The sequence below is a fragment of the Haemaphysalis longicornis genome, unplaced genomic scaffold (genome assembly GCF_048455015.1).
Source record: "Haemaphysalis longicornis isolate Haplotype H1 unplaced genomic scaffold, Haemaphysalis longicornis Haplotype H1 scaffold_76, whole genome shotgun sequence".
Classification (NCBI taxonomy): Eukaryota; Metazoa; Arthropoda; class Arachnida; order Ixodida; family Ixodidae; genus Haemaphysalis; species Haemaphysalis longicornis.
The window spans coordinates 1,031,600-1,161,035 of record NW_027526436.1 but is presented as its reverse complement, the minus strand read 5'-3'; the positions used below and the strand labels follow the sequence as shown (position 1 = coordinate 1,161,035).

The 129,436-nt window shown below is 47.3% G+C and overlaps 1 protein-coding gene, 1 long non-coding RNA gene and 1 pseudogene across 2 annotated transcripts in view; 1 reads left to right on the top strand and 2 right to left on the bottom strand.

Moving 5' to 3' along the window:
• The first annotated feature begins 11,984 nt into the window (after positions 1–11,984).
• Positions 11,985–63,473, top strand: LOC144148089 (transmembrane protease serine 11D-like). Its single transcript, XM_077679679.1, has 7 exons — positions 11,985–11,988; positions 14,143–14,216; positions 23,915–24,012; positions 28,612–28,753; positions 33,165–33,279; positions 59,092–59,231; positions 63,282–63,473. The coding sequence occupies exons 1-7, from the start codon at positions 11,985–11,987 to the stop codon at positions 63,471–63,473; spliced, it is 765 nt and encodes a 254-aa protein (XP_077535805.1).
• A 33,406-nt stretch (positions 63,474–96,879) lies between these two features.
• Positions 96,880–97,950, bottom strand: LOC144148087 (calcium uniporter protein, mitochondrial pseudogene; annotated as a pseudogene).
• Positions 97,951–127,120: 29,170 nt separating this feature from the next.
• The window catches only part of LOC144148094 (uncharacterized), a 6,432-nt gene continuing 4,116 nt past the window's right edge, over positions 127,121–129,436 (bottom strand). Inside the window, exon 3 of the long non-coding RNA XR_013317972.1 lies at positions 127,121–128,601. This is a non-coding gene — a long non-coding RNA (uncharacterized LOC144148094). The remainder of the gene's footprint in view (positions 128,602–129,436) is intronic.

The window sequence follows — 129,436 nt, the reverse complement described above, 5'->3', positions numbered from 1 at the left end:
CAGATATGCTTCCAACTTGTTGCTGTGGTGGGAACCGCTGCACCGCAATGCTTAAATTGCAGGAATAGCACAACTAGGTTTTAAAAGAAGCAAGTGAAGCGATTCCTGTATCTGTTTATTGCGTGACATGATATTTAATGCTTCTGCAATGGCACATGGCACTTCACTTAGTACACAGGCAGAGGTGCCTATACCCGTGCCACCTAAGTATAATCGAAGGAGGTTAACAAAAGAAAGCAAAAACGTAAATAAAAGACGTGAGTGATTTGTCCAAATTACGAAAGAAATGAACAAAACAAGGCAAACGAGGGAAAGACAAACCAAAATTAAAAACAAGAAACAACAAACAACACAAGAAAAAAAACATGGTTTGTGATTATGATACTCCCTAATGCAATATTTAGGCGCAGTCTTTAGCTTTTTTGAGTGAGCAAAATTTGTTGAGGCAAATAATTTTCGACGGACATATTTGTATGGTTACAGAAAACTTGCATTTGTAGTGGCTGACGAAGCACATGCACCGGTTGCCTTGCCCATTGTTCAGCCCTCAGGAGGGGTTCTGGCGTCAGCGGTGCTGGGCTTCCACTCCGGCAGCTCGTTTAGCTGCAGAGGCTGACGAAGCGCACGACCAGTTGCCTCACTCGCAGTTCAGCATTAACTCCTGATGGCTGCACTGCGCTGATGCAGCACTCACTCGTGGGTTCTCTCGAGGGCACTGCGGTGAGCCTCAGCGTCGGCGACGCAAAGTTTTTATCAGGAAGGGGCCGTGAGCTGCGTCTTAAAAAAGTACTGACACCGATTGGGCGTTAACATTATTGCACAGTTCGATTCCTTTACTCAACAGAATACCCTGGCTGAAATATGAGCGGCCTGCAACGCGAAGAACATACTTTAATTGGATCTGTTTTATCGCGCCGACGGAGCAGCACGCTGAGCGGCACTCAGCAAATGGACATCAGCGTGACATCATCCCGTGGTAGCCAAAAGAGGTGACGCGGACAACGCTCGTCAAAACTCGTAAAGTTACTTCACGCGCGCGGCCCGCCTGCCCCGCGAGCGGCGAGCGGGCGCCGGCGCATTCACAAACGGATGCACGTAGACAGAGCTACAGGCATAACCGCTGCCCAGAAAGGCACTGTTGGCAAAAATAAAGTTCCACACACGGGAAAGGAAGCGATTATATAGCCCGGAGTTGCAACAGAAGACGCCATCAAGACTTTTATTGAAAGCGATCATCGGATTTCCGCCGCAATGGTCGCCGCAATGACCCCAGATCCCAACCATGAGGCAGAGATAATTAGAAGGATCAGAATGGGGTGGGGTGCATATGGCAGACATTCTCAGATAATGAATAGCAGCCTATCATTGTCGCTCAAGAAGAACGTGTATGACAGCTGCATCTTACCGGTACTCACCTACGGGGCAGAAACTTGGAGGCTCACTAAGAGGGTTCAAATTAAATTGAGAACGACTCAGCGGGCAATGGAGCGGAAAATGATAGGTGTAACATTAAGGGACAAGAGGAGAGCAGAGTGGGTCAGGGAGCAAACTGGTGTTAAAGACATATTAGTAGAAATTAAGAAGAAATGGACGTGGGCAGGGCATATAATGCGAAGGCAAGATAACCGCTGGTCATTAAAGGGACACTGAAGTGAATTTGTCAAGCTCCCGTTTTTGCTTGCACTGCGTAGACTGGCTCAAATTAGCACACTTTTCATCGTTTATCCGGTTGACAAATCGGTAATTATTTTACAAAGCGCGAAAGAAGAAAAACTACCATGCGCGGTTTGCGGCGGCCGCACGAACTAAAGCTATGACGTTGGGAGGAGCGGGCACCGTGATTGGACGATGCCCAAGGTGAGCAACCAAACAAGTTTCGGTTGCGGTTTCGGTTCTGTAAAACACAACTGGTGGCGTTGTTGGATGGGCATTTTCAATAACTCAGTAATCATCGTACCGCGCTTCTGCCATGTTGTCAGCTGTAAAAATGCATAAAGATAAGCCTCCCAGGACGGCTTGGAATCGTAGCATTCACTAGCCGAGGCCTACGCAGTGCATGGACGCCCTCCGCGTACCCGCAGACGCCCAAATGTCATGCGCTTTTCCCCCATATTTGGAACTTGCCTCCCTCATGCCTGTATCGTAAAAAGCGTGTTCGCACCAGGCCAAGGGTCTGTTCATTCTGGCCTGTGCCCACTGCCTGCAAGCAGTCGGTGCTTATGGCAACAGCACGCCAACGAGAACTCGCTAGCGCGCCAGTGCCAGCCTGCGCGCGTTTTGTGAACTAGTTCGTGTAGCCATGAACGTTGCGGCCCAAAAAAAGGTGAACTCAATATAGAAAACATCGGCGGAAAACAAAAAAGTTAACTTACAAAAAAAAAAAAAGCACGTACCCGCGGGGACTCGAACTCGCGACTTGTAAAACACTTGCGGCAACATACCTAGCGCCCCAGAGCACTCGGCTACGGAACGGGCTCCGCCGACCTTGGTAATATAAGGTATATATTGTACAACAAGTTTACACTTTTATTTAGTTTTGGCATTTCAAGCAGCTTAGGTGACTATTTGTTGTTTTGCGCTCGTGCAGTAAGCGTCCCCCGAGTTTCCACAATAGCTCACGTCTAGCAATTGCATTTCGTAGACGGAAAAGCGTTCGCAGATGCGTAGTCGTGCTGCTGGCCGCTGTGCTTGTTCGCCCAGCGCAAAAAAGTGCTTCCTGCACCCTATTTTTACGCTGTACGGTAAAAATATCAGTTCGTTTTATTTCCTTAGTACCTATATTGATTTCGCTGACTCTTCTCCCGCCTTCAAGAGGCCTTATATTTTCCTACTGCGAAGCGTCGCATGTGCGCTTGTGCAGCGCTTGTGTGAAGCGACCTTGACTTGGAGCTAGATACAGTGTACAAACTAACCAAGTAAAGAAAGGCCCATTCTTCCATTCACAAACGTGTCCTGGATTCACGTCGAGGCTCCTCGCTCTTGTTGCTCGCCTACCTATCCCTTTATCACTCCCTTTCTCCTCTCTAATCTTTATATACCCCTCCTCCCCCTCCCCCCCCCCGCACTGGGTTGTATGCAGGTGAGCCCCCAGCTGGGCTCAATAATATCCCCAGTGCATCTCCTTTCCTTTTCACTCGAACCACTTAGTAGTAGTAGTAGTTTCGTTTCAACTGAGCGAACGAATTGCGACGACCCGTCGGCGGTCGGCGGCCGGCGGACGAAAAGCTGGGCCGACTGACTCTGCCTGAAGGCCGGGGAGCCGTGCAGTAGCGCAGCCAATTGCGAGCTCGGCTTCTCGCGACGTCACACCAAAACGCCGCAGAAAATGCGCGAGCGTAAAGAGAGGAGGACAGCATTTTCGAATTAATTTTTCTACTAAATAAAATCGCGTAAATGCGCCCAGGGTGGTCGAAACATGGCCTGGGGACTCCGGACTACAATTTGCGCAAGTAATCCCGCAATGTTTACAAATCACTTCAGTGTCCCTTTAAGGGTAACAGAGTGGATCCCTAGAGAAGGCAAGCGTTGTAGGGGGCGGCCGAACGTTAGATGGGCAGATGAGATCAAGAAGTTTGCGGGGATAAATTGGTCACAGTTGGTACAGGACCGAGATAATTGGAGAATAATGGGAGAGGCCTTTGCCCTGCAGTGGGCGTAGATAGGCGGGTGATGATGATGATGATGATGGTAGGCCTAGCCCCTTCAGGGAGCTCAGTTGTTCAGCCAGTTCAGCTCCGGCGGCGCCGCGGTCGAAGCAACGCCCTCTACAACCTCCGCAGCGTTTTGACGCCCGCACAAAGCGGTGAGATCATGCCGCGATTTATGCGCCTTTGAAAGCGCGGGAATTTGAAACAAATGATTTGCAGGACGTTCAATGTAATTAATTATCGCTCGTTGAAGTATTTAAAGTGCTGTGTTGGGTTCGACAGACCATTAAGCATCGATAAAAGCAATAAAAGTGGAACGTAAAATTTTCGTGTCAGTACTCCTTTAAGCGAAAGCACATCATCGTCATGCGCACGCTCCCCTCATGGTGGTGGGACAAGTGGAATGTTGTAGCGACAGACTACATGACGGGCTACGCAGAGACCGCCGCTCTTCCGAGGGGGGGGGGGGGTCTGCACAAGAAGTCGTAAAGTTCTTCATAAACCAAGTTGTGCTGCCACACGGAGCCCGGAAGTCCTAATCACGGACCTCGGAACGGCCTTCACTGCGAAGCTGATGCAAGGAATATTGCGCTACAACCACACGTACCACCGAAGTACGACGGCGTACCACCCCCAAACGAACGGGCTAACAGAACTTCTGAACAAGGCAATCGCAGATATGCTGTCTATTTACGTCGACGTTGAACGGGAGCACTTGAACGAAGTGCTCCCGTATGTCACGTTTGCGTACAACACGACGATCCAGGAAACTACGCAGATGACGCCGTTCGAGCTTGTCTATGGAAGACGGCCGACTACGATGCTTGACGCCATGCTTCCGCCTGTAGAAGACGACATGTTCTGGATGTAAATCGACGGTTCCAGAAACACCCGCGCCGAAAGATAAAATCCTGCAGAGCAGCCGCCGCGGCATTCGAATCGGCGACGCTCGCTTGAGCACGTCACTTTGTTGACTGCTGTTTCGCTGCCTCTGTATTATTTGAGTTGTTAGAGAAGCACAAGTTCGCTCCAATAACCTTGTTTTCCTTGAAGACAACTGCGTCGTCTTTGAGTTCGTGATAATATCATTGTATGCGAGAAATTTTCCAGATTTGTACCTTAATCCTCAAGTAAGAACGTGTTAATATCTTAATAAACCGCCTTCAGGCGCGTTCATTATTTGTGCCTGGTTTTGTTCTATATTAGTTGCGTCAGGAGACGTGTAGCGCTTTTGCAAATCAATATTCCCAGCACTCAAGCATATGTTTTCCCGCCTGTTTCACAATATGCAATGCTCTAGCAAGCTGCAGAGGCCATTCAACATTAATGTTAGAAGTGCACTCGTTTAATTATGCCAATGAATCGCCAATCGTCCAACAGTTCTCTCTAAAAATGGAACGGCTATGTTCAACTTTTGGTGCCTTTGTGCCATCATAAACAATAGCATTTTTGATTTTCCTTTTGTAGAAACAGGTGGCATACGTTGTTGTGTGAAATATGGTGCCTATATTTACGACGTCGGGGGCCTAAAACCTTGTTTTGCCTGCCTATTGTTGGCGCCCAAAACGCGCTTTATAACGCCTAAAAGTCCGGCCTCTAGTCATCATCGTGTTTAAAGACGAACTTTGCCCTTCCCTAATCCCAATGTAGTCAAGAATCAGGAAACATTGCTTTGGAAAATTCAGACCTGTGCCACGGAGCGTCACAACATTGGATTTACCTCTACCAGTTCTGCCTAACATGTAAATTAAACCGATCTCCTTGCACCGTATCGGAGTGCTCCGACACACTAAATTTCTGTCCTGTCCCAACAGCTTACTAGCAACAGTGGCTGGCCGAGCTGGGCAGTTGTAACCTAGAGGATCCGCTCCGCCATCTCACGGGCGCAGCTGGTAACACATTGCCAGGACATGTTAGGCCGAGCGCGTCCCCCGCGAGAGGGAATGGCTTCAATATCTTTTATTGTGCTCGAAATGAACGTTCCTTCCTTCTGCCATCCCCATGGAAGTAACCACAAGGACACAACAAAAAAATGGACGCCATCCCGCCCTGCGAATTTGGATGCCCAGCGCAGCTTTGTAAACTACTACACATTCTGGTGGGGGTGATGTGAAATGTACTACGTTGTCTCGGCGGGCTTCTCGCTTGCACTCGGCTTCTCGGGCGGCTCATTCGGGGCGCGGACGCATGCGCATGGCTTCTTGGCCGAGAACTGCTGGTTACTGCCCAGCCTGACGCGTGTGCTAGCACTCGAATTACGCCAACCCCACTCCAATTTTGATAGCAGCTGAAAAGCTACCCTGGTATTCTGAGTCCTTCCTACACTCGAGCCTCCACTGGAGGAGATCCTTGAAATCGATTTCCCCATGCATAAGCATTGCGGAATCCTCCCCTCAGCCGAGTGGAGGGAGCAAATGGAGGGGAGGAGGAACACAGAATACGGCCCTAGCAGAACACATAGGGTGGGGGTTCCCATTGTTCACATGCATGCAAGTATGCGGCTTCGACGCTGGTTCTGTGGTTTTTTTCTGTACACGAATACTGATTTCTGCTGCACGCCGGATTAGCCTGACGCATGCGCTCTGCGTCTTGGGCGAGAATTGCTCGGTTATGCCTGGGTTGTTTGTTTGGCTGGGTTGTACTGCCTGGGTTGTTTGTCAGACGACCGCACTGCTAACAGCTTCGCTGCAAAAGCAAAACCGCGTTGACATACAGCTTTAACTGACTTTGCTGTATTCTGACTAATTTTTTTGCGATTTTGTTTTTTAGTCTCTTTTACTACAAAAATACTCGCCAAGATAACGCGGAGTAAATGTTTGAAGGGAAGGTTGGGGCAGTGTAAATATTGTATGCAGGCGAGGGCCATGCAAATACTTTCAAACTGCAGTTATTTGTTGGATCTGTGCTACCACTGGATTTCAGTTTTGTAAGTTTACAGAGTAAAGAAAATTCGCCACTTGTGGCAAAACCCCCTCAGGCGGGCTGGAAGAAATAACTAATGCACTCGTCAGCTGATGAGCTTGGGTCGACTCGATGACAAGGGGAAATAAATCTATGCATTGCTCATTCACGAAGGCGCAGAGGGTGCGATTAGGAAACCTGAAGCTAATGAAGCAGTGATGTTAGGGAGCAACTGAAAATGGGATCGATTTTCTTCAAATATCTAGCTTCCAAAATGCTCCTAAATATTTACTTTGCGTGCACGTTCATGTGTAAAGAACCATCATTCTTTGCTATAGAAGTTTGAAACGCCAATATTATAGTAGGTATTAAAAAGCATCTCTCTATGTTACGAACGATGGCTCCTTTCAATCCTGCACTATTCTCTATTCACCATTGCCATGTATCAGCTGTGTTAGTCCATACATCATTGCATATGACTTGTGCATCACTGTCCTGAGCGCTCAAGGCATAGTTAACGTGATTTCGTGTTTTTACTTAGCTGCTTCCAATATATTTTTGTGAACGTTGCAAACTGCAGGCCTCCTAGTCTGCCATAAAGTTATGCTGAGCTTAGTGCCTGTGTGTTTCTGCTTTACATAGCCGGCAGACAGATGTTCCTGCTCTATAAAATAGTACGAATGGCTACATTTACGCCCACTTGCACCGTGAACATACGCGTATTTGCTTGGAATCGTATAAAGCTGAGGAACAAAAGAACTTTGTAGCTATTCTTCAATCAGACGATGCAGCTGCTTTCTACTTTTCACCCTGTGCAAACGTGAAGATAAACATTTCGTGACGCTTGCCAATTTGAGCGCTACAAGCACAAGCAATTACCGAAAACATTCTTGACGTTGTGCCACCGATTGTTCATTTTCACCTTCAACTTAATCTCCCAATTTGAAAAGAAGATATGGAGGGATAATCGTCTTAACGTGTTTCTGCTGTCTGTGAGTGAGGTGCTTTGTAGTTACACTTCGCACCTGCTTTGTGTGCTCGCCAGCGACGAGACAAAGTTCCGAATGCGGTTTTAGTTTCGGGGAAGGTCATGGCGTAGATGGGCTCCTGGGCTGTTGGTAGGTTTGGGAGTTCTTTCAGCAACAGCATTAGCCTTCAAAGAAAAGTGCTAAGATTTTCTTCTTAGAACAAGTACCGACACGGCATCAACATGACGTTGAAAAATCTTTACCAATGTGGTTCACCTCACTCTCGGACGGCTGCTGTCATCTATGTTCTCATGTCTGTCATGAGCCTCAGTGTGAGAAAGGTAGGTCTTCCCTTTTGGAGATGGTTACCTTTTAAAAAAACTTAATTCGTTAATCTAGCAACTAACCCCCGTGAAAACCCTCCTTCTAAAATGTACTCGTAAATTTGCGTCTTAGCCCTCGACGCATGGCACGAAAGCCTGCGGTAGGGTATATTCGAGGATACCGAAGTTTTCACCAGTGATGATGGTCCGTTTGACTGTAGCTACAACAGAAGACGTCTTGATTACCTAGAAGGGAGGAAACACACATTGTGGCGATGTACAACAACATACGGAAATGTAATACGTTCGCGAGAAATGTAATGGATGGTACCAAGACTACAAGCTGGGCTCGTTGTGTTGTGTGTACTTATATCAAAAAATAAAACAAGAGCCACATGACGGTGCAAGAAGGAAGGAGCGCTGGATTAGTGCCTCGCCATTGATGGATTTTGTAGAAATCTTTCAAACTGCAACGCATAAACAACGATTTCAATCACTAAGTGCCTTTCAACCGCATCCTATAAAGCGGGAACTCTACTAAATATATTTGATATAATTCGAACTGTTTTATTCGACGGCCAAATGAAAAATGTTTATAGAGAAGGATGGTCACGCTTCCTCTAGCATAGGTAGTCCTCTTTATCCTGCATACACTAATACCTGAAGGCATTCCGTAAACAACGTACCCAGTATGAGGATACCTTAACACCGAAGTTCGGCACCGTTACTTTTAATAAAAGGCCTATGCTTGCTTTTTTTGTTTAGAATTGTGGCAATCTAGAATTGCGTTTGACCCGTATTTGATGCGTCACACTTACTAGAAGTTATTTATTGAATGTATTTGTGCAGTGTCATTTTTGTTCTTATATTTCCTCTATATAGGAGATTGTATATTTTTTGTGGCGTAATCTTTATGATAGCCCGTTCATCGCCTGTGTGTAACCAATGCACCACTTCGCTTTGGTTTTTGCGCTGCTGAGCACGAGGTCGCGGGTTCGATTCCAGGCCGTGTGTACGAAAAGGCGAAAATCGAAAACGCCCGTGTGTACGAGATTTCGGCGCATGATAAAGATCCACAGGTGGCCAAAATTAATCCGGAGTCTTCCACTACGGCGCACCTCATCGCCTGCGTTGCGCCGGCACGTTGAACCCTCAAATCAATCCATCAAGTTTTCTTTGATTTGATGCTTTACGAGCATACAGATGTCATCTTTGCTGTGTGTAGTGCAAGGAAGATTGTGATTGAATTGTTGTCGATGCATGCTGCCGGACTCTGTACAGCTCGGAAATGTTGTCACGCTCTGTGGTGCCTTTATTTCCGAAGCCCACTGCTGCTTAGTGGGGAGACAAACAAATTGACACATAAATTCATAACTGGCGAAGTAGGTAACGTAAGGAATTGGGGTAGTTTTTATTGCATTACTATGCCCCATTTTCCTTGCTGGAGGTGGGCACCGCCGTTTGCTTTTTCTGACAAGACGCTAGCGCTGTCTAAGAAGCGACCGCCGAAACCGCCGCGCTGGGCTGTTAAGTGCTGGGTTCTTTCGGTGCGTCTGCTCGATACCCGTGCATTACAGTGTGAACCATAGTGCTTTGCCGTTAAGTTAGCGGTTGCAGTGCTTGCGTGTGCGTGTTCTGTTTTGTTTTCACCATCTGCGGACGGATTTTAGCTTCTAATTTGCTGCCAGAGTAGAAGATGCCGACCCCGGCTGTGTCGAGCAGCAGTAGCACTGGTAGTGGTGGTGCCGGTGGTGCTCTGCTGTTCCGCGATGCAAACGTACCGGTATGGCACCGACTGACATAGAAATCGATATCGGGGAGTGAATACGTGTTTTAAATGCCACCATGCTTGTTATGTTCACCGATTGGTCATTTTTACGGAAGCGCGGACGCCGAATGCGGAGCGCGCACAGCATATGCCAGTCACGCTGATCCGCGCTCGCGATGGACTTTCGACGAAGCGATTGCAACGCTGTTGACATTGCAATGCAATATATACTTATTTAACTAGACTTATGACGGTTACTCAAGAAACGAAATTACCTGGACTGAAAAATAACACGACCGCACAACCAGTCAAATAACTATTTCAAGGTTGAGCAGAAGGATTTACATTTCGGCGAGTTAATAGGTTGATCTTGCTTGATCGTGATCATGATTGGCCTAACTCTGCGCACGCATGTGGCCTGTCACTCGGAGCCTACCTTTGTGGAACCGCTGCTTGCACCATAAATTTTTTACGCGACCAGCAGTAACTGTTTTGACCACCTGGGGCGCACGTTAAAGATCCCCAGTTGGCCAAAATTAATCCGGAGCCCTCCGCTGCGGCGCGCCTCATCGCCTGCGTTGCGTCGGCGCGTTATACCCTACAATCAATTAATCAGTAACTGTTTTGTAATTATAGTACTTTAGATTCCGAGCTGCGTTTCCGCATTGGGCTACCTGCTTATCCTGCTATCGACCAGCAGTGTGCGATGGAGAAAGTTATCCTTTCAAATCGTTTGGCAGTGTATTGCGTTCGCGTGAAAAAAAGTAAACAAAACGCCGTGATTTTAAAGGTTAGCTTAGATGAAAAGGGGATTGTTAATGCCAATCGGCGATAATGAGCAAACAATATATGGTATTTTAAATTGACTACAAGGAACCAGAAGTTGTTGTAGTGTTGTATTGTATCGGCGCTCGTGAAAGATCCCCAGGTGGTCAAAATTAATCCGGAGCCCTCCACTACAGCGCGACTCATCATCTATAAAGCGTCGGTGCGTTAAACCTCATAATCAAACAATTAATCAATCAACAAATCAATCAATGCTGTATTGTAAAGGATAAAGTTACTTCTAATATTTAAGGAGGCTTCGTTCCCTGTCGCAGCTTTGCTTGTGATAAATGGATTTTGCTCCGTCTGCTTGCCGTCCAAGTGCACCGAACAAACCCTAGAGTTGGTCGTTGGTACAAAGTCGCTGCGATTTATCAACGGCGTCCACCGATATCTCAACTCGGTGTCCATTGGGAAGCGATGGAGCAAAAACACGTCGCAACCGCACTGCATTTTTTCCAGGCAGTGTCGTGCAGACACGTGCTTTCGGCGACTTTTTCTCCCTTTCTCTGGTTCGATAACCCACCACCGCACAGGTGCTGACTAAGCGACGTTTCCGCCTTGAACGGCATCGCAGCATTGGCTAAAAACAGTTGAAAGTTCCGCAAAAACTAAGCACACAGTGCGAAATACTCCTGAACCACGCAGCGGAGCACACCGCGCCGAGCGATGTTAGCAGCCCAGCGCGCACAGGCAACGCTGGCCCGCCGGAAGCGGAAGGCGCGCGGGCCGCCGCGACAACTGGTTTGCGAGTATTTTCCTCCTTCCCCGGCTGCTTATGAAAAATGGTGTATAGACTGCGCTTGGGATTACACGGTACACAATTATACATGAAAAAATTCACGAAGTGGACAGATCAAGCGAAGCGCTCCTGCTGTCCACTTCATTCCTCTCTAATTGTGTGTATCGTGTGACCGAAAGAGCACTCTAAAGTGATTGCGAAGTTAAGTAATTTAGTCTGTGCGTTAGTATAAATACCCATCATTGACGATAAGAAACATCAACTACCGAACAATATCATAACCCAATGTGTTTTGCTAATCGTACGCAAATCTGGCTATAAAATACTCACAACGAAGATAAGTGGTGTGAGAATCATCACTCATTAGTAGGCGATTGTATGAATTTGCGCACATTTTTTTTTCTTTCTGATACAGGCTGGTAGTACCAAGTGCACCATAAATTCCGATAGTAAGTACCCAATTCTGTGACATAAGGAGGGGGGGGGGTCATAACAGTTGAATTCTTTGTTTACGGACCTCGGGAGTTACAAATGGTCCGTTTGAACCAGCCTGAATGGAATCCAACGCCGAAAAATCTGTGACAGGGCACTTTGACAGCTGCGTTTCAGCGAGGTTAATTTTAGTACGGCCCTTGAACCAGTTGCAACAAATTTGCCCGCTACATAATAGTGGTAAAAATTGAGTAAAGTTACTAAATGTTCATGCCGGAAAGTTCAACAGGTAACACTTAGGGGTCTGCGAGAATTCTTTGTGAACTTGGAGGAATCCATTTGTTGAGACCTGTGCTATCCTGTTTGTACAAATAGATCATGTGTATGTTTACTCGTGTAAAATTGCTATTGCTGTCAACATGTGTCGTATTGTTGCAATGTACGTGTTTGGTTCAACTGCACTGTCAGTATTAATTGCGGTGTTCAATGATATATCATTGTCCAGTGTCGCCTACATATCTTGTAATGGCCTCTGGGGCCCCGTCAAGCGGCGTAACGCAGCTTTTAGCCCTGGCAGCCTTTGCAGATTGTTTCTAGAATAAAGATTGCTTGATTGATTTGATTGATTGATTGATTGATTGATTGATTGATTGATTGATTGATTGATTGATTGATTGATTGATTGATTGATTGATTGATTGATTGATTGCTCTAAAAACGCGCACTCAGCATCGATTATTAGCTCTGTGCAACCGGTTAAGCTTGAATGTATTCAAAAAATTTCATCCGAACGTTTTCTTAACGCATTTTCTGACATGCAAAACGGAATGCAAAAAAAGTAGCCTGTGTAGTTTTGGGCTTCCAAAAATAAACGAACTGCTGTAAAATCTTCTTAATTCACATCTGAACAGAGTAGAAAAAATGTCTGAATTATCGGAATGCCGAATTATCGAATGAATAACACAAAACGCATATTTTCAATTATTTTATTCTATACATTTACTTTGAGGAGAAGTCCATGAGGCTCGCTTCTTTTTTTTTCGTTTTTCTTTATGCGAACAGCTGAGCGGAAAGGACCAGTTTGCGGGCATGCGACAATCCCTCTAGCGCAAGCGTATTACCTGTAACATTTTAGCAAAACTCCGCAAGAACGGCGAGAGCGTCCGCGGCTTCTTTTGCGGTACGACGCGCCGGGCGTACAAATCGCACGGGTCTTCTTCGTCGGACGCTTCATCCGCCACACCGACGGCAGGGGGTGGTCAAAACATTTATTTAACTAATTTGGTGGTGGAAGAGCAGCCTCGATGAGTGGGGTCCTCAGTCCAGGACGCCAATGGCGGACGCTTTCCGGCGGGCCCGCTCGATCAGCCGTTGTTGGTCTTGCGGGGCAGTACTGGACAGAGCAGCCTCCCAAGAGGAGAGGGTGGGGATGCGTATAGGGGTGAGCCCGTCTCGTGGAGGCGGACACTCCCACTCAGAGTGGTAGAGGGTTGGAGTGGGGCTCTGGCAAGCTGGGCAGTTGTTAGGGTCTTGGGTGGAAAAGAAGAGGTGTTTGTGGTGTAAGTTTGGGAACGTATGTATCTGGAGCTGCCGCCATGAAGTGGCGTCGGCGCGCGATAGGAAGTGGTTGGGTGGAGGTAGTGTTTTTCTTTGTGCGCAGTAGTAGGTGAGTGGGAGTATATAGCTGAGAGGTTCGTGTGATGGGATGATCGAAGCTGATGTCTTGGAGTCACCCTGGATCTGTCTGTCCACTTCATCTGACGCCAGGTGGGTCATTTCTCGGGCGAGCGCGTGTGCGTGCTCATTTCCAGGAAGGGAGGCATGCACCCTCATGATATCGTCATCGGTCGACTGGCCGGCGACGACAACGCCGTCATCAATTGCAACGCTGCCTTTCTGAGGGAAGCAGGCCAATGAAGGTCATATCGTCCCCCTCCTCTTCTGGCACCGCGGGCTCCAGGGCTGCTTTCCGAGCGTTGACGACCTCGTGCCGCACAAATCCACTCTGTCGAAAACAGTTCGCCGCCCCTCGGGCCGGCGTATTGAACCACACGCGCGCCAAAGTATGTATCAAACTCCGAAAATTCGTTTCAGTTCCGCCGTCCTTGACTTGCCTCCAGTCCGAATTAACCGGTGCGCGTGCAATTTTGCGTTGCATTAGCGAATGTTTGTTGCCGTAAGATTATGTACATTTGTGGAGGGTGGGTGTGGGGATGGCGAATAATCCAGATTTCCGAAGTAGTGGGGGCCGAATCAACTAGATTCTACTCTACAATGGTGCAACGGCTGCAATTACACGCACTTATATTGGCCATGTTCCCGTACCATTTATGGTCAATTTTCACCTCAAATTCTTATTACACTCCGTGTATTTACGAAATAATTTGCAACGTCAAACAGGACAAATATGTTGCTGGTGTTTTAAACTATGTTAATTAAAGTTTTTAACATATTAAAGATTTTTCGATATTCGATGCTAACGTGTATTTGGGCATCAGTATGCACTAATCTCTGTTGCCCCGTTTTTAATTTTCAGTTTGTGGAAAAGGCTTCCAAGTGGCGAGGGTACTGAACGGAAAGTTTGTTCAGAGAGACCAGGAACCATGGATGGTAAGAAGCTGCAACTACAACATTTCCGAAAAGGTGCCTTCTAGGCACAAACTTACTTTCTCTGCCAAAACTAAATTCGAACTTCAAGGAAATCTTTAAGGCATGCTTTAGAAAAAACCTGAACCAATCCGCATAAGCCAACTGCTTCTGCTCTCTCACAATGAGGCATTGATAACACGAAGGCATTCTCAACACACAATGGTAACCCTAAGGAATGTGTGTCGAAAACTTGCCGTACAACCGGAGCGGGCGTCACGTGCTCAGACATCTTGCGAACCATACCTGCCGTACAACCCGGGTGCCCTGGTGTTGGGCTAGAAGGTAGAAATAAGCGTTTCAAAATACCGCATAGACTTCAGCCGCTCGAGTTACGAGCTCCTTTTGGAGCTGGGGGTCCGAGCGGGCAACGCCTCCATCCACTGGTCAGGGGAATTAATGGTAGGGAATGGGTCCTCTGCACGAGCCCACATTCGCTGTTGGACCATGGCCCCTTCACCGCAGATGGGGCAGAGGGCGGATGGGTAAAGAGAGGGGTGGATATGATACAGGACGGCTGTGCAGGGTAGGGATTCCGTTTGGAGTTGACGCCAGAGGCATTCTTCCTCTAGAGTGAGGGATGAGGGGGCGGGGGGATGCTTGTAACGGAAGAAGCGGCAATGCTGCGTGGCCTCTCTGAAGGTCAGGAGACTATCCCTGGTTGATCTGGCTCCATGGAGGGTAGATTCCACATCGCGAAGTTTAGGACGGCCGTTCTCGAATCGGAGAATATAATTTCCGGGGTGGGCCCTTGTGTTAACGCCAGCGCGATTGCCGTCTCTTCTGCTACATGCGGTTGTCGGTTACGTAAGGTGAGGGTAGCAGAAGGAGGAGATGACGAGGAGTGAGTAACGGCGATAGCGAACGCCTCTTTATGTCGGTATTCTGCAACGTCCACATAAATTGTAGCTCTGGAACGGGGAAATTTTCGAGCTAGTGACTAGGCTCGATGTGTCAGCCTTTCGGTATGGAATAGTGGGTGCATATGTTTTGGTATGGTTCGAACGAAGATATGATTTCTGATTGATGATTTAATGCTGCGCACTAACGCATGTCCTTGAGCTGGGCTGATCACAAGTCTTTCTAGAGGATTCTGCTCTTGTAGGAGCGCGCCAGGTGGTTTACCTGGCCAGTGCGGTGGCCTTCTATCAGTTCTGTGGACGAACGGAATCTGTGTGAGGGGCAACACTATGTAGTTGAACGTTTCGCCGGCAGGTTTCGGTAGTAGCGGCGATGCCTCACGTATTACAACAGTAGACTTGTCGTCCACAGTTAGACACCCATTCAAGTTACGGACTTGATAACGGGAAGGACCATAACTGCTCTGACACGCAATGCTTTGAAGGCCAAACTTGGCTCTGTCTTCGCGGACAGCTCGGAATGCTTTGCCGATCATGTCATCTACTTTTATTATCTCGTTGTCTATCTTTCCCTTACCGACAACCAGATAAGGAAAGAAGATGGCCTAATCCGCAAAGCATTCCGAGCTGTCCGCGAAGAGATAGCCAACTTTGGCCCTCAAAGCATTGAGCGTCAGAACAGCTTCTTGTTATAAAGTCCATAACTTGAATCAGCGTCTAACTGCGGACGACAAGTCTGTTAGTTTTAACTGTTGTAATACATGACGCATCGCTGCTACTGCCGAAACCTGCCGGCGCAACGCTTAACTACGTAGCGTTGTCCCTCACACAATTTCCGTTCGTCAGAAGACAGCCTTCGTCACTTCGTCAATCCTCTTCAGCCGCGAAATAACCCCGTCTTATCTTGCAGACCCAGACGCTCATCACAGCATCAAATACACCAGTACCGCCCAACGCAAGCGCGTCGCCTTCCTCCATCTCTGAATAAATACATACCTGGTTCATAAAACCAGCTCAGGCAGTTCCCGAAGTTCGCACTTCTTACGCCCTCCCCAGAAAATCTTCTAGTGGCAATTAATGAAGTACCAGAAATGAGCGTACGTTTTTCACCACCAATACTGGCACACACGCATCAGTTGTAAGCTTCAACCTCCGCTATTGCTTTAGAAAGCTGGGATACCTGCTACCGAACGCAGCATACAAGTCTCCGATGACCGGATGACTGTGGTGATCGGCATAAGCGCCACCTGCTGAGCCATCACGGCCCACAAGCCCTTGTTATGTTTAGTGGGACTGAAAACTATCCCCGTGCCATTATTATAATACTGCGCGACCGTCCAATTTTCTACTGGTATCCTCTCCATCGAACTGCCCGCCGATGCAACTCTTTACAACGACATGGAGAACAAGTTTTGTCCCAACGAACACAATTGCTTGCACCTACAGCCGTGACTTACATCACATTATCATCTAGTACACCTGTTTACAATAGTAATTAAGTCGTATCAGCCTTCACAACCCTGTTCCCTAAACAAAGATACTGATCAGATGACCCCCGTCATCGACCCTTTCCCTTACCAATAGAATCACACCTGACCTTTCACCCTGAGAGCTGACGAGCTCCTCCTCCTCGTCCTCACGTCGTACGGGGACACCTTCGATCTCCACAGCCGCTCTTTAGGACAAGCGCCTGTTTAGATTGTTTTACAACCCCTAGCCCCGGCTACGAGATGCTACGCTGAAAATGAGGTGTATGTGCAACATTTAAACTGCATTAAAATATGTACAACTGAAGACAACGGCATTAGCACAGGCGCCCGCACTTGGCACTCTCCATCTAGCTCGACGTCTTTATTGTCGACCTGAGGGCTATGCCACAGACAATGCATCTTCACCACTTCATTTATTATTTAAGAACGGAAAAAGGGAACGATCGTGGTAGGCTCACAACCTCCTGTTACACATACCAGCTGCACCATGCCCCGTCGCGTTGCTCACTACGTAGGAATACCATGAAAAAAAGTCGTATTTTTACGTGCGAGACACGCGGGCAATTTCTGTAGGCTGGAGTGCTCGCAGCGCTGGCGTGGGTAGAAGGGAAGGGGGTGAATTTCGTACGTTTGGCAGACAGCTGCCGTCTGATTTCGTAAGGCCTAATATTATGGAGCATTTGTTTAGAGGAGCGACGCAGGACGCGAGAATGCGGCAACAAAAGGAGAAAGACCAAGGCTGAATGACACAGTGTCGTACTCCAGGTCGTAGCGAGAGTTCGGCTATATTCCATTTCGCTAGTTGGGAGCCAGGAACTCGGCGTGCTGTCTTGACCTCGGAATTTACATTCAGCAACGTATTGACAATGACGTTAGCTTCACCGTGATACTTAAAGAGAGGACCAGGAAATGTTTCTTGATTTTGAAGTGCCGCTGGTTTGCATTCTGATCCCAGCCAGTTCGGCGATGTATCTACAAAAGTTTAAACTCTCAGAAGTACTGATTTAGAGGGGAGAAAGAGAGGTCGATGGCATGATTGTAGCTGTCGATGAAGGCATAGGCCGCACGGAGAATCGCTAACCTAATCTGCTGCTAAACCAGGGTGGATGCAAATGGTTCTCCCTTGATAATAAAAATAGGGTTTTACGCAAAGCATATTGCCGAGAAAGGGGGTTCTATGCATCATTGAAAAGCGTCCGAGAAAGAACCGAGCCTTCAGGTATGCCCTTGGGGGTTGGGGGGGGGGGGGGGGGCGTGTATTTCGCACTGGGTGTATTTCGCACTGGGGGTTTAGCAGACATATTGGCCTTCTTTTCTCGTTGTTTGGATTTGTGTTACTGAGAGATTTTATCTAGAAAGACCTTCCGAGATTTTACACAGGATGATTACTTTGAGTTCACTCGTAACCAATGAAGAAATATCACAGCAGTTCAGTATGGCGGGGACAGCATGAAGTTTCACCATTACAATCATCTGAAGTGGTAAGATTGCAGTAGCGATTTTTTCCCGACTGCGCGGTACTCCTTACTTCCATCGTGCAGACGCGGCATTCGAGAGCGCTCACCTTTTCGCTTCTCCGCAGGCTGGCCGCGTTGCGTGGTGCAGTTCAATTCACAGCGCGTAGCGTGCCAGTCGCTGTTGTTCTTGCACTTGAAAACGGATGAGGCGTTTGCGTGTGTGGCTGAATGCGATGTGTCAATGCTGTGAGTGTGAATGCGTAGGCGTACACAGCACACCACGTAGACACGCCATACCGAAAGGGGACGATAAGTCTCCACTTTGGGTGCTAACCTTGGACTTCCCGTGTCTTTCATCACGCTAGGGCAATCCATCGCTCTAAGGCAATCCAGGACAATGCACGGGAAAGACGAATCCACGCCGTCAACAAATCCATTTAGGCTAGTAACGGCAGCGTGCACACAATGTGACCCGAAAGGGTATCCGTGCTGTGGAACTACGCACTGCCGAATGTCATGCTCGCGTTGCGTGATTCTGGATCATAAAAGGAACGCTTTTAATCGGGTGGTATGCTCGACGCAACCATTCGTCTAAATATCATTGTTGGCTGCATGGAAATGCCATTCGAGTGCATGGGGCTGAATCTTTGCCAGAAGAGTGTATTAGTGTCTAAGGTTCTTTAAAGGAGCCATGAAGAGAAAACACATTCGAAAGATTGCCTCGTTAGAACCATAACGACACCACTTATAACGCAAACTTCGCTCAAATAAGCTCCATAATTAGGAAAAAAGGAAATGACCATGCGACCCACCAGCTCATTTTCCGCAACAGAACCTATGATGTCACTCGAGAATGCTCTGCGATTGGCGGAGGCCGGCAAAAGCAAACGCATGTTAGGCAGGGCTTACAGTTTGCATAGCGAGCTAAATGCCCGTGAAACATACTGCACATTCTTTTTATGACAAAGAACGGTGGAGTAAACGGTTGAAGTTCCGAACGAACACGCAAGCGTGTGCGCCAATGCGTACGAAACCAGCGCCGGCCGAGCTCGACATCTCGCCGTCGCGCAGACGAATTTTCGGGTTCGAGGCTCTTAGGGGCCAACGAACCGTCCCAGCACGCACAGCCGCGACCTTCCTTGGTATCGTAATTCCTTCACAGGAGGTTGGCCGTCATATCGCCAACAAGCAAAGGTAAAAATAGGAACGAGGGGAGTAAGGAACAGCAAGCAGCGACGAGATAGTGACAGTCGTCGCAGTTTCGGAATGGTGTTGGCTTGCTGCTATTGTTAGGAGCTCGTTTCCAGTTTACAACCACTGAAAACTTCAGTTTGTTCGAGTACTTTACAATGAACTTTCGTTGCTACGTTTTGAAATGCCCATGTAGTACGGGCAAATCGTCGAGGGAGTGCGACATCCCCGGTGAGGAGATCTCCATTCATGTGCTGCCCAACGACGAACCTCGGCGAAGAAAGTGGCTACGTTTTGTGAACTTTGCAAACGGAGGAGAAAGAGAGCTAAAGGAAGTACGAGTGTGCTCGCTTCATTTCCGAGGAAGTGATTACGGCAGGGACCCTTACGTTAGCTCACTCCTGGGACATGCTGGCGCTCGTCGCCGACTTCATCAAATCGCCGTAAAAGCGCTCTGACCTTGGGGAAAAAAAATGCCGTAAACACCGCGCGTTGACGCTCGTATCTTTCTGGTCGAAGCAGAGAGCTCGCGCGAACGGCTTTCCATACACGACAACGGCCAACTGGCATAAGCGATACTGCTACTGAAATTGAACTATTATTAACCGTAATAAAAATACGGCACATACGTACCAGTCTGTATTCGTCCGTCGAGACGGGGACGACGAGGCAGCGGTGCCGACGGCAGGGCGTTCGTCTGTTGTGGCTATCGCGGAATGGTCGCTTTCCCGTCCACCGCGTATCCCACAACTCTTGCCGCTCGTGCACTTAGAAGCATTGAGCGTTCAAGTTGTGTGAGGTTGTTAAATGCAAGCCCGAGCTCCTCGGCGAGAGTTTTCTTCTCCGGATCAGGCGATTCCATGACTAGTGCTGCGGGTGCACTAGGTTTTACTAGTATTTTTAAAATGGCCGCCGTCTCGGTCGACTCCCGCGTGTGGGTGCTATATGGAGTCGACATACTAAGTATCTGTTTCATGGACCGGCTCGTATGACGCCATGGTTCACGTCACGGAATGTGCAATTTTAGCGGGAGATTTAAAATATTCGCTTAAATTGCCTTATTTCTCAGTGAATAAAGCATCATTTGCGTCCGGGAAAGCGCTTGGGGTACTATGAAACACCTAATCTTTCGAATAAAACAAACTTTTGTTTTCTCTTCATGGCTACTTTAATTATATAATATGGAAATGCAGTGCGCAGAGACACCCCATTTTTTAAAAAGGTTAATATTAAGTGTTCTGTAGTGCCCTCAGCACTTCTCCGGCAGCAAGCGATGCTTTATTCACTGGGAAATCGAACATTGTAAGCCAAAATTTTCATTCTCCCTCTAAATCGTCTGTTTTAATGACGCCGACGAAGACGCATCCAGAGCACGGCCTTAAAACTAAGGATAGCCTGCTGACCACGGCTGCTACAATCTCACAGACAGCCGTTTGGTTATATTGTTTATCGCCCCTTTCATAGATAGCGCTGCAATACTGCTGAAGTGCCAGTGTTTGCACTGTGCTTCTTGCAGGACCTCTACACCTGCCGAATTTTATTTGGGGTTCATACTAATCGTTTCCTGAAACGTAAGCTATGGCTCGGCAAACATGGTCGTGTAACTGACCGTGCCGCTTACGTAAGTTGGTCAGTGTTGTGTCAGACAAGTCCAACACGTACGATGCCTGTATTAGGCAGTGTCAGACGGCAAACTGCGCAGTAACTGCTTCGGCGTTTACGCGCTCGTTTGGAATTGTAAGTGTTCACCCCACAATTATTACTGCCATAAAAAGAATGTGCACTAACTTTAACCGTGAATAGCTATCTCGGGAAGCTTATAAGCCTTGCCTAATTTGCGTTATCTTTTTCCGGCCTCATCCAATCGCACAGCTGGGCTTACAACGTCATAGGTTCTGTTGCGGAAAATGAGGTAGTGCTTAGCATGGCTGTTCCCTTTTTTCCTTAGTATACGGCTTATTTGAGCGAAGTTTGCGTTAAAAGTGGTGTCAGTATGATTCTAACTATACAGTCTTTCGAATGAACCAAACTTGTGTTTTGTCTGCATGGCCACTTTGTCCCCCTTGACGGCACCTCCCTTCTATTTAGTGCGGAAGGGACCGCCGCGGTGGCTCAGTGGCCAAGGCGTTGTGCTGCTGAGCCCAAGAACGAGGGATAGATTCCCGGCCGCGGCGACCGCTTTTCCGATGGAGGCTAAAAGCGAAAACGCCGGTGTGCTCGATATTTAGGCGCGGTATAAAGGTACCCTCATGGTCGAAATTAATCCGGAGCCCTCCACTACGGCGCGCCTCGTCGTCAGTGCAGCGTCGCCGCGTTAAACCTCATAATCACGCAATTAACACGAAGCATGAATTTACGACAGAACGAAAACCCCACCGCCAGTCATCTGTAGCCGCAAAGCGGTTCCTCTGAGGGCACTCTGAGAGCGTGAAATACCCCGTGACTTGTGCCCTACTTCCCTCAATGCACCTATATATGTATGGGGCATCTCCTGAGCTTTAGTTCCTCTAATGCAGAAAGAAGTGCTGACGATTCTCCGAATGGAAACGCCCTTCCAGTCCTGGCAGGCATACAAGCTAAAAATGCACGAGCAAGGACAGCCAGGACGGTTCCCAAAGCAGATGGCGGCGTAGGCCAGCGTACTACGATGGTGGTTAGCTGTCTTTTGTTTGAGCGTGGGGACTACATGTTAGGTGCATTGAAGAATTTTGACCTGTGCATGCGAAAGCTCGGGTGCGAGGGATGTTGAGTTCGCACGTGCTGTGATACAGTACAGGCGAGACAAAACTGAATACAAAAAACTGGCCGCGTGTCTGTTCGTTTCATTGCAAATGTCGACAAAATACGATAGTCTTTCATCGACATTTGCCAAGTACATGCATCCGTTCGCTCTCCGGCTCACCTCTCATGCTGCGATTCTCACGATCCGTCGCGATCCTCACAAACGAAACACGTTAGAGGTTTGCTAAAGTCAATTTAAATTTACTGCCTTCCCCTGATACAGGCAGGGTGTCTCGATGCCAGCGCTGCCGTACGGCAGAGACGCGCGTGAATCGAGGCACCCTACTTCAACGTTTATAGAACTACGTTGCCCTACTCCACGTACGCTCCAAGGGGAACGGGGAACCTACCTAGTAGAACCTTTCGTAACTTTTGCCGTTTGATTTCTTAAAATGCAGCCACGGGTGACAGCAGGCGACAGAGTGAATTCGCACTGGATGTGGTATTTCGTTTGCTATATTAAGAATCAAGCATCCAGAATTTTTTGTTAAAGGCACACTGCAAATATTACTTACGTATTGATTTTCTAACTCATATTTGCGTAATGTCTTGTTCTTGTTCAGCATTCTTGACAAGTATGGACATTGCCCGCGGGCTTAGACATTTAAATTTGGCTGTGGGTATATAAATCTATTGTTCAGATTCTGTTTAACTTCCGCCGGGTGACTGAATCGAGTTAAATTCGGGCAGCGATGTTAGCACTAGTCGCTGCGCCCGGATATGTGGGTTATAATAAACTATCTTTTCATACAGACCGACAGATGAAAATTTCTGCGTTCAAGTAGCCAAATAAAGACTATCGTCTTTAAAAGATGTTTTCGGGCTATTCTAAAAAGCACGGAGTGAAGGCCCCAACGGATGCCATGCGAGCAATGCTAAGGCGGTAAAACTGAATTGAATTGAGCAAACACAAATTGCATCCTTAGTGTAGGTAGGGGAGGAGACGTGACAAAAGCATGAGGCGTAGTGCAGGCGAAAAAGAGAGTGTTACATGGTTCGGGAAGCAGAAGAATGTCGTCTTTCGACATTTGCAGTAGAGCAAGCAGACATTCTGAAATTTTTTTAGTCACGTTTGACGAACGTTTGGTGGAAACTTAATGAGTTCCCTAGTCTCGTTAATGCGAGAACTAGTGAACAGCAGGTTCTACTGGCTGTTGTAACAGCTTCACTCGCAAGGAACAACGTTGGCCGATTCACCAATGCATATGTTGTGTATTCCTTGAGGAAGCCCTTTTGCGGACCCATTCTGATTTTAGGCGACCCCATTACTCCCAGTAACCCGCCCCCCGCCCCTAGCAAAACAAAGACGGGTCGATCGTCATAGCGTTCATCTGACCTTCAGCATCAGCCAAGGTCAAGTCAGCCTCTAGTGCAGTTGCTCAGTGCAACCGTCTCATCGTTCATTCGTCCCAATGCGAGCGGTTTCGAGAAGGGGATAGGGGGAAAGAGTAACGGATAATGACACCAGAAAACGATAAAAGGAGGCTCTGGGCGCACCCACCTTCAGTGCACAAGCGTTTTTAGATCAGTGACTACGCCGGTCAGCGTCTGTATTTGGTCTTGCGGGGCAATTTGTTTGCGCGTTCACTGCTGGCCAAGCATAAAAACCGAGATTTGGCTTACAAATTTGGGTTAAGCGCCTCTAACCAAGGTAAAATTTATGGTTACGTGGTGTCATGTCCATGTCTGTATCGTCGCCGAGACGCTAAAATCTTTCTTTGGTATTACCACCGTCAGTGCTCGAGAGAAATGTAACTTCCTCCTACATTTCGCCTGAATTCTTTGACCTCTAAGTCACGTGCTGAAAAGATTCGCTGGGCATCCACTGACGCAGGGTGGAATTACTCATATTTGTTTCCTTTTTCTGCTTTGTTTGTTGTCAGGTGTTTTTGGCAGTCGACTTCTCCAAGACTACTTATTACTGCTCAGCAGTCATCCTCACCGAGGTACACCTTCTGACTACAGCAAGTTGCGTCTACCGGTAAGAAAACCCGTACGTCTCCTAACTCTTCATCGAAAAATGAGGTAGGAGGAACAGAAGCGATATGGTATTCGGTTCGAACGCAATTGGTTCTAACGTACCTAACGTTCGAACCAATTATGGCAAACACAAATGCAATTTTCTGCTATATAATTTTAAAACTTCTCGCCTACCAATATAAAACCAAAATCATCCTACAAGTTTATTACTTTACTTAGAACTACCTGCTTGAAGTCTAATGTTTCCATTTAGTGTAATATTGTTGGTTAGCTTTTCTTCTGCTTCTAACTTGTTCTTTACATTTGGGGTGCCTTTAATCTGACGCATATTGTTACAGTTGTATCTATGGTTATGTGTAGTTTATGATTATCCATGTAGTTATATTTAGTGCTATAGTTATGTACATGTTTTTCTTTTGCTGTGTCGCTCGTATTCTCTATTTTGTGTATTTTAATGGTGGTCCCGCGGATAGCTTCGGCCTTGGGACCTTCTTCTTCACTACAACTCAACTGTAAACATCTGTAAATTACTGCAATAAACTTGAACTTGAACTTCATGAGGGATAGATATATGCCATGAAGATACTGCATGCCGATGAAGGCGTACCCGTGAGTTTCCTGTTTGCATTAAATAGTATACGTCGCTCCAAATATCCAGTGTGGTTAGGTTTTATAGCAAGGCTAGTAAGTCATTACTGATAAATGTAAGCAGATATGAAGGGGGGACGGTACGTTTTGCAGAACACGATCTGCTATATAGCCACAAACAACATACACAATTTAAGTAGTTGTAAGCGTCCGTATGCCGTTTCACGGGGTTCGAAAAATATGAAGTCGAACAGTTTATTTAAACACATGGCAATATATTTTCCCAAATGAGAAGTGCAGTTGAGCAAAGCAAAAAATGTATAAATGCGCAGTTAGCAACCAGCATACCACGTGTAAAAGTGAAAAAAAATTGTGGTTGATTCCTCTGTCATAGGAATTGGTAAAACACGAAAGTGAAATGTGCAGCGAAATATTCAGCTGAGCATGATTTGCGGGTCGGCGGCGGTCTTTTCGGTGTGCTTGGCGAGCGGCGTCCTGCTGGCGGGTCGTTTCGGCAAAGGTGTACTGGCATCATTTCCGTGATGGATATGACATTAGTGAAATGTTGGGGTATCCCGGCATCAAATACTTTCGTATTAAAATATAAAACCCGAAAACGAACAACCCTAAGTGTAACGTAGTCTTTAGTACTAGAGGTTGCTTCCCCACAAGAAGATTCAGTGTGCAGGGGTTCACCCTTTACGGGCCGCTTGCTTCGTTGTGCTGGAGTCACTTCAGTGACGCATATGAAGTCAGCCAAATCTTCCTTTATCGGGGAATAAAACACTTTCGTGTTAAAAAAACGGCTGACGATTAAGATACTCCCGAGTGAGAAATTTGTGCGGCTCGCGAACTGCAGTTTCCTCTGTTACGGCGCATTTCTGCTACGTCTCAGGAAGTGATCGCAGAATCAGGAAATTCACGGGGAAGGGGGGGGGGAGGGGGGAGCTGTCTTGTGATATCCTCTGTGTGCACTTCCTCCATGCTTTCATCCTCCGCTCTCCTGCACGCTCGTCTTCGGTGGCCTGTCGGTTATCGCGTACCGCGTCGCCACCGGTGTGCGTCTCTCGTCGCCTTGGCATGCCGCCCTCTCCCTCACATTCTCGCCGCCTTTCCTCCTCCGTTTTTTTTAGATGCGACACATCTCATGCTCGCCCCTCTGTCCTTCCTGCGTCTGTCCGGCATTGTCCGCACAGCTGCTCCTCTCCTCCTCTCCTCTCTCGGATGGCGAACACTGTCTCCCAAACAGCTGCGGGTTGGCGCAGCGCGCTCTCACTGCGTTGCTAGGCGCCGGTGGGCGGCGCTGCGCGCGCTCCGCATGTGCAGTACTCTCTCTCCGCGCTCTCCTCTCCTTCGGGCGCTGTGAATATAAAGCGGCACGCCGCGCTCCGACGGTCTCAGTCGACGGTCGTCCGCGTTACGCCTGCACTCTCTCGCAGTACTCAACGATTGCTCGTCGAGCCTCTAACTGTGCACTTTACGGACCACAAGACACTTATTCTCGTCTGCAATAAAGACCGTTTCTTAGCATACGTGTACTGCATGTGCATTGCATGGTGAACGTGGAAAATTACGCCCTCCTCCCCTTCGGGTGAAAATCCCTGCTATAAGCGTAATCAGCACGATGGAAAACGCCAATGGAACCCCCCATGAGATGCGTTGCATCACACCAGGGGTCCCGCGAGGGGAGGTGGGCGTAATTTTTCTTCCGTCTTTATTGTTAACTTGGTTCTCTCAGTTACGAGGGACGACGGCATCGTCAAACCACGGTAGCGGGCGTTAAAAGGGACACTGAAGGCTAATAGCAAGTTTGCCTCAGACGAATGGTCAACTGCCCCGAAGCCCCATCAGCGTTTATTCGGCGGCGAAAGATGCTCGAATTGCCGAAAAGCTAGCAATTGAAATACGCATCTCATTCATCTTTTTTTTAATTTTTCAATTTTCAATTTTTGATTCTTTACGCGAATATCTTCAAGATACTGACCCAGAGACTCGTATATTCATTTTTGCGGCTGCTAATCCATGTGTTTAGACAAACTTCGCTTTTGTCTTCACTGTCCCTGTACGTGTTGCACACTAAAACGATTGAAGGCCTATTGAATGCGCTCACTACTACTACTACTACTACTAGATGATTCGGGTGAAAAGGAAACGAAGTGCACTGGGGATATTATTGAGCCCATTCAGGGGCTCACCTGCATACAACCCAGTGGGGGGGGGAGCCGGAAGAGGATGGCTGAAAGATTAGAGAGGAGAAAGGGTGGTAAATGAGATGGGTCAGCTTAAGAAGAAAAGCGTGGAGCCTCTGTGGAAAACTAGGCGTCTTTTCTCGGCGGTGGCCTGGCGACAAGCAGTTGATTCATCAGACAGACAGACAGACAGACAGACAGACAGACAGACAGACAGGCAGGCAGGCAGGCAGGCAGGCAGGCAGGCAGGCAGGCAGGCAGGCAGGCAGGCAGACAAAGAGACCAAAACGTTGAGGTTTAGGTAGCCTAAAAAAACTTACACCATCTTCCCGAGGGGAACCCTGAGGTGATGCGAAGCATCGCCGAGTTACAATCCAATCCAATCCAATTCAATCCAATCCAATCCAATCCAATCCAAGCCAAGCCAAGCCAAGCCAATCGAATCCAATCCAATGCCCCTCGCGAGAGAGTGTTCGCTATCGGAGAGGAGAGGGGGTGAGCGGCGGAGAGCGCAGCTGGCGCGGCGAGGAGAATGGGGGAGGGGTGGACGCCGACAACGCCGACAACAACGCCGAATGGATGCAGGGACAAGGCGAGTGAATGAGATGCGTCGCATCTAAAAAATTAACAGTGGCTTAGCTCAGCTGTGCCAGGATATACGTACGTGCACATGAACTAAGGTTCAGCTGGCTATACGTAGCTTTACTGGTTGTCTATGATTAGCTTGGTTATCATGCTTACTGCTGCTTGAATGGCACACACTCGGTATCCGCATTATGTGACACATGTATATTTATCAAGCGGCTCCGGTGCAGCGTCACCAATTGCCCTATAGCTAAGCTGGTTCCACAGGCGCACGCCGGTGTTGCTGAGTCGTACGAGCCATCGGTTCCACACCCGGCCACCCCTCACATGATCATCAACAGGACCGGGCCGCCACGTGCGGAACGGAGATCGGCGAAGACGCTGGTCGCATGGGGTGTGCGAGAGACGCCGGGCGGCGAGTAGCGTTCCGGGCGCCGTGTGACGTCCCTGCTCCTCGCGAATGCACAGCACGGCTCTCCAGAAGCCACGCGAAACTTCTCAACCGCGGCCAGTAGAGCTCACGCTACAAAAGAATATCATCTTTAGGAAACGCAATTCAGAAGTAGCAATAATACGTGGGTCATGCGGCACTAACTCGGTGCGCAGAATCACTACATTACTGTAACTGAATACCTCGCCTCTACTCCTCATGGGAGTAGCAAGAGCGGAGGTGCAGAGAGTGAGGGTGGGAGCTCTGGCACACGGGAAAGGGAGTTGTATGGCGGGACGGCAGTAACATGTTATCTCTCCCCGCCATTTGCAGCGAAGGAAGCAGAGACAAGGCCAATTTTTTATCTCAGTAGGTTCGTCCACGTCTCAAGCAGAGCCAGAGTCAGAAGTGGTTTTATTTTTCCATTAATTGGGTAACAAAATTTGTGTATACAGTTGTGGGTTCCATAGTCAGGGACAGAGTCAGGACGTTTTAGAGTAGTGAAGGTAGAAAAACGATATAAAGCAGCAAACAGTCGTAGCGAAAGCAAGGAGTGAAATCCTACACGGGGAACACGAAGAATTCGAAACAAAAGCGACAATTCCGCAGACAATATACTGTTACTAAAGATGGAAGCCTCTCCTTTAACTCTACTTTTTTTCACGCTTGGATGAACGGGTATAAACGATTGTGATCTAGGAGATGTTTATTCACATCTTAAGCCGAAAGCAGTTCGGGAAATGAATGATGCCTGTGCCGGAAATATCAAAACATACAAAAAACGTACAAAAACAAAAACTTTCTGCAGAAATGGAACGTACCCCACATGGGCGAAAGCGTACTACGAGAGCACGGTGCGACTCACGGGTGACTACGTATACGTGGACAAGATACGGATCCACACGGACTACGCCAGCAGGACCTTCAGGAACGACATCGCCCTCATGACCGTAAGAGCATGCGCAGCGTGGTGTAGCAGTGAACTGATCGGGTTGCCGCTTAGACTAGATTTAGTTTTCCATACTAAACTGGTCGACGCATTGTCCCTTAAGATTCTCTGGCGATTCTAGCTCCTTCCTCACGGTGATAGTAAACGGAATTTTTTGTAGTGTTTTATTTTGCCACAGGGAACAGATAACGGTGTATGACGTGATGATGACAAGGAAGGTGATCAGATACATTTGAAAAGGTTTTCTTGGCGGATTTAGTCCACTTATGGAACGGTGATGGGGACTGTTTGAGGAGGCGTTGGTCTAAGTATTGTGAGAGGGCTGGCTTAGGCGTTGTGCTAGGCTCAGCCTAAGCTATTTGCAGACGAGCTAAAATAATGCGGAAATGTAATGCTATGTGCATTCGTAAGAATTCAATTAATGTTTTTTATGAGAACGGTTCATCTCGTAAAATACTTCTAAAGTATGCCTCAGAGGCAAGCTCACCCTATGCATGGATAAAGTGCAACAACACCAGCCAGTTAGGGCTTGCAGGTTTCAGAGAAGTTATTTCAATTTATGGTTTTTACACCGCAAATGCTTTAAAAAATGCTAGTAACACACTAATAAATGAATCACCAACGGCATGTATAAATGAATTCCACTACTCGTGTTATTTCCATGTAGTAACCGATGGATATATGTCTACGTTTTTGGGTCAGCCACACAAGTTGTGATTTGACGGTGTGAATCAAACGTTTGATGCGGAATTACCGCATACAACCAGCTTTCCTTTTCCTTCCTAGAGAAAGTTGAGAGAAGACGGAAAGCATTCAAACTCTGTCAAATGTGCGTCATAATCTTCGGCAAAAGTGCGTCCAACCTTCGCTAAAAGTGCGCCTTATCGATCGTCACACCTTCGAAGACCGAAATCACAAACGAAGAACCAACCCATGCGACCATATTTCGCGCAACGAATCCACGAACGATCGAAATGTATCCCGATAAGTAATTTCTGCGATAAAGGTATGCTATTGTATTCCTTTTTTATGATCGGTGCGGGAATTATCTTTTCTAGAACCATATTTTTTTCGCGATTTTCGAGTAACTGCTTTGACACAAAGAGATCGCAGTTTCACACACGCACCGTGTCTTCAGAGAACTTATCAGAGCTTCTCGGACACCAATCGGTCTATGAGGAAATTTATTAATTCTTTGGCACGACGCTGTCGGCCCCAGTAAGAAAGTTTTCGCTTTAACAAAGGCATATCGACGACTGACAGTGCAGCTTTTTCTCGACTACATGAGAGTTTTGTTTTACTTTTTATGAAAAAAATGTTAGGTTTCGTACAATATTATCGCATAGAATTCAATGGAACTGATTTACTCATTTATGAATGTAACAAGGCTGAACAGCACTCTACGGAAGCTAATGTAAGCAAAACTGCCTAAATGGGTTTCTCCTACAGAGTAGAGACGTGGTGCTTACGATTTTGAGCTTGTTTGCACATATATGCCCTGGCAATATACAGGGTGTCGTAGCTATCATGCACCAAGAAAAAAAAGAGCAATGGCGTTACTAGAAGAAAACCCAGTGCATAATGTTTGCAGTCTGGCGAAGAAGCGGGCAGCATTTTTTCGTCAATGAGGCTTGATTAATTTTTTTAATTAATGATCTAACTCGAGAACTCGTGTCCTAGTACCCACGAGGGGCATCTAACTGCGGCATGTTCAGCGACGAACCATCTGCGTACACGTTTATTCTGACTGATAAAGAAAACCCGGGAAATATACAAAATACCACGTGACGGCGCTTCCGGGCGCATTGTAAAGCAGCGTCCCCAAATAAGCTGGTTGAAAGCAACTGCTTCGCCTGCCACCCGCCCGAAGAGACAGCGCATCACCTTGATAACCGCATCTATAGAAGGAGCAGCAACAGCAAGATTCGCGGGGCGCGTGCGCAGATAAGGCACAAACTCGGTCGGGATTTCTTTTTTTTTCTTTTGTTTATTTCATTCTCAGAGGCAGCCTGTTTGAGGGCATTGCTTTACAATGCGGGCGGAGGCGCCGTCACGTGGTATTTTTTTTTTATATTTCGCGGGCTTTCTTTATCAGTCAGAATAAACGTGTACGGAAATACTTCGTCCCTGAAAATACCGCAGTTATATACCCCTCGTGGGTACAAGTGCCTCATTGACACTTTAGTGATTAGGACAGTACTTCTCGAGTTAGATAATTAATTAAAATTAATTAGTCAAGCCTAATTAACGAAAAAAACGCTGCGCGCTTCTCCACAGTACTGCAAACATTATGCACTAGGTTTTCTTCGATTTACACCATTACTCTTTTTTATAGGAATTCAAAACATCGCAAAAAGACGGGACAAGGAAACGACGCCACAAGCCGCTTGTCCCGTCTTTTTGCGCTTTTCTGAATTCCAGTATGCACCAAGTAGCCCAAACCACCGTTCTAACGCAGTCTTTTTTGTAATCTTGGTGCATCATAGCTGGGACACCCTGTATACATGACAGTAGGTTCTGAGACGGCGTTCGGATATAGATATTCACCTGTTCTAAAGGAAACATTCGTCTCAGTCGTGTCCAAAATAGGAACTGGAAAGTTCATGCCAGCTTCCTGGTACGCTGGCTCCCGTCAGAATGTTGGTAGGTGCAAGCTTTTGTTACTTTTGTTGAATTGTTACTGTCTGTGCAAGAGCGTTCCTGTCTGGTATAAATGAAGTATTTTGCAGGTGAATACACTTGCTAAACATTTCAATTGTTGATCGGGGGGGGGGGGGGGGGGCGTTCAATGCTTCCAAGCTGCAGTTGGGCTATCAGACCCACCGTATTTGAAAGCTGCTACATAATTTTAAACAGCTCCTAATCTTTAAGGTGCGCCGAGATTTGGAGCCACGTACGTTTTCGTTTTCCGCCTTCATCATGAAAGCAGCCACCGCGGTCGCGATCAAGCCCGCGTCCTTAGGGTCAACAGCGAAACGCTAAATTTTTAAAGGCATATCGAAACGTTTTTTAAACATATGACTCCATTTTCGAGAATTGTAAATGGAGGATTTAAGTAGCCTGGTTGTTCGTCCACCAGGCCAGAGTTAGGTTAACAATCTGAGCAGATATCTGATATCGGGATGGCCAACAGTGTTCCTTCTGTCGGACTCTTTTAAGGGTAAATAACAAAAGCCAACGCTAATATTACACATTGTGGATAAAAATTAGTAGTGGCTTAGCTCTGCTATGCCAGGATATACGTAGCGTCAGCTAAAGTTCAGCAATGCAGTCCAATCCAGTCCAGTCTAGTCCAATTCAGTCTAACCCAGTCCAGTCCTGTCCAGTAAATGCTCCTCGCGCATGCTCAGCGCGGCTCTTCACGAGCCACACGAAACGGCTATCAAGCGGCTCTGGTGCAGCGTCAGACTTGGCTACTGCGCAATTCAGGCGCACACCTGGGCACGCGCCGGCGCCAGTGCGTCTGCCGTGGCTATGACGCAACACAATCAACTTTAATCTAATCCAATCCAAATCCAATGTAATCCAATCCAATGCAATCCAATACAAGCCAAGCCAAGCCAAGCCAAGCCAAGCCAAGCCAAGCCAATCCAATCCAATCCAATTCAATGTCCCTCGTGCTTGCGCAGAACCGACCTTCACTGCACACGCGAAACTGCTCAACCTCGGCCAGTGTAGCTTACGCTACAAAACACCTCCTAAGCTAAGCCCACCACGTTATGCCATTCCGCGCTGGCGGCACTTGGTCCCAACTGTGCCAGAAGACAAAGGGTGAGTTTGGAAATTACCCCGGTGTTCTGAGTCCTTTTTCCACTCAGGCCTCCAGTGAAGGGGATCCTGGAAATCGGTTTCTTCATGCATAAGCATTGCGGAATCCTCCGCTCACCGAGTGGGGGGAGCAAATGGAGGGGGAGGAGGTGCTAAGAAAACGGCCGTCAGATTATGTTGGACAGGTGGAAAAGGCGGGTTATGGCACAAAAAACCGTCGTGGTACGAAGCTCCACACTTTTAATCGCTGCGGGAATCGCAACCATGTCAGTTGCAGGAAGTCTAAATTCGCGCTTTCCTATCACCATTATTATTGCTTTCTTCCAACTCAGCTTTATATTAACTCCGCCGCCCCCCTTTCCATTTGCTTGCGACTTTCATGGTGCAAGCGTGAACGTACTGCCGAAGTCCGGAATGGCGTCCGGTGCTTCTGTGTACTTTTCGATTCTTAACATGGCTTCTGCCGTTGGCGGCGGCCGACTCTTCCTTCATGCTCAAGGCTGCACAATTTCTAGAAATAAGTGCCATGCGTGATTCTAATAACACCTATTTAAGAGCCACCCTGGCACTTTATGCGTAATTGCTCTGCATGTGTTCGCATCTCGGCGGCCACAGCCCACAAACTAGTCTCCTTCGTTATGCAGGTTGAAAGACCCCTCGACTTTACGCGCTATACGAAGCCCGTCTGCGTCCCAACAAGCTCTGTCAACGTCACAGACACCCGTGTCACGGTGCCCGGCTGGGGGAGACTCAACACAAGTAAGTCGGTTTTTGATGGCGCAGAAAGCCCTAACTCATGTTTCCAATCTGGGGTCGCAGTGCGCGGAAATTTGTATCAAGTACTTTTGGCAGGCGGGTATGCTTTCGTTACGTACATCTATCTTACACGCTGCATTTCTGTGACAACAAATTGGCCTTCATATTTATTTATTTATTTATTTATTTATTTATTTATTTATTTATTTATTTATTTATTTATTTATTTATTTATTTATTTATTTATTTATTTATTTATTTATTTATTTATTTATTTATTTATTTATTTATTTATTTATTTATTTATTTATTACTACGCTCGGACTTGGGGATATCAGTTGGCGGGCCCAAATATTGAGCAGACATTAAAAGCAAGCAGAGAATGCACAGATAAACAAAAGTGAAGCAATGTATCAGAATAGTAATTAAGACAGACAAGATGTAAAAAAATGTATTGTTCGGAGAAAAAATACGGGAGTAGAGCCGTTGTTATGTGTGGGAGAGAGAGTAATTAACAATTGGTTTTTCTCACCTAGTGGCATGCCCTGATAAAAAATGTTAATGAGTCCAAAATGACAAACTTATAGTTATATTTTGGAATTTTATAGATGAATGAACATTTCTTTGAGTTATTTAAGTTATATGGTCACTGTGTTTAAAAATTCATGCCCAGACAGTCTCCGAATGGTATAATATATAAGTTTAGGCCTCTTGGTTGTGAACTCCCTGAAGTTTGTTGTTATTAGTTTTGTGAAAGGGACCGAAATTAAAGTTGCATCGGCTAATCATTGCAAAATCTGTGCTTTATGTGCGATCATCGGAGCGTTCGGTGCTGTAAATATTGAATGCAATCATAAAACTAAGACTTACGGTTACAAATATTTACGACATTTGGATATGGTTAGTTCAAACTAATTATTGATGATCTGTAGGTCAAGGTAATTGTAACAGGTTTGTGCATGGAAAGCACTGCTGTTAATAGAATCATTGAACGCTACTACATTTTCCCTCTCTATAACATTTATGAACACTTTTTGCCGAAGCAATACTCATGTGTCATGAATCACAAGAGGGAACAATTTTGCTGAGGCGTCATTTGAACTAGTTTGGTCAGGAGTACAGTGTAGTTACGTTCAAACAATGCCGTAGTAAAACGTACAATTTCTTTCGAGGAATGTGTCACAGACTATATTTAAAAAACCGAAAAATATAGCAGGTGTACCTAAACACTGTTACCTGCTTTGGATGCAACAGCCCTGTGCCTCTCCTTAGTAATACCTATCAAAGACTTCTCCGTTGTCACCTCGCGTGAGTGTCTTGCCGGTTGCTTATATAAAGCTACATTCTGCAGATGTGCAGCCTCTCATTACGCAGTTCCGAATAGGTATGATAAACAATGCACACGAAGAAATGCAAGCGAAAAAAGCAGGCGCGAGCACAGTTTAAGAGTTTGTGAAACACTTTAGAGGAGCCATGACGGCTGCCTGCTCGTTCTGCCTTCCTTCCGTGGTTTTGTTTATGGCAAAGGCGTTTCTGACTGGACATTTTTGCTCGGGGATTTTTGTTCTATGCCCACAAAGAGTGACACGCGGCCAATTGAATTTTGCGTACGTGCCGTTGAAGCACAAAGCGATCCATAGCGCGAGATGTTCGTGTGTGTGCGTAGTTTTGCTTGTTTACCGGCCCGCTTTCCTTAAGACAGCTGCTCGTAGGCGAGCTGGAAAATTCCGTAGTTGCTACCCCGTCCTCTGGAGCAGACACTTTAACTTTGAAAGTTGAGCACGTGACAGAGGAACAGAAAGACGCAGTTTTCAATTTTGAATTTCACATTGTCTCGCGGTCATGTGAAGGCCGGACTCCTTTACTCCGCGGACGTCAAAAATTAGCAAGCGTGAGGTACGTTTAGGTTCTTTGGTTAAAGGTGCCGGGCCCCGATTATCCACCACGAGCGTATAGGTCAACGCACTAATTCCAGATCATTAATAGAGATTGAAAATGTAGAGGAATTGCTATTCGCCGCACGACTTATTGTGAGAACTTGAAGCTTTGCTAAAATTTCGTGTCACCTGAGATTTCTTGGTTATCAAGCTTCACAAAGGGGAATAATCTATGATTTTTTTGTTTTTGAGCTACCAAAACACAAAAATATCTGTCTGTCTGTCTGTCTGTCTGTCTGTCTGTCTGTCTGTCTGTCTGTCTGTCTGTCTGTCTGTCTGTCTGTCTGTTGAGAAAGAAGTAATTATTAAAAACTTTATCATGGCGCACAGACTAGTTTTAACAGCGCTTCCCTATCAGCATGAAATCGCCCAATTGGCTTCACAGCAATCCGGAAAATCAACTAACTACAAGCCAAATGTCGTCAGCCGCGAACAAGCTTTACAATATTAAATTTACAGGGAGTTTAAGTTCACAAGATGTTCAAAGAAAGGGCCCAGAAACTATATTTAATCGCATAAACAACGCCTCTGTAACATGCTCAAGGTCTTTCCCTTGACCACTATGTTACGAGCGCGCCAACGAGAAAAAAGTTTCTTCGCCTAGCGTTACCAGCTTCGTCTCCGAACGACTCATGAGGATCGATTGTACCGGCTACAGCATTGGGGACACCGCCCGGTGCGATATGGCTTGAAAACACGTAACACCACGACTACACCGGTATGCATTGCCCCTGTAAATGCCCGACGAGGAAGGGTTTCCACTTAACCAATATTTCGAGATATCCGAGTTTGGGTTAACGAGGAATTACGGTAATTCGCTTGCCGTACATTCTCTCGAAATTACGCTTGACAATGCAGGCTGAGGATCCTTAATTGTTCTGTTAACATGCGCATAAACCAGCGGCTGCTGCTTGGCAGGCAGACGTCCAATGTGTTCGCCGCAATGCACCGAGTGGGTAGTCCCCAGAAAGTACTGCTGCAGGGCACTCACCGGGGCTACCAGATCCGAAGTAGAGCCTACCAAGTTGAATGCGCGTGCACTACTACCGGTCGCTGCACATGGTTTGCAGGCAAGGCAGACTGAAACCACCCCTACAGCTAGGGAGTATGAACAGCGCATTGGACACTGTTTCTGCTTTCTCTAAAAAAAACTAGCAAAACGTCGTGATGGGCGGTAGGGTGAAATGGTGCAGCGGTTTTGCTACTCGTGGTACATATAAAGCGACGCCGACACAGACGACTTAAATATTTAGGGAAATACAGCGCCTAAACGAGGACAGGGAAAGAAGTACACAAACATGAACGCTAACAACTAAGACGTTTTTAAAGCGAAACTTTTTACCCCTGCCCCGTATGGGTTCTGTCGCGATCGGTGGTGCGAACAGAAAACTCCCGCGAACGAACAAAAGAAGTTACTGGCCCCGCCTGGAATCAAACCTGGAACAAATGGTGAAACGGAACGCGAGCCCGTTGTCTTACGAATTGAGCTACGAGACCACATGCAGACGGGAGATACTCACCGAGCACATCTGCGGCTTCACCACCCTCGGTGTCGCTGAATGCCACGTGATAGCGTCACGCGACCTCTCGCCCCGCTGCTAGCTCCGCCCACGGCATGTGTAGCGGCCGTGTGAGCGCTTTGCGCATGCGCTAGGAGTTATAAAGGAAGCTCACACCAACCCATGGCAGCTCTACACTATGCGCATGCCCATGCTATGCTATTCTTAACTAGCTAAGAATAGCTTCTTAAGAACAGCTGTTTAACTAGTTAATAATAGCATACCATGGGCATGCTTATACGGTCAGCACTTGATAAGTAGTGCCAGCACTTGATGGTCACTAGCTTTGATTTCCAAGCAAAGACTAAAGGAGGCGGGGTTTCTGGATGGCGCCATTGCAGCCGAATGCGAAGAAATCAGACGTGAGCCAATAACACGGTTGTTTCATAGGCTGCTCCAGAAGAAATAAAACGAGTGGAAAAAAATTCCGGGTGTTCATTGGCTCATGCATGGCATCAAGACAGTGATCAGTTCATTTCCAAGGAAGGCTAACAGGGCAGCTTGAAATGAGGACGTCTCGGTTATGTTGGCTACGTGTCACGGCAACGAATTTTATTCGGCGATACTGCGAAGAGCGGGAATTCGGATAAATATTTGTTCTGGCGAATGTCGGGTTAACTTTATGAGCATGATCAAGACGAGAAAAAAGCGGGGCGGCGGGGAATGTGAGGGCGTGCAAACGAGTTGGTGCTATGATATCGTAGCACCAACTCGTTTGCGCGCGTCATACCTCCACTCCTTCTACTTCCACTTCCTCCTTGTATACTTCCATTCCTTGTATATACAAGGAATGGAACTATGACAAAACTTTCCCCGCATAATGACGGGCGGAAGATAAAGAGATATTTTTTTCTGTGAAGGCACACTGTGCTGTCGAGAGTAGTACGAAAAAATGAACCTTGCAGCTTTCTTTTAAGTGCAATGCACTTCTTAAGCGACCCTGAACCTGCGTCCACCGGCGATGTCCGCGCACGTGGAGATGGGCGCGCGCAGCCTGGCCGCTGACATGGCACATACCCATGTGGGGGATTGGCCAGGAATCTCCTCGTCTTCCTTGGCAACGGGGGGAGATGGGCGCGCGCTGCCTGGCCGCTGACATGGCACATACCCACGTGGGGGATTGGCCAAGAATCGGGCGTGACAAGGGCTAATGCACCTGCTTAAAGGAGTACTGACACGAAATTTCAAAGTTAAGATCCGCTCTAGCAATCAAGTACAACGACAACACAAATAGGTGCCTGTGAATAAATGCATCTTTCTTTCTTTGTAGTTGTGTGTGTGTGTGTGTGATCTCTCTTTCGCGAACATTACCGAACCGCGCAAATTCAACTCGTGCATTCGCACTTTCACATTCTTCCCCTCGGGGAAATGCGGGGAATTTTTTTGAAGAGGCTCTAAAAGAGTTCGTTAGATTAACATTATGGAGGTGCCATACAATCGACGCATGCTCGAATGAATTTCTAGCAATGAGACATAATCGTGAAATCTGGTAATGGAGTTAGCTTGCCTTAAAAGATGCTTTAGAAGTCCACGTTTTTTCAGTGCTTTTCTAGTTCATCTGATGTGAGAGTTCCAAGACGGGTTATCAGACAGCTCCCGCCCACGTAGAAACAAACCCGTGACCGTGGTTGGTCACTACGTGCAACGTGCCGGCGCGTCGATATGATGAAATTTACCATCAGACATTTGAACGCATGAGTACCACTATAGGTACTGTTTCATCCACGTCCCCGAAAATCAAGATGAGGGTCAACGGCTTGATTAAAATCCAACACCCCAAATGTTGGGCACGGTTCTACGCTTCTGTTGTCTGGGACACGCATTCAAAAAAGAAGGAAATCAAAGGCAAGCTTATTTATAACCGCTATCAAAGACACGATTCACCTGCCACACCTATGCAGAATAACGGAATTCCAAAGCTGGAATCCCGAAGAAGCAGCCGATTAAAATTTCTTGTCGATCTTTGGTACCGCAAACTTCGTATTGACCCATTGACCTCCCTTTCCTTTCGGCCTACCAGTCACTACCTCCCCTTTAAATTTACGCCCTTGTTCGCCCCCACAAACACTCATGAATATTCATTTTTCCCGCGAACAATATCTGAGTGGAAGAGTACCCCTTCCACTGTGTTTCTCAGTGGCTAAGGCGTTGCGCTGCTGAGCACGAGGTCGCGGGTTCGATTCCCGGCCGCGGCTGCCGCTTTTCTGATGGAGGCGAAAAGCAAAAACGCCCGTGTGTACGAGATTTCGGCGCACGTTAAAGATCCCCAGGTGGTCAAAATTAATCCGGAGCCCTCCACTACGGCGCGCCTCATCGCCTGCTTTGCGTCGGCGCGTTAAACCCTACAATCAATCAATCAATCAATCAATCAATCTTCCACTGTGTTTAACTTCGCCAAATCTGCATGCATCAATTGATCAGCTTTTTCACGTGTAGAATTTTTTTACTGTCATCTTTGTTGATGTTTCTAAGATAGAGCTTGTATAGTTACATCTACGTGATATGCTATGTATTCATCTTCCCACTTCTGCTTGGGACTAATTCTGGCCTGCAGTATTGCCTAAAAAATAAAAAAATATAATTCATTAAAAAATTATCGTTGCAAGAAAACATGGTTAACCTGTTGCACAAAAACGTGGTCAACCTGTTGCACCCGCGTCATCTATCTTTGTTTGGCAAAGTCCCAAAGGTCTTGAGCATGCAAAAGAAGAAACCTCAATACGGCTTCAAACAATACCACTTCAAACCAACGCTGGGTTTATTCACGAACGATAACTCGGGTAGATTCTGAACCATCTCCTACCCCCAAGAACAGACACCCCCTCTTTTTCGTCGGAAGAAAAAAGAACTGAAGGTAATCTCTACAACGATTTTCTGCACTTAGTTTTCACAAAAGATAACATGCAAAATTTGATTGATTGATTGATTGATTGATCGATTGATTGATTGATTGATTGATTGATTGATTGATTGATTGATTGATTGATTGATTGATTGATTGATTGATTGATTGATTGATTGATTGATTGATTGATTGATTGATTGATTGATTGATTGATTGTAGGGTTTAACGCGCCAACGCAACGCAGGCGATGAGGCGCGCCGTAGTGGAGGGCTCCGGGTTAATTTTGACCACCTGGGGATCTTTAAAGTGCACCGAAATCTCGTACAAACGGGCGTTTTTGCTTTTCGCCTAGATCAGAAAAGCGGCCGCCGCGGCCGATAACGGCAGCACTCCTGACATCCCATAAGCTGACAGTGTTGCAACTGACCCCCTGATTATCACTGGGGAGGGAATTCTTAATTTTTTGTTGAACGGTGACCATAAAAACGCTTGCTGGTCAGACGCTATCGCAAACAATTTTACCAGGCGATATGCAGAATGGTGTAGCAGGTATCTGCGACTGGTTTGCCGTAAATTAATTTCTGCATCCGTGCTTACGGGTGACTGAAAAAAAGGCAGAAATAGCACCACTACCTGTAACAGGCGACAGTACAGCCCCTTCCAACTACAGACCGATCTCCCTGACTAGTACATCGTGCAAAATACTCTACATGATTGTAAAGCATCTAACATCATCATCTAAATTTTTAGAGGCTAAAGGCGCGTTATAACCTAGCCAACAATGGCTTAAAAGTGGACTGTCAACCACTACGCAGCTTACAGATGTTTTACGCGACCGCGATTTTTCCATCAATAACCCCACACAATAAGGCCTAATACTGCTCGATTTTTCAGAAGTGTTTGACTCGGTATGCCATAGCAAACTAATCGAAATACAAATGGTATAATCGTAACCGGTAATTTACTAGGCTGGATTGAAGACTTCCCATATATGACCGTTCGCAGTTCGTAATCTTTGAACACGTGCTATCGGAGAGCAAACGTCTCACGTCCGGAGTCCCCCGGGACCCCATTCTTGGGCTACTCCTTTTCCTAATCTGTAATAATGACGTCACGGCAGATATTTCCTGTAACGTGAATAACGATTTTGTTATCTTCCAGGAAATCAACAATCCTAGAGACCATCTCGCGCTTACTCGTTCTTTAAATCAGCTAACAGTCTTTACCGCATTGACAAGAAATGAATTTCTCTTACCGCATATTTGCCACGCTACTGGTCAAGTAAATTAACAGAATAGTTAAGGGGTGATTATCACATCTGACCTCAAATGGGGCCCTCACGTTTGAAGCATTGCGCCCGCAGCCTTGGGAAACTTGTTTTATATGCGAGAATGTTTGCGGCTTGCGCCGAGATCAACTAAACTATCAGCTTACACCAAGTACATAAGGCCATTACTGGACCATGTCAATGCCATATGGTTCCCGTATACTGCCACTAATATTAAAGAAGACTGGACAAGGTTCACGCGGAAGCCTTCATATTTACAGTTAAACCTGTATGTAACTAACCCCTATGTAACGAATTCCTCCATTTAACGAATTTTTTTAATTCCTATTGCCACCTCCATTGAAGCCCATGTGTTCGCGACCTCTGTGTAACAAAGGCGCTGCGGCAGTGGACCTCGATGTAACGAACTCACTAAGATGATCAGTCATTGTGTTTTGCACTTTTACCAAAAAATCGGCAGGAGAAATGCACTATTTTACCGAATACTAACACGAAGACAGCAGATATGGAAGTGTCTAGGATCACTAAAAACAAAATTCGTCGTGATGATGATGATGAACGGAGAGGCAATCGTCATTCCATGGCTAATGTCCCCCTCAGTTTAGGTTTTGCTTCTGCAGCGTGACACCAGGCGACAAGAGTAATGACACTTTACTTAACTACAACGCAAGGTGAGCGTGGTGTCGGTTGGACACTTAAGTTTTGAGGTGCTAAGCCTGCCTGTTGGCATGTAGTCGCGCGTCTTCACTGGTACGTGGGGTGCCGGTTCGTCGGTGACGGATTCTGCTGCCAAAAAAAAAAAAAATTAAACATTTTCTGTTTTCAAGACGAGCTCGCACTTTAAAATGCCGTCTCCTCCCGGCAGAGTATCCCATCTAGCCCCTTTCAACAATTTTGAGTGTGGGAAAGAGCATCAACTGCACAAAAAGGCGCCCTTTCGGCATAACTTTGCTTCTTAAAACGCGTCTGGAACCAAAAAGTGTCAAAAGGCAAAAGTGATAATTACTTTACGTTTGTGGACACGGGGGTAAGCGACCCTGCTTAATCGGAGTGCCGCGTAGTGCCAGAGTACGTGCCAAAAGCCTTAGGCGGAACTCACGCAGTTTTCCACTGTGAAATAAATATTTCCAGGGTGATTTCACCTTCACTGATATCTAAAATGTCGGTTTTGTTTCTGCTTTATTTACGCGAGCTTTATTTCGAAACGTGCATGTAACGAAAACCTGCATGTAACGAATAATTGCAAACTTTTTTCAAGTTCGTTATATCTAGGTTTAACTGTATCCGCAATAAGTATACGCTTGCCGACTCAGCAAGTATGTCATGTGACTGCGGGCTTCCTTCACTATAGACCTTAAAGCCCAACAAGGGCGTCTAAGGTACCTCCTTCAACTCCTGCGAAATCATAAAACCGACGCCTTCCAGAAACCAGGGAAACAAGGCAATTCAGCCGCGCACATTAACAGAATATTCCTGTCATAAAGATGATTTTAAGTACTCATTTTTTTGTCTTCACAATTCGGAATAGGAACTACCTCAGCCCGTCCACCACCAACACATATTAACTACCTAAACTTTTATCTGCAATCGCGAATAATAGCCCTATAAGAGGATAAAAACATACACCTGGAAAGTTTTGCAAGCCCGCGTTGGAGGTTACACTGCAGGGTGCATAGAACTCTATCTCGCCATTTGCCTGTATTGCGTGCTGCCAAATTTGTTTGTGCAACTACTCTTGACTGTGTATGACGGCGTTCCATAACAGTTTATTTTGCTGCTACCTATTGATTTTGTATCACATGCTCTGTAGGCGTCATCAGTCTTTACTTGGATTAAGTTGTAACGCTACATCCACACATGTACATGTCCCAGTTCTGTCCCGTCATATATTTGTTGAAATATGAGTCGTGAACTTTCGTTTTCTTGTTGAAACTGAGCGGTGCAAATAAAACAAGCATGTCTCCTCTTTACGAGCTTAATAATGTATAGTCGCTGTTGTTGTGTTCTCTACCTAATTATTCTTACTATCTTTGTTCACATCTATTCATGTATACCTACCTGATTTGATCTAAAAAAGTGACTGACATTATTTTTAAATAAATAAATAAATAAATAAATAAATAAATAAATAAATATACTTGAACGAACCATGGTCATCCTCTCAATTTGAAAACTTACTATCGTCGGAAGGCACTTCAACTCCGACGCACAGTTTCTGCTATATTCGACGTCGTTTGTGCCCGCCCACGAAGGAGGCAGCGTCCGCTTTGACGCTTCTGGAGGTCCAGTGGAGAGGAGAGAGAAGCAGCATGCCCTGCACCGAGTTCATGGGTTGATGAGGTTGAAGGTCGTGTAGAACAAAGATGGGTCCAGTAATGCCGTAGTCAACAGCTGACGGGTAGAAGACACTGTGAACTTGATTGAGAGCCCTTGATGTGACGGCTGTGCCAGGCTTGGCGGATGCTCTCCTCACCGCCGTGCAGGGTCGCCATTTCTCGGCCCGCGCTGGCGGGCAGTATGACCGGGGGTTACATTTTTGCGAACTGGCTATACTTTGAAGGTAGCCTTTTCGACGCTAGAGTCGGGGCTGGTCTCGTGTTGTAGTTGATATTGCTAAACAGAGATGTTGCGCCGGAAGGCAACCTTTCACAAGGAAATCAGCAAGGTCACTGGAGGCCACCATGTCTCCTTAATGATGTCGGATTCGTCTTCAGGTGCATATTGCGACTCCATAGTCTTGTCCATTCTCGCGTGGCTAGACTGTTGATCCAGAGACTCGCCGCTTGGAGGGGGTGGCAAGGTTGCAGGGGAATGTCAGCGACATGTTTGAAAATCGCCACATGCTGCCGCATAAGACTTAGCTGCAGACTACCTGTGATTTGGCGGCCACCACTGAATCTGTGTATCGGACGGCGCAGTCCGCGACGTCCTGAAAATATGTCCTGAAAATCAACGGCCAGATAATGGTGTCTTGTGGTCGCTATGCAAACGAACCTGCCGCCCGAGTTTGCACTCGAACTGGGCCCGGAACTTTCAGGCGAACGAGGAATTCAAGACAGTCTTTGTCATTTCTACGTACATCAGGCACTTCCAGTTCGCACATGGTGTTGCCCATTACAGGAGGAGTGTTGAATGCTAAAGACATTCCCGCATGACGACAAGGTGGCCGTGCACTCCAAATCACCAAAGACAGGGCTTATTGACAACTAATCTACTCATAATGAATGTCAAAGCGATGAGACGCACAAGTGGGACGCTTTAAATGGCGTGCTTCTTTTATGGTGACCGTGTGCCGATAGCTCACCTACTGGAACGTTCCCTTTTTTGTGGATGGATTTCGGAATTATCCCTGGAGTGACGCATGACACTTGACTGGAGCTGAGTTTTTGTCTATGCAGAGGAAGGATTTAAGGAAGCCTACCCATAAACAGTTTCACCGTAATAGATGAGCACATTATGGCGATCGTGCCAGTCAACGTCGACAAACGACTGCTTTCAAGAACTTCAAAGAAATTATGGTTACATCGAGTGTGCTTCAGACTCAGCCTCGGTTTAAGGCAGGCCCACCGGTGTTAACTACAGCCAAGTCACTGCGACAAACAGCGTAGCGAGGTCGCCTATGACTTACTGTAATATGCAGTGTTCCAAAAAGAATAGTGCCACTAAAGTCACTATGTAACACGTGTGGGGCCAGGCCGATCCATAAGATGTCCTGGACAGAGGTCGGCAGACTCACTCATGAGTCCACTCACTCAGACTCAATTGGACTCAAACTCGCGCGTGAGTTTGAGTTTCAGTGAGCGCACACGTGCTGCTTAGCAAGAAGTCTGAGTTTGAGTGAGAGTAATTGGAAAATAAATTTGTGAGTGAGTTTGAGTGAGCCACGATAACTTTGCCGAGGTATGGTCCTGGAGACTACCTCTATAGATTGCAGAAAGAGGCGGTATACAGGCGGCGATTAGGGTAAATAGCAGGGTAGAATGTTTTAGAAAACTTGTGACAGAGTCTTGTATTCTGTGTGACAGCGTGGTCAAGCCATTTTGTGCAGCAAGAACAAGTCTTGAATGTGTCATACCTTTTAAAGACTGCCGAGCAATGGAACCAGAGAGGGGAATGCGCGTGTGCCGGAAGTCTGATAGGGTAATGATTGGAAAGCGGTGTGATTACATGAAGTGCCGTACATCTTTAAGGCAACTCTAAAGATCCCTGGCGTCTGATTAAGAAACACATGCATTATTGCCAATTTGACGGATTTCTGGCCCAGATTTAGTGCTCACAGCCTCTACCACAAATGAATAACGAGAGGGGAGATAAGGTCAATCGTCGTGACAACGGCCTTGCCCACCGCAGTTAAGAATAGGGCGAGGGAAACTCGAAGGTTCTTTAGTATTCAACTGATAAGTGAAAAACGGTTTTGAAATTTTGGCGAACGCTGCATTCACGGTAGTTACTGCCTGCTTGCCCACATGGTGACTTTGCAGGGGCTGACAAAAACCATGACAGATCTGGACGTGCAAGCAACGACACCGGCGTTACTCCGATTGCCATCCAGGGAGGGGGCGTGACCGTCATTGGGAAAGACGCCAAAAACTCCACTGCTTCACTGACAGGTAGGGGCTGCAAGCCTTCGTCAACGGGGACATCAAAATAGTTAAAAGCTGAGGCCTGTCAGATGGCGACCATCTTGTCCTCAGGAGGTGCCTGCGTACAGGCAGCATAGGTCCCATGCTTTTATCGTATATCTATACAGAACACCTTCCCAGCAGCCTTGGATGTGAGGCTAGCAGTGTGTTTGGTAATAGATAGGCAGAAAATTTAAAAAGTGGTACAAAACCCATTGATAGACTAGCGACAGCTGATGCTGACGGCAACCCTAGCTGAGTTACCTTTTCCGCGCATGGTGTTGGTGGGTTCTTTCTGCGCCCCTTTCCGTTTGTCAGACTTCGGAATTACTTCCACCCTATTCGCAAAACCACCCACGCTTGGCACATTCTGCGGCTCACAGTTTTACGGCATACACGGTTTTCTACATTTCGATCATATCAGTCAACGTTTACCATGTCGACGGTTCGGCGCATCCTCTGACTTCGCCGGTGGTCTGAGGGGGCACCACTGGACAGTTAGTGACAACACGTCACACTGCAATGCATCGCTCTCGCGCTGAGGCTTACTCTGAGAACAACAGTCCAACTGCGAAGCAGCCAATTTCCTCGCATTTGGGTAAACTAATTTTGGTAAAGTAGAGTCTGCTGAACTAACTCACACGTGCACGTCTGCTAAACACATAGTGGTCTCGAACGAAAACCGTAAATGACCAAGTGAACTTCTAATTGAATTAGTGAATTATTTATGCGCAGAATCGAGGAGTGAAACGTGTGGGACATTTACGCCAGTGTACAAGGTAAACGCAGTTTTTCCACTTTAGGACCCCTGTCTGTATAACTGTGTTCCTTCAACTCCGTTTGCTGGAAAACAAAAAAAAAACGAATTTCTCATGTTGTGTTTATGCTGGTTACGGCTTATGAATAGCCCCGCATGGCATGGTAAATCAATGATCTCCGACCTTGTAAACACTAAACAAAACGTAGCTGTTCATCACCCCGGGGAACCTGCCATAGATATGCTCTACTTGCCCCAGCAAACGGAGCGATATCAAGCGAAACACAGATTTCGCCTTAGGGCTATTTTATAGGGCGGGTAACTAAAAGTGAAATACACAAATATCTTGAGGGGAAACCAAGTAGATGAATACACGGGAAAAAGAAGAAGGAACGACGCTGAACTCAAGACTAATTGTATTGAAAACGCAAAAATACACGAGTACTAAGACCAAACTCATGCACTGGGACATCATGACGCCATAGTTAGATTACAAGCGCATCCGAAACTGCACCTTGAGTGCAAAACTAGGAGTTCGAAATGAAACCGCTTCAACTCCTTCTAGTTTTGGTAATATAGTAGCATGCTTCTGTCTTAAGTTCACGTTGTTTTCTATGATGCAAAGGTGTTTTTGAGTCCGCTGAACGACGGGTAGCCAAAAAGGCGATGTTGTCCTTTCCTGGCAGTCGATAAGGCGTTCTATCTCGTGCACGTCACTGCTGGAATAAACAAAGGGGGAAGCACCGTGTCCACGGCAACCCGCCCTGTCGAGTGTGCGCGAAAAGAGTGCATCGATTTGGCAAAGTGGTTGTGCTCGCAAGTGCTTGTCGCGACACGCCAGAAAATCATTTAGGTCCGGTGACAAGGCCGCACTGTGACGGCAGCGTTCACTCCGATGAGACTGAATCTGCGTCCCTTGTCACCCCACTGTCACAGTGATGTGTGAAGAGGTGTCTGGGGATTCCCAAGTGTGTTGAATATTATTCGTTGTGAATACGAGATCGGTCTGCACCTTCGAATTCTGTGCTCCGTGCTTCATTGCAGAAGAGTTCCTTCCACCATTGATAACCTCTTCATTGCCTGGATTCAACAGCAACATGGATTCAAAGACAAACCTGCAGTGAACCAAGTAATTTGCAAGCACACGGAAGCGAGCCCAAAAGACAACTTAGAAACCTAATAGGCATGACTACTTTTTTGAACAGCGTCTCAGCTATCTCCGTGCGGAACTTGTGCTGCCGAGTACTCTGTGATGTTCGTCGTCTGGCACTGAAATGCAGTCTTTAGTGGGCGCGCGAGTAATTGAGTGCGGGAGGCATTGAACATTAGAAATCCTGACACCGCAATGTGTCGTAAATCTACATATCAATGGTAGAAAGCGTTTAGCGTTTGCCATTAGAGAATTTTCGCTGTTTTAGAAAGGCTTTTAGGCGTTACGTATTTTATTCATTTGTGGTTGCAGTTAGCTTGTTCAGTGACCTATCTTTAGATTGATTGTAGAGCACGTGGAGGCAGTACTCAACAGTAATGGTTTTAAAAAACCTTATGTATAGGCAACTTTTGCGTGTGAACCAGACTATATCAAGACATTATGCTCTTCCCTGCATAGGTTTCATCTCTCTGACACGGGAAAAAATATTTGGCAGTAGTAGCAATAGGGTGTCGTCTTCTATATGGTACTAGCCCGTCTACTTCGTTTGCTTTGAAGGGAACTTTTCGTTCAAGAGGAAGGCCTGCTTATTAGAGTAGTGTTAAGAAACTTTGTGACGTTGCGACTCATAAAGAAAGCTCGACACCCAGTGTTACGTCAGTGCGACACAGCAGATTTGCGGTTAGGATTGAACTTGGAGGAGTGCTCGGCGATACAATAACCGACGCTTGTGCGTAGGAGGGTATTTGAGCTTTAGAGTTCGGAAGCCATCCTGGAACAAGCAAGTTATTTTGAACGACTCGCAGTTGCGTCGGACACTGACCAAACGATCGCTGGTTGGCAGGCCAGCTTTCCGCTACATTTTTCTCTTCAATCGGGAATCCATATTGCTGCGAAATACGAACAGAACTGTTGAGAACGACATGGGAAAAAGCATGTCGTGTCTGCCGAGTTGCCGTCAACGAGCCAAGGTACACTCCGGCGCATCCTGGTGTTCTTTTCCGAGGAGCCACGGGCCCCGACAATTGCCTGGAAGAAACCGGTTTTCCTTTTTCACGGTCTCCAGGATTCCACTACTCGTGGACCTGCGAGGACCCATTCGCCTGGTGTCGAGAGTGTCAACTGGTCATGGCAAGAGCAGCCGGAAAGAGGGTGCCATTCCGACTGAAGATGTCTCCGACAATCCTCCAAAGTCTCCCAGTGAGGGAGGGCAGTGTAACGAGGAAAAAAATGATTCGCAAGGCAATGAGGCTCCCATGCCAAATGTCGTTCCGTACGTTAATGGTTCAAAGTAAATGTGCCACAAGTTCGCTCTTACAATGGAAGAAACCTGCAGGGTCATGAACGGAAACTTTGGACGTCGTCTTGCAAAGCAAGAGCCTCAAAATGCGGAATACTGCTGACAACCTGCGGGATGGACCTTTGTCATGATAAACTTACCAGTGAACTGGTCGAGTCGGCAAACGGGGGGCACGGCAAGTCGGGCGGATCGCAATCGTGCATTGGTGATTTCGGCATGGACAAGTGAAACTTCGGATTTTCAAGTGGATAATTTTGTTGATCATGCAGATTTGACAACTTTCTCTACCACTGAATGTTCGTGTTTTCTGAATTCATTTTGTGATGTACTGGTATTTTAAAAGCCGCGGTTATTCGTAAAGGGATACTGCGTGGGCAGGCGAAGGCCGCTTCTTTGCCGTCACGGTGTGTTACCCTTAGGCGTGCTCATCAGGAGTAAAGCTTTAGAAAATTGTAGCCAATCCTTACCAAATTGGATAAATATTTTTACTGGGCATGAAGCATGCCTTCAGGCTGCCTTCGCCTCAATGAACTACCCACACAATTGGGAAATATATTAGCTACACGTGCGGACATGTTCGTCAGTAAAATCATTTTTGATGTTTATTCGAGTTTTAAATGCCGAGCATTTCAGTAACTCACGATGTCACCCGCGTTGACGTCCGTAGTCCGCACCGTCGTTGTCCCTACTATATAAAAAAAATACTATCCGGCGCCCGGTTTCGATCCCTCGACCCTGCGGGCGGAAGGCAATGTACATGGTGCTCTACCCACTGCGCCACAAGCCGACTCAGAATGGGACGCTACGAACGCGCCTTATATCGTTGACTAATTCAAATTACTGCTGACGAGCGCTCTCTCGTCAGCAGTTGCCACAAGTGCAACAACATTAACGTAACGCAAACTACTTAACGTCGTGCGCCCCCGGAAATGCTCTGCATTTGATCGTGCCCCTCGCGAGGGGGATGTTTCACTGCGTCTTCTCTCGGTCGCGGGACCCGTGGCGCCATCTGGCGGAGCCGCGGCACAACTCGTAGCACTTTGAAAAGATGCGGCGCCAGCCAGCTGTGTGTGTGCGTGCCGCACTTGTACAATTTTTTTTCCTTTTTCGATGCGAACTGCGGAGCGACTTACTAATCGCTACCGATCTCAAGGAAAGAAACATCGCGATTTATTGAAGCTCAAAAGGCAGTATAAAATTATTCACGAATACCAGAAAACTCTCCAAAACGAGAAATGGCATGATCTCTGCCAACGACTAGGTCAGGAGAGAGGGCTCGCACGCCTTTGGGCGATCTTTTGTGGCCTGTGTGGCAAGAATAAGACCAAGCTGTCAATCGTCGAAGAACTATGCCTACACATGAACTACACGGATGTTGAAAATGCTATCGTGAAAACCTTGTTCCCCCATGCGACGTCCGACTCCAGTTGCCTGCAACCCCTTTCTGTTATTGAGATACCAGAACCTGACCCTTCTCTAGATAGTCCCTTTACACATGGGGAACTACAAATAGCACTCACCCAAGGGAAGCCTAAGTCTGCCCCAGGACACGACGTAGTCACCTGGCAGGACCTCCGGAATCTGCCCCCAGAAGGGCATTCCATTCTTCTCGAGCTTATTAATCGGTCATGGGAATCAGGCGAAGTTCCTGAACACCTCAAAACAACGATCATACACCCTATTCCCAAGGCAGGAAAGGATGCTAGAAAACCTGAAAATTTGCGACCCATTGCACTCACTCCTACTCTAAGCAAGATAATGGAAAGACTGATAAATAATCGTTTGAAGTATCATCTGGAACGCACTGGCTGGTTCCACCCAGCTCAAACTGGCTTCCGCCCAAATCTCGGAACGCATGACTTCCTATGGCTCCTGCGGCGAGTCATCAACCGTAAATCCAGAAAATGCATCCCAGATTACGTCCTCTCTTTAGATATACGCAAGGCTTTTGACAATGTTTGCCAAAACGGCATCCTACAGGAGCTGTCCCAGGCTTTTCCCAGTGCCAAGGCACAAGCCTGGATCCGAAATTTCCTGCAACATCGCCCTATACAACTGAACTCTCCAGGCCATGAAGTCACCACTTACTACGTAGACCGAGGAGTTCCTCAAGGCTCTATACTCGGACCAATTCTGTTCAACCTGGCAATGAACCGTGTGGCCCGACAGCTTGAAAAGGATACCTCCGCTCGATTCGCCCTGTACGCCGACGATGTCGTCGTCTGGACAGAAGCGGCCGACTACGGTGGCAAGGAAGCCATGCAGTCAGAACTTCAGGCTGCCGTTTTTAGCCTAGAACGCTCTTTGTCCGCCTTCAACCTGGAACTCTCACCACAGAAGACGGAATTTGTCAGCATCAACGGCAAACGCAAACCTGATCTGTCTCATATCTTGACCCTTCATTTCGGCGGTACATCAATCTCATCCCAAAACGGAACCGTCCGCCTTCTCGGTCTCCAACTGAGCAGCTGCAATAGCTTTCAAGCATGGATTCGGAGCCTTCGTACCACCTGGCGTGCTACGATGCATCTTATTACTCGTATCTCAAGCAAGTACGGTGGTTCACAACAAGCCTCTTGTCAAACTCTCGCCAGAGCAGTGGCCCATGGCCGGCTAGCATACGGTTTTCCAATATATAACTTCAGCCCCCGGCATCTGCGCGATTTGGAAATACTAAATCGTTCTATGATTCGAACCATCACGGGTCTCCCTCGACACACCAGAAATGATCTTCTAGAGTTGGCAGTTCCTCTTCCCCCGATACGACAACTCGTGAAGGAAACTCAGCTGCGTTTTCAAACGCGCCTAGAATGCTCACCGCAAGGACAAGCAATCTTAAAATGGGACGCGTTAAACAGCGTCTTTGAGGAGGCACCCTTTCAAGGCACTATCCCCCCATGGGAACGTCCACCGCTTGGACTCATCATACGACGGCCTATACGGCGCTCCAACCCGGCGGCTAGAGAGGGTCTTGTTAGGCGTATACGGCAAGACAAAGCCATTGACGAACTAGATGTTTTCACAGACGCAGCAGTGGCCAACAATGCCGCAGCGGTAGCTTGGACTTGCCCTGAATTTCCACCCCTGGATGGGTCCTGCAATATCTCACAAATCCATTGCCTAGTAGCAGAAGCCGAACTTTTCGGAATTCTAGGTGCCCTTCAAAGCATCCAAAAGAATCGCCCGTCACTTCCCCAAACAAAGCTACGCGTTATCACAGACTCCCACGTGGCACTTCGTGAATTAAATCGTTCTTTCACCCCGAACGCAACTGCCACTACTATACTGAGAAAAATTCAGGAGCTACGGCAAGAATTCGTATCCGTTCGTTTGGTTTGGACCCCGGCGCACACCGAGGGTGACACAGGGAACCAGTTAGCCCACATGGCTGCCCGGGAGAGTCTCTCACATCCTCCCGTGGTTTCTTCTGACCCACCCCCACAGGACGCGACCTGGCCTGAAAACTACTGCAAAGCAAAGATCCTTAGTCGTCAGCGCCTCCAGGAATCCTCCCCTGTGGGTTTCCTCACACCTCTAAAACGTCTCTCCAGAAAAGGAGAAGTTATTGCAAACAAGATATACGCAAACTGTGCATATACCCCCGACATCCTCTTTAAATGGACCTATCCTCGTACAGCATATACTCCAAAGTGCATATTTTGTGGGGAATCACTCGTTTCCAATCTTTACCGCCTTATCTGGATGTGCTCTGCCTTTTCACAAGGACGATCGGATCTTTTAACTTCACACTCCATCCCGTGTGATGAACAGGACCATATTAGCCAAATGCGTGCTAATCCCTCTTTATTAGAGGCAATTGTAGAGTTCTCTCTCCAAAATGGTCTCTATAAAGCAGTTTGATTCGTGATTGACTCAGCCCTGTATGGGTCAGTGATTCTGTGACAAGTGCGAACTGACTTTCTAATGGGACAAAAAGTGCAAATGTGTTATCGATTGCTTTTATTTTCATATTTTTTTCCCTTTCCCACTCTCCCCCATCCCCTTCAGGGTCTTATGACATCCTCCAATAAACAGCCAATCAATCAATCAACCTTTTTCGATGCTTGCATGCACCTGTCGCCAGGGTATTATTCAAGCGGTTGTAGCATTTTAATCTAGAGAGATCAATTTACCTTCTCTGTCGATTTGATTGATATGGGGTGTAACGCGCCGATGCAAAGCAGGGGATGAGGGACGCCGTAGTGGAGGGCTCCCTAATAATTTTGGCCACCTGGGGATATTTAACGTGCGCCGAAATCTCGTACACACGGGCATTTTCGCCTCCATCAAAAAAGCGGCCGCCGCGGCCGGGAAACTAACCCGCGACCTCGTTCTCAGCAGCGCAACACCATAGCCACTGAGCCACCGCGGCGTGTTTTACCTTCTATGTCACTCTATACATGTTTAGGAGATATATCTGAGGAGTGCAACAGTCGTTAAATGAAGTCATGCAATTTGCCACTGCCAATCTGGAGGAGCCTCGCGAAGGGAAGCGTTTTGTGTTTGATATTTAAGTTCACTGATCGGTGGAATTGCAGTAACCCCCTAGGCACCGCCTCCCCTAATTTATAGATTGTTGAGGCAGAAAATCAGAAAGATTGGTTCTTTTGAAACGTTCTCGGCCCAGGGGTGTTTCCGTGTGTAACTTTGGTAAGCACAGAAATACACCAGCGGAAGATACGTTGACGCAGGTTTAGACGGTGTCACTTTCTCGGATTCTAGGCCAACATCAACGACTTACCTTTGGGAACGAAAATTTTTCTTCGTTTCCTACGAGACTGTGGACTAGAAAAATTCTATGATTGTTGACTATACGCATGAGTAGGTCAATAACCGTTGGCGTTGTCATGTAGATATTTTCTTTTTGTTGCTTTGGCAGTCTCTAAGTTCCTGGGCACCGTTTTCTTTTAGGAGTTTTCACGTGTAATTTTGTTTCCAACACTTTAATGCGTCTGGTTTTTGATATTTTTAAAGCAAAGCTTCCTACCACGACCAGCCAACGGTTCCGTCGTGGCGTGCGCGACAAAACTCCCAACGCGGCTCGGCAGGGGAGCGAACTTTTCACTCACGGAGCACAGTGTAGATGGCGGGGTGAATCCCCGCGCGAGATCTCCCCGGCGGATGCGTCGGCGGGACCCTTCCGTCGGCTTTGTCGTCTGCTTTAGCGACGATTGTTTTGAAATTCTTTTGGCGCAGTTTCGCGTCCATTACGCGCTTCCTTCGCACGGATTGATTAACTTCTTCGACATCTCCTCCTGCGTAAACCGGACCCGACGGAATTAAGTGGTCGTACGGAAAGATACGCTAAGGATTGGTTTGCAGTGCGGGAAAATGTAAAGATCACGTACAGACATATGGCCGCTAGAGAAACGCTACCTTGTGCTCCTGCTTGCCACGAATGGGACTCCGTTTTCTAGATTGGTGAATACCAATTGGGTACAGTTTTAACAGGTTTTACAATAGGCGAAAGGAGCAACTGGTCCTGATAAATAGCGATTCTAAAAGTTCCCTAAGCTCTCTCGCAACTCTCAAACTTACTACACTTACTAGTTTAAATCAGCGTAAATGGGAATAACTAAGCGCACATGCCGAATTGTCTGCGCTTCTGTCGCGTGGTTGTGTAGCACTGAGATAGCACATCAGGATGGCTAGGTTCCGCTGACTCACCCTTCGAAAGAGGATCCTCTCCGTTTTCTTTCTGCCGACGCTGCTGCGTTCGGGAATGAACTCCCACGAATCCCAGGTAACGGCTGGAAGAATCTCTGGTCTCACGTTTTGTAGAGCTACGTGTTACGTCGCATGGCAAATTGTTTAGGGTTTCGTTTCCAGCTTTGCTTTCCAATCACCTTCACAGCGTGGATTGGAGCAATTTTTTTTCTGTCTCTCTTACTGTTGCCTCCAATTTACCCCGCATTACTGTAGTCATCCCAATATGGCGTAGAATTCCCTGCCGCTAGCAGGGCTTACTACCGAAGCGCAAATTGAAAGGTTCTTTCCTACCACTCCTTGAAAATTTGGAAACAGCTTTAGCACGATGGCATCTACGAGCCCGGCAGAGTGTCCGCATCTGCTTTTGACAAAGAAACGATAAAAGACGGAAAACAGCACTTGGATGCGTAGTGAAGTTCGGTGTCGTTTATGCAAAATGAACTGGCATGAACACCGCATTCGAATGGAACGCTAAGTACGTTTTCACGTAAAGTTTCATTCTAGCCACTTCAAAAGTGTGCTTGCAGGGGTTATACGTAACTTCACTTTAAAATCTGAGTAAAAAACGCCGCTGGGATGAGACGCGAATATACAAAAGAAAAAAAAATACGCCTTTAATGTCACTCGACATCCACTATCTCATTCCTAATCAAGTGCTATTTTTTCTTGGGGGAGCGACAGAATAATTTAACTGTTCCCTAGAAGTGAAGGTTGGTGGAACGGAAAGCGGTGTAAGAAGTGTAACTTTGCTTCACTCCATCCTTGCTTCCCGAGACTCCAGTAAGCTTGTTGGCTGTTGTGGAAGGGCACGATACTGTCCGAGCATACGGAAACTGAGTAGCGTGCAGAATAATTGAAAGGTCACTACTAATTGCTCACAGTCGATAAAGAAATTATAGCCCTTCCATTCCGTGAAGATGGATGACCTGCGAAGTTCGATGCAGTCGACGCAGTGCACGAAACAAACCACATCTGTTCGTAAGTTTCTATTTAGCATACTTCCTAGCCAATTAGCTGAATGAAAGTTTGAAGGACTCGAGCTTTATTCTAGTGAACAAACTAGGGGCTGTCTGTTTCCCTCCGGCGTCGCTGGCATCTTACCGTCTGTGTAACAGGCAACCCAAAGCAGTCGACCAGTGAAGACACCAGACAGGTCGCATTCGGCCGTTTGACGTTCACGTGTAAACCTCCCGCCAACACAAGGGACACGTCATCAGTGAGGGCATGAAACCGATCGTTTCGCCTGCCATCCACCCCCAACCCCTTCCTCCTTCCCTCCACACCCCGCAGGTCCACGCACAAACCGGCAACAGCATATGTGCGCTTGCTTAAACTCGAAAGGCGCCGGCAAAAAGAAGGGTCGGCGGTGGCGAAGAGAAACGCCCCAGTGGCGCTAAGTAAACCGCCTACACAGGAATGAAAACTGGGGCAGTTAGACATGTATACTGCTTCCCAGTAATAATCTGTACTTTAATTACGGGAGCTGGCAATGAAGCGCCATTGCAAACAAAATCTGCTGCGCATTTAGCAAGCTCCTGCGCGAATCTGTCTTCGCCGAATCAGCGCACGAACAGTTTGAACCTTCTGTACAAGAAGAATAGCTTGGCGATCCCATTCAGGGCTTTCGGTGTCGACGTTCTCAAGCCCATATTATCTCATTCTTTGGGATGGAGGAGGCGTATTGTCGCTGTTCACACTGTGGGGACAGGACCAGCAACTTCAATTGAGGGAGCAATAAACGGGCAATGTCGCCAAATTTTCACGTAAATCCACATAGGTCTGTCAATAGACAGAGGGACAGAACGATAGAGTTGGGAGAGCACATGGAGAGGGCTACCTTCAGAAGAGAAGAGGGCTGTCCTCGTAACGCTGGCGACGTTGCTAGGGGGACGTCAAGCCGATGCGCGGCTCGCTACCTGCATTTGCGCAGAGCAACAAAACTGCACTCTTAGGCAAAAAGGACTAAAATAGGGACTAAAATGCAGCTGTTAGTCTTCGCGGGCAACAGTTCATCTTCAATGGGGGTATCTGTAGCAGAGTGTGTGCCGTGTGCACATATGCGGACTAACTGTTCGTCGGCGCCGATCTATAAGGACCAAAGGGAAGACGAAATGCATGCATTAAGTCTCTTTCCTGTGTCGTTAATCGCCTGTAATGGCGTCGTCGTTGCCATTTCGCGCATATGTCTGTGGCTAGTTTCAGATTTCCAAAACACAAGTCACTGCAGTCAGTGGGTCCTTTACATGGTGCCAAGGGAGACAATATTGTTGTTAAGTATGGGAAAAGCGCCTAGCCTCAATCTAGCGGCGGGTAATGGCAAGGGAGCGGCGAAGCGCGATCGACAGGCGCTTCTCGGTGAGGTTATGTTGATACGCTATGTTGCATGCGATTCGGGCAAGGTAAAAACGGCCAATGAAAGATTTCAAGAGCGTCAACAATAACACAAATATTAGTGACAATAGTAAACGTTGATCCCCAAGTGTAATGAATACGTACATATTTAACAGGCGAGAAAAAACGCATTAGTTGCTGAAGACAACTGCAAAGTAAAAATGCTCGCTACAGGTAAGCGTCTTGAAGTCATCTTTTACACTCGGTACATAATTGTATTGTGCAGCAAAGCTATGACAATGCTGCAACTGCTGTAAAGCCCAGTTGCATTTCCCAATTCCGATCGTCTAGTGACGCCAACTTGAATTCAGGCTAAGCAACACCTAATTTGAGTGCGCCGATGCAGGGAAATGTGTTCTGTTTCCCCTATTTTGACACTCACACAGACGACTGCTTTCACACACGATACCTAAAGCAGTTAACACATGTATCGAACACTGAGAATACACTTCGCTGGCGCTAATTTGTGGGCGAACAAATGAGCCGTCCGATCACCCAGCCATCTATCTCAACTAGGCGACGAGTTGATTGCTAATTACGAGAACAAACTATGATTGTGAGGCTGTACTTAGAATCGAACTGAGCAATAGTCCCTGAAGTTAGCAAAGCCCTAAGCGGAAATCGCGGTGACGGTCGCCTGCACGGATAGAAATTCCGGCACCATCTACTCGAGCATCCGTCCGGCGGTGTGGTGTACTGGTGGCGCGTCGGGTTCCTTGTGTATAATTGCGAGCGTCGGTGGTTCAATCGCTGCTGATGCCATCTTTTTTTTTTCAGCGACTCTTAGCAGTTCGTCCTTGAGGAGTATCGGAACGGACCAACCGGGAGGCGGACTAACCGTTCGTCCCCTCACATGAAGTCCCGAAAGGGAGTAATAATTGTGGCAAAGGCCGTTGGTCCCCCAAAGGACGAACGTTTAGTCCTTTTTGCCTAAGAGTGTGGATGCCTACGAATGTCTTGAGCGACAGGACGAGCATCAACTTCATGGGGGTCGGCGACCAGATTCTCATGCATTCCTAAATCTCTACTAAAGGATCCCCTTGTTTATAGTGTGCTGCTACTACTTTAGAGGAGCCATGACGACAAAACAGAAGTTTGTGTTATTCGAAAGATTTCCTGAATTATAGTACCCGCAACGCTTGTCCAAATGAAAACGATGCTTTATTCATTAAGAAATTCACTAATTTAAGTTAAAATTGTGATTTTTCCGCTAAATCGGGCGTTTTCGCCGTCTGCAATGACATCACAGGGCCTCGTTTACCGTTAGTGAAACTTGCGCCACCACACCACGGCAAGCCGTTTTCTGCTTTTGGTTTGTTTGTGAACGTATTTGTACCTGGCTTGTTTTGTTCATGGGGACAGTCGTTTCGTGAAACATATGCTCGCCCGACAAATACGTCACGTAAGACATCGTCGCTTGTGTCAGTCGGCCAGTGTCGTCTGAAACAACCCCAAAGCCGCGCAGTCCTGTGCAGCTAAACCAAGCATAGTGCGCACAGTACCAACAGCAGCATACGCATAGGTACTTCTATGTTTACGTGTGCTTTCGTAACTTCCACTGTTCGTCCCACCATTCTTAGGGCTTGTAAAAGAATGTACCTACATTTAAGCGCAAATAACTCGTTCGGCAAGCCTATAAGATCTGCCTAATTTGCGTTTGCTTTTGCCGCCCTCCGCCAATCGCAGAGCTGTCTGGTATGACATCATAGGCTCTGTTGCGGGAAATGAGCTAGTGAGTCGCATGGCCAATCCTTTTTTTTTCCTAATTCTGTACTTACTTCAACGAAGTTTACCTTAAATGTGGTGTCAGTATGATTCTAAGGAGGCAATCTTTAGAATGAACCAAACTAGTGTTTTCTCTTTATGGCTCCTTTAAAACACTCGCACCAATGCCGGAGCTTAAAACATAAAAAAAAGATAATTTTAAAATTCCAAACTACGTTCATGAATAACTTCTGGGTGGGCTTTCATGGGTCGCTTGAAACCGACTTCCCCTTCACAATGACCAACTAAGCGTTTCCCAAGACCAATGTGCTTTCCCACAATCGCTCATATATAACAGTATCATGAAGCGCGCCGTACAAAAAATAACGCCTGACTGGGTATACCGTGTTGTACTACGTGAAACGAAGCAAGTGAATGATTGATCATGGCGAGTACACGTGCGGGCGATTGCGCCAGTATACGCTGCGCTCCCCTTAACCAATCAATCTTGGCAAGTATGTTCTGACCCACGCTTCATAACTCTTTTTTGCAGCGGAGCCAGAACAAAGTACATTATACCGCGGCTTCTTGCGAGGCATGGACGGAGAAGACTGTTACCGGAGATTTAAGGCCTATGGATACGACGACCTCATCATGTTCTGCGCCGAAAGGGACCGCTCAGCACTGTGCGAGGTAAGACACTGAAACGAGTAAGGGAAAAATGATTTGCACGTGTAACGTCATAGGAGAAGTACACGAAACTAGGATATCTTAATATGGCTAGCCGAAGTAAAACTCCCTGCAAGGAGATTTTACGGTGAACAGACCGTTTTTTCCAGCCTTCACACAAGACATAAAAAAGTCGTTATAACGTAGTCTATTCCCAATGATTTATTCTCAAGGCACAACGTAGAACCTCGGGCACAACCAGCGGTATGAAGAGCTAGCCACTCTTCATTGCTCTTTCTGAAACAGTGGCGAAAACCACTTTCAAGAGAGTGGCGCATTGAGTACGTGTATAAGCAGCATAAGGCCTTCGCGTTACTTGAGTCCGGCAGCGCCATCGGTTCGCCGCCGCCATTTTGGCGTACGCCTACACGCGAGCCGTGCACTGATAACCAATTTTTGCTATTCCGGCCCCGCTGAGGTAGTTGAAGCGCGCCTGAACCACCTCATCGCGGTGGGCGGTGAAGCAGAAGTTTGGCTTTTGTACTTTACATGGCCTCCGCAGGTGGCCATTGGCGTGGCTTTATTCGGCACGCACGCGCCTTCCTCCTCTAACCGACAAATGCCATGTAGACAAGCGGTCTTGACATAGTTTCGCCACTAAAAGTGGCTGTATATATATATATATATAGCCATTAAACAGCTCGTTGCATTCAGCTTTTATGGCTATCTTAACATCACCCCACTAATATTGATTGATTATATAGAGATGTGGAATATTTTTGGGAGCCAGGTCGTTGTCACAATGGAAAATATCTATGGGAGCGCAGACTTATCATTGGAACTATTGTTGCACAGGCATGATGTATTATAAACAGGTAATTACCGGGTAGCTTCCTTGTAACTTGCTGGCAAAAACTCTGACAGACAACCATTCGAAGCGTTTTTTTCTGAAATGGTATACACAGAACAAAGAGCGAATCTTGAGCTGTCTGGAAAAAAACCGCCATTCATATGAGGCATCGTTTTGCAGCACCTTTTAGTCGTCGGCCCAGACTGAAGCAGCACTGAACAGTCCTTGTTGTAGTGCCGTATATTATGTATGTAGTAGTACCCCCATATTATTTAGTACCCACATATTTTGTAGTATCCGTATTATGTAGTATCATATTATGTAGTAGTATGTAGTATTATATAGTATATGATATTGTGTAGTACCGTATTATGTAGTACCCGCATGTTATGCTGCTTTCCATGGAGGTGCAGTGTATGTTTCGTAAGCGACCAGGAGCTGTAAGGCACGTTATACGGGAGTGCGACAACAATGCAGACGTGCCACCCCTATACCCTACCCATATGCAGTGGGAGATACTGCTATCCAGCTCCCACGTCAAGATAAACTTCTGCGGTTCGAAAGGGCCAGTCGGGCTATGAAGGCACACGGTTACCTTAAAGGAGGATCCACCTACCATCTCCAATCTGAAAATATAATTAAACTATAAGTACTTTTGCGGAAATTAACAAAAGTGATTGGTAGATCGATACAAGGGAATAAATGCGTGACCGTTTGTGTGCGTGCCTATGCGAGGTTGCGCATCGATAATCACAAAAGCACCGGCAGTAGACAGTTTTGTTCGAGACCACTACATAAGCAACAGCGACAAGTAAACAACAAAAGCAAAGCCCCTTTCTTAAAAGAAACATTGTTAAGACACGAAGCTTCCTCCCATGCAACCTGAGTCAAAGTCGCTGTCCAAAATCCAAATCGCTTCGGCCATGACGAAATGCGGCAATCGGATGGACGTCGGCTTCACAACGCGAGGGACATAAGTTGATGGATGATTCATTGTAGGGTTTAACGCACCGACGCAACGCAGGCGATGAGGGGCGCCGTAGTGGAGGGCTCCGGATTAACTTTGACCACCTGGGGATAAGTTAACGTGCGCCAAAATCTCGAACACACGGGTATTTTTGCTTTTTGCCTCCATCAGAAAAGCCACCGCCGCGATCGGGAATCGAACCCGCCACCTCGTGCTTAGCAGCGCAACGCCTTATCCACTGAGCCACCGCGACGGGGGAGGGACCTAAGTTGGATTCCGATCATTGGGAAGCGTTTTTAAAGTGCAGAGCCATTTAAGCGCTCGCTTTGTTATCGTAGCTCATTCGAAGGACCCAAGCTGAGCTACATGGCTTTCCGTCGTACTCGTAGCCGCTTTCGTCGCGGCGTGACCCAAAGGCTTTGAAAGCCAAGCGATATACACAGCCATACGCGTTCGAACCTGGTGAACCGCTGGCACTTGTCATAAATCTCGCGGTTGTTTAGCGCAAAGAAAACTGTAGGTACATTTGAGGCAAAATATACGTAATTAACCGGCAGCGCCGGCGTTCATTTAGTTACGAGCGCTCGTTGGGTTGGTTTTTATGATAGTAAGCAAAAAAAAAGGGGCAGTGCTATGCCGGCACGTGCGGGAGGAAAAGAAAGCACAAAAACTGGCCGCGTATCTGCTCCTTTCGTTGCAAATGTCGTCAAAAGACGATAGTCTTTGTAGACATTTGCCAAGGCAATGCCCCCCTTTGCTTTTTCGCTCACGTCTCATGCTGTTTCTGTTCCGTCGCACTCATCCCAAGGTAAACACACTAAAGGTTTGCTCAAGGCGATTTGAAGTTATCGCGTTCCACTGCTACAGGCGGTTTTCCTCGATGCCAGCGCTGCAGTACGGCGGAGACGCGCGTGAATCGAGGCGGCCGACTTCAAGGTTTATACAACCGCGTTGCCGTGCTCCACGTGCATTCCAAGCAGAACGTGAAACCTAGCTAGTGGAACCTTTCTTTGCTGTTGCCAAGTGATTTCTCATATGCCGCCAGGAGGCGGCGGTTTTCTGCAGTAGATGTAGAATGTCATTTGCTATCAAAAAACCACCCGCCGCGGTGGCTCAGTGGCTAAGGCGTTGCGCTGCTGAGCACGATGTCGCGGGTTCAATCCCCGGCCGCGGCGGCCGCTTTTCTGATGGAGGCGAAAAGCAAAAACGCCCGTGTGTACGAGATTTCGGCGCACGATAAAGATCCCCAGGTGGTCAAAATTAATCCGGAGCCCTCCACTACGACGCGCCTCATCGCCTGCGTTGCGTCGGCGCGTTAAACCGCACAATCAATCAAGCTATCAAAAAACCAAGCATCCAGGAATATTTTAATAAAGGAACACTGTAAATACCCCTTGAGTACTAATGTCCTGTCTTATATTTGTATTTTGTCCAGTGCTTGTTCAACAAAGTTGACAAGTATGAACATATAAACCGGGCTTAGACGCTTACATTTGGCTGTGAGTATATAAGACTATTGTGCAGTAAGCATTTTACTTTGGCCGTGTGGCTCAATCGAGTTACAAACAGACAGACGCACAGAGATACAGACAGACGAAAATTTCTGGGTTTAAGTAGCCCAAGAAAGACTGTCGTCTTTAAAAGAACAAAATTCCGCTGGCGTAGTTTCAGGCATGGGGCGCGCGAGCACCGCGAAGGCGGGAAATTTGGCCACATACGGGTCCCGAGAACAGGGAACCGCCCCGTCCGGCACTTAAAGGTGCCGCCGTCTTTTCGGGCTCCAATAAAGTCTACTACTACTGAGATGCGTTCGGTGGTAGCAGTGATCGGATAACGGCGCTACAGCGCATTATGGCGAATCACCGCTCTGCACTTCCGACAGCTTCCACATTGAGTGGAACGGCTTTCATTTTTTCTTGAGGCACTTGATGTGCCTTTGTGGAAACTCATTGTTTAAGGTGGTTTTCCTGCAGTGCGTTTTGGAAGTAGCGGTTTGAATTTTGGACTGTGACTTATGCTTTAAAGTGTTGGCTTTCGATCAGAAAAAGCTTCGCATCCTCAATCATCTTTCATTTCACCTACGGTCATCGCCATCGTCAGAAAATTTGGCTTTTTGCATCGCATTTAGGCACAACGTCGCCATCAGTGACGCATAGAAAGCTTCGTTTTAAAAATATAAATCCTACAGCAAACGCAATCATATGGCTTAGGATAAGCTTGCTTAGATGACTAACCCTTCTGCTCTATCTATTTCCAGGGAGATACAGCGGCTCCAGCTTTGGTCAATGGCAAAGACGGACTGACGTACTTGCTCGGCTTGGCACTGTACGGATATAACTGCGGAAGCGGCGATGCGCCCAGCGTTTTCTTACGGGTTGATGCGTACGCGCCTTGGATCCACCACAAGCTGAACCGGCTTTCTGAATACCATTCCATTCCTGTGCCGTGAAAGAGAATAAGTGAATTGCTGAAACACGCAATACAATGGTTCATAAAAGAGGTTCAAGAACAAACAATGTCGAGTGTGCCTAAGGACATCTGACGTTCAAAACAGCTTCGTGCACCGAGAGATATCTGCCTTTAAAATTTTCGCTTGGCTCTTTACGCGCGCAGGTCCCCAGGTTTTGGATCGGAGTCCGGGACTACGCATGGTCTGTAGCGTGATTTGTCTTTGAGGGTAGCATCGCTTGTGGTGCCACCCAGTTTGCCAGTTGTGGCTGGTGCCAAAGTGATATCGGAGGAGCCTCATGACGGACTGTATTAAAAGAGTAGTGACACGAAACTTTAAAGTTGAGATACCTTTGAAAAATGCCTCCTTTTTATCAGAAGATATCTCCCAGCAAGTTTCAGCAGTAACCGTTTAGTATAACTTATTTTAAATCCATATTAATCTTTGCCCGCACGAGAAAGCCCAGAGCGGGCCAGCATGATATCTTCTGCTCCTTGCCACAAAATGCCGATGTCGGGGCTCCCGTGACGTTTCCGACGCGCTGGCTGCCGTTGGCGCACGCTGCTACGCCCTGTTTACCCGTAATGGTTTTGGAACTGACGTCATGCTACCCGGAAGCGTGGGGATGTTGAAAACCTTGGCCGGTCTGGGCGCGCGGGCGCGTCCAGATCGGCAACGGTGCGACAATAATGGTGACGTCACGGGCGCCCTCCGGTCATAGGGGACGCTCGGCGTTCATTTTGTCGAAACTGACACGAATAAACGACGCCGTTAATTTTAAATGCAGAGCATTTCCGTAACTCACGATGTCACCCGCGTTGACGTCCGTAGTCGTAGTCCGCACCCCTCCCCCTACACTATATCTAAAAAAAATACTATCCGGCGCCCGGTTTCGATCCCTCGACCCTGCGGGCGGAACGCAATGTGCATGGTGCTCTACCCCCTGCGCCACAAAGCCGACACAGAATGGGAGGCTACGAACGCGCCTTATATCCTTGACTTATTCAAACTACGTCAAGAAGCTGCTGATACAACGCATTCACTACCACCAACTCCCAAAACACTAAACCTTAACGCAATACACCCACCCCCTATGCGACGCATTTACTCGAGTCCCCCTCGCGGGGAGATGGGCCCAATTTTTCGTTCCTGCTGCGATCGCCCGTCTAATGTGCCATTCTATGATTAGCGGGCTGGTGGGCACCCATAGCAGCTAAAAACACGTAACACGAAAATTTCGTGTCAGTACTCCCTTAACAGAAACACATCTCAAAGCCGATATCACCAAAGCCGAAACAACTGACACACGCAACATATAGTAGTCGAGAGTTCGACAGAACACCATCTAGTCAGGTAAAGGCATTTGTATAAAATGCAGGACACTGACCAATGTTGCAACAAAATTGGCGGTTCGGGATCCGTACGGATCTCTTGCTCACAGTGAAATGATTTCCAGCAGGCTCCTAAGTAGCGTTGAGCGCATGACGTAATGTTCGGAAGTACACGTTGTTTAGACCGCCAGATGACCTGTTGATTGTGTTGCTTGTCTGAATTACTAGTGGTTCGATATTGCGTCTCGTAGCGGAATTCTTTACCGTGGCTATCATGCGCGCGCGGTTCCAGTTTATCTTGTTGTCCATCTTCTCGGCATGCTCTGCAAGTGCATTCGTCATGGTGTGCCCCTTGGTGACGTCATTCTTGTGCTGTTTAAAGGAGCCATGAAGAGAAAACACAAGTTTGGTTCACTCGAAAGATTGCCTCGTTAGAACCGTACTGACACCACTTTTAACAGAAACTTCGCTGGAATAAGCTACATAATTAGGAAAAAAGGCAATGACCATGCGACCCACCTGCTCATTTCCCGCAACAGAACCTATGATGTCATAAAAGAATGCTCTGCGATTGGCGGAGGCCGGCAAAAGCAAACGCAAGTTAGTCAGGGCTTACCAGTTTGCATAGTGAGCTATATGCCCGTTAAACATACTGCACATTCCTTTTATGACACTAAGAACTGTGGAGTAAACGGTTGAAGTCCCGAACAAACACGCAAACGTGTACGCCAATGCGTACCAAACTACCGCCGGCCGAGCTCAACATCTCGCCGGTGCGCAGACGAATTTTCGGGTTCGAGGTTCTTCGGGGCCAACGAACCGTTCCAGCACGTACAGCCGCGACCTTGCTTGGTATCGTAATCCCTTCACAGGAGCTAGGTTGGCCATCATATCGCCAACCAGCAAAGGTAAAAATAGAAACGAGGGGAGTAAGGAACAGCAAGCACTGACGAGATAGTGCCAGTCGTCGCAGAAGTTTCGGAATGGTGTTGGCTTGCTGCTGTTGTTAGGAGCTCGTTTCCAGTTTAGAACCACTGAAAACTTCACTTTGAGTACTTTACAATGAAATTTTGTTGCTGCGTTTTGAAATGCCCATGTAGTACGGGCAAATCGTCGAGGGAGTGCGACATCCCCGCCGGTGAGGAGATCTCCTTTTATGTGCTGCCCATCGACGAACCTCGGCGAAGCAAGCGGCTACGTTTTGTGAACTTTGCAAACGGAGGAGTAAGGGAGCTAAAGGAAATACGAGTGTGCTCGCTTCATTTCCGACGAAGTGATTACGGCAGGGACCCTTACATTAGCTCACTCCTGGGACATGCTGGCGCTCGTCGCCGACTTTGTCAAATCGCCGTCAAAGCGCTCTGAGCTTGGAAAAAAATACCTTACACACCGTGCATTGACGCTCGTATCTTTCTGCTCGGAGCAGAGAGCTCGCGCGAACGGCTTTCCATACATGACACCGGCCAACTGGCATAAGCGATACTGCTACTGAAATTGAAATATTATTAACCGTAATAAAAATACGGCACATACGCACCAGTCTGTATTCGTCCGTCCCGACGGGGCTAACGAGGCAGCGGTGCCGACGGCTGGGCGTTCGTCTGTTATGCCTATCGCGGAATGGTCGCTTTCCGGTCCATCCGCGTATCCCACAACTCCTGCCGCTCGTGCACTTAGAAGCATCGAGCGTTCAAGTGGTGTGGGGTTGTTAAATGCAAGCCCGAGATTCTCGGCGAGAGTTTTGTTGTCCGGATCAGGCGATTCCATGACTAGGGCTGCGGGTGCATTAGGTTTTACTGGTATTTTTAAAATGGCCGCCGTCTCGGTTTTGGGACGAGTTCCGGTTCCTGTGTGACTCCCGCGTGTGGGTGCTATATGGAGTCGACATACTAAATATCTGTTTCATGGACCGGCTCCTATGACGCCATTGTTCACGTCACGAAATGTGCAATTTAGCGGGAGATTTAAATTTTGGCTTAAATTGCCATATTTCTGAGTGAATAAAGCATCATTTGCTTCCGGGAAAGCCCTTGGGGTACTATGAAACACCTAATCTTTCGAATAAAACAAACTTTTGTTTTCTCTTCATGGCCCCTTTAAGACGCCTGCAGAAATTTCCGCTTTCACCAATGTATACCGATTCGAAGTCGGCGTATGGAATTTTGTAGACCACTCCAGGGAAACGTTGCTGAGGAAGAGGATCCTTCACATTATGCAAGTCACCCCTAAGCTTGTTTGCTGGCGCATGCGCCATCTGTACACCACGTTTTCTGAAGACACGAGCAAGGGCTTCACTTACAACTCGAATGTACGGAAAAGCAGCGAGCTTGCATTTAGACACTGTGTTATCCACGGCTTGACTGTTTGGCTGCTGGTTATGCATGATGAAATTAGTTGTCTTCCTAATAAAATGTTTGGGATACCCATTCCTCATGAGGTCGTGTTCAATGTTCTGGAGCTCTTCCGTCAGGCTGCTCGCATCGGAACAAGGTCCGCTCTTTTATCCAGACCTTTTTGACTAAAAGATCATTTTCAGTACGGAGTGTTGGAGCTAGTTATGGCCATTTTATGCCCGTCCCTGGAGTGCCTCAGGTGTAAGGTCCACTTATGAGATCAGAGACCAGGCGCCCGGGCTGCGCGTGAGAACCCGCCACTCTGTCTGGGGGCTCAGCACTGTGGACTCTATGCCGCAGCCGTCGCCAATTCGTCACGGCGCGCACGGGCGACGGATTGTCTGGCCCACCGAATACCACGGGGACAATCCCCAATTGAGAACGTAGACGGCACCGCCGGGTTCCGAGAAGCACCGGGGAGGTGTAATTGCCGACGTCAGGGCGTGCGCCACGCGCAGCCTCCATTGTTCACGCGCTCCTTCGGCATAGTGCACTGTCGCCGCCTTTCGCTCTCACCCCGCGGGGTCGCGCGCACTTGCTCGTCCGCGAGCGTGCCGTTGACCCAAATATGGCGGCGCCTCATTGAATATTCCGTAGCGCGCTGATTGACAGCTGTCTACGTGAATTTGGGCACTCCCTTACGCGTGTACGCACGCTACAGGGGCCTTCACGAGAGAGTGTAATCTCGAGGTGTTATAAGGCCGAACTTGGCCGTTAGAAATCGTTCTTGTCTGAGCGCCAAGCTGAGCAGTTTCGGGCGGGACAAGGAGTCTCGACCGTTAAAGCTAGGTTGGGATTTGTGAGCCCCCTAGGCTAGAGGCTAAGATCGCGTCGGAGGTTTAGGGTACAGCGCCGTACCGGGCAACTAGACGGATCTTGCGGGGAGACAGAGTCTCGGCCGTCGTTTCTCGAGCGGTTTGTGTACGCTCCGAGGATAGGAGAGTTAGACGAAGTTGAGAAGCTCAAGTGATTTGTGCGCAGTTGGAGCTAGCGTCGAGCTGAATTTTGAAGTTTTTTCTTTTATTACTCATGTACCCAGTTTTCCTACTGTAAATAGCTGTATACAAACTCTTCGTTTCACTTAATCAACCCCCAACGCCTCGAGTTCGTCAATTTGACCGCCGTCTCAAAGAACTTCAACACCATCGCCCTGCCAGCCCCTAGCCAAATCAACCGGAGCCTGGGCGATTGGGTTCCTGATCGACACCGGACTTCGCGGATACGAACCACAACCATCTTTACTCTCAGGGATCGGTAATTTCACCCTTCCTATTTAACGTAGTTATCCTGCGGCTTGACTCGCATCTTGGCTTCATGCCAGACCTACACCTTTTGGTGTACGCGGACGATGTTACAGTATGGACTGTCCACCCAGACCTGTCTCGGCAAGCCGCGAGCCTGCTACAAGCTTTAACTGACACACAGAAGTGGTGTGAATACGCTGGTCTCTCACTCTCAGTCGAGAAGACAGCCCTTCTGTCCGTGGCCACTGCTTGGGGCCGTCGTAGATTGGAGATATCGCCGATCGCGCTACAACTATCCGGCCAGCCTGTGCGCACAGCTACTTGTCTCCCCGTGCTGGGATTGGAAATTTCGTCGTCAGGGTCAGCTGCCTTGTGGCTTCGATCTGCCCACCAACAAGCAGGTCAAATGCTACACCTCATCCGACGCATGTCACAAAAGGCTGGCGGCTCCTGCTTCAAAATAGCCCGAATCTTGGTGCGGTCAATACTTCAGCGTCGACTTATCTATCAGGATCAATTCCAGCATATGACCCAAGCGGAGTGGGCCCGACTTGAAGCAATTAATAGAGCTGCAATGTGGACGATCACCTGCCTCCCTCAAATAACGCCCATACCATCTCTTCAGGCAGAAGCTCAACTTAACACCCTGGATGAGCTTGTACATCAGCGCCGCTCCACCCGCCAGCACAAACCTAATTTTGTTGCGGAGGCAGCGGCGTTGGCGACCTACATGGGCCATCCTCTACCCTCCTTACCAGCTCAACCTGTACCTAGGCCACCCTGGCTGTATCATCAAGTGACCGACAACCGGCCGCTAACTAGACTGCATAGCCGGTCGACCGTAAACGCAGACGCGCAGTCCACGGGCGCACCATTAGTAGCGGCTGTGAACCAGCCCCAGGTTGTAGAGGCATTTGTGGACGCTGGTACCCAAGACGGAGTTTTAACTATGGCAATCGAATGTCCCTCGCATTCAGAAGCGAACCAAAACTGCGCTTATGAAACACTCCGCACCTAGCCTTCTATGCTCGCGGAGCTTAAAGCCATCCGGGTTGGACTGCTAGCTCTACTACCGGTACTTCAAGCCCCTGGAAGTTTTACTGTACAAATGTACACAGACTCAACGGCGGCCTAAGGGATTTGCGCCGTGTAGCCTCCAAACTCGTCTGTCTCAAGAGACATTCATAAGCTACTTGATACGTAGCCCTGCCCTCTCCGACTGTCGTGGATCCGGCGTAATACTATCACCGCTCATATTTCGGCAGATAGATCCCCTCACCTTACGTGGGTTCCACGACCACTGCCCTTGCTGTCAACTGACCCACATGAACAATTAGTCCAACTCAAGGAAGATCTCCATCGCCCCACACGCGCTCTCATCCCACCGTGTGGAACAGACCTTCCCAGTGGGCTCGCTCGCGGGGAGGAGGTCCTGCTCCGCAGACTTCGCGTCGGGGTGGCCCTCTCTCCTGCGGTAACCCGGGAGTGGCCCCCACGATACCATGCCCTGTTTACCATGAACTGCCCCTTCTGCACGACTCCTGCTGAAGACGCCGACATCAACCATCTGCTATGGATGTGCCGTTTCCTAAGTGCAGCGAGAACCCGACACCTTCGCGGCACAGGCCTGCATCCTGGGAGACCCCCGATCTCCAACGATGGCTGTGGGGGCCGCATCACCGCTGTCTTTCGGACTTCCTCGGGAAACGGGTGCCAACTTTTACTTTACGACCTTATGCCAAAGGGAGACCATACTACCGCGATTTTAAAAAAAGGTGAGAATGGCTCGTTGGACCAAAGAACGAACCACTGAGCGCTTGTGAGCTACCGGATGAGCTGACTCGTAGTGAAGGTATCTACCTGAGTGGGTTGGTTTTCGGTACACACTGAAGGCGAGGCCCGTAGGAGCACCCTTCATAACTGCGTCCAAGAAAGAAAGGCAACCGTCTTTCTCTTCTTCCAAAGTGAACTTGATGGAAGGCTCGACCTCGTTGAGGCAGTCAAGGAAAGGTTGCACGTCTTTCTTCTTGATAACGCAGAAGCAGTCATCGACGTATCTCAGGAGCACCTTGGGTCTTGGCTGAAATAATTCCAATGCCTTGTTTTCAATTGCTTCCAATGTAGTATTTGCAGTCGTGACTTAAATGGATGCTTCCATAGCGGTACCGAAAACGTACCTGTAGAATTCGCCCTTGTACGAGAAGTAAGTGTCGGACAGGCAAAACCATAGCAGGGTGCAAAGCTCAGTGACGTCGAATGGCCTGCGATCCACAATCTCCTGTCCTTGTGGAGCAACTGCCTGGAAGTTTCTACCGCAAGATCGACGGGAACACTTGTGAAAAGGGAGCAGACCTCAAAAGAAAACAGTACTTTGTCTGTGTCCACAGTGATACTCCTCATCTTGTTTACGAAGTCATTCGTGTTCCGGAGGTAAGTTTCAGTCTTGCCTGCCAGGGGAGCCAGGATGCCATTAAGGTACCTTGAGAGGCTGTATAGAGGTGACCTTGTGAAATATTAGTGGAGGGCAACGGGCACCTTATTGAAAGGGCCATGAAGACAAAATGCAGCTTTGCTTAATTTGAAAGGACTAGGCTTCAGTAGCTCACTCAGCTCCATTCTAGCCACGAAGGCGTTTTTTTGTCCAAAAAAGGCAAAAAAGTAATTCAAAGCTTTCGAATTTCGCAGTCCGCTGACGTTTTAAGGGCAGGAATGACGTCATATGGGACAGCACTAAGAACACAATTTTGAGTCTGTTAACCGCACATAGACATTCAAGTTATGCCATCAAACAGAACTTGAAGCCCTAGAACAAGAGTCCAGTCATGTGTCTTAGCGATGGATTAGTTCGGCGGCTACCAACTTAAGGGGGAGAGCGGTTTCGCTGTTAAAGAGAGTTTGTAATAAGAAATCGGGTATGCGCACAGACATCCTCCTCAGGCTCTATCGCCTGTACGTACGTGCGCCCTGTTCTGGAATTCGGCTGTATCCTTTTTTCTAGTTATCCGTTCTACAAGCTCCAACCATTGATTACTTTAGAAAGGCAAGCTTTGCGATTGTGTTTGGGATTGCCAAGGTACGTCCCCATTCGGGTATATTGCTGGGAGGCTCGAATCCTTCCTCTGATATCTCGTTTCACGGTGTTGAGAGTAGAAGTATACTTTCGTGCATTGGAATTGCCTATATCATGATCACAAATGGTTTTTGTACACTCCCCAGCGTCATTTTTTTCCCAGCCATGGCGCACGTACAAGCGTCCACAGGTGGTGTTCGTCCACCCTTGCTCGCCCCTTTAAATATCAACATATTATCTGTACCTACGTTTCACTATCGCACTGCGATGGTAGACATTGATTTCGACAACATTTTTCCCTCCGATGCCAAATGCTTGCCGGAGAGAACGATATCTGGCCTTTTAGCAAACTACCTAGAAGAGTTCCCGATAAATATGGTTATAGCCATAGATGCTTCTGTTCGAGACAAAAAACTGGTGTAGGTATCTGATCACCTGCGCTTGACTGGGCATTTCCTCTTCGTCTTCCAAATTTCACGTCAATATATTTGGCAGACTTTTCGGGAATCACGTTCGCTCTTCGAAAGCTCAGAGAAGAGCATTCCCAGGTGATCATTGTGACGGATTCTTTTTCGGTCTGCTCGGTTTTATCTTCACCAACCGTTACTCCACTTCGCCGATCGCTGTCGATGCTTATACCGGCACATGTCAGGGAAATCCGTCTGGTCTGGGTCCCAGGGCACAGAGGTGTTGAACTTAACGAAACCGCTGATAAAATGGCAGGAGTAACACTGAATGGTCCTCTGGTTGATACTGTACCCCCGATAGCCTACGTTGTTGCAACTAGGTTTCGAAGGTACAGTTCGCTGGACAGCTTCCCACCAGACAGTATCGCTGGCTGCCCTGACATTGAGCATCTCCGGTACTCTTGGAAGTGTGACTTTGCGCAGTCTCGACTGTGCGAGGGCACACTGACTTGCTTTCGCTATCGAACACCTAATTTGAATTTTTATCTACACCGCGCACGCATAGCGCCATCGGCCATGTGCGGCTTCTGTCAAGAAGTGGAAACATTTGACCACTTCCTGTTGTCTTGCCGGCGGTTCTCCTCCCTCCGAAATTGTTACCTGGAGGTTCCCCTCCGGCGCCTGGGTCTCGCCTTGTCGGTGTCTAATTTATTATCATTTGGGGCAGTTGGGCTTGGTTGTTGCAACGGGGATGTTTGTCGTGCTCTTCAATCTTTTATTGCCGAATCAGGTCGCTTGCTTCGTTAATAAATTGCATCAACCAATTTTTAATCGTGAATTGAAATAGCTGTTGGTACAGCAGTATTGAATTTTTTTTTGTTCCAAAATTGTTAGCATCACTGTACCCTATTTTCCCTTATCTTGAAACTAATTTATAAGTTTCTTCAGCAGTGAAACTACAATCCGACTTGCCCAATCCTCCAGAGTGGGTACGCGCCATTCTTGTTCTGGGTCCACCAACCAACCAACTGTTCGTTCATGAAAACCACGCCTTCTTATACACCGGCCAATAGTACAGATTTGCTTAGCTTTGTCTGCTTAGCGCCCCTTTTATTCTTTCCAATAAGCATGAACCAACCAGCTCAACAAGTTTTGTTAAGTCAGAACATTACTTTTAATGCTCCTTTCCATACTTTACGTTGGAACTATTGACGGCCAGGGCAATGAATTCAAGCCCAAGCCGGGACCGGGCCGAAGGCGTCCAGCCCGATCCCGGCCCTGTCCCGCTGCATTGAGCCCGGGCCTGGCCTGGGCCCGCCGATAATTGACTTCAGCCGGGCACAAGTTATCGGGCCAGCCCGGGCCCGTGCACGGCTATAGTCGGAATTTAGGCAAATACTATTCTGTTCCTTGCGCTCCTATCGCCGAATTTTGATAAAATGTGAACGGATTTGAGGTAAAGAAGGGCTTTTATGGTGTTTTTATAATGCCTATAAATTCCCATTTTGGCGTTTTGGCCAAACACCTATAAACACCTATAAAGGCTTATTTTCAAAATCGGCGCCTATATGGACACAATTTAGCTTTAAGTTTCGGTTTCGAGTCCCGCTGGAGGTCGTGATACATGTTATCGGGCAGTCTTGACTTTGCGGACTCAACCGTAAAGTTCCAGAAAAACACGCACCGAAATTTCATACATATCAAGTGAACAATACGGGATGGGCGATCTGTCGGGTCAGGTGCGAAAAACTACAAAAAATGGCCGCACCGCCAACCAAAACTGCGGAGATATCAAGAAAAAATACCAGATAGGCTCGCTTTCGGCTCAAGTGCGGAAAGGACTAATAAATGACCGCATCCACACATGAATAGGTGATCGCGTTTCTGTTGGTCACTCATCAGCGCTAAAGCCATAGATTTTAGGGGGTGGACGATCTTTGGGGTTATTTAGTAAATGGAATATTTCACCCTTACGGGGGGATATGGTGGGGGGCGATGTTTCGGGGGTGGATGGTAGCTCGGATCTTTACGGTATACGGGGTATGGCGTTCAACCTAGTCCTCCAGTTCAACCAATTCCCTGAAAAGAAAAACTCGCAGCAGCGAAAAGAAACGCTCATTCTTAGCGACAAGAGAAACGATTGTGAATCCTAAATTCTGGAGACGGCGGTACTTATCCATCGTTCCCACAATTTTCCCGGTGATTCTTAGACAAGGTTCAGCGTACTCTCCAACGAGATTTCTTCAAGTATTTGCCCTCGCATCCTCTTTTCTAAAAGCATGCTTAAATGCGACTCTATTTTCAACGCCGCCTCTGAGCATCGAATGCCTCTTTGTTTGCAGGTCGCTCTTACATTTAAAAGCCAAAAGCGAAGCAGCGCTGCGCAGCTGCAATTCCTTACGCCGTAAAACTCAGACGGCCGGTGGGCTCTAAAGCACGCTTTTCCACCAAAAATATGTTGGGCTGGTGAAGACATTTCGCACAAGGCTGTTTGAAGCGATGTGGAGTGTTTTTTGCGGTGTTGAAAGGATTTGACCGTGCGTTTCGGATAAAATCATTGCATATAAGAAAATTGCCAGAAAACCTTAGCTTTTTGATAAATCGTTGTGTCGCTTGAGTTCGTTATTTTGTCTGTTTTTGTGGTATCGCAAATTCATTGCGGCAGGCAGACATGCAGCAGCGCTTTTATTCATCAGTTCTCCCAATTCTCAAGTACCCGTTTTCAAGTCTGTTTCACTCTGTTCGACGCTCTATCGAGCGACAAGGGCAAATGACCAGGAATATGAGCAGTGCGCGCCTCCAAATAAGCCAATGGCGCGTTAACAAAGAGGGGAACAGCGGAAAACGGGCGAAATGCACGACAAAAAAAATGAAAACGGTTTCGCGCTGTTCCCCTCTTTGTTAATTATGTAACAACTCGCCCAAGCGTCAACAATACCAATGGATCGGCATTAGTTTACTAGTTTTATGGGAAAACTGCATGGCTATGATCATCTGTTGGCGCCTCTGCGCCATCGTTTACGATAATATATTTTGTTTTCCTGCCGCCGATACAGGTCGTACAAGCCTCCATTTGAAATTGTGCCCTTATATATATATAAGTATATATATTGTGGGCATTGGGGGTGTACTGTTGTGATATTTATGCGTGGAAGCGACATGACCATTGTTATATCCAGTGTGGAACGCGGCGGGTCAATCCCTCTGTTCCTTCTACCCATCCAAACCCATCGCCACTGTCATCTGTGTATAACCATCATCAACCCCGGACACTTCTGTCTTTCGGTGGCCTGTGCTCGGGAGCTTAATTAAAAGTGGTCCTTCAGCATCTCGGAGCTCTGTCTCTCAAGTGGTGGAGGGTGCGCTCGATTCCTCCGTTTACCTCCCTCGGTTGCACCGCTGGAGCTTCGATCAGGTCGGCGACTGCCGGAGGCAGACATCCCCATGCAGCAGGAAAGCAGCCGTGGTGCTTCCAACGCAGCAGCTCCTGCTCAGCCGGCCTTCACTATCACCACTCCCCAGCGTGATCCTCCGGACTTCGCTGGCCTACGGGGCGATGATGTGGAAGAATGGCTCGACCACTTCAATCGAGTGAGTTCGTACAACCGGTGGGATGACGCGTTCAAACTCCGCAGAGTTGCTTTTCCCCTAACCGAAGTAGCGAAGACGTGGTTCTTCAACAATCGGGACACCTTCGATGATTGGTCAGGTTTCACCCAAGAGTTACGCAAGGTATTTGGTACCTCGTCTGGTCGCTTGGCAGCCAAGAAGAAACTTGACGCTCGGGTGCAGCACGCGGAGGAGACATATGCTTCCTACATTGAGGATGTCCTCGCGCTGTGCCGTCGAGTTGATAAAGATATGCCCGAAACGGACAAGGTGCGGCACATCATTAAATAGGTCTCCTCTTTTGCTTTCAAAGCTATGGCGATCCAAAATCCCGCTACCGTTGCCGATGTGCGAAGCATTTGTCAGCGCCTTGACCAACTTCAGGCTATCCGACTCCAACCCGATCCCTGGAGCATCGGCTCTTCGGGGAGTACAGAGCCGCGTTCTTTGATTCGGGCCATCATTCGCGAAGAGTTACAGCAGCGCAATGCACCCTGTCATCACAGCAATCCGGTCAATGACGTCCACGCACAAGGGCTGCGTGACATAATTAGAGAGGAGCTTGCAGCTGTGACAACCGTTCCGCAGCCCAGCCAGTCTGCTTTACTTCACGTGCCTACATACTCGGAAGCTGCTTCAAGGCAACCTGTGTCCACAGAGCACATTGCACCTCCAACTCCTCACGGCCACTTGACCGCCATTTCTACGCCTTCCGCTCCACCGTTTTTTCGTTCAACGTGGCGAGCACCGCGTCCTATAGATGACCGGCCTGTATGCTACTACTGCGGCATCCGGGGGCACATTTCTCGATTTTGCCGTCGACGGCAGCAAGACGAGAGGCGCGGCTACGCCCCTTACGAGCGGGACTACTACAGCTACTCTCCTCGTCAGCATGCGTATTCATCATCTCCTCGCCGCCGATCACCGCCTCCTGACACCAGGGACCTTCCGCGGGACTCCCGGCCCTCTCGCCGTCGCTCCCCTTCGCCCTTCCAACGCGCTTTGTCTCCTCTTCGTCCCGTTTCCAATACTTCCAACCAGCACCAGGAAAACTAGATGCTGCAGTTTTTGGAGGTAAAACTGCATCACCTGGAACGTCCACAAGTCCTCCCGAACTTCCGTCTAATATGTTGTCTGTCTTCGTCGAAGGAATTCAAGTGGAAGCGTTAGTTGATACCGGAGCAAGTATTTCTGTAATTCATGCTGATTTGTGTTCACGTCTTCGCAAGGTTAAGACTCCGTATACTGGTCATTGCTTACGTGGCGCTAATGGGAATGACATCACACCTTTGGGATATTGTACAGTGCGTGTTTTAATCGGAGAAGTCCGCCATCACATTCAGTGTGCTGTTCTGTTTCCCTGTGCCCATGAACTCATCCTTGGTTGGGACTTTCTTTCTTCTGCCTCGGCTGTAATCTCCTGCCGTCAACCAACTATCCACATCGCCGACACCCAACAACCAAATTATCAGGACGCACCACGGCAAACACTAAAATTGAATGCCGATCACGTTTTGGCGGCCGGTTGCGAAGAGATTCTGTCGGTCACATCAGACGAAATTGTCGACGGCGACGTGGTTGCAATTCCGTGTAGTGGACTTTTGCCGCAAGGCATTGCCATTACCACCTGCCTTGTTCGATTCGTGTGTGGGTCCGCAGCCTTGGTTGCCCGTAACACCACACATTTACCAATACTACTGTCACATGGAACTACTATAGCTTCAGTGGCCGACAGCCGCCCTGCAGCAGTCGTTTCCTCTGGCCAGCGTTCTTTAAACAAGCCCGCGTCTGCTTCGCCTGGTGATTTGTCAATTCTCGCGGCCACTCTCAGTCCCGACCTAACGCCAAACCAGACCAAATTATTGCGTGATCTTCTGTCCAAGCACCCGGCTTCGTTTGACGTGCATTCGCCTGGCCTCACACAGACCACTGCCACAAAACATCGAATTCAAACAGATGGTTCGGCTGTGATCCGTCGCAGACCGTATCGTGTCTCCTCGTCTGAGCGCAAGATAATTGAAGATAATGTGGCCGATATGCTAAAGCGCAAAGTCATTCGCCCATCTAAAAGTTCATGGTCATCGCCCGTTGTGCTGGTCGAGAAAAAAGATGGCTCTGTGCGTTTCTGCGTCGATTATCGGGCGCTTAATAAGATTACGTGAAAGGACGTATATCCTATGCCCCGCATAGACGACGCTTTAGACTGTTTACAGGGGGCTGAGTACTTCTCCAGCTTGGATCTTCGATCGGGGTACTGGCAAATCCCGATGCACGAAGCGGACAAAGAAAAGACGGCATTTACCACCCCAGATGGCCTTTATGAATTTAATGTGATGCCGTTCGGGCTTTGTAATTCCCCGGCTGCATTCGAACGCATGATGGACACTGTGCTTCGTGGCCTCAAATGGAAAACGTGTCTATGTTATCTAGACGACGTGGTAATCTTTTCGTCCACATTTTTGCAGCACCTCGAGCGCCTTGATCAGGTGCTAACTTGCCTTTCTAATGCCGGCCTGCAAATGAATACTAAAAGTGTCATTTCGCTAGTAAGAGCATCAAAGTGCTGGGACATGTGGTTTCCAAGGATGGAATACGCCCGGACCCGGATAAGGCTGCTGCCGTTATCGGTTTTCCCCGGCCACTACAACAGAAAGATTTGCGAAGCTTTCTTGGTCTCGCATCATACTTCTGGCGTTTCATTTGCAATTTTTCAACGCTCGCTTCTCCTCTGCACAAGCTTTTACGAGCCAACGTGCCCTTCGTCTGTACGAACGAGTGCCAGGAAGCTTTTCAAGCCCTCAAAGACGCCCTTACGTCCGATCCCGTCCTGCGCCATTTTGACGAGACAGCACCCACTTTACTGCACACGGACGCCAGCGGCTGCGGAATTGGTTCTGTTCTCCTGCAGCAAGACGCTCATCATCGTGAAAGGGTGGTCGCGTACGCCAGTCGCGCCTTGACACCAGCAGAGCAGAACTACAGTATCACCGAGCAAGAATGCCTCGCAGTTGTTTGGTCAATTCAGAAGTTTCGTCCCTACCTATACGGCCGTCATTTTACCATCGTCACAGACCACCATGCCCTCTGCTGGCTATCGACAATGAAGAATTTGTCTGGGCGCCTAGGCTGTTGGGTGCTGCGTCTGCAACAGTACGACTTCATCATCACGTACAAATCCGGCAAAAAGCATCTGGATGCCGACGCACTGTCTAGGTGCCCCCTATCCTTCTCGTCGCAGCCGGCCGTGTCGCAAGCCTCCTCCGACTCCAGTCAGCCGTGTGTACCCATGGCCCCCCTCAACCACGCTTCCGTACCCGACTCTACCGAACTGCAAACGCTACAGCTCGCAGACTCTTATTGTCGCATTTTAATCGACCGCCTTGATGGATCCATCCAGCCACCCAATAGCCGCTTGCGACGTCAACTTCATCTATTTCGGATCATTAATGGAGTTCTCTGCCGCGCAAACCACCCCCTGCCGGCTATGAATGGGTTCCTGTTGTTCCCCGTCAACTCCGCCGACGCATACTCGAGGCGCTTCACGCTGATGCCACTTCTGGACATCTCGGGTTTCAGAAGACGTATGATCGCGTTCGCAGTCGATTTTTCTGGCCCGGCCTCTCTACCAGTGTCGCACAATACGTGGCCTCTTGTGATTCGTGCCAGCACCGCAAGCGATCGACGTCACCCCCTGCCGGTTTGCTTCAACCAGTTCCATGCCCCTACGCTCCGTTTGAAGCCGTAGGCATAGACTTGTACGGGCCCCTACCTCCAACAACTGATGGTTTCCGCTGGATTGTGACGGCTGTGGATCATTTGACCCGCTACGCTGAGAGAGCTCCCCTTAAATGTGGTAGTGCTCAAGAAGTCGCTGACTTTGTATTACGCAGTATCATCTTGCGACATGGCGCACCTCGGGTCCTGCTGAGTGACCGTGGCAAGACATTTCTTTCCCACGTCCTTGCGGAAGTGCTTCGGGCTGCCGACACCGTCCATAAAACGATAGTTACCATCCCCAGACGAACGGGCTCACCGACCGTTTCCACCGCACTCTGTCCGACATGATCTCGATGTACGTCAGCCCGGACCGCCGCAACTGGGACATCATCCTACCTTTCGTGACGTTCGCATATAATTCAGCTGTCCAGCGCACCACCGGTTACTCGCCCTTCTTTCTTGTTTACGGCCGTCCCCGCTCTTTTGCTCTGGACACCGCCTTTTTCTCGGCTCTGATCCCCGCCATTTCGCCTTTTCACGATCTGTTCACCCAACGGATCGCTCACTGTCGACGTGTGGCCAGAGACCGCACCGAATCCAGCCAGCAAGAACGGAAGGCCCGGTACGACTCATCACACCGCTCTGTTCAATTCTCCAAAGGAGACGAAGTTCTTCTTTGGACCCCTGTTCGTACTCCAGGACTCTGCGAAAAGTTTCTTCACCGCTACCTCGGCCCCTACGTTATAATCGAACAGACCTCACCAGTTAATTATCGCGTGTCTCCAGTGGACACTTCACCGGACCGTCGGCGCCGTGGAATTGAAATAGTGTACGTTTCACGGTTAAAACCGTTAACCCGTCGCCAGCTGTAACCCCGTACGGCCAGGCGGCCGCCTTCAGCAGCGGGGGGGGGGGGGGGTGGGGGGGGGGAATGTGTGGGCATTGGGGGTGTACTGTTGTGATATTTATGCGTGGAAGCGACATGACCATTGTTATATCCAGTGTGGAACGCGGCGGGTCAATCCCTCTGTTCCTTCTACCCATCCAAACCCATCGCCACTGTCATCTGTGTATAACCGTCATCATCCCCGGACACTTCTGTCTTTCGGTGGCCTGTGCTCGGGAGCCTAATTAAAAGTGGTCCTTCAGCATCTCGGAGCTCTGTCTCTCAAGATATATATATAAGAACAAGAACAAGATAAGAACAAGATAAGAACAACTTTGCGGTTAACTTGTTTTTTATAAATTAGTCCGACAGTTTCGGAAGTGGAACTTCCTTCCTCAGGGACAATCCCACAATGAACACCGAATCCTTATGCACACTGCATGCGAGGGAGAGTCTCTCCTCCTCTCCCTCATAAGGAGGGGAATACGCCAACGCCAGAGAACGTAAAAAATCGGGTAACAACAGGGCACTTGCTGAGTGGAGAGGATTTAAATTAAAAAAAAAGGAAGAAAAAGAGGAAAGGCGGTGGTTTTAGTGAGAAAGCGGCTCTGGTGGGGGAAGGGAGCGGGACCAAAGGTTTCTGTCGGCCCGCTGCGGCTGGGATGAAAGAGAACTGACAAACAAAATACAGACAACGCATGAGCACAGATGGGAAGAGCGGGGCGGTGGTGTAGTAACTAAGGACGCGCTCTTGGCCCGGCATTTGTTTCGTGGGTTCACCCAGAACAGACCGTTAAACGGAGAATCATTGCTTTTACCAAGAAACCGGTGATAAGTCTACTTTGTTTGCCCTTTGAAGGGCCGCGACATGGCGACAGAGAAAGGCACTAGCGGCAGCCAGCGGCGAGCCGCATAGCGGTCGGACCGCGCGGAAGACAGGGATCAAGTTACACAGGGGCGCGGCGAGTTCGGAGAAGGCGACGAGTACCCCGTCCGTCCTTGGCCGCAGCGTAGAGTAATGTAAAGGCACACATACGACGCGACAAGCGTGAAGTTCAATGGAGGGCCGACATAGAAAACCACTGAATTACGACACCGCTATGTCTCAACAGAACACGACAATCTCAAGGTACGGCCAGATTGGCACTGCCGTTCAACGTCACCTCCCTCTCTCTTCTTACTCTTCTTAGTTGTCCCAATGTGGACAGCATTTATCGCGCAGCACGTGCAGTGCGGGGCTTAGGCGGCTTTTTTGGGCGGCGCTCCCTCTCGGTATGCGCCCGTTGTCTGCTGAGCTAATGGCGGGTAGTCCTGAATGAATTAAAAAAAAAAACTTTTATGCTAGGAGAAAGGGGGTGGAACAATGTGCATCCACTTCCTGTTGTCAATCAACGTCCGTGGTCCTCCGGAGGCACGACATGCTGCCAGCGCTCTCGTTGATACCATGAGTCAGCGTTTTGAACTTATAAATAAGGTACAATTCCTTCTGTTCGCGCTCCCGTTTAGTGTGAAAACCGGTCTCTAGCAGAGTGACTTTAATTTGGTCGAATGAATGTCCTGGGAGGCTGACATGTCTTGAAATGGGCAAGTTCGGTTGTGTTTTATCGTGAGAACGGTGGTTGTTAAAGCGTTTACGAAAGGCGGTTTCTGTTTGTCCGATGTACTGCATGCCACAGATGTCACAGTGAAGCATGTAGACGACATTTTGGCTGTCACAGTTTAGATGCGCATTTATTTTGAATACGTAACCTGAGGAGCTGGCTTTAACAGTAGTGGTGGTAGTCATGTGTGAACAAACCTTACAACGTGTTTTCTTGCATGGCTGGCATCCCCGTTGAGTGCCCTCAATGGCAGTCGTCTTGGCTCTGACTAACATATCTTTCAGGTTTTTTCCGCGGCGATAAACAACTCGGGGGGGGGGCTTTTGGAAAATTGAAGATAGCCGGCTACTTTGTTGCAGTATATTAAAATGTCTCGAAAGAATGTTATTAAGTTTGGGCAACGCAGATGAGTGGGTGAGGACAAGATTTGTCTGGCTTCCTTCATTCCTGGGATTCCCTCCATGTAGAATTACCTCGCGGTTTAGGTTACGAGCTCTGTTGATGGAGTCATCGACCACTGCTGCTGGGTACTTTTGACGAATGAGGGCATTTTTTAGTTGTTGGGAGTTGTGGTCAAAGTCGGCGTTGTCAGAGCAAATTCTGCGGTATCTGTGGGCCTGGGAATAGGGAATGCTCATCTTGCAATGCCGTGGATGGTCACTTTCAAAGTGCAGATACTGCTGGCGATCTGTGGGTTTTCTATATAGGGCTGTGATCGTGGTCGTGCCCTCTACCTGAATGGTGACGTCGAGAAAGTTCACCGATGTCCTTGAGATATTATGCGTAAAAGATGTAGAAGGGTGGACCAAGTTGAAATCCGAAATGAACTTATGCAAGCTTGCCTCGTCATGCGGCCAGACAAAAAAGATGTCATCCAGGAATCGCTTGTATATGAGCGGGCGAACGGGTTGAGCTTCCAAGAAGGGTCCCTCGAGTGCCGCCATGAACAAGTTCGCGTAATTAGGTGCCATTTTTGTGCCCATAGCTGTGCCGCTAATTTGAAGGTAATGTTTGTTTTCGAATTGCAAATAATTGTAACGAAGCACCAGGTCAAGTAGGGTAGTAAGGGCGTGCTCATTAATCTCTAGTGCCATATCAGCGTTTTGACATGCCTCCACGGTATACCTGATGCCGTCTGAATGGGGGATATTGGTGTAAAGCGATGAGACATCCATTGTAACCAGGAAGCTGCCAGGGGGGATTACCAGTCCAGACATCGCTCTCAAAAAATGGTTTGTGTCCTTGATATAGGCCGGAATTTTGGGAACTGCGTCTTTCAAAATTAAATTAAGAAAGCTGGAAATTGATTCTGTTGGAGTGCCATTGCAAGATACAATAGGGCGGCCGGCATTGCCAGGTTTGTGAATTTGAGGGAGTAGGTAAAAGCGTCCCGGTGCTGATTGGGTGGGCGTCATTGCTTTAAACATGTCTTTAGTTATATCGCCATTTTCAAAAAGCCTTGCGAGTTCAAGGGTGATTTTCGATACGAACTGCTGTGTTGGGTCCGCAGGAAGTTCCTCATAAAAATTCTCATCACTCAGTTGTCGGAGTCCTTCCCTAATGCAGTCGGTTTTGTTAATTACGACTATTGCTCCGCCCTTGTGCGCCGGCTTTATAACAATGTCACCCCGTTGGCGGAGAGAGAGAAGGGCCTTGCGCTCATCAGTTGATAGGTTGTTGCGGACAGGGTTTGTTTTCTTTAATGCATTCAACACGTCTTTTTGAACGGCCGAAATGTACATATCGAGATGTTTGTCCCGACCATCGCTCGGTGTCCAACATTTGTCTGATGCTCCCGGAATTTTTTTGTCTGGGTTCGTTTCCCGGTCGTAGAAGTATTCACGAAGGCGTAAGTTCCTCACAAAATTGTCTAAGTCCTGGTACAGCTGAAATTCATTAAATTTACCCGTAGAGGGACAGAATGTGAGACCTTTTGACAGCAGTTTAAGTTCAGATTCTATGAGCGGTACGTCCGTTAGGTTGACAACGTTAGATTCTGGATGCGCCGAACTTTCAGATGGGGTTTGACTCACAGGACATACGCTTTTCTCCTCAACCAAGGGTACAGCAGCTGGATTATCCGGAATGGAAGAATTCTCAGTTCTGGTTTGGCTTCCTGAGCATCGAACTCCCTGCTCCCTAAAGGAGTGATCTGGAATGGGGAGCCCTTACTACCCTACTTGACCTGGTGCTTCGTTACAATTATTTCCAATTCTAAAACAAACATTACCTTCAAATTAGCGGCACAACTATGGGCACAAAAATGGCACCTAATTACGCGAACTTGTTCATGGCGGCACTCGAGGGACCCTTCTTGGAAGCTCAACCCGTTCGCCCGCTCATATACAAGCGATTCCTGGATGACATCTTTTTTGTCTGGCCGCATGACGAGGCAAGCTTGCATAAGTTCATTTCGGATTTCAACTTGGTCCACCCTTCTATATCTTTTACGCATAATATCTCAAGGACATCGGTGAACTTTCTCGACGTCACCATTCAGGTAGAGGGCACGACCACGATCACAGCCCTATATAGAAAACCCACAGATCGCCAGCAGTATCTGCACTTTGAAAGTGACCATCCACGGCATTGCAAGATGAGCATTCCCTATTCCCAGGCCCACAGATACCGCAGAATTTGCTCTGACAACGCCGACTTTGACCACAACTCCCAACAACTAAAAAATGCCCTCATTCGTCAAAAGTACCCAGCAGCAGTGGTCGATGACTCCATCAACAGAGCTCGTAACCTAAACCGCAAGGAAATTCTACATGGAGGGAATCCCAGGAATGAAGGAAGCCAGACAAATCTTGTCCTCACCCACTCATCTGCGTTGCCCAAACTTAATAACATTCTTTCGAGACATTTTAATATACTGCAACAACGTAGCCGGCTATCTTCAATTTTCCAAAAGCCCCCCCCCCCCCGAGTTGTTTATCGCCGCGGAAAAAACCTGAAAGATATGTTAGTCAGAGCCAAGACGACTGCCATTGAGGGCACTCAACGGGGATGCCAGCCATGCAAGAAAACACGTTGTAAGGTTTGTTCACACATGACTACCACCACTACTGCTAAAGCCAGCTCCTCAGATTACGTATTCAAAATAAATGCGCATCTAAACTGTGACAGCCAAAATGTCGTCTACATGCTTCACTGTGACATCTGTGGCATGCAGTACATCGGACAAACAGAAACCGCCTTCCGTAAACGCTTTAACAACCACCGTTCTCACGCTAAAACACAACCGAACTTGCCCATTTCAAGACATGTCAGCCTCCCAGGACATTCATTCGACCAAATTAAAGTCACTCTGCTAGAGACCGGTTTTCACACTAAACGGGAGCGCGAACAGAAGGAATTGTACCTTATTTATAAGTTCAAAACGCTGACTCATGGTATCAACGAGAGCGCTGGCAGCATGTCGTGCCTCCGGAGGACCACGGACGTTGATTGACAACAGGAAGTGGATGCACATTGTTCCACCCCCTTTCTCCTAGCATAAAAGTTTTTTTTTTTAATTCATTCAGGACTACCCGCCATTAGCTCAGCAGACAACGGGCGCATACCGAGAGGGAGCGCCGCCCAAAAAAGCCGCCTAAGCCCCGCACTGCACGTGCTGCGCGATAAATGCTGTCCACATTGGGACAACTAAGAAGAGTAAGAAGAGAGAGGGAGGTGACGTTGAACGGCAGTGCCAATCTGGCCGTACCTTGAGATTGTCGTGTTCTGTTGAGACATAGCGGTGTCGTAATTCAGTGGTTTTCTATGTCGGCCCTCCATTGAACTTCACGCTTGTCGCGTCGTATGTGTGCCTTTACATTACTCTACGCTGCGGCCAAGGACGGACGGGGTACTCGTCGCCTTCTCCGAACTCGCCGCGCCCCTGTGTAACTTGATCCCTGTCTTCCGCGCGGTCCGACCGCTATGCGGCTCGCCGCTGGCTGCCGCTAGTGCCTTTCTCTGTCGCCATGTCGCGGCCCTTCAAAGGGCAAACAAAGTAGACTTATCACCGGTTTCTTGGTAAAAGCAATGATTCTCCGTTTAACGGTCTGTTCTGGGTGAACCCACGAAACAAATGCCGGGCCAAGAGCGCGTCCTTAGTTACTACACCACCGCCCCGCTCTTCCCATCTGTGCTCATGCGTTGTCTGTATTTTGTTTGTCAGTTCTCTTTCATCCCAGCCGCAGCGGGCCGACAGAAACCTTTGGTCCCGCTCCCTTCCCCCACCAGAGCCGCTTTCTCACTAAAACCACCGCCTTTCCTCTTTTTCTTCCTTTTTTTTTAATTTAAATCCTCTCCACTCAGCAAGTGCCCTGTTGTTACCCGATTTTTTACGTTCTCTGGCGTTGGCGTATTCCCCTCCTTATGAGGGAGAGGAGGAGAGACTCTCCCTCGCATGCAGTGATATATATATATATATATATATATATATATATATATATATATATATATATATATATATATATATATATATATATATACATATATATATGTATTTATATATATATATATATATATATATATATATATATATATATATATATACATATATATATATATACATATATATATATATATATATATATATATATATATATATATATATATATATATATATATATATATATATATATATATATATATATATACATATATACATATATATATGTATTTATATATATATATATACAGAAAAAAATGCGGGCAGTCTACAACGCCGAAGAAAGCATAGGGGAATGGTTGGACTATTTTTTTACCGTTAGTGAAATTATTTTTTTTATAATAATTGAAGCGAGAAAGACAGAAAGAAAGCAAGAAAGAAAATTCCCCGCATTTCCCCGAGGGGAAGAATGTGAAAGTGCGAATGCACGAGTTGAATTTGCGTGGTTCGGTAATGTTCGCGAAAGAGAGATCACACACACACACACAACTACAAAGAAAGAAAGATGCATTTATTCACAGACACCTATTTGTGTTGTCGTTGTACTTGATTGCTAGAGCGGATCTCAGTTTTGAAATTTCGGGTCAGTACTCCTTTAAGCGGGTGCATTAGCCCTTCTCACGCCCGATTCCTGGCCAATCCCCCACGTGGGTATGTGCCATGTCAGCGGCCAGGCAGGGCGCGCCCATCTCCCCCGTTGCCAAGGAAGACGAGGAGATTCCTGGCCAATCCCCCACGTGGGTATGTGATGCGGACATCGCCGGTGGACGCAGGTTCAGGGTCGCTTAAGAAGTGCATTGCACTTAAAAGAAAGAAAAACACGCGCCCAGAGTGGGGACCGAACCCACGCCTTTCGATTAGATCTCGAATGCCTTACCAATTCGGCTATCTGTGCGACTGTGTTCTGCTTCACGTTCTGGGGTATTTATATTTACTACAACTGTATCTGACGCTTGAGGGTGGTAGCCAGCCCCACTCAGACTACACGGGGAGAAGGGGACCTCCTTTTCAACTCCCGGGGCATGGGTTCGGTCCCCGCTCTGGGCGCGTGTTTTTCTTTCTTTCTTTCTTTCTTTTTTTCTGGCTTCAATTTTTATAAAAAAATAAAATTTTAGTAACGGTAAAAAAATAGTCCAACCATTCCCCTATGCTTTCTTTGGCGTTGTAGACTGCCCGCATTTCTTTCTGTATTTCCTAACGAGCCCCTCATTTCCTAACCATATTATCCTGCGAAAGCTTAGCGAGGGCCTCGGTTCTGGCAGCCTTGATGACAAGGTAGCATAAGAGGGTTTCCCGCCAGTTACCCGCTTATGACAGGCTGTAGAGGTTCGCGTCACGCCCCGGGGGTTGAAAAGAAGGTCCCCTTCTCCCCGTGTAGTCTGAGTGGGGCTGGCTACCACCCCCAAGCGTCAGATACAGTTGTACTAAATATAAATACCCCAGAAAGTGAAGCCCAACACACTCGCCCAGATAGCAGATTCTGCTTCCGGCCGCTGCGCAGTGCGGACGCAGGATGGCGAGCTCCGTTCAAGGGGCGGCTTTGGCGGGCACATCGGCCCGCGGTACCAGGTCTTCTGTTTTTGACAACTCTGCAAACCAGGAATATCAAGTTATTCTGCCTCATTTGCCTTCCGGACCATCTGTTCTGAACACCATTTTTCTGCACGCGGACGTGAAAGCCAGGCCATACAAGGTGGAAGATTTCCGCGACCCGCTGGTGCGTCTGAATTTGCTGCCCGAGGTTGTGGCCTTGGGCGCATATCAGATGAACCACCTGTGGGCCGTGACGTTCAAGGATGCCGAGGGAGCTGCGAAGCTGGTTGCCGCCTCCAAACTTCAAGTGAAGGGGCGGAGGTGCCTTATCATCGATCCGCGGAGCCAGGACGTACGCCTAAAGCTGCACTGGGTGCTCCACAACGTCCCAGACGACGAAGTGCGAGGCGCCCTGTCGCTTTACGGGAAGGTCACCGAAGTGACCCGTGACCGCTGGCGTGTGCCGGGCTGCACTTCGCAGCTCTCGACGACACGCCTGGTCACCCTACGACTGAAGTCAGACGTCACCGTAGACAACATCCCGCATCAGCTACGCATCGCCGGTGAGCAGGCCCTTGTCGTGGTGCCCGGACGGGTACCGCTTTGTTTGCGCTGCCACCGGAGTGGCCACATTCGGCGGGAGTGCCGCGTCCCACGGTGCGGGCGTTGCCGCCGCTTCGGCCACAGCGAGAGCGAGTGCGTCCGCACTTACGCGAACGTTGCCGGACCAGGGGATGACGACCACAAGGCCGAGTACGTGATGGACGCCGAAGACGCGGAGAGCGCTTCGAAGGGCAAGGACGAGGACGTGGTGAAGGAGGCAACGCCCCCTGAACCTGCAGCCGCCGTGGCACCGAGCGCCGAACCACCCGCCGAAGGTGGCACTCCCACCGAATCCCCGGACGTACAGGGCAACCAAATCCCCACGGACAGTTCAGGCTTGGCCGAAGCACCACTCTTGGCGTCGGAGGGAGATAAAAGCAAGGAAGAAGAGGAGGTTGAGATGGGAGGTGTTCTTTCTGGTTCTGCAAAGCGTGCAAGGGATGCTGTCGAAGAAAAACAGGCCAGCACAGCCGAGCCGAGCGGTGACGAGCCGCCGGCAAAAGCTCCGACGCATGCTCGACGGGCATCGGTTAAAGTGAAGCCGAACATCAACGCGGAGCGGCCCAGGAAGCCACCGGACACTTAACGTGAAGCCCCTTTTGCGTCCCTGCAATGTCAATAAGGCCCAGTGATGTTCTCCGTGCAGTGCAACGAGCAGCCGTCTCCGGGGAGTGTTGAGCAGCTACTATGGACAAGAGCACGGCAACATACTTGGGATATCCGCCGTCGCTACACTGGAGGCTAGGGTTCGTTGAGCTGGTCTTTGTTTTTTATGCTCTTGGTGTGCTTTAATTCGATGTAATGGCTACTTTAAATAGGCCACTTCACATTTCTACATTAAACGTAAGAGGGCTTGGGGCCAGGCGCAAGCAATATCAGCTGCGAAGGATTATGGACGACAAAGAAATAGATATAATGGCCATTCAAGAAACAAAAATTGAAAGCGAAGGCAGCACCGAGAGCATGATAACGCCCTTTAGTGGGCGTTACAGCGTTTGCGTGAGTCATTCTGTGGGAACTTCTGGGGGGTGTTGTATTTTGGTTAGAAATTCAGTTGGTATTCGTGTACGATCAGTTATTTCGAGCGAAACAGGCAGGCTTGTGTGTTGTGATTTCAACTACTGTGGAGTAGATTTTCGTGCAGTGTGTATCTATGCACCAAATGTTGCAAGGGACAGGACGGTTTTTTTCGAAGGGTTGTCTGATTATTTAAAGAAGCAAGAAAGAGTAATTTTATTGGGTGACTTCAATTGTGTGTTAGAACAAAGAGACAGAAATGTGTCGCCGCGAACAATTGATCAGAGTGCAAGGGTCTTGACAGAAGTTCTTGAGGACTGCGAACTAGCCGATGTAGCACACTGTGCGGTTAACAGAAGTGCTTTAAAATTCACGCACTTTCAGGGCACGAGCCATGCGCGGCTGGATCGTGCATACGTATCTTTCGAGCTCGCTGCGGCGTGCAAAACTACGTGGTCGATAGTGTCTCTTTTAGTGACCACTGCCTGGTTTCATTTTTGTTGGGGGAAAGGAGGGAGGATTGTAAGAAGTTCAGCTGGGAACTTTGGAAATTTAATGTAAAATTATTACAAGACACCACATTCACGGATAGAGTACAGGAAACTGCAGAAAAACAAACAAACGACGAAATCAGCAGCTGGCGGGAAAGGTGAGAGGTATTCAAACAGGAATGCAAAATGGTAGCGATGGAGAGGGGGACAGTGCTTAAACGGCAAGAGAGGGAAGTGGAAAACCAACTCAGAAATAATCTGCAACACATGTTAAAACTCGAAAGCGAAATGCCTGGGGCATACAAAGAAGATATTAGAACTATTAAAAATAAGCTGGAAGCCATCGATATAGAAAGATATCGGGGAGCGACCGTGAGGGCGAGGGCCGAGGTGTTTTTGGCCGGCGAAGCGCCAACAAAGCGAGCGATAAAACACGAAGCACGGTACGCGAGAGGGAATGGTATCGAGGAAATATACTGGCGAGGCGCGCTTACCAGTGACAAAGAGAACATAAAAAGTGCGTTTCAAGAACATTACACAGATTTGTTTAGCCCCACAGTTCCAAAAACTGATGAGTTCAAGCGAGACTTTCTTCCAGCCATGCCAAGGTTGGGAGACGATGTGAGGGAGGAGTTAGAACGACCGATATCGCTTGGCGAAATTCAGACGGCAATATCGGAGTTAAAAGTAGGTAAGTCGCCAGGACCTGACGGGCTTGGTGCGGATTTTTATAAAAGGTTCTCGGATATAGTAACTCCGTTTTTATTTATGGTCTTTCACGAGGCGTACGACTCCAAGGTACTTCCGCCGTCGTTTGGTCGCACACACACAGTCCTCATACCCAAATCGGAAGACCGTGTTAAACTTCAGTCGGTTTCTGGGTACCGGCCGATGACATTGGCCAATGTAGATTATAAAATCCTTATGAAGATCTTAGCGCAACGAGTGCAGAGTGTTATAACAAGTGTAGTAGGGCCGCATCAGACCTGTGGTATAAAGGGGAGGAGTATAGTAACAAATGTTCATGTTGCGCGCAGTGTGCTGGAGTGTTGCGATATGTTTTTTAAAAGGGTCGTTATGATTCAGATTGATTTCGAAAAAGCGTTCGACCGAGTGTGCCATGAGATTCTTTTTTGTATTTTGGAGCATATAAATGTTGGTGATGTGATCATACAGGGAGTGCGTATGGCGTACTCTCACTGCTGCACGCAACCTATAATCAACAAGAATGTCACGGGAAGTATTCCTGTACTGTCTTCTGTGCGACAAGGATGTCCAGCATCTCCTCTTCTGTTTGCGATTTATGTGGAACCCTTTTGTTTAAGAATAATTAATGACAGTGGAGTACGTGGTTTTCAGTTACACACATGCGAGGTGAAGTTACTAACATACGCGGATGATGTGGCGGTTTTTTGTGAAGACGAGGAGAGTGTGAGCGCAGCCATATCGATAACAAGGGAGTTTTGTAGTCTTACTAACAGCTGTGTTAATTGGGCCAAGTGTGCGGGTTTTTTTCACGGGGAGTGGGGGTCAACACCATCTGTATTTGAAAACGTGTCTTGGTCGCGTACACCAGCGCGTTATCTCGGAGTTCCGCTGGATCGCTATCAGGATAGCGGTGAGTACTGGGAATCCGAGACGGCGAAGCTGCGCGAAAAAACAACGAAGTGGGGCGGTCGCGCGTTGTCTGTTTTCGCACGAGCCACGGTATGCAACCTTTTTCTTTTGGCAAAGCTGTGGTATGTGCTGCAGGTGCTTCATTGTTCACGAGTCCACGTGCAGCGAATGCACAGAGTATTCGCAGTCTTTATCTGGTCATCGGTGTGGGAGCGTTCCAGTTGGAGTAACCTTTTTCGCCGAGTAAGGCATGGGGGTGTTGGCCTCTGTCATGTATTTGTTCGCGAGCTTGTAAACCGGTTTATGTTTCTGCGTGATACACGTGATCCATTTCTTCGCACTTTAATGCAGATTACATTAGTAGATGCCTTGCCTATGTATATTGTTTCTTCTGTAAGTGATAGATGTGGTGCCGTGAAAGGCTATATGAAGGAAGTGGTTGAGTCTTTTCGTTTTCTTACTGTGAGATTTTCAGTAGAATATTTAGCCACTGTTTCGAGAAAAACCCTTACAAATAATTTGAGGGAGATGCTGTTCCCCGTACCACGTTATCGTGAAATGTTTAGTTCTGGTCCTGGGCAGGATGTGTTATCCCGCGTGAAAAAAATGGCAGTCCCAGCATGCGTGAAAACTTTCTTTTTCAAGTTACATACAGGAACGCTGCCAGTTAAAATATGGATGGAGGAGAAGGGGCTGTTTATTGGTTGGTCAAACATCTGTATGCTGTGTGCGAAAGCCGAAACAGTGGAACATGTTTTCGTGGAGTGCTGGGACGCCGTATTTTTTTGGGACGTCTTACAGAGAACGTTAAAGAAAGACCTGCCCATTTCAGCGCATGGCATTCGGTTCCTTCCGGTTGAGCGCGAAGATGAAGTCCCGTATGATTTGATCATGGCGCTAGGGTTACATGCCATTTGGAGGTCCGGAATGGCTGTGAGACATGCGGACCCGAATGCACTCACTGTAAGCAAGTATTTTTCTCAAAATGTCAGGCTTTTGTATGAAGTGTACAAGTTACAGGACCCCGAACTTGAATGGCTTCCTGTTTTGGAGGAGTTGTGTACTTTTGATGTTTATTTTAGGTCCTTCCGTCAGCCAAAGTTTGGCAGGCGGTTTTTAATTTATCCGTGACTTGTATTACGTGTGCGCAAAAGGTAATAAACAAAAAAAAAAAAAAGCCCAGATAGCCGAATTGGTAAGGCATTCGAGATCTAATCGAAAGACGTGGGTTCGGTCCCCACTCTGGGCGCGTGATTTTCTTTCTTTCTTTCTTGCTTTCTCTCTTTCTTTCTCGCTTCAATTATTATAAAAAATTTAATTTGACTAACGGTAAAAAAGTAGTCCAATCATTCCCCTATCCTTTTTTTGGCGTTGTAGACTGCGCGCATTTCTTTCTGTATTTCCTAACGAGCCCCTCATTTCCTAACTATATATATATATATATATATATATATATATATATATATATATATATATATATATATATATATATATATATATATATATATATATATATATATATATATATATATATATATATATATATACATACATATAAGGTTAGTAGAGACAGAGACACACGAGAAAGACGTAGAAAATAGAAATAGGTTTACTGACGTTGCAGGAGGAGGACTTCCTTGCTTTATTACCTTACTTTTTCGCGCTCCGTGTGTGTTTTTATCTTTCCAGACTGTATATATATATATATATATATACTAGCTGTAGTACCCGGCGGTGCCCGGGTGGGCCATTATATTAGGGACAGCATTTGTTAGTCGCCATATTAGGCTACTTCAGTTGAAAGCGGTACACACTCGGGAGTGCCTGTCTGCTGTCAGTAAATAGGCTCCTACTGCAGGCGCGTCGTGGCAATGTGAAACCACTGGTACTCGTGTTTTACTCCAACTCTCGCTAAACAAATTGCACCAAGATGGCGCGTTTGAGCGAATGAGTCAGTGAGCTAAAAAGGTTTTATTGAGCCGGCGAAGTGGGAGTGGTTTTCAATTTCAGAAAGCCATGTGATGAGTGGGCAGCCTTCGCTCTGGAGGGAGTATTGTCTGGACATCCAGGTCGCTGTTAGTCACCAGGTTCTCCCACAGCTCGAAGTTTGAAGAAGTGGATGGAAGAAGGATCTTGGTTTGCTTGCACTCTTAATTTGATATGAGGAAGAGTGCCAGGTGACAAACACAACGTGAATTCGGCAGGAGATTGCGCTGGAAACACATGATGGAGGCCGGCTGGGTGAGGGGTATTCTTCCTTGTAGGAAGTGCTATCTCAGAAGGTATGAACTATGCTCACCGGTACAGTTTTATCATAAGTAACATGGGCTCCCTACGGGAGGCGCGAGATTGCAGGAAGTCCCAGCAGATGCCGAGGGCTAACCTTTGCGCTTTTTCTGGTACATCTTCTCTTTTACATTTATGATATATGACACCTGCTCCTACGGGAGACGCGTACTTGCCGAAGGTGTCAACAGATGGCGACCGCTAAGCGAACGCGGGAAAACTCAACTGAATTTTACGTCCGAAAGGATGCAGATTCAAAAATTTCGCTGGCCTTCTTATCCGCATGTTAGGACAAAATCTTGAAATTGTGTTTTGGGCAATTAAATGGGCAGCTTTTTCAAGAAAAAACAAATGGGCGATATCAACTGGCTGGGTGGTTATTTACGAAAGTGTAAAAACAGTGTTTTCCCGAAATGCCGCTTTCCTCTATTGGGAGGCTGTCATTGAAAAATGTTGTATAACAGTGTTGAGATACGTGAGTAAGTTGCCTATCCCAAGGAAAATCAGTTCGATATCTCAGATGGCGGGCGGTAAAAAAATTAATATCTGAAAAACTACTTTAACGCTTTTCACTCTCTCAATGGTGGACTTTTTAAAATTTGAAGAAATATTGACCTCCAACACCGTAATCAGAATGTGCCCTTGCAATCTGTAGCCGTTTGAAAGAGCAGTTTGGCTAGACGTGTACATTAACCTGTCAGGCCTTTTTGACTCATCAGCCGTGTCATTTGTAAAAAACAATTTCACCCTTTTAGCGGCGTCGCAGAGCGAAATCCTTAAAAACGGTTCTGTGCATTTGTATGAGTAACATGTTCTATCAAAAATCAGTTGGATTACTGAATCGGAGAAAGATTTATTTGAGAATCTTTAGGAACACCGTTTTAGTTCCACAATGCGGAATCACCTCACTGGTGTAGGTTAGGGCGAAATCCATAAACTACTTTTTAGGTATTCTTAAGGGCTACTTATATCAGCAAAAAGCGCTTCGATATGTGAATGGGTGACCGAGAAAATCACGAATTCGCGAAACCACAATTTCGCCCTTTTCTTCGGTTAGGAGGGCAATTTCTGAAAAACCCGCCTTAGTGAGCACCTACTCAATGACGCAAATAAACTCGTGAAATTTCAAGTCTCTAGGTCTAACAGTTTTGGATGGGCGTTGATGAGTCAGTCAGTCAGTCAGTCGGGCACTTCTTTTTATAGGTATAGTTATCTTTATATTGCTGTATATACGACGTTGGACGCCTAATACATTGCTTTGCCTGCCCATTTCTGGCCCATAAAACGCGCTTTTTTGTTGCTTACAAATGCGGCCTCCAACGGTCGCGCATTCAAATCTGACTGTTTGCTGAGAAGGGCCGCCGGTGGTTCTCACGCGTGATTTATGCAGCAGATGCAGCAATGCACGTTCAGCTGCTCCTGTTCACTGTTACTACCATCAGAATGGCGGGATCATTTCACAGTGGCGGATGTTTTTCCGGCGAAGACGAAAACGACAGGCATCATGTCAGGTATGAACCTGGACAGCCGTATCGAGTTAATCGGGTGACGATATACTACACTAAAGCTATTCAAAGGGTACCGATAGCGACACCATCTGTGGGAGTGCCCCAGAAGGGTGTACTACTAACCGCTATAAAAAGAAAATTGTTTCAAACACCATTTACGCATTAGTTGGCTTAGTTTTCCAGGAATTAGGTTTACTTAAATCACCTTGGCCAGAACAGGTCTATCAAATTCCCATTCTCTGCGTGTACCCAGGCACTTCCGAATAAAAAGAGGTCCCGAACGATCTCCACTAACGTGAAACCTGGGGAGGGGCGAAGCCTGCAGTGTTTAAGTGTACCCTTGGCGCCTTTGCGTTTTGTCCCACGGAGATGAAACCGTTGGTGGGTAGAAATATACAGCTTGACTGTAAGTCTCGTGTCTGCAGCACGAAGCGTTTTAGCGCAAGGCGTTCCAGAACGAGTGTCCCGGTGTGTTATTTTAGATCGCGTTACGTTCTAGCGTGAGGCATTGGAAAGGGAGTGTCCCGGTGTTTTAGTACCGTGACTGCATGATACTACGACTACATGAGAGGACTACAACATGAGACGCCGACAGCCCGAGCCACCATGGGACTTCGCCCCAAAATTCCTAAAGCAGCCAAACCGGGTGCGTGCCAGCCTCACCATGCAAGTGGCTGAGTAAGGCGGGGTACAGCGGTCTGTGATTCCTTTTGGGTAAGTGACAGCTCAGCGTTAGTCCCAAGGTGAACATTTCAGGTCTGGCGTTGCCCAATGGTACCTGCATGTTCACGTAAATTCAATTTGACGTTGTTTGGTACCTCATAGGGCTCAATCTTCATGTTATCTGGGATAAACACCATTACAGGGTTAACAACATACCCACATGGATCGATCGACCTGTGACAATTGTAGCAGCCATGAAGCAAATGCGGACTCGGTGAATTGTTTTTTCATGTGTGTATATATCTTTATCGTGTAGATTAAAATTTCAGTTGCTAGACAGCGCGTGTCCTGTCTCCCATGTTTTCGTAGCCTGTTGTCTTTGCGTTGTTTCCATTACCAGTCACCAAAAGCTCACGGGCGATTTGTCAATTCCTATTAGGCTGTGCCGACCGACCATTCTTTTGTAAGGAGAAAACGAAGATGTTCGCGTAGCCGGCAATTTCCACACGACGTTCATCCTTACTCTTTAGATCAAGATTAATTTCTGCAGCACTTGTCCAGAAACTGCGTTAGAAATGCACCAAAAGGAAAACCTTCTTTGTAACATTTTTTTATTTTGTGTAAAATCAGTTATCTACTTGGGAGTTTAAATTTGGAAGAATACCTATTTTCAGCTCAGTTTTGCTGATTCACATACTCAGCGCAGGCGACCGCAGGGTGTTCGGTCGAGTTTATAGCAGCTCAAGCGCAGAACCTGAATAGTTTCCTCCAACGATTGGCCATACTTTTAAAGCCCCTGCCGTACACTGAAGGCAGCGGCGGGTACATAACATCGAGTGCGCCTAAATCTTCAACGGGCAATTTCGTGCGCTGCTAAGAAAATAGGACAAAAATTATGGGTTGAAGCACGGAAACCCAAATCCTTAAAGAGAGCCTGATAAAAGAGGGGGGGCGGTGGGTGGGATTAACTAGAAGGAGCGCGTGAACAGCTAGCTGCGGTCCTTGACGGGCGAGCAGAGCTCGCGCATAGGTAGGTGCTTCTGCAGCGGGTCTCTGAGGCGGCGCAAGTCTTCTTCGATCTCTGTGAGCTCATTGCATAGGTCGTTGTAGCGCGACACATCCATGCCCCGACGCCGAGCAAATTTGTAGAAGGCAATCAGAAATAGGCGGTTGCGCACATCAGGAAGCACATAGTCCTGTCGAGTGACCACGAAGTACGCGTACATGGCCATCGTAGTGGCGTAGCCCACGAAGTAGCTGACGGGCTCCATGATGTCCCACGAGTACTCCCACCAGGTGAGCCGAGCCAAGACGCCGAACTGGACGCTCATCAGACCCAGGCCCAGCCATGACAGGAACGTCGTGCGACGCCGGGACAGCGTCATCAGCTCCTGCTTCTTCTCCTCCAGCGGTACGAGCTGCTCCTTGACGGCGTACAGGCGGTCCAGGAGTTTACGCTCCTGCTCTAGCTGGTGTTCGCTCACGGTCAGGCTCTCGTACAATCGGGCCACCATCATCTTTAGGTCTGTGAGCGTCTGCGTCTCTTCGCTAGTCAAAGGCTTTACCGGTGGTGGTTGAACCAGGAAGACCTTGTTGTTTATGGTGAGGACGAAGTTTTCTCGCAGGAGAGACACAATTGGTGATGTCGACGCAATGCGAACGCCGTCGGCGGAGGTGACGTGGATGTCGTCCACGGCCTGGTCTTCGGCGCAGATGCTCCGCACAAGGTCGCCCACCATGCTGCCCAGGGGCTGAAGAGTGAAGCGACAGCGGTCGTGGCGCGATGGCAGCGGCACCATGATCTCCAGGAGGCCGTCCTTGTACGCCATCGTTACTTCTCCGCTGATGGGCATGTCGCTTGAAGTGTGGACGCCGCGCGTCGGTAGGCAGCGCAAGGACTGTAAGCTCCATTCCGTATTGAGGGCCTTGTGGTTCGAAGACGCATTCGAAAATTTGCCCATGCAGAACTTGGCAGACTTACTAGATTTGGCCCCATTACGGCACGGCAAATGCGAAAGCAACAGTCCACAGTTCTGCACCTTCACCCTCCGAAACGCCATCCTTCTTCGTTCTCTCCGCACCAGCACGTCCACTCTGCCATCGGCTGGGAGGATAGCCTTCGACGGGGACAGGGCCATGTCAAAAAGAGAAGACAAAAACGAAGCTGTTTGCTGAATGGGGGGATCGGATGGACGTTGTGATTTTCGATACCATCTAAATATACCACGCAGTGCATTCACTCATGATTTTTGTCACTTGTACTCCCGCCACCTGACACTCATCCACTCAGAGAAATTAGCCCATGACGATGATAGTTGCCTTGTGTATGTTTGAGACACATTAGATGCTTCCCGTGTGACTTTTCGGACAACAGACCAACCCAATTTCGCCCATGCCCACTGAGGGGATTGTCTATAAAATATTTCACCGGGCATCTCGGTTCGATGTCCAATACATTAACTCCTTTCACCATTGAAGTCAGCATAGCCTTTCACCATTCAACATAGCCTTTCACGTCAACATAGCCTTTCACCAATTCCTTTCCCCATTGACGTCACTTCAAGCAGCCCCATGCGCTTAATCAGCTCCTCCTGTCTCGTTTCTCCAGTACAGTCCTTCACACCCCGTTATGTGTCGTCCTGCCTATTCTGAGAAGCCGCGGAGAAGAAAACTGTTCGACTGATTCCGGAACCAGGCACCGTATACATGGGTCAGTAGCAGAAAGCCCTGAAATAAAACAACTCAAAGCAGTGTCACTCAACTTCAAATTTGTCGAAGTGCGGAGAAATGATTCACAAGAGGGGCTGCGGCGCCCTCTTTTGAGTAGTTTCAGTATTAGCTCGGCGTGATAGCGAGAGTAGACAGGAGAGGGCGCTGCAGCCCCTGTAAGCGCCTATAAAGAAACACAAGATTGTGGTAAAAAATAATTTGTGGTAAATAAAGCATTACCTTCTTACATTTCCTTATTTTGTATTATTGTATCCTTATTTGCGGCCCAACAATGACAGCCTCTGTGGCAACGGCGCAGCGCAAAGCTAACCCCCAAAACTTTGCATACGAGGAACATGTGCCTCTGTAGCTCAATGTTTTTGATATTTGCTTCGTAACGCGGAACCCAGGTTCGATCCAGACCAGGGGAAGCGGTGATCTTTTCGAAGCTTCTGTTTGGGCGCGTGAAGCCACGTGACTGCGGTTGCTAGATTTCATGACCCCGGACAAGCTACGACGACAAGCCGGACACCTAAAGTCCTCTGCAGCTAAAGGTATAACACGTAAATGTATTTAAAGGTACTTTACCTTTAGTTAAAAGTAAAGATATAACAATTAAAGTATTTACACCTAAAGGTATAAATTCAGCCTCGTAATCCGGCAGCGCAACTGAGTGAAGGGTTACATCTTATTGCTGTGATGCACAAATGAGAGCATTGCACCCGCAATATACAGGCGTGCACTATTCGTTAAAGAAGAGCGCGTCTGTGCGAGTAGAGTCTATAGATTCCCAAATCTTCTTAGTTTAGACGTTGCCAACAGAAACACGTTGGGGATGCCGAATTGAACGGGAGCTCTGATAGCCAGGTTAGAGACTGTCCACTTGACTATGAATTGGAAACCAAAAGTTGTGGAAGAGGGCGTGCCGCGTGACATTTGTGCGTGCTGGGACGTGGCTCGAACTCGTGCACACCACCGGCGGAGAACCCTGACTCTAGGGAAGCTCTTGCGGGTGCCAGTATGCTTGCTCAAGAAACTCCCACCATAGAAAGAAGAAAACTAAGCTCCGAAAGAAACGCAAACACAAAACATGGTGTAGCAGTAAAAAAAACCCATCCAAGTAATCCAAGACGAAACACCATCGCCTTTCGTCGACATTTGCAACAACAAGAGCAGATACGGGGGCAATTTTTTTTTGTGCAGTGGATTTATTTCATTTTCTGTCGCAAAAATCAATCATACATGAATTTTTTCATACAGGAACACTGGTAATATTATTTATGCATTGATTTTCTGCCTGATATTTGGTTAATGTTTTGTTCTTGTTCAACAGTGTTGATAAGAATGAACATTTTCATCGGACTTAGACGTTTAGATTTGGCTGGGGGTATATGAACCTATTGTGCAGCTTCTGTTTCACTTTGGCAGGCTGGCTGAATCGAGTCACAGACAGACAGACAGACAGACAGACAGACAGACAGACAGACAGACAGACAGACAGACAGACAGACAGACAGACCAAAATTTTCCCGTTCAAGTAGCCCAAGAAAGATTGTCGTCTATAAAATTGTTGATAAGTATCATCAGGCTTTCGACTTCAAATCACGTAAGCAGAGTTAAGTGCGTCGATACTTTTTCTTCATGAATGGCTGGTGCTTAATGACAATAGAAAAATTGCACTGGGTAATCCCACAGCCTCTGAGCTGTTCTTCCCCAGAAATTTTTATAAATGAATTGACCGTTTTCTTCCTCGGCTGCATTACGGTAGAGAGAAGGTCGAGGGGACTTTTTTGCAGTTGCTAATACCCTCCTACGTTACACTCGTCTGCAGCTTCCATGTATGTTTCGGAAGGCCACATTCAGTATCTTCGTGCAAAACAGCAAACAAAACCAATGGTGTATAGAGTTTTGAGCCAGCGATAACTGATTCCACTTAATCCAGACAGCGAGGCACTATACGCTGCATTATTAAATCCGTTGGCCCCTCGATGTTAAATGCAGATGGCCACCTGGGATTCCTAGAATGTACAAATGCGAGGTTCAAAAACGGTTTCCTGAAAAACGTGTAAGGCCAGAGGCTCTCGCAAAACGAATGGGTTCACGTTTGTCCAGAGCGTTTTCTATGTTACTCTGCATGCTCGCTTGGGCTGTGCATGTTTTATCAAATGAGGAGGTAAGTGACCAATTATTATTTAATTGGCATACTCTGTATCGGCTTTAAAGTAATACATATATTTGAAGGCTATTTACATGTATAGAAGGAACGCTTAGTATCCATATGACAGGTCGGTTTTCTGACATGCTCGAAAAGGTTTCAGCTTGACATGCTCCACAAAAACCGATAAAAAACAACGCTGACATTCCTATACGCAAGTGAGGGGAAATCCTAAAATTGTGTTGTAAGAGATTAACTTGTCTGTTGGTGCGCCGCTTCTATCATATTTCCTTTTTTAAAATAAGGCTTCTTAGACAACTGCCCCCGCTTTATGCCGACGGAGGTTGATGAACATCAAGAAAGGTAAACTGACAAGACAATTAGCCAAATTAACTAAAAGAAGACTAACTAAAAAAACTAAAGGAGTACGTTTTGTACGGAAACACGGAAACTAAAGCGACAAGCGTCTCTTCCATTTAACACCTCCAACACTTCTTAACTTCTGAACATTTCGTACACCAGGTCATACTTTGGCTCGTACCCGCTTTTCGCATTCAACCAATACAAACTGTCATCGTATTAGAATTATAATTAATGTAATTTTTATTTCTCTAATACGGCTTACTTTATTTGTAACGGTGTTCAGAAAACCAGAAAGAAACAATAATTGATTCACAGCATGCTGCATTTTTCTAATGCGAATGGCGCCGGAATGTCTTTAGTGGAAAGTTCCCAATTTGTGTATTATGAATCTGTCCTTTTAGAGCAAACTTGGACTTATTCCAGGAACGTGGCATATTTCAGCTTTCAATACTAAAACTAGATACGTGTGCCTATGTATACACGTTCTTCACAAAAAAAACAAGCAATGTAACACTGAAGCCGTTCAGTAGGTTGTAAAATAACAATTCATTTTTTTTAATTCAAAGCACTCTGCCATGTTTAGATCACTTGGCAGTACTAAATCATGAACTTTCAATGCACAAGAACATATAAAAACTCATGCGTTAAATGTGTAAGTGTTGTCAGTAGCGGACACTCGCTAAATCAGTGGTTTCCTTTTTTATATATATAATGGTCTCACGCATAAAAATAATTGACATGGACTTTATTTTGCTCCATGTAACCGATGAGGTTGCGATTATGTCGTTGCTGTTATTTTGTTGACTTTGTGTTTGAAAGGGGACTCATTTATCTCTGACGCAGCATTATGAAATGCTTCCCGTGGTCCTCAATGAGCAAGGTAAGTTTGAAGAGAATTTGGCGCTCAGCAATGCATCCGCCCTCTCACTGCTGCCAGTTTCTAAACAAGTCGCAGCTTCTAAACAGCTGAATGGTGGTCGCGGCGAGCGCTTTTTCTGTTTTTTCACGCCGCTTTTTTTTTTTTTGCTATCGCCAATAGCAAGCAGCCAAATATTCTGAACTCTCAGAGCAATGCGAATATCACTTATGTATTCATGTCTCGCCTCTAATAGTATGCTTAATGCCTTCTATTTGTTCAACAATGTTGGCAAGTAGAAACATTGCCACCAGATTCGGTAGATTAGAAAAACTGCAATATTCCGGTTCACGCATTCCTTCAACTTGCTGCGTGTGTGCTTGTCGTTTTCTCTCGCCCTCTCTTGGCCACTCCATCTACACATCGCTGGGATAGGGTTACCACGCCTCGTCCCATAAAAGCCTTCACTCCTTTATTGATTCCGTGTTCTCCCTAAGAAAAACAACAAGAAAGGTGGTAAACAAAACCTGCTCCAGCCAAGCTATTGCAGGTTAACAGCCAATAAAAAAATAAATAAAACTGGGCGAATGCCCAAAAGTGTTTTTCCATAACAACCGATTTGTAGAAGAGAAAAAACGTGCCTATTTATGTGCAATTCCACAGAGTGCACTCGGGGAAAATGTTATTCAGGCGCAGCTAAACGGCAAACCCGAATGACACTTACCACCTAACGCACATCGAGCTCAGCAAAGCATTTGAGCACTCAGCACTTCAAGCTGACTGTGTTTCCGAAACACACTTTACCTGGGACGGATCGCCGAGTGAGTTGTCTCAGCCGCAGGGGTCCAAGATCAGGAAAAACAATATAAAACAGCGATTGTTGTTCACGTGATAACTAGAGAAAATGTCAAGGCATTTCGCGTAATATTTACGCCTTCTATCGTGACTGACACTATCTATGGCTAAGGTCCCTGTGATTCGTTGTTTAGCAGCGCGCAGCCAATGTGTCATTCGGAAAGCCCGAGTACACTTGGCGTAAGTGCACTTAAATCGGCACTTTTGACAGGGCTATGACTGTGGGCTCTCTTCGCTGCAAATGTCGTCCAAAGCCGACAGTTCTCGGCCGCACCTACCACGCAACGTTCCCTCTACTCCTCGCGCCCTTCAAGAAACACATAAATGTACAGAGAGGGACGTTGTTTCCGTGCGGGTTTACCCTCTCTGGAAGCAAGTGCGGCAGGTCGCGTACACACATGAACGCCACAGGAGCGGTTCTGGAGATAAAAAAACAAGGGCGTTTGAAAAAGCGTTACTCTCCGCACGTGTGTTTGACAATTCACGCTCTTCTCCCCTCTCTATCCACCCACTGTTGATGGATTAGAAGTTAATCCAATTCATATAATGAGACTGCATGCCAAAAATACATCGCGCCTTCTAGCAACACAAATTCAACCTTCTTTATTCCACGCCAATCCCCCCCTCCCCCCCGCCCCCCCCATGGGCCGGTTTTAAAGCAAAGCTTTCTACCTCTACCAGCCAACGGTTCTTTCGCGGCGTGCGGGACGACAAACTCTCAATGCGGCGGCGGACAGCGGGGGAGGGGGGGGGGTGGGAGCGGAGGGTTTCACTCACAGAGCACACTGTAGATGGCGCGGCGAATTTACCCTGCGTTCCCCGCGCGGATGTACCTGCTCACCGGCGGTACGGCTTTGTCGTCTGCTTTAGCGGCTGTTGTTCTGGGCCGGTTTTGGCGCAGCTTCGTGTGCATTGTGCGCTTCTTTCGCACTGCTTGATTAACTTGTTCGACAGCCCCTCCTGGGTAACCCGGGACCGACGCAATTAAGGGGTCGTACGGCAAAGATACGTTAAGGATTTGTTTGCAGGGCGGGAAAACAAAATGTAGAGACCACATAGACATCTGGCTGCTAGAGAAACGCTACCTTTTGCGTACTGCTGGCCAAGAACGACGCTCCGTTTTCTAAATTGATATATACCAATTCGGCTGTGTTTTAATTGCAACAGGCGGAAGGAGCAACTGGTCCTGATAAATGGTGATTATAAAAGTTCCCTCAGATTTCTCGCAATTGCCAAACTTACTAAACTAACTACTTTAAATCGGTATAAATGGGAATCACTAAGCTCACATGACGGATTGTTTCGGTGTCTACGCTTGTGTCGCGCAGTAGTGTAGCACCACGCTAGCACATCAGGATGGCTAGATTCCGCTGTCTCACCCTTGGAAAGACGCTCCTCTTCGTTTTCTTTCTTCCGACTCACTGCCGGGCTACGGCAGCGGCGTCCACCGCTCTAGCCCGGCCGTGGCCGACGCTGCTACCATCGAGACGCCGCCCCCACGAATTCCAAGTAACGGCTGGCCGAATCTCTCGTTTCACTCTTTGTAGAGCCACGTACGTGAATTCAAGTGACGTCGCGTGGCCAATTGTTGTGGGTGTCGTTTAAAGCTTTGCATTCCAACCACTTCAGTTTTCTTTTTTTGGGAGAACGTGGCAACCCGACGACCACAATGTACTCAAGCGCAGCTGTTTGTGCTACAAACGAGCGATGTTTTGTTATAAAACTTATATATATCAAACTATATATATATATATATATATATATATATATATATATATATATATATATATATATATATATATATATATATCAAACTATATACTTATATATATCAAAATATATCAAACTATTCGCAGCAGGCATTTGAGTGAACGTTTGAAATAAAATGTGTGAACTTTTTTATTTGACTTGTTGGCAGTGTGTCGAACCGAAAAAAATACCGGCTCGGTTACGGTTCTGGTTCAGGAGAAATCATTTCGTTCCGGTTCAGTTCGACAAAATCACGTACCCAACCGGTTCGCGAGCCGGTTCGGTAGCTTGAACCGGTTCGCAAACCGCTTCGAAGAGTTCAGTTATCACTGAAATTAGAAAAAACCATTCAGTAGATTAAAACGACAGTCAAATCAAAATACAAACAATAATTCAAAATGCTGCTGTTCCCCAAGGGCAGTGGCGCAATTGCAAAGCAAACTTTAAACAATTACGAGATAAAAAATCAAATGAAGTTGCGATGATTTACTACCTGCTTTCTCGCACAAACATTATGTTGTCCTAGTGGCTATTCATAAAGCCACCGCCAAGAGATATGACGGTGGGATATATTTTCTGCCCTTTCCTTTTTTGTAGAAATCGCAATCGTCGCTATGGAATCGCCCATCACGCTAACCTTGAAGCCTTAAGTTTAGGCCTGCGTATTGGCGCGTTCAAATACCAGCGCTTAATCCCAATGGCGCACATTTTTTATATTTGTAACAAAACAGAGACATCCTACAACAGGCACATAAATACTACCAATGAATACGATATTTTGGTCACCCTGAATAATTTCTTAGCTGTCACCTTATCGAATGTACCCGCCGCGGTGGCTCAGTGGCTAAGGCGTTGCGCTGCTGAGCACGAGGTCGCGGGTTCGATTCCCGGCCGCGGCGGCCGCTTTTCTGATGGAGGCGAAAAGCAAAAACGCCCGTGTGTACGAGATTTCTGAGCACGATAAAGATCCCCAGGTGGTCAAAATTAATCCGGAGCCCTCCACTACGGCGCGCCTGATCGCCTGCGTTGTGTCGGTGCGTTAAACCCTACAATCAATCAATCAATCACCTTATCGAATGTGTTAGCCACACTTTTGTTAAAAGTAAGCTTTAGTTAACGCTCAGTCACTGCAATATTGCTCTGACCACTGCAATTCCTTTTGCGATAGCTATACCGGATGTGTGCATTACAATAAGTATGTCATCGTACCGCCTCGCCCCCAGCCATCGTTCCGTGTGTTAAATTGCGGAATCTTATAACAGATTATGCTGTTACAAAAAGAAAGGGAAATTTGACACGCGGAGCATGAGATGGGACTTTTTTGGGTAGGCGCTCTTTAATTCGTCCACAGCAGTACTTCCCTCCGAAACGAGTAGCCGTAGAAGTAATGTAGCGATTTGGGCAGTCAGTACAGGTACACCTTCAAAAAAAAAAGGAGACCTGAAAGAGACAAAATTACACCATCTTCCCTGATGAGGATGCGAAGCATCGTGGTGGTTCCGTGTGGTTCCATTGTGTTGCCGTTATGTTGAGTGATCTGGTTTTTACAAGCGCCAGAGGGAATTCCGCGTCCGGGTCCACACCGGTGGCAAAGGCATGCAAGTGCTGTTGTGTTATGGTGAGGAGGCGGTGGTTCTCGAGGCGCCGAAACTCGTCCATCATGTTCTTGTCGATGTTGTCTCTGTGGTAGAATCGGTAGTCTCCGTCAGCTTTGGTGAGGTAAAGGTTGTTGACATTGGTGCACCGGCTGAGAGCAATGTACACGCCCTCCTCTTCGCAGCTTTGTCTTCTCGTTCTTCTTCTTCGGCGGTTCCCCTACGGGAAGATGACGACGGTGGTTGAACGCGAACCTATCTCGTGATGGATTCTTTGGTTGGCCAATCCCTAGGGACATCCTGCCACAATCAGCATCAGAGGCGCTGCGGACGGGACTGGTTGAGCTGCAAGGCGCGCGGCGCTTCCCGCGACAGCTTTCCCACGGGAAATTCAGCATCCCCCTCTAAAGTTTTCAGTTCGTCGTTTCCGTTGACGTTCAGCTTCGCGTGCCTTCGTTGTATCAGTAGCTTCTTGACGTAGTTTGAATGAGTCAAGGACATAAGGCGCGTTCGTAGCACTTGCTCCTGTCCCGGATTTGTAGCGTAGTGGGAAGAGCACCGCGTACCTCCCGTTGCGGCCAGAGAGTCGTGGGATCGAAACCGGGCGCCGCTAGCTATTTCTTTTTTTTATAGTGTATTTTCGCGGAGCTGTGGGTGTAAGGAGGTGAGTTGCGCATGCGCAGTGAGCGTGTGGACGGCGCCGCCATCAACGACGCAGGACCAGGCGAGCCTAAGAAATGCTCCGCATTTAAAAACTGCAGAACAAGCAGACAAGATGATCGCTGGGCGAATGGGAGAGTGTGAGGTACCGGCCTGCCTTTCTGCTCGTGTCATCTGCTTTATTACTGTTGCTGCTTCCACGACAAGGTCGAGGGCTGCAGTTTCTTGCCAAGGGATTAAGTGCGCACCATAACAGTTTTCCCTGACATATCTGTTGTTATTTGTATCTGTAAAATTCGGAACTCCTCCACTCTACTGTCCTCACAAACTGACCACGGAACTCACGTCCTTTGCATTGACGACATGTTTGGTTGTGAAAGGCAGGGCAAAGAAAAGTATAGAGCAATATCCACGTTTCGGTGCTTGTTTGACTTATTCGGTTTTACTTACTTTTTGCGTAATATTTTAAAATAACGTGATTCTTCTTTTCTTTTTTGTTGTTTTCCGTGTAAACACATTTTTTAAATAAAACTGGCGCATTTGATGCCCCGTCCGAAGCGCAGCTTATGTTGCAGGCCGGCAGACTTATTTTAACCAGCTGGTGATATTAAACTTGGATAAAAATCTCGATACACGGACGTTCTCGATTACTATCTACTTCAGAAAATCGGTCTTGGGGAAGGGAGATCGAGGCCACTTGTGGTCATCAGTAAACGGCTTAGCCCATGAGCAGCTCCTGCGGTGACGCTTGTCAAGTATTAACAATTTGCAGGTGTCGGACCTTTTAAAGAAATTACTGAATGCAAAAAGTTTGCACACATGGGGTGTGGGCTTTTAGTGTTCCGCAGTGGAGCACTCCTGCAGCCTGATTGCTCCAAAAAAGTCGCAGCTAGGGAAGGGCAAAGTCGTCTAATCCCCTGCAAGCTGCCGAGACTGACATTTCGTTTGGTCATCTTGCACTACGCTCGCGCTTCCAGCAGCAAGAGACCATTGCTACATTGGTGCTCATTCATTTCGACAATGTTCAATTCTCTGGAGGGGAAAGTACGCGAGCGGTACGATGTTGATGTTACGTGAAAGAAAAAAAGGCCTGAATTGTATTAACTGTGCGATATCAACAATGGAGGGTCGAACCGTTTCAGCATGAACCGGCCACCGTTATTTCTTTTTTTGGTTCAGTTCCGGTTCGGGTCCAGCACGTTAAAAAAATAAAACGGTTCGAGTTCGGGTTCAGTTCCGGCAAAAATACCGGTTCAGTTCCGGTTTTCGGTTCGGTTCGGTTCCGGTTCTACACCCTGCTTTTCGGACTATTTTTCTGTGGTGATGTTGGGCTACTTTTGGGCTATGTGGCTCAAAAACGCCCGTTTTGTTGCGTTGTGTTTTTCACGTTCTGTCGTACGAAAACGATCCAACGTGTATTACTAATTTAGATAATGGTGGTACTCTCGGTTATGTTTTTGTACTTTGCCTTAAATATACATGAGGTTGCGTTAGCGCTGAATTATGGGGAGATGTATGAGCCAAGTACTGCCATTGTTTTAGTAGTTAGAAGTGGTCCTACCGATATGCACTCCGTGTTCGAGCGTTATATCAACATTCTTTGGCTTGTGAACTGTTTATATTTGTTCTCCTAACGCACGCAAAAAACAAGGCCGGCCGTCTGCCGAGATTCAGGCCCATGTTAGCGACATTCCGGTGGTATAGCTTCCTACGGGAGCTTTCTAAAGGAACTCTGGTTTAAGTTAATCCGTAGTGCCCCAGTACGACGAGTTTCAGAGCCAAGATGTAGCTTCGGCACATAAAACCTTCAAAATTTTCAGAAATAAAACTACCAGCTGCGGGGTTCTAAACGTACACAGACCTTACGGGAACCGCTGATGCGGCCTTTGCAAGTCGCCTATAAAAGAATGTTTAGAGTGCGTTTTTGTCTGCCCATTTTCAACGGCCACATTAAGCTTGGAACCCTCGTAAAGAATCTTTTCGTTATACAACTATATTTTTTTCAAATATAACTGAGGTGGTGGAAAGGAAAAACCAGGTCTCTTTTTTTTTGCCTGCTCAGAGCAGCTCTGAGCAGTTCCAAGCAGCCCAAAGCTGCTCCCGTCATTGATGTTCTATGGACAAGTAAAATACGGAGCTGCTTGGAGCTGCTCAGAGCTGCTTTGAGCAGGCAAAAAAAAGAGACCAACCAACGCCATAGCGCTAATAACACTGCCCTGCAAATCTGGTCGGTAGATGATTAACTGCGCCGCCCCTTGCTGAGTACCGCGGCGAAACAGTCTATTACCTTTCATTGACATATTAATTTGCCCTTTGTAAGTTGAGATTTAATCTTTACACAGTGCTGACAATAGAGATAATTGTAGAAAAACCAAGAAAGAGTAGCCAAACAAACCAGAAATTTCCCCAACTTGGCTATTGATAGAAACGCTTGGTAATTATCGTCTGTCGCAGGGAACTAAAATAAAATAAAAAAATAACACCCAGTAGTATAACAACAATAATTAAATGAATGGGATGGTCGGAAACCAAGTGCGGAAAGGGGAGGTCATGAGGAGTTAAGTGTCGTTTTAACTATGGAATCCTCGCAGTCTTCTTTTGGTTCGAAGTCCAATGGAACTGTAGAGGACTTCGAACAAAAAGAGGACTGCTTTACCAACACCTGCAAAAGGTTTCACGCAAGCCCGACGTAATTCTCCTCAGGAAACAATGACATCGGCACGTGTCGCTGCGTACCAAACATTTGATACCGCGGTCATACGGGACAACACACTCAAGATAGCAACACCAGTAAACAAATCATTAAGGGCCACCGATGTGCACGCGCATGCCGATGACAGCCTGCACACCGTAACCATTGAAATCATACCGCAGCCTACGAAAAAAATGGAGTAAGCCGCAGACCATATTCATAACAAACCTGTACAGTCCGCCGCGGGCGTATGGAGCAAACTTCAATCGAATATTCGAGAATATTCCAAATAAGCGCGTTGCGCACCTTATCAGGGGTGACTTTGAACGCCCCGCATGCGGCATGGGGGTGCAGCCGCATCACTGCGAAGGGACGTAAGCTCGACGCGCTTGTCAACAAACACGGGTACATGCTACTCAATGATCCAGAGAAGAAAACTCGGCCGCGAAACAGACCACGCCTGACCTTACCCTGTTCAAAGGACAGTACACATGCCAATGGAGCCACTGCCACGAGTCACTTAAAAGTGACCACAATTTTATCGAAACTCGCGTCCAAGTAGCCAACCTCAAGCGCCGAAGAAAGCAAGTCATGATTACCAACTCGCAGAGCTTTCGTTCACAGCAAGCGGAACAATCACCAGCCAGTCTAGACGACTCGATAAACGAATTAAACGAGAGGCTCGTAAAATATAGCACCGTAGTACACACAACAGAAGAGGACCCGGACATCGACCCTCACCACTTTCATCTCTGGGAAGCCCGGAGAAGACTCATGAAGAGATTGAAGAAGAATAAACACAACCGCCAGCTCAAAGCCTGAATAGCTAAACTATCTATTGCAGCACAGCAATACGCTGAATCTCTCACACGAAACAACTGGAACTCACGGTGCGAACGTATCAGTGGGAGACTTGGAATGCGCTGCACTTGGGCACTCCTACGGGCTCCCATACAACCTAATGAGACGAAAGCGGATCAAACCAATGACGTCCTCGTCTCTTGCATCGGCAGGGCATACAGCCCAATGTGCTGCTTCAACAGCTCGCTGCGAAATACCTACCTGCCGCAGAAGCGCCGTGTTACAGTCACTACACTGGACTCCAACTGGATGACCAAGAAATGAAAGCCGACATCACGGTAGCGGAAGTCCAAGCAGCGTTACAGCAGCTAAGGCGCAACACTACTCCGGGCCCAGACAAAATCACTTACAAATTACTCCGCAACCTAACGGTCAAGTACTGCGAAACACTTACGGAGTATATCAACAGCGCATGGCAGACAGGGCGACTCCGACAAGGCTGGAAAATGTTGAAGGTAGTCCTCATCCCAAAGCCGGGGAAGAATCTCAGCTTACATAATCTCCGACCAGTATCCCTCACGTCTTGCCTCGGTAAACTGATGGAGAAGATAGCCCTAGGCCGGCTCCACAGACATCTAGAATGCACGAAAGCATTCCCTCACTCAGTAATTGGTTATCAAAAATGCATATCTACACAAGTCTGTCTCGTGCAGCTCAAAGAGGAGATCCTAGATGACCCTAGCTCAGCGCAGATGCGGGCAATACTGGCATTAGACCTATGTAAAGCTTCTGATAATGTCATACATGACCTTATCCTTCAGAATCAAGAAAGCACGAATTGTGGTCAGAAAATGTACAATCAAATTAGAGATTTTCTTCGAGACCGCAGCATAATGCTCACCCTAGGACCTGATGAAGTGAGCGTCCCACAACCCCCAAACAGAGAGAGAGAAGGCTCTTTAATGTGAACTTGTGAGGTCAGCCCTGCTAGGGACAACGCTTGCTACACCAGATGGGGGGTGACTACGTTAAGGAGTGGTGAATATTAGACACTAGGGTTACATCAGGAAGAAGACAAACAATAAAGGTTGAAAACAAAGAAAGTAAAAACAAGAGAATGCTGCCAGCAGAGTACGGACATAACAATACAATTGAAAAGAGAATCGTTAATGCAAACACTGAAGGAAGGAAGAATGTAGAAGAAAGGCAGGAAAGTTAACCTGGCTAGAGCCTAGTTTGCTATCCTGCACGTGGGAAAGGGGAAATGGGCAAAAAAGAGAGAGGAAAAAAAGAGAAAAAGTTGGACCAGACACGTATGCCCAGCACTGAGGCACTGACAGTGATTGACACTGGAAGCTCTCAGTCTATAGCCTAGTGTTCAAGTTCGTCGCCCGTAGAAAACGTAATAGTTCCTTAGTCGCCTTCTGAGCGGATGACTGAGAAGGCCAGTGGCACAAAATCTTTTCCTCCGAAAATGGCCGCCGAGAGTCCAGGTTCCTCAGCGCTGACGACACCTTTTTTCTTTCAGCCGAGTAGCGTGGGCACTCGCATAAAAACGTGGCGTATCGTCTCCGATGTGCCGCACGTTTCGCACTCCGCCCTTGCTGCCATTCCTATTAAGTACGAGTAAGCATTTGTGAATGCCACCCCCAGCCAGAGACGGCAAAGAAGAGTTGCGTCAGACCGTGAGAGGCCTAGTGTAAGGGGACGTTGCAGGTGCGGGTCAAAGGCACCAATGCGTGCGCATGTGGAATCTTCTGGAGACCATTGGGAGATAGCTGTTTCCTGGGCAAGAATGCGGAGGACCCTAGCTGCGTCCGTCCTAGACAATGGGATGAGTACAGTTGTCGCTGTTTGATGCGCCAGCCGGGCGGCAGCGTCCGCACTTTCGTTGCCGACAATGCCGCAGTGGCTAGGAAGCCACTGTAGGGTGACATCATGACCCGCCTGGGCAGCACGGTCGTATACCATTCTTATTTCTGTCAGGAGCTGTTCGTGAGGTCCCCGGCACAGCGCTGACTGGAGTGACTGAAGTGCAGGCTTCGAATCACAGAAGATAGCCCATCTGCGGCACGAACTTTGCTCGATGGTGTGAAGAGCGCTACGGATGGCCGTAAGTTCTGTAGCCGTGGATGTCGTAAGATTGGCTATCTTGAATTTGCTGCACAGTGACAGTCGTGGTATAACGACAGCTCCGGCAGAACCCGACGATGTTACCGAGCCATCAGTGTATACATGGGTTCGGTCACTGTATGTCTCGTGCATGTACGTCAAAGCGAGCTGTTGCAGGGCCGGATTTGGAAGATCACGTTTTTTTTGTCACTCCTGGGATATCTAGGCACACTCGGGGCTGCATCACACACCCCTGCGGAACGAGCGGTCTCATCGCCGGCGTGTAGTTCGATGGAACGCTGGTGTTGTGGGCAGCTACTACCCTTGCGAACGACGCCCGGGGACGGGTCGCTGGTATTCCCGCGAGGTGATGATCAGGTAGACGGGCGAGGTGCCTGATGTGTGTCCTGAGTATTTCGACGTCCACAAAGGTTGCCAAAGGGTGATTTCGAGCCAGGGCAATGGTCGCTGCTGTGGACGTACATCGTGGTAGGCCACGACAGGTTCGCAGGGCCTGAGCTTGAATACCCTGAAGTGCCCGAGTAGTTGTGCGGCACGCTCCAGAAAGGACAGGGGCACTGTATCGCAGATAGCCCAAGAACAGCACATTGTAGAGCTGTAACATCGACTTCAGTGGTGTTCCCCACGTCTTGCCGCCGATGAGTTTGAGCACATGCACCACTGCAGAGAGCCTCTTCTTTAGAGCGTTAACATGAGCGCTCCAAGAAAGGCCTGTGTCGACAACTATGCCGAGAAACTTGTGATTTCTCACATAAGACACCCTTTCACCATTAATATACAAAGGGTATGCATACATAGGCTTTCGTGTAAACGGAAGCACGGCGCATTTTCTGCTGGATAGTTCCAACCCTTGTCCGTGTAGATATGAGGTCGTCAAGTCTGCGGCATTTTGCAGTCGGGCGCGCACATGCCGACGCGTCACGCCATCTGCCCAAACACATATATCGTCGGCGTATATCGACACGTGAACCCTCCTTGGAACGCGAGAAATCAGGCCAATTAGTGTAAGGTTGGACAGTGTAGGGCTCAGGACGCCTCCTTGGGGAACACCACGGTGAGTATAGTGAGCTGATGTCGGCCCATCTGCAGTCATAACAAAGAATGACCTCTCTGTTAGGTAGTTCCGTATCCACTGGTAGACCCGGCCACCGAGCCCCACAGCCTGCAGTACTTTGAGAATCGCATCGTGCTCCACGTTATCGTAGGCCCCTTTAACGTTGAGGAACAACGCGGCACATATCCGCTTCGCACTTTTCCGCTGCTGCACAAAAGTCACCAAATCAATAACGCAGTCAATGGATGAGCGTCCACGACGGAATCCAGCCATGACATCAGGGTAGACATTGTAACGCTCCAGGAACCACTCCAGACGTGCGAGAATGATTCGCTCCATCAGCTTTCCAACGCAACTTGTAAGTGCAATTGGTCGGTATGCCAGTGGATCCAGCATAGATTTTCCGGGCTTCAGGAGCGGAACGAGGCGGCTGGTCTTCCATTTTTGAGGAACGGAACCATCACACCATAGGTCGTTGAAATATTCCAGCAAGGCTTGTCGGGCATCCTTGCCAAGGTGCCGGAGAGCAGCATATGTGACTCCATCAGGCCCAGGGGACGAAGATCGCTTGCATGCAGCCAATGCCGCCCGGAGTTCTTCCATGCTAAATGGAACGTCCATCCTTGAATCCCGCGATGCAGGGATGTCACTGGCGAGCAGTAGTCCAGAAGGGCCTGCTCCACTGGCTATCCTCACGCAGAAGTCCTCGGCCACTTCAAGCTCTCGGCGGTTCTGGTGAATAGCCAGGGCCTTAAATTGGGAGCGCTGCTGTACAGGAGTCATTAGCCCTTGCACAGTTTTCCATATCCTCGACAAAGGCTTGCGACGGTCCAGCGTGTCACAAAAAGATTTCCAACGTTGTGCTTGCACTTTGGCAATGCGTCGCTGGATCTTCTTTTGCGTTCGTCTGCAAATTCTCAAATCTTCGAGACATTTCGTTCGCCGGTATCTGCGTTCGGCGCGGCGACGAACAGCACGAAGGCGCTCCAGCTCTACGTCAAACTCGGTCACTTTTGGAGACAGCCGGACGGAACGCTTGCAGGCTTGGAGTGTGCTTTCAATGACGGACTCTAGATTTTCAAGCTCATCGCTCCGGCAAATTTCGTCCATCCTTGATTGGAATTTCGACCAATCGGTTACCCGAATAACATTAGGATCGAAGGAACTTTGTAAACACTGAAACAATATGAAAAATCAACGATGCGAAAAAAAGAGCAACAACACCAACCCAAGAAAAATAAATAGATGAACGCCAGTGACACCAACACAAGCAAAGTAAATAGATGAACACCACAGTGTGAAAGAGTTGATACGGCGACACATTTGCTCTGTCTGTGACCTAGAGAAATTTGTCTAGTTCAGTATCTCGTAGGAACTGGAGTATAACTTTTGTATCTAGGGTACGCACACCGCAAGGCTCCATCTTGTCTCCAACGATTTTCAGTCTCACCATGAAGGATCTGCCCAAGATGCTCGCCCGCACACCTGGCGTCAAACATGCCATTTATGCGGACGACATCACAATATGAACCAAGGAAGGATCCCTGGCTGAATTGTGGGCTTTATTGAAATATAATAATTTAGGTTTTTTTTTTTGAGTACGCGTTTTTTGTGCGAAGATGTTGAATGCATATGAATATTTTAGTGAAGTTCTTTTAACGTGTAAGGAGTTACCAATACCCTGTTCAAGATAAGTAACCGGTTAACGTCATTGCGAAAAGTTACCCCGTGGGTGAGGATCGTATATGACCTGGAGACCGGTTCTCACGACTGGAGCAGTCTTCCGTTTTACTATCCCAGTTTTTCATGCCTCGATTGTCGTCCGTTACCACGAACCTCAACTTAGGAACCGTGTGGGTGGTATTCATTCGATATAACAGTTCCTCGTTCTGGTGCAGAATCGTAGAAATAGTTCCCTAACTCGCAAGCCTTGTGAGTGCAAGTGACGCCGAACTAGCACTTTCGAAGAACAACAACCTTTAACTGCGAAGCATTACCCCCCCCCTTCCCCAGTTGTTATTCAGGTGAAACTGATTTACCCGGCACCGGTTCGGGGCTCCTCCTCGCCACCGCCGACCCCTCTTTCACAACGACTATCACAATGGTTACCCCCGTCCCCACCGATGCCTCTTTCACAAGTTACTCAGTCGGCTGACAGCAGCCTTAGCGCTGTTATCAGATGATTGCAGATGATCACCAGCAGACCGAAAAGGTGTAAAAAACCACCGCCGCCGCTGAAAATGTAGACTCGGCTACAGCGAAATAGGATATATTTTAGTTCACTCTACCACGGCCGTTGCCGCCTCAAATTTTAACCTCGCCCTTCAGCTGCGGGCCCCTGCAGGTTGAAAGCAACTTGCCCCGTTGAAATTATTCTTTAGCCTGGAAGCCATTCCGAGCGACATTGTCGCGTCAGCGGCCCTCATTGACGAGCTGGCCGTAGCTCTCCTGGCGGATGAAGAATAATAGATTTTAGCCTGGCTGCATATAAAGTATTTCTTTCTCCCTTCGCCGGTATATTTCACGCATAATCAGGCGCCTTCCCCCCGTTGCCGGTTTAGGCGTGCCTGGGTTGAGGATGGAAGGAGGGGAAATGTACCCACAGCGGGGTTTAATGCCGCTACCGGTGGCATACCAGTTGTGGTAGCGGGAAATTTAAACGTGGGATTCTTGTGGCTCAACGCGCCCGGGCAGCTGTCCTCCGCAATTGAGCGGTTTGGATCTGCAGTTGCGTAGCCAGAGGGGGGGTTCGGGGTGTTCAACCACCCCCCCTCCCCCCACCGACATTTTCACTGCACCCCCTCTCCTTAGTGGCGTAACTAGGGGGGGCCTGACTGGGACTGAACGAAAACGTAAATTCAACTCGTATAAACGCCTAAATATTTTATTATGCGCAATCTTGGAGGGGGATATTCAGCGTGTGTCAGGGCAGCATTAGTATCGGTACATGAAAAGTTAAAAATATATTAGTTCTCGCTGCAGTTTTAGTAGTTTGCTTCTACAGGGACACAACTCCATTTGAAGTAGCCGCTGTCGCATGGTGTGCCCGTTATCGGGACGTTTGTCACCGCGTTTCATACCAACGCGTGTATCCACTGCTGCACCCAACTTTAAAATCGTCATGCAGCGTGCGCAACTGAAGGACCTTCGTACTCGTGGCGCAGAAACGTACTTGCCGTTGTGGCAGAATTTTCCGTAACCGCTTCCTGGCCTTCGAAGTTCTGTGTGCGTAGACGTATCGTTCTTTCAAAGCTCAATCGGTCTGCCATGACAACAGAATTTCGTAATTAAACAGTCTACAGACCACAGTCCCTATCAAAAGCACCAGCACTACCCCGCTCCAACCCCTCCTCCCATACGGGTGCGCGCTAATGTGATTCTTTCTGCCTGGGTCCGCAACTGTTACGTATACATTCTAAAAAGTCGAATGAAGGTAATTTTGAGCAATCGTCAGCATTGCTTAATAACCAACATGACTGTGGAATTATCACTATAAAAAACTTCGCAATGTTTAGCAAATCTATCATGTCGTAGCCTGAAAAGTGAACATCACGGTCGCTGTCAACCAAAGAAATACTGTAACTGTGCCATTACTGCCGGTTTCACGCTGAAATACGGCAGTCTGTAGCATTTATTTATGCGGGGCCATGCCATTACGCATGTTTTATTAGTGGACTCCGGGAAACAAAAGCATCGCACCACCCGCGAAGGTGATGCTGGCTCTGTACAACTGCCCAATGCTCCGTTCTCTGGTTTTACCAAAAAGCTTCCCAACAGAATTTCCATTTCCCGAGTCTCTAACGAAAACTACGAAATTCCTGCACGCCCTATATATTCCAGAGGCAACCATGCTCATACACTGCAAATGCTGTTTTATCGTGTACTCGGCTGAACAATGGCAGCGCACGAGTGAGCTAACAAGTATATCCTTTCATTAAAGTTTGAAATAAAATGGTAGGACCTTATTACAACTCCTTCCTCAGATCTCACGGCAAAATTCCGAACCCAGCAATATTTTGCTCAACTTGCACAGAACATGCCTAACCACAGAGTATGGCCACACCCCGCCGTCTTTGCGTTATTATTTTATCTTGCTGAATTTAAAGCTCGATACAGATTGAATGGTCAACTTTGCAGTGACTTACCCTACCTTATCCAGGAGTGGTACCTACCCCTAAAGGGAATGGCCTCCCCAGAAAAGTTACTGGATAGTGCACGTCTTCAGACAGGCTAAAGGGCATTTATGCACGAAGCATTGAATATTTGACAGAGAATAATGCAACTATTTCAGAACACAATAGGGGAGCTCATTACAGCAGACTCAACATTTGGGCTGTGCCGAACTGTCAAGCAGATTCACTATGTTACCAAGCACCAGCTTCTCATGCCTTCCCGGAGTCCTGATAGAAGCTATGAGATGGATTGCGTTGAGACCAAAAACATCAGCGGAAATTTTAACTGGCATGGCTTACCAAATACCGATGGCTGAATTATTCCGCTTTGCGTGAGGGCTAATCCTGCCATGTTCGTGTAATTTTCGCCGTTAACAGCGCTGTTCTTGTGCAGGATGTCTGTGTGTTTATATAGGGTTAGTATTTGCTGAAAATTTTGCTAGTGATATAACGTTTATTGTAGGCATAATTCATAGCCTGTCGTTTTTTTCTTAAGATAAGACCTGGGCTACACATACCCTAAGGGTATGGATTCGATGTAGACTGCACAGAATGACCTTCATTGGCCTTGCGCTGAAAGCTGCTTGCGCTGAAAGTGTAGAATGCTTACATGCAAAAAAAATTTATTCTGGATTTTGGACAAGAACTAAATAAAAAACTCATTCTTACGGCCCACGTCATTTTATTGCGGGTCTCACACTCATCATACTCCACACGTTGAAATAAAGCAAGTAATCACATGAAACAATGGCTATTTAATGCAATGCCTGCACAAGGTGCCCGTGCGTGCAGAATACGTCCCGTATCACGGGAACACATTTGCACCACGCGGTCTGCGGATTTTTTACCCGTTTACAACTTCACCTGGCGCAAATACCATCATAATCAACACCAATATCATGAGAGAGATTCTAAAGTGGCCATGTGAAGACAAAATACAGCCTCGTACAATTTGGTAGAACTAGCTTTGGTAACTCACGCGCTCCTTTCCAGTCACAGACGTTTTTCAACCGAAGCAATGCAACAAATATGAAAAACTCATATTTAGCGCTGCAGTGATGTAATATGGGCAGGAGTGATGTATATAGGCCTGCACTGAAAAGTAGTCATGAGTGTAATAACTTCGCGTTAGAATTCAAATGATAAGATCAGTGGAGGCCACTCTACAACCACGCAATCATGTTCCTTGGCAGTGGCTTAGGTCGTTGGGCGCCAATCGTACGAACGAGATCCCGTGATGTCATAGAGAAGTCGCGAGAAAGTGGGCGGGGATTCGCCACGGCTTCATATGTCCTATTTAATATCTCGACTATTCCTGTGAAGTTGGTGATAAAACTAGTATCATTGTTTAGGAAAATGCAGTCTTTTTAATGAACGAAACATGTAAACTACCACACTTTTTTTTTTCATTGGGGGGGGGGGGGGGTGCTTGAGAACAACCTTAGCCCCCCCCCGCCCCTGCCCCGGAAAAAAAATCCTGGCTACGCGCCTGTGGATCTGGGTTGTTGTTGCACAGGCAATGAGATGCCTACGACTGGAAGCGAAAGGGAAGCGAAACATGTGTCCGCTAGAATAAAGGTCGAGGCCTTCGGGTTGATAACTCGCTATAGAACGGACGCAAGTCGTTCACTTGGAGGAAGAAGAGCGGAAACTGAAGAAGCGTCAGACCGAACCGAAGCGTGGATTGATGCAAAAACAACAGATAGCCGCTGACGCTGCCGTTGCCGCCTTAGGTTCTAGCTGGCCGAATAGCTGCGAATCCCTCCCGGATGAGCAGCAACTGGCGGCCTTGGAACGTTGACGTGGGCCAATAGCACTTCTCAAGCTTAAAGGGCTTTCAGAGCAACATGTTTCAGAGTTTCTATCCCTTTTAAGCACCCGCTCCTGAGCGGTTTGCCGGTTTATGCATGCACGGGTTCGGAGTGGAGGGAGGGTGGGCACGCGCAGCTATAGATTTCATGCCCTTACTGATGAAACGTCAGCTGTGTTGGCGTGAGATTTAAGCGTGACCGTCAAACCGCCCAATGCGGATGGTCAATTGCCCTCAGTCGTCCAGTGGATTTGGTTGGCGTGTTACACAAACAGGAGATGCCTACGATGCAGGAGGAAAAGAAACAACTCTACGTTTGCCCGCTACGATAAAGCTCGGTTACTGATGACACGTCAGCTGTGTTAGCGTGAGGTTTAACCGTGACCGTCAAATTCGCCCAATGCGGATGGTCGATTGCCCTCAGTCGTACAGTGGATTTGGTTGGCGTGTTACACAAACAGGAGATGCCTACGATGCAGGAGGAAAAGAAATAACTCTACGTTTGTCCGCTACGATAAAGCTCGGTTACTGATGACGCGTCAGCTGTGTTAGCGTGAGGTTTAACCGTGACCGTCAAATTCGCCCAATGCGGATGGTCGATTGCCCTCAGTCGTCCAGTGGATTTGGTTGGCGTGTTACACAAACAGGAGATGCCTACGATGCAGGAGGAAAAGAAACAACTCTACGTTTGCCCGCTACGATAAAGCTCGGTTACTGATGACATGTCAGCTGTGTTAGCGCGAGGTTTAAGCGTGACCGTCAAACCGCCCAATGCGGATGGTCAATTGCCCTCAGTCGTCCTGTACCCGCCGCGGTGGCTCAGTGGCTAAGGCGTTGCGCTGCTGAGCACGAGGTCGCGGGTTCGATTCCCGGCCGCGGCGGCCGCTTTTCTGATGGAGGCGAAAAGCAAAAACGCCCGTGTGTACGAGATTTCGGCGCACGATAAAGACCCCCAGGTGGTCAAAATTAACCCGGAGCCCTCCACTACGGCGCGCCTCATCGCCTGCGTTGCGTCGGCGCGTTAAACCCTACAGTCAGTCAGTCAGTCGTCCAGTGGATTTGGTTGGCGTGTTACACAAACAGGAGATGCCTACGATGCAGGAGGAAAAGAAACAACTCTACGTTTGTCCGCTGCGATAAAGCTCGGTTACTGATGACACGTCAGCTGTGTTAGCATGAGATTTAACCGTGACCGTCAAATTCGCCCAATGCGGATGGTCGATTGCCCTCAGTCGTACAGTGAATTTGGTTGGCGTGTTACACAAACAGGAGATGCCTACGATGCAGGAGGAAAAGAAACAACTCTACGTTTGTCCGCTACGATAAAGCTCGGTTACTGATGACACGTCAGCTGTGTTAGCGCGAGGTTTAAGCGTGACCGTCAAACCGCCCAATGCGGATGGTCGATCGCCCTCAGTCGTACAGTGGATTGGGTTGGCGGGTTACACAAACAGGAGATGCCTACGATGCAGGAGGAAAAGAAATAACTCTACGTTTGTCCGCTACGAAAAAGCTAGGTTACTGATGACACGTCAGCTGTGTTAGCGCGAGGTTTAAGCGTGACCGTCAAACCGCCCAATGCGGATTGTCGATCGCCCTCAGTCGTACAGTGGATTGGGTTGGCGGGTTACACAAACATGAGATGCCTACGATGCAGAAGGGAAAGAAACAACTCTACGTTTTTCCGCTACGATAAAGCTCGGGTCTTTCCAAATTTCATTCAGGTGATTGGCCAGGAATTATGCTGAGTCGTAAATTACAAAAAAACGTGTTTTGTTTCGTGCACACCGTGGAGGATGTGCAGCTTCGCAGGTCATCTTTCTTCACAGAGTGGAAGGGCAATACTTTTTCTTCCTAAACAGTTGTGCTAAAGTTATACATCGTACCCTTATCGCTAGTAAATCCTGCTTGTAGAATTTTGCTGCGCATGTTCGTCGAAAATGCAGTTGTGTAGGTTAATGGAGCCGCGTTTTTGCCTGGTCTGTTGCCTACTTTGGGGACAGATAAACAATTTACATAATATCAGCTCGGCGCAAATGTCTAAGGTAGGTATTCAAATATTTGTATTAGGTTAGTGTTTGGTAGAATAGTCTCTGATAGGATTCGTTAAGTAGCACACGGAACACGCCCGTGCACCTCATGCAGATGGCTAACCAGAGAATCAGTAACAACACCGGCCGTAAAACACCGCTTTTTTCTCGACACTTTCAGATTTCTGCGGAAAAAAATGTAACGATTGACAAATTGATTGATTGATTGATTTATTGATTGTTTGATTGGTTGATTGTTAGACTGATTGATTGATTGATCGTTTAATTGATTGATTGATTGATTGATTGATTGATTGATTGATTGATTGATTGATTGATTGATTGATTGATTGATTGATTGATTGATCTTCACGGCTTGACAATCGCAGGGTGCGGTGTGGCAATGTCATCTCGATATACATCCGATGCTCTCGTACGGCAAGACGTCGTTATGGCTCAAAATCCGTGGGTGGTGAGTGGCGATTTCAAGTGATCTGAATTGAACGGATAGCGAATATATCTTCTTAGGCGAATTTGTGAACCCGCATCCAAACCATGAGGCAGAGATAAATATAAGGATAAGAATAGGGTGGAGTGCATTCGGCAGGCATTCTCAGAGAATGAATGGCAGCCTACCATTGTCGCTGAAGAAGAAAGTGTAAGACAGCTGCCTCTTACCGGTACCCACGTACGGGGCCGAAACTTGGAGGCTCACTAAGAGGATTCAACTTAAATTGAGGACGACTCAGCGAGCAATGGAACGGAAGATGATAGGTTGAACATTGAGGGACTAGAAGAGAGCGGTGTGGGTCAGGGAACAAATGCGTGTTAAGGACATATTAGTAGAAATTAGGAGGAAGAAATGGGCGGGGGCGAGGCATGTAATGCGAAGGCAAGATAGCCATTGATAATGAAGAGTAACAGAGTGGATCCCTAGAGAAGGCAAGTGAGGCAGGGGGCGGTAGAAAGTTAGATGGGCAGATGAGATCAATCAGCCTGCAGGGATAAATTGGTAGCAGTTAGCACAGGACCGGGATAATTGAAGATCAATGAGAGAGGCCTTTGCCCTGCAGTGGAGTAGATACGCTGCTGATGATGATGATGATGATGATGATGGAATGGAACGGCGCTTGTCTTTTACATGTTAGACTGTTGCAAATTTCAGGTTTTTAGGACTTTTTAAAGAAATTGTCGGTTAAATGTATGCCCAATCTGATGATTATAGAATTAACAAACATGCCACTAAAAAGCACGCCAATATTTCGCCGACTTCTCACGCGAAAACAATAAATAGCTCCTTGTTGGAAAAGCCCGCGTTCGGTGGCGGCATCTTGGACAGAAAAATGGCTCCTTGACGAAACAGAGCTTCACTGTAAAGTAAAAAATCATGCACCCCTCCGTCTAGCGACGACCATGCTTGAACGAGAAGCTTTGTCGTGATGGATTCTTTCGATAGGTAATCCCACACGGGGAGTATGTTCTACTCTGGCGGTACGAATCACATTTCTAGAATACCCACAGCAACTCTGGGGCGTGCACTCCGTAGGCCTAACGTACGCGTTTGCGCAATACGGCGCGAATCGGTACCTGCTGCTTGGCGTTCGCTTCGACCATGTCGAAATGGAGCAATTGGATAGACGCCGGCTTCACAATGCGAGGAACTTACGTTCGACTCGGGCCACGGGAAGTGTTTCTTTCACCGCTTTCACCCACGGTCATTCATTATTATTGTAAGAGAATGTTGGCTTTCCTGCAGGGCGTATTCGCTTACAAGGGCATCAGTGAGAGCACTAAAGCAGAGCACGAGGTCGCGGGTTCGATTCTCGGCCGCGGCGGCCGCTTTTCTGATGGAGGCGAAAAGCAAAAACGGCCGTGTGTACGAGATTTCGGCGCACGATAAAGATCCCCAGGTGGTCAAAATTAATCCGGAGCCCTCCACTACGGCGCGCCTCATCGCCTGCGTTGCGTCGGCGCGTTAAACCCAACAATCAGAGAGCACTAAAGCTTCGCTTTTAAACGCGTTTCAGGGCACAGGTGGAGCCACATAAAAAGAGGAATGATATGGTCGAGAGGGCAGTGTTCGGCGGCGTATCAAACACGCGCCACGCTGGCCAGGCACACCGGCACAACAGCCATAATTACATCATAACCATCATAATCATCATCATCCTAAGTCCACTGCAGAACGAAGCCCTCTCTCACTGACCTCCAACCTTTCCTCTCCCGCACTGAAGTTAATTTCTTCGTGCCAGTTTCTTTCATTCAGCGGTCTTCCCGTAGTTCCAGTTCCATCACTCGTTAGCCACTCAGTTATCGTAAAGGTGCACCAGTTGTCATTTGGTCGCACTACATTGCCAGCCCAAGCCCAGGTTTTTCTTTTTACTTTCGAACTAGGATATCCTTCACCTAAGTTTGCTGTGTGGTCGAGGATCCTCGTTTCATGTCCCTAAACGTTGCTCCTCTGGGGGAAAATGTAGCCATCTTCACGGAGCCATCAGCGTCATCAGCTCCATCATTGCCCGCTTATCAGTAATCCCCAACGTGAGCCCTTGTCTCGTGGCGGAATACCGCCGGCTGTCTTGGCTGCAGGTTTCTGAGGACTGCTTTAAGCTTCACACTCGGTTGTCAGTTTAATTATATTCAATTCGGCATATTTTGTAGATTTATCTAGACGTACTCCTCGGCAAAAAGCGCCTACCACCAGCTCGACTACGGCCCAGGAGTCGATACCTGGTGGGGCATGCAGAGCATACATATAATGAACACAACTATAGTTGAATGAACACACAATACAATTACAAGTGTACCAAACATGTTCGCAAGGTAAAAAAAGATAAATCGCAAATTTCCCATACAAGAATATAGATAGAAAAACAAGCACAATAAATTTCAATATAGTGATAAATAGAGGCCGGAAGTTTAGGCACTAAAAAAGCACGTTTTAGGCGCCAAAAATAGGCGGCAAAAACAACGTTTTAGACACTAAAAAGAATAAAATAGCGAAATAAATTTTTAGATAAATGCTAATAATTTCAAGTGAGGACGTGAGCGAACTGTAAGCACGACAGGAAATCCAAAAATGTCATTGCTATGAGGCCACAATGGCAATAACAGTTCAATTAAATTCAATTCAATGCTTTATTTTTCTCTCATAACAAGTTCTATACATTGACCTTAGACGTGGAATTGCCCCGTAATACCTCTGGGCTAATGGCGATCAATTGGCTTAATTTCACACGCGCATTGCTTACATACATGTTCAGATGCGAAAGTCACTCAAGCGTCACATATTGTGAAACAGCCAAGAGAAACAATACTTGAAATATGGTAATACTGATTTATAAAAGCGCAAAGTTATGTCCGCCTGACGCAATTAAATGACAATAAAGCAAGAAAATAATAAATGCAAGATAGACAAGATTTGTTAAGAAATTAACATGTTGTTACGTGAGAACTTACACACTAAAAATTTTTACGCCCAAAAGGGTGCTTCAGCTTGTCGCGGCAGGAGCACCCTAAAAACTGAATATTTTACGCCCTTTAGGGTGCTTGGATTTTGTCGCCGCAGGAGCACCCTCTGTGAAGCACCCCAGAAGACAGGTGCCTTATAACACCCTTTTCCGCCTAAAAGTATCCTAGGGTGCTCCTTAGCACCCCAATCTGTAGGAGCATCTTCTGCAAAAGCACCCACCTAAAGGGGTACAAAACGGGTGCGTCATCCTCGGTTCACAGGTGCAGCAGGTGTGAGACCACATATTGCACAATATCACACACGATTATGGTATGAAACATTCGTGCTTTCCAAGCTCGGTTCTGTGAGACATTCCATTGAAGCTCAACATCAGCTGATAATTTCCTTGAACTTGTGTCACCGATTGTTAAAACATCAATTTAAAAAGTCAGGAGCCACATCTCAGTACAGTTATAACTTTAGAGGTAGTTGATTACCCAAAACTTCGTAAAAAAACAATTATATGTTCACTTTGCCGAACTGCAGTACACATCCTTCGAGATTCACTGCAGAGCCTAACCATGCTGTGCAGTGAAAGCAATTAGGTGTGCAACACTTCAACCACACAAAACTTCCTTGAACCTTAAAACCCTTGGCTTGTTAGTATTGCATCAAACTTCCAATCAAGGTAGCTACCTGCAATGTTTAGTGCCTTATTCTTGAGCTGAGCAGGAAGATTCAATATCAAGGAAGACCCAATGCAAAATGTATAGTTTCCTCCGTAATGCGGCTCATAATATAGTTCCCTCCGTACTGCGGCTCATAATCTACTTATAAAAGTTGGGTACCCAAGTCATTTATTTTCGTTTGCATTATTCTTTTTGCTTTACGGAAAAATATTCATATGGTACAGCACTTGCAAGGTTTGGTGGTATTTGGAGTTTTATAAACATACCTTTAGACTAAATGACCCCACATAGCAATAACAAGAACTGCAAACATCACAGAACAATGCATACAAGTTCCCTGGTGAAGCCCATGGTTGAAATGTAATGCCATTGTTCAGAAAACATTATTTTATCATGAGGCTAGCTTGTACATGGTGCCTTGCATTATGTCCCTGCCGGTGGATGTGGGGTCATTTGTCACTGTTGCAAATGAAAAGCCAACAGCCAGGGCCCATTAGTTTTGGCTAGTATTACGAGGTGCCTCACGGTAAGCATTCTACGTCGATAGACTTTTTTAGAGTTGACTAGAACTGAAATCAGCAAAAGATTCTCTACAAAACATTCATTCTATCCGCAGCTTTAGGGTTTGCTAATTTCCATAGTTGGGTTTCTTCTGCCTTTCTTAACAACATTTTTCTTTTGATAAGAAGGTGCACAACCAAAAGAAAAAGGTTTTCTGTAAACCTTTGGTAGCTATATAATTGTTACAAAATATTTTACTCTAAATATGGCAGCTTAAACTGAGAATATTTGCATTTAAAAACATTAAAATAAGTTTAAATTGATCATAAATTTTTAGCTGTTTTTACGCAAAACTGTACATGGGATATGAAGTGCACCACAAGGAGGGCTTTGGATTAGCTTTAGCAAATTTGGGACATTTAAGGTGCACTGAAATCTCTACACATGCGCTTTTTCACTTTCTGTATCCACCAGGAAAATGGCTGCCAATTTAGACAGCGATTCTAAATAGTAGTTGACGTGCATTTTAAAATAATCACAAACATTATAGCCACAAAATTAATGTTTACAAGTTGTAGACATTGCCCGTTACACCAGACATTGGACTACACTGTCAAGAGCTTTGACATCTACAATGACGTCTACAAAGCAGGCTTATACTGGTAGAATGTTTCATACCATAATTACTGTGTGTTCAGAGCTCACGTGTGAAGTAAGGATACTGCTGCTTCAGCAAGAACCGAGGATGAGCACCCTTCCTGGTTCTGAAAAAAAAATAACAGAGGAAATGCCTTAAGCAGGATTCTGAAACGGGGTTGAATGAAACAAGAATGAACAAAAAATTCTTTCAAAACATGTAAAGCAATGCAAACAAATATTTATTTCAACTTATTTCTACAAAAGACCACCTCATGAAGACTGGTGGTGGGGTATTGGCTCAAAAAAAAAAGCAGCGAGCACTTATACAAATGCTACAGGGAGCCTTCGCAGCCAACAATTGTTTGAACACACCTAAATTAATCACTGTTCAACAAACTCATAAAAAATGTTTGAATGCATAAAAAACCAGTGGTAAACACAGGAAACAGTTAAAACAGAATGACGGCACAAGTTTGTCCCGTTGTTCTCTTCTGTGTCCTGGGTTTTCCTATGGTTTTTCATCCATTCGAACATGTACCAGCTAGCCCAGTCCAACGCCTTGGTATCATAAAAATATGGATAGTCAATCCTTACACAAAGTTGAAAAAAAAAGAATGTATAAAGTAGGTGACAAAATTAAAACGACAGCAAATTGGTTGGCTTTTAATTTTAAATGATAATATAAAAAATAATGGCATGAATGAAAGTGAGCAGCACGCGAAGTACCTTGTTGCTAGCCCGACATTCCACTTTGAAGCAAAATGTCCGCTTTCAACACTACATAGGCTAAACATGCAATGAGGCATTCCTTTAGGCACACAAAATATACCATAATTGTTAAAAAAGCTACGAATTAGTTGAAAAAACCTGACCACGACAAATTGGAATTAGTGACTAGATACAGTTTCAGAAATACACAGCAACATCATATAAAAATATATCGTTCCCATACAAAGATTGATCATACCAAAAATTCAGGACATTTATCAGACTGGCATCAATGTGCAAAGCAGCTTAATGAAGGAAGACGGTCTTCACTAAAAACATGTTAATATTGGGAGCTCATGTGCTTCCCTGCAAGTTGGGTGTGTAAACCCACTGACATCTTAACTAACCCGCCTGAATCATCACTTGATAGACATTGAGGAATTTTACGAATTGGTTTATTGTAGCCAGCTGTCTAGTTTATTTCCCTATTTTTCTTGGCATATCGTGTCTAATTCTAAATTTGGTGACTAGAGAGCTTTTACTATGGTCATGCACTGGTGACAACGAATATTTGATTTTACTTTAAAAAAATTTCAGTTTTGTTTTATTGCTCACCAGCCAACGATCTGAAATATCAGAGGTGCTTAAAACGTATGTTGGCATTTCCTTCCTGCAGTGTAGTACAACTAATCATGACTTTTACCATAATTTGTTCACAAATCGTAATATGTGGAAAGTATTCAGCTTAATGAAAATGTCATTTCAGAAGCATGCACAATCAACAAGGCCTCAATGACTCTCATGACGTGGTCCACTTGTTTCTGTCACAAATAACCTGAGTGCAGACACATTCCACCGAAGACGAAGGTAACATGCCCTCTTGGGTGATGAATATTTAAAAAGCCTTACGAGTAAATTTGCTGCTGAGCACGTGAAATTGTGGCATTAAAACAAAAGATCCCTTTGCGGCATCTTTCACTTGGAGGAGCGCTTGACCACAAACTTTGAGAAGCTGGAAAATGCTCCATGAACCACTCCAGCCAGCAGAAACGATGCAGGACACAAGTTGGTAGGCGGACCGTTGGCATCCTGCGATTGTGAAGATATTTCTGTTTAGTAGATGCTCTTCTTTTTGTACCACTGTTTATTTCACCTTTAACAAGCAGCTGAACTCCTTAACGTTCGCATAATAAAATGCTGCAATGCGGAACAGTTAGCAGGGTTACCTCAATTTTGCTTTTCTACGAATTAACACAATGTAGGTAATCTGCACACAACTACAATCAAACTACAATTTTCACCTACTTCACTGCTAACATCAGCGTTTGACTGATCAAGCACAAATACAGGTTAGACATGTGAGCAATCTGCTAAACGTATCCCCACAAACTGAACAATCAGGCATCAGAAATCGGCAAGGAAGGAGGTGTCACGTTTAAATGGCACTTTTTCTGTTTGAAACATAAACAACACCTGGAAGCTTGAAGCGTGAGAGCGGGTCTTTCACGCTGACAATGTCAGAACATAGCTTGCTAGTGGGCACCTGCACGATGTGCACAATGTGTTTCTTGAAAATGCGTGCGAAAGTTTGATTGATGTGTAGGACGAGAATTGCAGCACGTTTTGACACAGGCCTTGTGGACGCTTCTGCCTGCTAATGTCAATGTGGATTCTTGCTAGTCGCCCTCTTCGCTTTTTTCTGAATATAATGCTTTAGGCATTATATTCAGGACAACGACTGCATCAAAACGTGCAGCACTTACCTACGTCCCACACATCGGTGAAACTCTCGCACACATTTTCAAGACACGCAGTGCATACATTGTGCATGTGCCCACTAGCAAGCTGCGTTCTGACATTGTCAGCGTGAGAGACCCCCTCTCACGCTCCAAGCTTCCGGGTATTGTTTATTAGATTCCATGCG

Excerpts from the sequence above, each read along its gene's own strand:
- LOC144148089 (XM_077679679.1), top strand. Across the intron at positions 14,217-23,914 it reads GAGACCAGGAACCATGGATG|GTGTTTTTGGCAGTCGACTT; the intron begins GTAAGAAGCTGC and ends GTTTGTTGTCAG. Across the intron at positions 33,280-59,091 it reads CTGGGGGAGACTCAACACAA|CGGAGCCAGAACAAAGTACA; the intron begins GTAAGTCGGTTT and ends TCTTTTTTGCAG.